The sequence below is a fragment of the Leuciscus leuciscus genome (genome assembly GCF_965113295.1).
Source record: "Leuciscus leuciscus genome assembly, chromosome: 12".
Classification (NCBI taxonomy): Eukaryota; Metazoa; Chordata; class Actinopteri; order Cypriniformes; family Leuciscidae; genus Leuciscus; species Leuciscus leuciscus.
Genome location: NC_138736.1, coordinates 6,032,499 through 6,154,394, shown reverse-complemented (window position 1 = coordinate 6,154,394; position 121,896 = coordinate 6,032,499). Strand labels below are relative to the sequence as shown.

Sequence of the window (121,896 nt, the reverse complement as noted above, 5' to 3'; positions counted from 1 at the left end):
TGTGGGTACACTGGGATTCCCACGGTTGAACGTTCTGTTGCGATGCAGCTGTGTCCGACAAGCGCTTCATCACGTGGTGATCCTAAGCACCCGTCCAAAGCCTGTAGATTCTCGTCTACCATGGTGGCGAAATCTTACAGAGCGGCGGGACAGGCAGCTGCCTCTTTGCATGCCATGGCCATCTTACAGGTCTACCAGGCCAAGATGCTTCGTGACATGCACGAGGGTAGGACAGACCCAGGGCTCTTCGATGAGCTGCGCGCCGCCACCGACCTCGCTCTCCGGGTGACGAAGGTGACCGCGCGCTCCCTGGGTTTGGTGATGTCCACAGCTGTGGTCCAGGAGAGACATCTCTGGCTGAACCTGGCTGATATGCGTGAGCCCGAGCGGACTCGTCTGCTTGACGCTCCCATATCCCAGGCCGGCCTTTTCGGCGGTGCAGTCGAGGACTTTGCCCAACAGTTCTCGACTGCTCAGAAGCAGACTGAGGCGATTAAGCACATTCTGCCCCGACGCTCTGCTGCTCAGCCGTCGGTACAGAATCCTCAGCCTGCTCGCCGCCGAGGGCGCCCTCCCGCGGCTCCCGCCCCTCCCGCACGGCCCCAGCAGCAGCCTTCATCTGGGCCGCGTCGTGGAGGAAGCTGTAGGAAGGCGCCACAGCCCTCTCCAGCCCCGCAGCCCGCTAAACGCCAGGCTAAGCGGCGCTCCTGAGACGGGCAGCTCAGGATTGGCTTTCTTTTCTCTACAGGAGGTGGTAGCAGGGCCACTCCTTCCCCCGGTGGAGGGCCGGGGGAGAATCTTTTGTTCTCCACTCCCCGCTGCTCGTCCCACGACGGGCAGCACCCTAATGTGGTTAAAGAAAGAATCGAAATCCCCAATCCTGAGCCTACAGAGCCAGAGGGCCGCAGTGCGCGCCACCCTCGGGTCCCGCCACTGCCGCCCTCCTCTGTCCCAGAGGTCTGGGATGACAGCACGCGCCGCCCACGGGCCACGCTCCTCTCATCCCCCTCTGTCGCCAGACCCCTGCCAGAGCACGCCCCCGTGGGACGCGCGCCCTCCCCTGGCCTCCTCTGGCAGGACGCGGTTAATGACCGTGCCCCCGCACAGGGCCGCGATGCCACCCTCGCCGGTGCCGGTCATTCCGCCTCGCTGCCCCACCGACGGTACGTCTGTGGTTCGTATGACCCCGCTGGTGCACTTTCTGGAGGCCTGGCTAGAGCTTCCCAGACTGTCCCGCTGGGTCGCGAGAACCATCAGGCTCGGCTACGCGATTCAGTTCGCGCGATCTCCTCCCCGCTTCAGCGGAGTCCGCTTCACTATGGTCGGTGGCAATGCCCCTGTCATGAGAGCGGAGGTCGTCACCCTGCTGGCGAAGGGTGCGATCGAGATTGTCCCTCCAGCCGAAATGAAGTCCGGCTTCTACAGCCCTTACTTCATTGTACCCAAGAAGTCCGGTGGGTTACGGCCAATCCTCGACCTGCGCGTCTTGAACCGCTCCCTTCACAGGCTGCCGTTCAAGATGCTAACGGCCAAACACATCCTCCAGTGTGTGCGGCCGCAGGATTGGTTTGCAGCGATCGACCTGAAGGACGCCTACTTCCATGTCTCCATTTTACCTCGACACAGACCGTTTCTACGGTTTGCTTTCGAGGGGCAGGCATACCAGTACGCGGTTCTCCCTTTCGGGCTAGCCCTGTCTCCTCGCGTCTTTACGAAAGTCGTCGAGGCAGCCCTTGTTCCCCTTCGGGAACACGGGGTTCGCATCCTGAACTTTCTCGACGACTGGCTTATCCTAGCTCACTCTCGAGACCAGGTTTGCGAACACAGGGACCTAGTGCTCCGGCACCTAGTCCGTCTGGGCCTTCGGGTCAACTGGGAGAAGAGCAAACTCTGCCCCGTGCAGAGGATCTCTTTTCTCGGTATGGAGATCGACTCGGTCGCCATGTGCGCGCAGCTTACGAGCGAGCGCGCGCAGTCACTGCTGACTTGTCTTCGTCAGTTCGAGGACAAGAGTGCGGTTCCACTGAAACTTTTTCAGAGGCTCCTGGGGCTTATGGCATCCGCAGCCGCAGTAACGCCGCTGGGATTGCTTCATATGAGACCGCTTCAGCTTTGGCTTCGCGATCGAGTCCCGAGGTGGGCATGGCAACACGGCACGCTCCGAGTCCCAGTGACTCCAGCCTGCCGTCAGACCTTCACCCCGTGGGCGAACCTCAATTTTCTACGGGCCGGAGTGCCCTTAGAACGAGTTTCCCGGCATGTTGTTGTGTCAACAGATGCCTCCAACACGGGCTGGGGCGCCATGTGCAATGGTCATGCTGCCGCAGGTTCCTGGACAGGACCCCAGCGCCTTTGGCATGTCAATTGCCTCGAGTTGCTGGCAGTACGTCTCGCCCTGCACCGCTTCCATGCGCTGCTCAGGGGCCAGCACGTACTAGTCCGATCAGACAATACCGCAACAGTAGCGTACATCAACCACCAGGGTGGTCTACGCTCCCGCCGTATGTCGCAACTCGCTCGCCACCTCCTCATATGGAGTCAGAAGCATCTGAGGTCGCTTCGAGCCATTTATATCCCGGGACACCTGAACCAGGCGGCCGACGAGCTGTCTCGAGTTCGGCCTCTCGCTGGAGAATGGCGACTCCATCCCCAGACGGCCCAGCTGATTTGGGATCAGTTCGGCGACGCACAGGTAGACCTGTTTGCCTCCCACGACTCGTCCCATTGCGACCTGTTTTACTCCCTGACCGAGGGCACGCTCGGCACGGATGCACTGGCGCACAGCTGGCCGCGGGGCCTACGCAAGTATGCGTTTCCCCCAGTGAGCCTTCTTGCGCAGACCTTGCGCAAGATCAGGGAGGACGAGGAGCAGGTCATTTTGGTTGCCCCGTATTGGCCCAACCGGACCTGGTTCTCCGAACTAGTACTCCTCGCGACAGCACCTCCCTGGCCAATTCCTCTGAGGAAGGACCTCCTTTCTCAGGGACGGGGCACCTTATGGCACCCTCGTCCCGATCTTTGGAACCTCCATGTGTGGCTCCTGGACGGGACGAGGCAGGTTTGAGTACCCTACCACCTGCGGTGGTGGCTACCATCACTTCCGCTAGAGCATCGTCCACGAGACATGCCTATGCGTTGAAGTGGAACCTCTTCGTCAACTGGTGTTCTTCTAAACATCAAGAACCCACGAAATGCCCGATCAGTGTCGTGCTTTCCTTCCTGCAAGAAGGGTTGGAGCGAAGGCTGTCTCCCTCCACCCTGAAAGTGTATGTTGCCGCCATTGCCGCACATCACGAAGCAGTTGATGGTAAGTCTCTGGGAAGGCACGACCTGATCGTCAGGTTCCTGAGGGGAGCGAGGAGACTAAATCCTCCTCGTCCTCCCTTCGTACCCTCTTGGGACCTCTCAGTGGTTCTAACTGCCCTGCAGAGTGCTCCATTTGAGCCTTTACAGTCAGTGGAGCTTAAGTTCCTGTCAATGAAGACAGCGCTCCTGGTTGCATTGGCCTCCATCAAGAGGGTAGGGGACCTGCAGGCATTTTCGGTTGACGAAGCGTGCCTGGAATTCGGGCCGGCTAACTCTCACGTGATCCTGAGACCCCGGCTTGGATACGTGCCCAAGGTTCCTACCACACCCTTTCGAGACCAGGTAGTGAACCTGCAAGCGCTGCCCTTGGAGGAGGCAGACCCAGCCTTGGCACTGCTCTGTCCAGTACGCGCCCTCCGTGCTTACGTAGACAGAACGCGGTGTTTCAGGACCTCAGACCAGCTCTTTGTCTGTCATGGTGGGAAGCTGAAGGGAAATGCTCTCTCAAAGCAAAGGTTATCCCACTGGATAGTGGATACCATTGCTTTGGCATACCAGCAGCAAGGTCGTCCGTGCCCCCTTGGTGTGAAAGCCCACTCCACACGTAGTGTGGCTTCCTCTTGGGCTCTAGCGCATGGCGCCTCGCTAACAGACATTTGTAGAGCTGCAGGCTGGGCGACACCCAACACATTCGCGAGATTCTATAATCTCCGAGTAGAGCCAGTTTCTTCTCATGTACTCGCTTCAACCAGCCGGTGCTAGATTCTGCTCAGGTGTCTTCGCTTGCTCGCCATTCCTCTCCACGGACGGGATACGTGCGATATTTCTCTCAGGTGAGTCTGATAAGCTCTGAGTTTCCTCCAGCACTGGTTACGTCAACGCCTGAGTTATGCCAATCTGCCATAACGCAGCTTTTGCGCTTGACTAGGTGCCTCCATGTGCATGGTTCCCCCTCTGGGCGACCCCCACATGTGTATTCCACTGTAAGTCTCCTTGTGAGCGTGTGTCTTTCCCTTGGCAAGCCACCTTGCCACCCCTGGGGTTTAAAATTCCACCTGCGGCTGGACACCCCAGTGATTTTCCATATGCAGCCCTCTGGGTCATATGTGTATTCTAAGTCCCCCCCATCAATGGCTGGGCATAATTGCATATTTCTCTCTGGAGATATGCTTCCCAGTGTACCTTGGTATCCCTGTGTTAAGTAGGACTCCTTCGTTCGTGCTAGTCTCACAACAGGGAGCTCAGACTTACGCAGGGCACTGGAAGACAGCCGAGGTGGCGTGATTAGACTGGAACCCCAATCGTCGTCATCCGACGTAACTCGGAGTGACCACGAAAGGGAACGTCTCGGTTACGGATGTAACCCTCGTTCCCTGAGTGGGAACGGAGACGTTACGTCTTCCTGCCACTTCCGCTGTACCGCTGAAAAACGCCTGGGGCTAGTCTCGGCTCCTCAGCGAAGACATATCTGCATTGTGCCAGCGTACTTCCTTATATACCCCCTGCGGCGGGCGGAGTTACGCTATGCAAATTCCTCAGACCCATGGCATTTCATTGCCATTGGCTCGTTTTATATACTCGAAGGTGATAGGCTTCTAAGCGAAACCCCAATCGTCGTCATCCGACGTAACGTCTCCGTTCCCACTCAGGGAACGAGGGTTACATCCGTAACCGAGACGTTTTGCACTGATGTAACAAGACTGACAGTGACACAATAAGACCTCATGTTAGCATCTTTTTACTCTTAAATTAAAAAACATGTATGTTCTTTAATGTTTGATTATAATTTTACTGTCTTCACATGGGGATGGGATTTGATAAGATTTTATCAATAATAATGCCACTGACGATCCTGATTATCGATCCAATTCTTTAACGATTCTCTTATCGATTCTTGATAGCACTGTGTGGAAAAATGTTTAAAATGCTTTTTTTAAAAAGTGGTTTTATTTATTTTAAAGTTTAAGCTTGAGTTAGCAAACTGTACTTTTTATATAATGTATGTAATAAATAGAACCTTATTGTAAAGTGTTGATTAGTTATACACCGATTCAGACGTCTCCTGAGTTCACTGTTGGAAAGATCAGTTGTTTTAACGATTCATTCAAATGAATCGGTTCAAAGGAGTCATTATTAGTTCGCGCTGTGTGATTATCCCAGCAGTTAGGACATGGACATCCAAGATTTGTGTCAAGTTGTCAACATAGAAAACATTTCATCACTGTATCGTTTTATTTCGTTTAATTAAAGTGTTGTTTTATGTCAGCTGAATGTCCGGAACGCTTTTCAGAGAAGATAAGGAAACTTATTTAGCACAATTCACACCCAGCAGTATAATTCAGGGGGAAAAAAATCTCAGAATGCTCCACACGAAACTTTGGTCTTCCGTCCTTTTACCACCTTGTCGATTTATTTTGATTAATATGTGCGAGGGAGAGAGAGCAACACAGCGCCTAGTTTGGAGACGGTGAGTTTGGAGACAGTGAAGTCGTTTACACAGAGAGTGCGCGCGCGCGAACGGCTCTCTCTCTCTCTGGTCGTTCTTTTAGTTAAAACATGCGCCCTGTCACAAACGCAGCCGTTCATCTACATTACTCACCGATCAAATAAGACTTTGGCGGGACAAAAATTCACTTTGGCGGGCGCTAAAACAAGTTCAATGCAGGAAAATTCATGCGTGAGTTTCCATTAGACTCGCACGGTAGCCACTAGCCAGGCAAATGGCGAGCTCAGCTGTTGTTGACGCTGTGTGTGTCATGGTGTGTGTGCTTCAAGATTATGACGCAAGTGCTAAGATTCCGATTGGCCCAGAGAAATGTAAATTATAAGAATTATCCAATAATGTTTCGCAATTCTAGCCTGCATGGCAGTTTACTGTGAGAAACAATACCCCCCCCCCCAAAAAAAACTCTCCGGTTCTACGCGATTCACGTAAATGACCCAATTGACCAAGAAAACGGCGATTGTCGCCGAAAAGCGACAAGTTTGCAGGTATGATTTATTAAGAAAGTGTTTACTGTAAAACACTTGTATTAATAATCATTGTAACCATATATTGAGAAAATAGTTTATTAAGAAAAACACCTTAACTTGTTTTATAAAGATTTTTATTATGAAAATGGTTTATAAAGAAAAACATACCACACTGAATGTTGTAAGCATTTATTAAGCAGATGATGGTGGCAGAGTAGAGAGAAATTGAAAATGTATTAGAAAGAGATTTGCAAAAGAAAGGAGAAAAATGCCATCATTACCGTCTATGTGTTGCGGACGAGATACAGAAGATACAGCGATGATGGAAAGGTCCAGAAAAAGAGGACAAAGAGACAAAGAGTTTTATATGTGAAAGTCCTAAGGGGTCTTCCAGAAATAATGACAGTTCAAGATTTTGTGTTTGACCAATTGGCTGTAAAAGACAATGTATGCAGAGGGAGTTTCCAGGAGGGGATTTCTGAACATGTCAAAAAGTTGATGGACTTTAAAAAGGACTGTAAAGGAATGTCCAGCCAGACGCAGATTCACCAAGGACGTCTCCAGTGTTAGATACCTTGCCATTGCACCTCATGAAGTTAAAAGCTTGTAAATTATTTGGTTTTGATTTACTTACAATATATATAATATATATGCAATACATGAGTACAGAGTCTCTCTCGCCGCTCTCTGAATCCCAAGACAATTATCATCAAAAGGCCCCTTGCAATGTGAACACAACCCAAGGGCACACACTGGAATGCACCTAAAAGAAAATGAATACAGAAATGATTAGGATACATACTTGATTGTTGAATTTTTAATAAGAATAAAGTAATCATTCAAAAGGATATATATAATTAAATTGAAGAGACAGGGGATTCTGACCCCAACCGTTCAGTACGTACAGTAAGGGAGGTATTGTCAAAATTTCACCTGTAGTAAGTCAGTGTGGGACAGTGTAAGTCAATAGGAAAGCACTACAGCCTTGGGAACAGGAAAAAATACTTAAGGGGAATTACTGTAATTTTTTTTTATTAATATTTGTATACTGAACGTACAGTAAGGGAGGTACTGTCAAAATTCCACCTGTAGTAAGTCAGTCTGGTCAGTAGGAACATACTACAACCTTTGGAACATGAAAAAATCTCTTTGGTGAATTACTGTAATTTTTACATAAAACATTTTTGCGTACTGTATACAATAGCCTACACAAAAGTACACTAAAGCAGCAAATATCAAACCTGAAACTATTTTTCCCCTTAATGTTTTTTTTTTTTTTTACTTGACTATGAAGGTCCTACATGATCAAGTCTGCAACTTGGGTAAAGTTGCTTTTTATATTCGCGTCGCATATATGCGGAGTTCCGCGTTCAATATCTCGTGAGCTGAATATTGTTACTACACAAATAACATTGTTTTAATATTTTAATCTCCTCAAAACGAGCTTTCCTTCGGGTTTGCACTTTGCAGATGGTCCCTTCTTAGCAGCCTGCGCATAGAGATCAATGTATTTTGTCCAGTGCGAAGGAAAGATCGTTTTGAGGAAATTTATGTTGTAGCTTCTGGTGTTTTATCTGTAACGTTAGTTATAGGTGTTGTGTGTAGCAACAACGTTTAGTTCACGAGTTATTGAACGCGGAAGAACTTAGGAAACAACTTTACCTAAGTATATAGCGGAGGATTTTCCCGAATTTTAGAAAAGAACCGCCCTCTCCACTTTTTGAAAAAATGCACATGCGCAACACTCTACCTGCTCCCGAGAGGGAACGCCTATTAAACGCTAGAATCGCTAATCACAGCTTACATTAACTTTAACTAGCAGTGATTTTAAATGGATTTCTCCAAATAGCATGCCAAACTTTACCTGTCGAGTAGAAACTTCGAACGCGACTGAGGCATCAGTGGGAAGCCCAACCTGTGCTTTTAGCGCACGCCAGCGAATATTCTCCCAAAAACACTCTGGTCTTGTTTCTTTCTTCAGAGGCCTTTCTCTTCTTGTCATACAATTCGTAGACACTTTTTCTCTTGCGACCCTCAGACATTTTGAAAAAACCCGGTGAGAACGGCGAGCTTCAATGAATGGCTGAAACCCTAGCTCACACATACACCTGAAAGTGCGCATGCGCAGAAAGGACGAGCACGTACGACGTCCTTACGTAAACATATCACCAGAATGATTGACAATTAGGAGGACCAATAGTCTTGATGATCCACCCGGAAAAAGAAAATCCTCCACTATACCTTTAAATAAATAAAATAATGATTTAAACTATGTTTTACTTCTGATATAAACATTTAGATTAAATATGCTATTCAAATTAATGGAGTTAAACACTTAAACATGAAATCATTACTGAGAAGTTACAACATTTTTTATATTCACTCAATAGAAATATTTGTTGTGGATGCAATGTTTTTTTTAACCCTTTTCCTGTGGCGTGCTGTGTTTTAATGTTTTAACCACAGAGGTAATTGCTTATCATGATCATACCAGATTGTCTGAGAAAATAGTTTCGTGCAAATAATGCCCAAGGCCTATCTGTTTCCATTAAAAATATAAATCAATTAAAAATACAATTCGGCCAATGGAAAATATTAAGAAAAACTTTCTCTGAAATGTATTTTACACTATTTGATTTATGTATTCAAAAACAAGGCAAGGATACGCAACTACATGATTTTTATTAATGTAATGTGTCTTGTACCGTTAAACTTTATCACATGGATGAATAATCATATGCAAATGATATGGAATAATCATATGCAAATGATATGCAGATGAGGATCTGCATAGTAAAACTAGGCGTTGTAAGCTCCATATTTCGGGATGGAGACGCATGTGCGCACATTCTTCCGCTGACTGGGATTTCTATAAAGTGAATTCTGCGCAGGTTCTGGCGTACGACCGGTTTTATAAGTCTGAATATTTGGCGTACGCCATTTTTGGCTTTCGGGCGCACGTACACTTTTAGTAAGGATCTTACGCACAGTTTTATAAATGAGACCCCAGGAATGGATGGAGAAATAAAATAAAATACAATAAACACTTCTTGACAAGAACTTTAACAAAATCTTTTATTAAAAGTGCAATGCAATTTTATTGCAATTCAATACATTTTTATTTGGAATAAAAAAATAAAAAAATTCAGCTTGGATGTAGGATTAATCTATTCCTTCAAGAGTAACAGTGAAGTTTGAAAGCCTCTTGCACTTTGCCATTCTTTGACAAGAGGTTCACGGGGGTTTGTACTTACAACACCATCCCTAAAAAATAGAGAAATACAACTTATAATATGAACAGACACAAAACTATACATTGCATGAGTTTTTATTATATTTATAGGTTATATTAAATCTATAATTCATTCACATTTATTTTGGCTTGATGATTATATTAAGCATGATTAATAATAGAGCAAGATGGAGTTAGTTGTACCGCTGCAGCACCCCCACTGGCCAGATGCTGTCTTGCAGCAGAACTTCTCAGCTGGGCAGTAGATGTTTCCTTCACAGTGAACAGTCTCAGTCTGGGTCTGCCTTTCGAGAGCCTGCTCATTTCCATTCACAGGAATTATGTTAGTAAACACATAACCAGAAAACTCACCTTCTTAGAAAAATCTCTAAAAGAACCATTTCAATTTTTACAGCTCAAATAAATACAATAGAACATAATATAATGAACTACAGCACATTTCTGCTTTTAAACCACAGATAATTCACTGCCCTATTGTTTATTTTAACAGACAGAGAAATTTAAATGACTATTTATCACAATTGAGAACATATAATGTTTTTTGAACCCTAAATATTTCTTTAATTTGTGTCAAAAGTCTTATGCCATTTTATAGATCCCTGTTTATTGTTCGCAGCTTGAAAATGTTCAACCATGTTTTATAACTGCCGGAAATAGTGATTGGAAGTCATATGACATGGTCTGTAAAGATTGTCAAGTATGTAGGTCATTGTAACATGACAGGTTGCTTTACTTGTTGCAGGTTGCTTTACTTTGCAGTCATATATAGGCAGAGTACTGACATACCTGAGTTTTCTGGATCGCTTTGGAGGCCGGCTGAGGAGTAGAAGACAGTCTCAACCACCCCCTCAAACACTGAGTCGATGTGGAATCGCAGCGATAACCGTGACGGCAGCAATGAACTCCATCTCTACAGCACTGACCCTGAAGGAGTGGGCAGAACAAACAAAGGTTAAACCTTCAACTTAATAGACTATAAAAAAGTTACACAGTTTACTGTGGTTTACCATTGAGAACGGACAGCAGAACCATTGTCCATAAGGACTCAGACAACACGTTGTTCCATCAGGACACGCAGTATAAGCATCACAGTGCACCACAGAGACAGACTCACTATCAGACTCTACTGGGTCTGAGAGATCCATCAGCGGCTCTGCAGCTACAAGAGCTGCCATGAGGAACATCAACACTGGAACCATCTGAAAATAGCACATCAAAATAATTATTAATAATATACTGCATTTAAAAAAAAATTTTTTTTTATTACTGACAAAATGTTTTGCATCTGTTCTAACATGTGATATTACTGATAATGTGACAAAGTCTAAAGTCAATAATAGATTGATTGACAGTGAGAATAAGAAGATTTACCTTGCTGGGTCTCTTCTCTGTGGATTGTGCTTTGCTGCTGTCTGTGCTGTCCTGTGATGTTCTGACTGTGTCTCTTATATATATATACACACGGCTCCTCCCATTTACAATTTAAAATGTAACCAGGAAATTTAGATACAAGGCTATACACTGATGCCACTTTTCTTTGTGTTTAGAAAATGTTTTATTTGGTTTTACTAATATCCCCTCAAATAAAATAAAATAATAATATATTATCATTATTATTTGCTAAATTTCATATTATACATGTAAATACAGTTAAACCAAACCTTTGTTTTTGAAAAAGAGATTCAAATATATATCAATACTATTTTCATTCTAATAAGAAGAGAGAAATTAAAACTATTTCTATATGTGAGTCCTTAAACATATTTAAATTAAATTAGGCTAAAAGATTAGCCTACCCCCTTTATGTTTTTATTTATATGTAAAAATTGTAGTTCTGACTGTACTTTGACTGTTTGCTTGTTTTGTTAAAGTTCAATTAAATAAAAAGTATGGTTGAACTAAATGGTTAAACGTTTTTCTGTATGAGCACCTCAGTTGTGGAATACCATATACCAAATGAAATGAGAAACATTAGGCCTACTCAATATCTTTACACGCCATTTAAACCAAGCAATATAGTATTAATGACAAAAAAATTATCTGTGGTGTTTTTCGTGCTTAAAATTGGACATGATAACAATATCAATAAACATTTTCATTAATTTTAAATGTATTTATTTATTCAAAGTGTGTTGCCTCAAGGCATCATTGTACAACAGCGGGCAAATTGAAACAAATTGAAAATGTAAACTGAGATCTGACTGGTTGATCCAGGATCAACAAAGATCTTCATCTAGGAACATGTTGCACTTGGTGAAGTCCAGTTCTGCAACAATACAAGGTGAATGTGATTTCATCAAGTAAAACGAGTTCCTGGATCAACATCCGTGTTCCTGAAACAACCTTCTAATAAATAAATCAGATTTGAGGGATAGGTTTGGGGACAGTTAATGTCAAGTTTAGGCTTAAACAAGGTTGGGTGCTTTCAGTTTTTATGAACCTTAAAACCTATAATTTCCCTATGATTTTAGGGATAAGTTATAGGAAAGGTTAGATTTAGGGGTAGAACTATGTTTTCGGACAGGATTGTTGTTCCAGGATCAACAAAAGATGTTGATCCAGGAACATGTCTTTCTTTGCAAAATCACGTCAACCAACATTACAATCAGTGTTGTTTCAAGGCAAAACATTAAAAATCACCATAACATTACAAGGATGAGGAAATAGTTTTATTTCCACAACTGTCACGCTAAGAGAGCTATTCTTTGCAGTGATTTTTGCATAGTACGCTGAAATACAAGTTTGAACAGGGATGAATACCTGAAAATCAAGTGCCAGGACAAACAATCAGAAAAGAGCATAAAAGAAGCCTGGCAGAAAATGAAGCTGCTGCACGTTTTCACTTTGCTGACTCATTCATTAACTCAAATGTCCCTTTTGAATATTTTTATTTATATTGATTGCATTTTATGATGCAACGGAGTAAAGTTGTGGTTACAGTACATGTGTGAAATTTCAGTGAAAGTTTGTTGGCAAACAGGTCTCTTGTCTAATGTCAACAGTGTAGCGATGTAATGAAGCAAATCACACAGAAATCACTTTTTGTTGGTCAATGCAGCAAATTCGAGTGACCAACTTGGACCCATACTGACATTTTTTTTTTTTACCTCACATGAAATTCCTTATTGTGTGGATTCTTATTGAAATGACTGAAATTCTCTTGTGAAAATTCGCTGTATGTAAATGTGACTGCACCTTAACTCTGTTATGAGATAAAAAAGTTACGTCGTGATGTAAGGAATACTGTTTCCAGGTCCAAGCTTCTTCTCATTTCTAGTGAGAATAACAGCTGTTTATGAGCACTGTTGATTCACTGTTGACAGTCTCCAGGCTCACGGCATCCTGGACTTCAATATTTTAAAAAATTTGAAAAGCTGAATAACTGTCTGACTAAAAATGCAAATACATTAACCCATTCAGACCCTGCGTCCATTACAATGGACATCACATGTCAACCCCCCTTTTTTTTACTTCTGGAGCATTTCACCTAGTTTAAAGCCTGCAGTCCATTAGATTGGACGCTTGTCATCCAATCAAATGGCAGTAAAGCTCTGCATGTAGTAATTATAAAAAAAAAACACTAATTTGAAGAGAAGCATGTCAGCACTTCACTCCAAACACAGAAGCAAGCAACATTTTCTATGGTTTTATTTAAATTTTTTGATATGTTTGTCAGTATTTCATAGTTTGTATGTAAAATAGAAAGATTGAACTTATTAATTAAAGTTAAAAATCGATTGTAGAATTTCAAATTTTAAATCAGGATTTTTTCAAATGTGTCTGTCCATTAGAATGGACAGTGGGTTCAAAAGCCTGTTACTGAAATCACATTCCAGTAATTGAAGTCCAGTAATGCTGATTGAAATTTCTTATATAAAAAATCTATATCACAGTACCGATACATTTTTTAAACTTTTTCATATGCAGAATATATAGTTCTTGAAGTGCTTGAACATATAGCTGATGGAAGTATCTCAGATGTTGACTTTATGTGGAGTGATGATGAGGAAGATGGAGATGTAAGAAAAATATCCGTATAAACTTTATAAAGTATAAAATGACTAGCTTCCGGCCAAACGAAACATACAGATTTGACATAAATCTAAAGCGTAACTTGAAAATGAATTATTTTTCTTACACAAACGCATCGATTCGCTTCAGAAGGCCTTTATTTACCCCCAAGAGCCGCATGGAGCACTTTTATCATGGATGGATGCACTTTTATGGACTTTCAAAACAGAAACAACCATTCACTGCCATTATAAAGCTTGGAAGCCAGGACATTTTTTAATATAACTCCGATTGTATTCGTCTGAAAGAAGAACGATGTCATACACACCTAGGATGGCTTGAGGGTGAGTAAATCATGGGCCAATTAAAATTTTTGGGTGAACTATCCCTTTATAGGTATAGTACACCCCAAAATTATATTTGTCATCACTTACTCATCCTTATGTTGTTCCAAATCTGTATGAGTTTCTTTATTCGGCTGAACACAAAAGAAGATATTTTGAAGAATGTCGGTAACTAGACAGTTGACAGTATAGCCATTGATTTCCATATTTTTTCCTACTATAGCCTATATTTCCTAATAACTACATGTTATATTTATTATGATATAATATTATAATTATTAGTAATTATTTTGAAAATTATAATAATATTTATCAGTAATGTATCAATATAGATATTACAGTACAATACCGTATAATTAATTACAGCAAAAGCAGATCAAATGACGAAATGCAGTACAAATACAGTAAAGTACTATTTGGTAGTTTACAGTACTGATCTTGTGTACTGTAAAGTGAATTACAGTACAGTTACTGGAAATCGAAATACATGCATCATGCATGGCAACCGTGCTGCCAGTAATGTACTGTAGAAATACAAGAAAATCGTTAACAGAGAAATTGTTTCAAAGATGCACACAGTAAATTACTCTAACGTGAATGCGTTGATTGATTCCTAGGTTTATTTTGTTATGAATAAACAAATGTGCGATCTATAAAGCAAAAACCTTACAATTAAAGTTGAAATGTTGTAATGTTCAAGTTTTTGATCTAAAAAAAGAAAGATGCGCAAAGAAAATGACTCTAACATGACCATATTGATTGATTCTAAGATATTTAGTTTGTTACAAACAATGTGCAATCTGTAAAACAAAAGCCTCAAAATTTAAGTTGAAATGATATACTGTTGAAAAGTTTTTGACCTTGAGAAAAAGCTTGAAGTATATACTAACAATTTTTATGTTTATTATTTAATTTTATGTTGGTACATTTTTGTGAAGTACACCTGTTTTGACCTGACGTCCATTGAAATGGACAAAAAAAAAGACAATTAAAGCCAAACATTTTTTTTTTTTTTTTTTTTGGTCTCATTTATAGAAGCCTCATGAGCTGGGAAAATGTACTTTTATATTTTTCAGACACTTAAAACATAATTCAGGTCTGAAGGGGATAAGATATTTCGAACTCTTTTAATACTTGTATTCCAACCTATGCCTGGTATGGCCTTAAGGGATTCCATAATGGTACAATGTTGCCTCGAGGCAATCATGCAGTGTTTTGTAATGTCCTATGATACATTTAATAATATATAATGTAAAGTTTTTGAAAATACCTATTTACTTATCAACAAAGGTGACTTCAATGTAGGTGATTATCTGGATGAAAGTTTGTGAAAAATGCACTTTTTTCACTAGAGAAAATATGGAGCCGTGACGTGCACATGTGCTGAAAGAGGACACAAAATGGACCCCTGTAGGTCATGTGACCACTTTTTTTGCATGTTTATGCTTAGTATTTAAGTTCTCCTCCCCTAAAATAGCATTGACAAGAAATGTGAATAGTTTTTTTAAATTAATTTACTGCATTAATTTAAAAATATTAGTACTATTTTCATGTCTAATGCCTGCTACCAGAAGGTCTTTTTTTTTTGGTCTGTGTTTTGTCTGTATTTATGTTTGCAAATTGTTTTATGGTCCTTTTAACATCTGGACAAAGGACTAGTTGGTAATTAGCCAAATGGCATATCTGGGATATTTATATATGTTAATCAATATAAACTGTATAAATAAAAAATAAATCAAACAAACAAACCCACACATGAAAGATGATTTTCCTGCAATGTTTAAATATATATATATATTTGGAATAATTGTTTATAACATTTACTCCAATAATATTTTGCATAAGCACTGGAGTACTTTTTATGGAATTATTTTTGGTCTGTGATTTGCCAAATTCTCAGGGAAATCTTATGACTTGTAATGATTTCTTTTTTCTTTTCTTTTTTTCTTCCTTTGCTTTAATTTTCAGGTGACCCCTGAAGAATTGTCTCTTGTATTCTGTTACATTCATTCTGGTGTTGTTCCTTTATGTAGAGGTGTAACTAATTTACCTGATTAACCTTTACTTAATCCACTCAATACTGTGTGCAGTAAAAGCTTATTTCACTGTTTCCCGTGTTTTGTATGTTCCATGTTCTAGGTCTTTTATTTTGAAGTGTATTTTTTTTCCACTGAGGCTTTCCCCTGACAGTTCGATTAAAAGCTTCTAGTGACTAAAACAGCACCATCTGGTGGATTTATGCACCCTCAAGTTGTTCCAAACCTTTATGGATTTCTTTCATCTGTTTTCTTAAACCTGGTGAGTAATTTATGTACTTTAACTTTACTCACTTCTCATGAAGAAGAAGAAGCTGCGAGAGTCAAATGCATGGCACTTCATTGCCGAGACCGAGAGCCTCACATTCACAATGACAGTGGAATCTTCGAGTTGTTAAAGCTTCTCTGTGACCTCATTATAGCATGAGCATTATAAACCTGTGGATTCTCCCTCAATTAAGCTCAGTCTCTCTGAACTGGAGGGAATTAATTGTCCCCCTCCCACCTAATGTCCTAATGTATCTGAAGAAACTTCAGTAAACAAAACTGTAAGAAAGTCAGTGCACTGAAGTGGAGCGTACGTTTCCCTTAAAAGATCTATGCATAAACACAGATTAATTCATGAACAAAATACAACGTAGATGGATGATTAAAATGACACTTTCTAAAAAAAAAATCAACAACAAAAAAATCAATTTGACTAATTCTGTACATTTTTATTTCACAAGAATTCAGTTTGGATGTAGAATGAATCTACAGTGAATGAAAGCCTCTTGCACTTTGCCAGTCTTTGATAAGAGGTTCACGGGGGTTTGTACTTACAACACCATCCCTAAAAAATATAGAAATACAACTTATAATATGAGCAAACACAAAATCTTACATTGCATAAATCATATTTTTTTAGTCATCGACATCCACATTTATTTTGGCTTGATGATTAGGCATGATTAATAATAGAGCAAGATGGAGTTAGTTGTACCGCTGCAGCACCCCCACTGGCCAGATGCTGTCTTGCAGCAGAACTTCTCAGCTGGGCAGTAGATGTTTCCTTCACAGTGAACAGTCTCAGTCTGGGTCTGCCTTTCGAGAGCCTGCTCATTTCCATTCACAGGAATTATGTTAGTAAACACATAACCAGAAAACTCACCTTCTTAGAAAAATCTCTAAAAGAACCATTTCAAATTTTACAGCTCAAATAAATACAATAGAACATAATATAATGAACTACAGCACATTTCGGCTTTTAAACCACAGATAATTCACTGCACTAATGTTTATTTTAACAGAGAAATTTAAATGACGATTAATGACAATTGAGAACATATAATGTTTTTTGAATCCTAAATATTTCTTTAATTTGTGTCAAAAGTCTTATGCCATTTTATTGATCACTGTTTATTGTTCGCAGCTTGAAAATGTTCAACCATGTTTTATAACTGCCGGAAATAGTGATTGGAAGTCATATCACATGGTCTGTAAAGATTGTCAAGTATGTAGGTCATTGTAACATGACAGGTTGCTTTACTTGTTGCAGGTTGCTTTACTTTGCAGTCATATATAGGCAGAGTACTGACATACCTGAGTTTTCTGGATCGCTTTGGAGGCCGGCTGAGGAGTAGAAGACAGTCTCAACCACCCCCTCAAACACTGAGTCGATGTGGAATCGCAGCGATAACCGTGACGGCAGCAATGAACTCCATCTCTACAGCACTGACCCTGAAGGAGTGGGCAGAACAAACAAAGGTTAAACCTTAAACTTAATAGACTATAAAAAAGTTACACAGTTTACTGTGGTTTACCATTGAGAACGGACAGCAGAACCATTGTCCATAAGGACTCAGACAACACGTTGTTCCATCAGGACACGCAGTATAAGCATCACAGTGCACCACAGAGACAGACTCACTATCAGACTCTACTGGGTCTGAGAGATCCATCAGCGGCTCTGCAGCTACAAGAGCTGCCATGAGGAACATCAACACTGGAACCATCTGAAAATAGCACATCAAAATAATTAATAATTATTTTCTAGAAATTGTGTAACTGTTTTGGAACTTTATCCATCTGCTCTAACATGTGATATTACTGATAATGTGACATGCTCTAAAGTCAATAATAGATTGATTGATATTGAGAATAAGAACATTTACCTTGCCGGGTCTCTTCTCTTTGGATTGTGCTTTGCTGCTGTCCTGTGATGTTCTGACTGTATCTCTTATTTATATACACACGGCCCCTCCCACTGTAAAAACAGGAAGTTTGTTCAGTAAAAATTTAACCAGAAGTGTAGATAACGCTTTGAGTTTTTAAACAGACAGAAGTCCTTGTATGAACAGGCTTCAGTATAAAAGAATGGGAATGAGAGTAAGACCGAGGTATTGAGAGGATCACTTCCTCTCATCCAAACATATACTTTTTAAAACTAAATTTGTAATTCATTATTTTAATTAATCACATTAAAAAAATGATATTATTAATATTTAATAAATACAAAGTTCTGGCATGAAACTTTAGATGGTGCAGGCTAATAGGTCATTTTACTCGCCTGTTCATAATCACATCATTATATATAGGGCACAGCTGATTGTCCCTGCCGTATCAGTAGCCAATGAGTTGCTCAACCTTCAAATACTCGGGTAGCATTTGCCTTAGCAGGTGCAGCGCTTCAGAAACCCTCCACCTTTCCCAGCTCCACCTGTATAGATCTGCTCCGGGTAATTCATGCATGCTATTGTACAGCAACAGTATGTCTTACTCTCTCACAGCAGCGTGTCGTGTGTATTGGCAGTAGCAAGTCCCATACTTGCTCTGCAGCAACAGCAGCGTAGCAGATCTATTCTGCCAAGACCAAACATACAATATTGTCATATCCATTACCATATCAATCACTCAGAGAGTTGTCGTAACAGAACTGATTGTAATATATTTTAAAATGTAATTTATTCCTGTGATGCAAAGCTGAATTTTACTCTAATCTTCAGTGTCACATGATCCTTAATAAATCATTCTGATCATTCTACTTTCACTTTTGATCAATTTAATGTGTCCTTGTTGAAGAAAAATATGACATTAAATAAAAAAAATCTGTTCAACAATCAGTATTTTGTGGAATAAACCCTGATTTCCCATCATTCTCCCTATCAGTCTTTCACATTGATGTTGGGTGACATTATGCCACTCCTGGTGCAGAATTTAAAGCAGCTTTGCTTTTTTTGTCATAACTCAACTCATAACATATATATTGTAATTGCTAGTAAATTTCACAAACAATTAAAAAAACAGTAACACATGTTGGGAACAAATTTGCAAGTAGAAACACTGAAATAGTATTTACTCGTAAAGCGTATACTCAAATAATCTTTTTTGTATTTACAACATCGAAAAACATTTCTTGCAGTGTAGTTCTGTCACAGGTACCTGAAAATAATCAAAATCTCATGCCTCGAAAACATCTTTTGAGATTCAAATATTAATTGTTATATGAGAATTGTATCACAAGATTCCTGGTCTGATTAAAATGTCCTGGCAATGAAATTTTGAACAAAGCTTCATTTTGTCTTTATGCCAGGGGAGAGGAGGAAATTGCATTACAAAGATTTCTAAATTAAAATCTTCCAGCTTTGATACAACATTTGCAAACCGGATATAATAAGCTGAGGTTCCCGTTTACTGATTATGTAACATTTGGAACATAAATATATTTCAAAACCACACTGCCTACACTTTCACTTCAGTCTTTTAATGCAAATTGTGACTTTTTTTTTAACCTCCATACAAGGAAATGTGATACATTTAACTGTTTGTATCCATGGTTACTGTCTTGAGGTTGTCAGCCTGTCACGTAACCTGATTTACAGTTGAGGATATATAGGACCCAACTGCACAGTACAGATTTTTTTTGCCCTATTTTTAATCTTCATTTATTAATCCAAATAAAGGGAAATTAAAGCTTGAATCGGGTATCAATTATATTGCTTCAATATCGTAGACAGCAAGCAGATCATGGAGGACTCATTGGGGGGACATCTTATTAAAGCCAAAATGTAAAGACCTTTAGCCTAATTTGGAATAAAAAATTTTTGTTGACAAACATCCACTGCGCTATCTAGATTTTAGGAATTTCGTTCAAATACATGCTATTTTTGCGGTGTATAAAACATACAACATGCTTCAAATGATTATTTATTTATTTAAATATGCACTTTAACATTGTCATGATTCCAGCCTGTGTTCCCCTGTGTAACGTATGGTTGCAGCAGGATGTAAAAAATAAAGTGCTGGATTTAAGTGCAGCAGTCCATTATTATATAGACCGAGGACCAAGGTTGAGCTGGAAGGAAGGAAGGAAAAGCCCAATGGAGCCAAAGGGGTGGAGGGACGAGGCACAGGTGAAGGCCCGGAAGTCCAGAGCGCAGGCAGCGCAACGACTGAGCAAGGTGCAGCCAGAGGGACGAGGAAAGCCCGGTGGAGCCGAGAGGATGATGGTCCCAGGTGGAGCCGAGGGACGGAGGAGCCACGGTGGAGCCCGACTGGTTGCCAGAGGAGTGATGGGCACGGAGGTCCAAGGTGGAGCTAATGGGTCGCCACTCCTAGCAGAAGATGAAAGGCTAAGGAGAGGTAGTGCTGGAGATCTCAGCAGTTCAGAAGGGGGTGAACAGACAGGCTTAACAGGAACACACAAGACAGGCATAAAATCCATGAACAGCCCTCTTGGTCGACGAGGAAGAGGCGGGGAACTCTCACTAGGTTCAGACAAAACAGGCAGAGGAGGTGGGAGTGGGAGGCAAGGGAGCACAATGTCAAACAATTTTGTGCTGGAAGACGTGACAGGCAATTTTGAGCCTATCACGTCTTCCACGTGTGGAAACCTAACAGGCCGGATGCACTCGCTCTCTCAGTCCATCAACGCTTTTTCCTCAGCTGGTGTTGAGGGGGTTGAGCTCCATGTCATCCCCTCAAACTCCACCAAATCGCCCACAGGAACTAGTGATGTGGCCGGCTATCACACCTGGTCAGACGTTACGTCGGGCTCGGGCTCTGGGCTCAGTCCTTGTTGCTGATCGTGGCAGGCTCCGGCTCGGCATCTGTGGTGGGCACAGACTTCGCCGTCGCTGGGCTGGTCTCCTCCTTGCTCTCGCAGATCGTAAACGGGGAACCGTTGTGGAGAAGGATACATTCCACGTAACCCATAAAGCTCCCTGGAGGCTCGTCCGCGAGATCAGACAGAGAACTGAACAAAATACAGGGCTTAAATACTGAGACTAACCAATCAAAGAAACGAGACCCAGCTTGACCATAATAATTGTCTCCTGACTAAGGGAAAATATATATTTATGAATAATGATACTGATATTGAATGATTAATAATAAACAATAAACATTTTAAAAGATCTAGCTATTATCTTTCTCCATCCCATTAAAAACATTTTTACATCTACATATTTTTGGAATAGGAACATGCAGAGATTGTGCCATTCTATGGAGAGGTTCCCACCAAACGATTATGCAAAATTTAAAACTTCCTCTCAAAATGTCATCAATCTTTAGTGTTGTAAGATTTCAACACTAGACCAGCTGGCAACTCTTTCACATCACTTTTCATTAAAGAATAGGCTGTTCTGTTATCACTTGTTAGTTCCCAAATTATATAACTGTTTTATTTGCTACGTTTGTTTGCTCTTTTCTGTTCTAGCATAATCATGATATATTTATATTATAGTGATTACACACTACAGATCAAAATGTATTGTTTTTGAAAATAGTCTCTGCTCATGATCCTTCAGAAATCATTCTCATATGCTGATTTTAGCCTCAGATAGAGGTTCTTGGATTTTTATTCATCATGTAGGACAGCTTCTGATCAAAACTCAATATTAGTCTACAGCAGAAGTACAGTGCTCCCAATAGGCAACACAATAAAGGGTCCAAACGGGGGGGTTTCAAAGTGATGCCATGAAGAACCATTTTTGGTTTCCCAAAGACATTTTTGGTTTCTCAGAGTACAGTTAAAGAACCTTTTTCCACTATTAAGAACCATTTGTCCAATGGAAAGTTTCCATGGATGTTAAATGTTCTTCATGGAACCATTGATGCCAATTAAGAATCTTTATTTTTAAGAGTGTAAGGTACAGAATTTAATTAGTGCTGGCGTTTAATAACAGGTCGGGTGTTTATGTCGAAATCACAAGAAAACTAACTTTTTCTGATGTGGAAATCACAAGAAAATGATGTCAAAGTCACTTTGTCGAGGTCAGGAGCAAACAAGAAAGTAAAAACAATGCATTGCCTCATGGCTTATGCAGTTTTCTAATACAAAAGCAGAAGTGTCTTTAATGTACTGTTCTGTGAGTGGGCACAGTCTCATTTCTCTGTATTTTTATAGTTTGCATAGGTTGAAAGTTCCTCAAAATGCTTTTTCACAACCCATTTTGGAACCCATAGAATTCAACTTTCTTTCTGAATTAAATCGTATATCTTACAATGCTAGTTTTGGCACAACACTGAAATAAGTTTATATACATTACAAGCCGATTATATGTATATGGTCATTACAACAGGACGTGCATATTGTTTATTGGTCTTGGATCCAAATGTTTTAGGAATGACATTCATTCCATAAACTCCAGCCTTGTGAAGCCTATTGTTCTGTTTCTGTTGGGTCTGGGTTACAGAGGTGCACATATTTGTAACTTAATATTTTGTCTTAACTTAAAAACATGTTTTTTTGTGTGTAGTTAATAAAGTGTCAGTTTGTACCTGATTACTTTACTTGGATACTTTTTTATTTGGTGTTTCTGTTATTCTTCCATCCTTTCATGCATGCCACTTTCCTCACACTTCAAATCACAAAGCTGGCATTCTTGCAAGAGTGTATAGGCTAACAGAGAGGTTAAAGGTGTAAATGCACCTGCCATCAAACAGTTGTAAACTTAATACAGAAGTAAGAAGTGTAATCTTCCGGAATTTTATTTTAAATAAATAACTACAGAGGAAGACCAGAATGACAATGTTGGATATGTTCATGGATATTATCAGACAAATCGAGAGACTATCAGAATGAGTCTGTGGCTGATCAGATTTGCAAATATTTCTGTTATACTAATAATGTGACAAGGTCTAAAGTCAAGAATAGATTGATTGACAGTGAGAATACGGTAAGAACATTGATCTTGCTCATGCCCATTTATCAGTCTGTGTGTACCACAATCAACCTCAAGATGGCGCCATTGAGTGACTGTGTTTGTCTACTGATCACTTAACTGCAGTGTGTTTCACAGGAAAACAGGACGGACGTATCATGAGAGGAAGATGTTAAGAGATGTGAGTGTTTTTTTATCAAAATGATTATGTGTGCACAAGTGTCTTTTTGCTAATATGGCTTGTACAATTTAACACACACACACACAACTTTGCCTGCATTTACTGTGGATCGCTGTGAATTAAGGATGATTGGGGCAGTTATTGAATTTCCGCCTTATGCAAGGTTACTTGCTATAAATTAAAAACATCAGCCCAACACAGGATACATTTCTGTAATACTGAAGATGTTACCTACACATTTGAACAGGAAAAAAGTTTATATTATAATGAAAGGATGTGTGACATACACTTATGTAAACTGAGCCAACCCCCCCTTTTTTTGTGCTAATATTTGGGACAGCTCATCTTTTCATTCATTTAGGATAGTGTAAGCATTTACTGTATTGCACAAGTAAGTTAATACTTTGATATAATTGTATATGCAATATTAATTTTTCTGTTCATTATTTAGAGTTGTGTTTATTTCTGTTCAACTTTATTTCTCAATGTTTATAAATCCATCCACAATTCATACAGTACAACACATGCAATTGAGGTAAAAGAAGGCCAAAAATCACAGAAAACATTTGTAAAAAAAATGCTTCAGGACCAAAAATTCTTACAAACATTTTTTTTGTATAATCCCAATATATATATATATATATATATATATATATATATATATATATATATATATATATATATATAACTATATTTTAACTATAGTTTTCCTTTCCCTATAGGGAAGTATGCGGTTTTGAATGCAGCCCATGTATGGATTAAATACATAAAGCTTTATTTCCAAGCATGTATACAGTTGCTCTGAGATGATGCATGGTAAACTTGGGTTTTTGCCATTTGACTGACAGCTCTCCTGTCCCAGAGAAATGTGTAGTAGCTAAACTAAATGTACAAAAAAAGAAAAATTCACTATTCCTCAAAATGAATAAAAACAGTGCAAATGCAAACTCAATATTATGCAAACCTGCAAAAAAATTAAATATGTTAAACAATACAAATATAATTTGTGCATTTAATCTCACTTTATTATCGATGATCCAATTTAACCATTCGAATAAGCAAAAATGACTTAAGTTAAACCACATTTGAGTTTCTTCTTTTTTCTGAAGTAAGAGTGTTGAACTTTCTTGACCTGCATTTATTTGAGCGGCGCCCTCTACTCTACAGGTGTGAATTTGCATTTCCTTTTGCTTTTGTACTTTTGGTGTGAAAGGGCCTTTACATTTGCCAAAAATAGAACGTTTGTTTTTTTGTTATCAAAAAACAAACAAGTAAGCCCAGCCCAGGTGAGAAAAAGTAATGCAAAAGTACCATAACACATTACTTTCCATAAATGTAACTAAGTAACACAATTAGTTACTTTTTAGGGAGTAATGCAATATTGTAATGCATTACTTTTAAAAGTAACTTTCCTCAACACTGCATTTCAATAGGCAGAATTGTTGACAACAAATGCAAGAACTGACATAGGAAATAACTTAAGATCATGCAGGATACTTGCACAAGACTGGATTTCTTCTTGTTAAAATGATGCATGTGAGAAGCTTGTGACCCAGAGTAAAAGTTATGTGTATTTGCCGTGCTGTCCGAGGGGAGGAAATTTAGCCCGAATCCAGAGTACTCCCCCATCCCAGGTTAGGACAGGAATAGTAAAGTGAGAAGATGGGGTGGTGGAGGGATGCTGGAAAACTGTCCTAGAACAGTCTGCTGTATATATATATATACACTCACCTAAAGGATTATTAGGAACACCATACTAATACTGTGTTTGACCCCCTTTCGCCTTCAGAACTGCTTTAATTCTACGTGGCATTGATTCAACAAGGTGCTGAAAGCATTCTTTAGAAATGTTGGCCCATATTGATAGGATAGCATCTTGCAGTTGATGGAGATTTGTGGGATGCACATCCAGGGCACGAAGCTCCCGTTCCACCACATCCCAAAGATGCTCTATTGGGTTGAGATCTGGTGACTGTGGGGGCCATTTTAGTACAGTGAACTCATTGTCATGTTCAAGAAACCAATTTGAAATGATTTGAGCTTTGTGACATGGTGCATTATCCTGCTGGAAGTAGCCATCAGAGGATGGGTACATGGTGGTCATAAAGGGATGGACATGGTCAGAAACAATGCTCAGGTAGGCCATGGCATTTAAACGATGCCCAATTGGCACTAAGGGGCCTAAAGTGTGCCAAGAAAACATCCCCCACACCATTACACCACCACCACCAGCCTGCACAGTGGTAACAAGGCATGATGGATCCATGTTCTCATTCTGTTTACGCCAAATTCTGACTCTACCATCTGAATGTCTCAACAGAAATCGAGACTCATCAGACCAGGCAACATTTTTCCAGTCTTCAACTGTCCAATTTTGGTGAGCTCGTGCAAATTGTAGCCTCTTTTTCCTATTTGTAGTGGAGATGAGTGGTACTCGGTGGGGTCTTCTGCTGTTGTAGCCCATCCGCCTCAAGGTTGTGCGTGTTGTGGCTTCACAAATGCTTTGCTGCATACCTCAGTTGTAACGAGTGGTTATTTCAGTCAAAGTTGCTCTTCTATCAGCTTGAATCAGTCGGCCCATTCTCCTCTGACCTCTAGCATCAACAAGGCATTTTCGCCCACAGGACTGCTGCATACTGGATGTTTTTCCCTTTTCACACCATTCTTTGTAAACCCTAGAAATGGTTGTGCGTGAAAATCCCAGTAACTGAGCAGATTGTGAAATACTCAGACTGGCCCGTCTGGCACCAACAACCATGCCACGCTCAAAATTGCTTAAATCACCTTTCTTTCCCATTCTGACATTCAGTTTGGAGTTCAGGAGATTGTCTTGACCAGGACCACACCCCTAAATGCATTGAAGCAACTGCCATGTGATTGGTTGATTAGATAATTGCATTAATGAGAAATTGAATAGGTGTTCCTAATAATCCTTTAGGTGAGTGTATATATAAATACACACATATGCATGTATATATTTAAGATTTTTTTATTTATATATAAATTATTTATATTTATATATAATATAAATTATGTATAAATATATATACAGTATATACATGCAAATATTTCTTAAATAAATACATGCATGTGTGTATTTATATATACAAAATAATTATACACAGTACACACACATATATTATGCAAACACAAACTTTTATTTTGGATGTGATTAATCGCGATTAATCTTTGCCCAGCACTAATATATATATATATATATATATATATAGTTGATTAACTGAATTAGCTCCTCCCACGTTAATTAAGTTAATTATATGAATGTGCTCCTCCTGAACTTTGTTAATAAAACATAATGAAAAAGAGAATGGTTTCGCTTGCTGATCTGTTCTGTTGCACTTCTATGACTCCTCCGCCTAACTTTCCCTTGCCCTGTGTTTTGCGCTGACTGTAGTCAAAAAACACATTTCACACTGCATGACTTTGAGTTGCAGACAGGTCCAAATATTTACCATGCTAAATAAAGATATCAGCGACGCATCGGTATTGCATCGATATAGACACACTATACTAATTATCACTCACGTGAACGAGCATTGATTTGCCTTAGATTTTGGGCATGTTAACGATTTTTACAAATCTGTTGGTAAGTGAAACTCGGGGCTAATATTGTTCAGTGTGTACTGTGAACACGGCATAAAACAGAGCGTTCAGACAGAGGGTGAAAACAGTTTTTTGAACATTAACATATTATAGGCTAGTAGACCACATAACCAATGTAGCATTATTAGCATTTTGTCACATATACTAATTTCGCTCCAATGGCCTAATCATTTTTTTTTATGTTCAATGCATACAGAAACAATACATAGTAAACTGTAAAAAAACCTGTAATTTTATGGAATTTTACCGTTTTATTTTACAGATTTTTCCTGTATAGACTATGCACAGTATAGGCCTACATACTATATGCTACAACAACAGTAAGTCAGTATGGTAGTAGTCTATTATATTCTGAATGTAGCCTAGCTGAGGAGACTTCAGTGAACAAAAATATGAATAATGCAGTGAAGTGAAGTAGACTTTAACTTCCCATAAAAGATTCACTCATAAACCTTTATTCAGTCATGAACAAAATACCATGTATAGATGGATGATTAAAAATACATTTTTATTTCACATGAATTTAGTTTGGATGTTGGGCTAATCTGTTCTCTCAAGTTCTCTCGAGTTTGAAAGAGTCTCGCACTTTGATAGTCTTCGATAAGAAGTCATGAGAGTTGTTTCCTTACAACACCAACCCTATAAAAAATAGAAATACAACTTTTAATATAAGCAAACACAAAACTTGATGCACGAGTTGTTATTATAATTATACAGGTAGGTTATATTAAATCTATAATTCATCCACATTTATTTGGGCTTGATGATTAGGCATGATTAATAATAGAGCAAGATGGAGTTAGTTTTACCGCTGCAGCACCCCCACTGGCCAGATGCTGTCTTGCAGCAGAACTTCTCAGCTGGGCAGTAGATGTTTCCTTCACAGTGAACAGTCTCAGTCTGGGTCAGCCTTTCGAGAGCCTGCTCATTTCCATTCACAGGAATTATGTTAGTAAACGCATAATCAGAAACTCACCTTCGTAGAAAAATCTCTAAAAGAACCATTTCAATTTTTACAGCTCAAATTTAAATAGCCTATATAATGAACTAAAGCACATTTCTGCTTTTAAATCACCCAGAATTCATTGCCCCATTGTTTATTTTAACAAATGGAGGGAGAAACTGAAATTATGATAATCGAGAAAAACATTTTTTTGAACCCTAAACATTTCTTTAATTGTTACAAAAGTCATATCATATTTTTTAATGTTAACTATTTATTGTTTGCAGCAAATGGTGATTAGAAGTCATTTGACATGGTCTGTAAAGATTGTCAAGGTCATTGTCAGATAAGTGTTACATGACAGGTTGCTTTACTTTGCAGTCATATATAGGCAGAGTACTGACATACCTGAGTTTTCTGGATCGCTTTGAAGGCCGGCTGAGGAGAAGAAGACAGTCTCAACCACCCCCTCAAACACTGAGTCGATGTCGAATCGCAGAGATAACCAGGCGGACAGCAATGTTGTCCATCTCTACAGCACTTACCCTGAAGTAATAGGCAGTAAAAATAAAACATTACACCCTATTATGATTGGAGTATAAAACAATTCCGCATTTCCATTCACTTACCATTGAGAACGGACAGCAGGACCAAACTCCATAAGGACTCAGACAACACGTTGTTCCATCAGGACACGCAGTAGAAGCATCACAGTGCACCACAGAGACAGACTCACTATCAGACTCTACTGGGTCTGAGAGATCCATCAGCGGCTCTGCAGCTACAAGAGCTGCCATGAGGAACATCAACACTGGAACCATCTGAAAATAGCACATCAAAATAATATTAATAATATACTGCTTTTTTTTTTTTTACTGAAAAAAAAAAATTGGAACTTGGAATCTGTTCTAACATGTGATATTACTGATAATGTGACAAAGTCTAAAGTCAATAATAGATTGATTGACAGTGAGAATAAGAACGTTTACCTTGCTGAGTCTCTTCTTTGTGGATTGTGTTTTGCTGTCTGTCCTGTGCTGTGATGGTCTGACTGTATCTATTATATATATATATATATTTGTATATACATATACATACATGGCTCCTCCCACTGTAAAAACAGGAAATTTATCATAAATAGTTATTTCAATTCCTCCCTCGATTTGTTAAAATAAAAAATTAGAATGAATTCAAATTTACATACCAATTTCTGAGTTTTTAAACATGCAGAAGTCCTTGTATGAACAAGCTGTAATAGGATATAAAAGAATGGGAATGGGAGAAAGACAGAAACTTACAGTGGTGAGAGGATCACTTCCTCTCATCCAAACACATACTTTTAAAACTAAATTCTCAATTAATAATTCAAACCAGTTAAAAAATATATACTATTACAAATAAATCACTGTGTTCTGTTTTAATATATTTTGGTAACACTTTATTTTACAGTGTCCTTGTTACATATACACTTACCATAGTATAACAGTAAATTATGCATAATTACATGCAACTAACCTTTTAACCAGATCTTGATCCTACCCTAACCCTAAAGTACATGTAGTTGCTTAATATTACTGAGTACTTAAATATATAATTACACTGTAATAATGACACCTTAAAATAAAGGGTTACACTTTATTTTAAGGTGTCAGTATTATAGTGTAATTATATATTTAAGTATATAATGGATGAGAGTTTGGTTTAGGGTTAATTGCATGTAATTATGCATAATTTATAGTGATTACTACAGTATTTACATGTAACATATGTAACAATGACACTGAAAAATAAAGTGTTACCAAATAAAGTGTAACCTAGCCTATATTTTAAATGTAATTTATCCCTGTGATCAAAGCTGAATGTTTGTGAGTTTTATTCATCATGTAGGACAGGTTCTGTCCAAAACATGTTATAAGTTTACAGCAATAGTACGGTGCTCCTACTAGGCAATTTATTTAGTGCTGCTGTTTGATAACAGGTCAGGTGTTTATTTCAAGATCGTGGGAATAAAATTTTCGTTATGTTGAAATCACAAGAAAATTGCATCAAGATCACAAGAAAACTTTTTCTGATGTGGAAATCACAAGAAAATTATGTCCTGATCACTTTGTCGAGGTCAGGACGGAGCAAACAAGAAAGTAAAAACAATGCATTGCCTCATGGCTTATGCAGTTTTCTCATACAATAGCAGAAGTGTCTTTGTTCTGTCAGTGGACACAATCTCATTTCTCTGTATTTTAATCATTTGCATAGGGTTGAAAGTTTATTATAGTATAACAAGCTGTAATAAATGTCCACAGTTGGCAAACTGTAAAGAACCCAAGTGCAGTTTATTTAAAGGGATAGTTCACCCAAAAATGAAAATTATTTTATCAATTACTCACTCTCATGTTGTTCCAAACCCGTAAGATTACGTTCATCTTCGGAACATCTTTTTGATGAAATCTGAGCAATTTTCTGTCCCTCCATAGACAGCTACACAAACACTGTGACGCTTCAAAAAGTTCATAAAGAGACTGTAAAACTAATCCATATGAATTTGTAGTTTTGTCCACATTTTCTAAAGAGACTCATTGCTGAACAGATTGAATATAGGCTTTTATTCACATATAAACATTCATCAACTCACACATCATAGCAAAGCCAGACAGGACAGGACAGGACAGGACACGGCAGGGCAAGACAGGAACACCTAAACATGCAGGGATACATCCGCAACGGGAAACAACCACAACGAACTGGCAGGACATAGAACACAGGGAGATTAAATGGGGAAGGAAACAAGGCATCCACCTTTTTTAAGCCAGGGAGCTACAATAAGGGAGGACAATTTGTCAAATGAACCAAAACTGGGTTAACAATGGGGTGGGATCAAGGCATTAGTCAGGAGAGCACATGCATGGCACATAGAAACCAGCATGACAGAAGCCATGTGCTCATGACTAACATGACTAAACAAAAGCACAAGGCCAGTGAACACAATCACAGTCCATGTGCTCAAACAAAACATAACAGGACAAGAGCAATGGCAAACGAACAGTCATAAGCCATGTGCTCAAAACAGGAACAACACATGACAAGGGAAACAACCCCCGCCATGTGCACAAGAACACAGAACAGACATGGAGAATGAGCATCTGGATCCCAACACAGGAGCGAAACCAAACAAGATAGGAAGTCAGGATCCAGACATGCTCCAAACAGGACAAATGACAAGAAAGCACACAGCCAAGGGGAAAAACCCTGAAGCCGAGTGGATGCCAGCCGAGCACAATACAAGGACAGGAACATAACTTTCAGGATCCTGTCATGAAACCATATACAAAGGGCCAAGTGACAGGACCCTGATCTGAACTTTCTATTCATCAAAGAATCCTGAAGAAAATGTATCATGGTTTACACAAAATATTAAGCAGCATAACTTTTTCCAACATTGATATTAATCAGAAAAATGTTTTGAGCAGCAAATCAGCATATCAGAACGGTTTCTGAAGGATCATGTGACACTGAAGAATGGATTAATGATGGTAAAAAATTCAGGTTTGCATCACAGGAATAAATTACATTTTAAAATATATTAAAATATAAAACAGTTATTTGATATTGAAATACTATTTCACAATTTTACTGTTTTTACTGTATTTTTCATGAAAGAAAATGCATCCTTGTTGAGCATGTAAAAAAATACTCAAAAACTTTTAAAAAATCTTACCGACCCCAAACTTTTGAATGGTAGTGTATCTTAGATTTTATATACCTATTTAGAAATGTACTCCATGGTCCCTTTTTGTATTTTTGACTGTGTGAGAGGTTTAAAGTCCTGTGTAGATCCTCTCCTCTGCTCCGCCATTTATCAGTCTGTGTGTACCACAATCAACCTCAAGATGGCATCATTGAATCACTGTGTATGTCTACTGATCACTGAGCTGCAGTGTGTGTTGAGCTTCACAGGAAAACAGGAGGGTCATCTCCTGTACAGTGACAAAGGCAGACGTTAAGAGATGCGAGTTTATCTAAATGAGTATGTGTGCTTGCATCTACATGAGTATGTATGCTCATTTGTCTTTTTGCAATGGCTTGCACACTTTGACACTTGCTTGGATAGTTGTGTTGAGCATTGGTCCTCTGACCTGACACTGTGCAGGATGGAAAGACACGGCCTGTGCCAAGAGAGACTGGAGGGAGGCCACTGTGACTCTGAAGAGCGAGCGTCCTGCTCTGAGCCACCTCAATGAAGATGAGGTATTGCACCTTAGGGTTACACTTTATTTTGATGGTACACTTTAGACAGTCTACTAACTATAAGTAACTTTGAAACTACATGTCAACTAACTCTCATTAGAGTATTAGTTGACTGTAGACTCTTAGGTTATTAGATGTTAGGGTTAGGGTTCGGGTTGGTAGATGATAATTCGTGAACGAGTTGATTCTTTCCAAAGAACCTGCTGAATTGGTTAACAAATCACATCCGAATGATTCATTCGTGAATCGGACTGATTCCGAGTCAACAACTCACTGATTCAATGATCTGGTTAAAATGAGCCAATAACACGGATATTGTCATAGCTTGAAGGTGCACTTGATTTATAGCGCAAAGAGTAAGTTACTAAAGTTTGATGTTTGCATAGCGTTCCACTCAAAATGTTAATGCAGTTTGCCCTCTGTACATTTGTGTATTGTATTTGTAGACACATATTTATCTACACAAAGTTTCTCAGAATCCTGATTTTTTTAAATAGGCCTATATGGCGTATTATTTCACTTGTTTTTGCACTCAAACTTCCTTAAATCAAAATGTTAGCTTTTTTAGCTTTTAGCACTGATATGTTAACCTTAGGGTTATGAATAAGCTAGTGTGCTCCAAAAACAATGAAACAATTTTGCATTTAGGAGATTTTTTTTCTTTGTCTCTTACTTCCGCTAAAATGGATCACTGATTTTTATGACATCATCACGGACTTCAGCTTCTCATCACATCTTCTGTCCAACTAAATGCTCTCTAGAATCTAAAGCATCCCACTCCCTTTTCTATAAATACCACCTGGCCAAAGCGACCGTTGACACATCACAGAGCATTCAATATGTCCTGCCTTAGCTTCCTGTTTTAGTGGAAATTACGACAGCGCATCATACAAAGCTGCACGTTCCAAGGCACTTCAGTGGGCCTTTAAATGTCTGTTACTTACCACAAAGAACACACATATGGATAATGCAGGTCATGTGTCAGGTCAATTTTACAGGTGAGGTGTTGCTTTTCACTGCCCTACACTAGCAATAAGACCCTGTTCTTCCAACAGAAACACATCGAAGTCCTCCCTGTCAGACGCACTCCGCTCCGAGGCCAAAAGCTCCAGCTGCAGACTCTCAGCACTAACTCACACTAGGAGCCAACATCGAGACTCGAGCCCCTACAGTGCCTCACACTTGCAGCTGGGAAAAGGCTCCGCTTCTCTTGATTATCATTGCAGTCAGGCGATCTGGTTGGCACTTTCACTGGTCAGTTATTTTCCCCACAACGGCAGGATTTTATCCCACAACATGTGAGACCCTGAGATAATCGTCCGGCACGTCCAATCTTAATGACATGACTGTACATGCGGCCCTGTGCCAATGCACTCTGGAGGTTTCAGCCATACAGACGTCATATTCTGCTGTAGTTTTCCTCCCACGTTTCTAAATGCTGTGTTTGACTGATGGTCTTTGGCGTAAGAATGCCTGAATGTACTTAGTCATGGCTGAAGCTGCATGTTTTTACATTGTCATACTATAGGCTAACTCTGTTGCTGAACTCAAGGCATAATCTTGACTGAAATCGAACCTCATAAGTGATATTTTGGAATGCTTTATATACAAATACAGCCACTCCCCATGCAAAGCGCACAGGAGACTCTCCGCTTGTTGCGTGACCTCGTCCAAGCTTCTACTCATTTCACTTGAGGATACTATTTCAACAGCCGATTATGAGCATTATTTATTCATATTACACATTTAGGGTAAACTTTAAAAAAGTTAACACGTACTACAATCTCCGTGGTCTCAGCGTCCAGGACACAAATATTTTAAAGGATTTTTAAAAGATGAATCACTCTTTAGCCATCTGGGATTTCAGTATGGAGATAAAGTTAGGATCTTGATGTTATGGTAGAAATCATAATGAGCACACCATAAGTGTATATTAGCACTGTTTGTTGATTGCTTTTGTTATTTGATAGAGCGTTTGGACCCGGAAGTGGTGACGTGTGATGTCATACTTAACAATTGGATTGATGTTAAAGGGTTAGTTCACCCAAAAATGAAAATTCTGTCAGTAATTACTCATCCTCATGTTGTTCCAACCCCGTAAGACCTTCGTTCATCTTCGGATCACAAATTAAGATATTTTTTATTAAATCTGAGAGCTGTCTCACTCCTCCATAGGCTTCTAAGACACTATAACTTGCTGGCCCAGAAAATGCATTAAAGACATCGTTAATATAGTCCAAGTGACTACAGTGGCTCAATCTTAAGTTTATCAAGCGACGAGAATACTTTTTGTGCGCAAAAAACCCCCAAAATAACGACTTTATTCCACTATTTATTTCCTTCTCTCTGGGCCTCGAGTTTTTTCACGTAGTGTAACTGCGTAGCGCTTCTGTGTTGCACGTCACACACATGACCAGCGTCGGCCAATAGTGAGCCTACGTGTGACGTACAACACAGACGCGCCGCGCTAAAACACTACGTAAACTAACTCGAGGCTCAGAGAGAAGGAAATTAATCATGGAATAAAGTCGTTTTTTTTTTTTTTTTTTTACAAAAAGTATTCTCGTCGCTTTATAAACTTAAGATTGAGCCACTGTAGTCACTTGGACTATATTAACGATGTCTTTAATGCATTTTCTGGGCCAGCAAGTTATAGTGTCTTAGAAGCCTATGGAGGAGTGAGACAGCTCTCAGATTTAATCAAAAATATCTTAATTTGTGTTCCGAAGATGAACTAAGGTCTTACGGGGCTGGAACAACATGAGGGTGAGTAATTACTGACAGAATTTTCATTTTTGGGTGAACTAACCCTTTAATACAGGTGACAGAAGAGAAATGATGTGATACTTTAATAAGCTTAAATATACATTACAAGAACTTACAAATATGGGGTAAATATGAAGTTTTCAATTATTTTATTTTTTATTATAAGTCTTGTTTTGTGCGCCATCTTGGGTTAATTTTTTTTCACTGAGCTTGTTGCAGTGCATTATGGGAACATTCTCTACTAAGTATAAGTCTACACACCTAATGAGGAAAAATACAAGGTTTTGGTACAGTGCTTGTGCCCTATCTCTTTTTTTCTGGTTAAGATGAATACATGTAACCAATCCTTCTCGACCCAGCATGGGAGGTGGGCGCACTAACAAGGACACTAAAGAACAGAATCTCTACCGTGCTTCATGAAGCCAGTGGAGTGAAGTTTACCCTCACAACTCATACTAGCTGGCCTCCGTTACACTCACCCCTCTAAACCTCATTCCTATCCGGGTCACGGCACCAAATGTAACCGGTCCTACTCAACCCGCTCCAAGCGGCCTCTCTGGCATGGATGTAAACAAGGAGGCGGGCGCGCTAGTAAGGACACTACCGTCTCTACTCTACTGCAGTCTCTAGCATCAGCTGCCCCTCTTGAGGCCAGAGGAGTGAGGTTTACCTGCATAGCTCTTACTAGCTTGCTTCCGTTACATACAGAAGAGCTTTCAGAGTAATGAGGAAAAGACATAGCACAATAGGAAAATGAATGGGAGAAGCCATGATGCTTCATATAGCAGCTGTAGAAACAGAAGTCTACAAGAGCCAATAATCTTATTAATACATATTCAAAATAAATGTTCCAATTAAGGGGGTTTCACAGCGATGCCATAGAAAACCATTTCTGAACCACTGAAGAACCTTTCAGTGAACATTTTTTTCTTAGTGTGAAGAACATTTTAATAACCCAAAGAATATTTTTTCCAGGTAAACAGCCTTCTGTGTGTTTGAAAAGTCCCATGGATTTTAAAGGTTCTTCTCCTACTTTTCAAGAGTGTGAAGGCATTGTATGTTTTTTAGTTTTTTATCTACAATGAGCATATATATATATATATATATATATATATATATATATATATATATATATATATATATATATATATATATATTTAGCATGATTAAAGCTGTTAAATGTATGTTCTCATTGTTCTCATGACAAACAGTTTTGGTCTTTCCCCATTCAAGAAGACATTTTCTACACAGAAAATGCGTGGAGACTCCATTCATAAACACAGATAAAAAACTAAATATACAGAAAGGAGGAAGGGATAAGTCTCTAGATAGGATGGCAGGGAGCGGAGCTATCCTAACAAAGCGATTTTGGGCTTTGAACGTCATCTCACTAATAACTTATGTACATGTACACATACACACATACATGTATATAATTTGTGTGCTGTATTTATTAATTCGCATACTTTGGGAACAGTATACACAGTATAGATGAATTATTCAAATCTGTACATGTGTGTACATAAGTGATTTAATTTTTCACATTTCCCTCATTCTCTAAGTACTTTGCCTCATCCTGCCCGCCCTGATGACTTGTTGCACAGCTCTGCCTGAAAACGTCTCCACATTCTTTTCTTCGTAACGGCTCACACAGTAAGAACAGTAGTGTCTATGTGTGTGAGAGTGAGAGAGACTGCGACGTCTGCACTTCTGCCTCGCCTCTTTAACGCATTCCACTTTCACTCAGCTATCTCGCCCACACACTCGGCATGTGACTACCAGTGACAGGAAATCAAGGATGTCAAATCCAGCTCTCAGCTATGCAGCGCACCACTCTCTCCAAGAAGGCCTTCTTCAAAGCTCGCCGAGCCTCACCATGTTGTCCAATTCCAGCAGTTTTGCATTGATAGATCTAGAATTCCAAAATAAAAGTTGGGATAAATGCTGGATTTTTCCATAGCTTTCAGTTTTGCACCGATCCCTCACATGCATGTCTCTGTAACCTTAAAGGGGACATATCATGCTAAATCAATTTTTTTTTTCCTTAAATGCATTTTGTTGTATATTTGGAGTGTTTAGAAGTACAGAAAAGTTGAAATTATTCTCTTCAGGTGCTTCGTTGATATCTTTATATTCTGTTTTGGTCATATTTTTCAACCGGTTCAGATTTTTCTGTCATCTATGACGTTTTTTCAACTATTACGTCACAGTTTTTGCAGCGGAACTGCCAAATAAGGACATTGACTTCCGGCCCACCACTTCCAGCAATCCGCCATTTTTATTTCTCGCTGCAATTTTGTAGTCCAAGCTAAAGGATGCAGAAGTTACGAGAGGGTAAGTTAAAATGTTCGGTTGTTGGATGTAGTAACCCACACGCTTCATTACACCGTCTAATGTAGATGAACTGCCGCGCTTGTGACAGGGCGCATGTTTAACTGAAAGAACAAGCAGAGAGAGAGAGACACGGTCGCGCACGCGCACTCTCTCTCTTCGGAGCCAGGCGAAAGTGTAAACAAGACTTCACCTCTCTCTCCCTCGCACATATTAATCAAAATAAATGGACACGGTGGTAAAAGGTCAGAAGACCAAAGTTTCATGTGTAAATACAGTAACACACCATTGCGATACATCCATATGAAGACGTTGTTCTGCAGGTTCGTCGTCTTCATTTTCATCTCGCTCCGGCTCCGACTCTGGCTCGAACATGTAAGGCTGGATGGACAAGTCTTCCGTTGTTGACATTTTGTTAATAATGTGTGAATAAAAAGTTTCTGTGCCGCTAGATAATCGTATCTCTGCTATCAAACTACAAAAATGGCCGAACGGGGTGGAGTTGAACCGAGTGTCACCGCTACAACCTGGAGAGGGGGCGGGGTATGAAGTGTCTCAATTGCATTTAAAGAGACCGCACCAAAACGAGTTGCTCTCAGACGCACATCAGAAAAGGGGTAGAAAAGGGGCCTGTGGAGCTATAATAATGAGGAATTCAGACCCAAGCATTGCAGTTCCGCTTTATATAGACCACAAATGTATGATTTATATGTAAAAAGGAACGATTTAAAAGCATGCTATGTCTCCTGTAAAGGTGCAGTAAGCGATTTCTGAGAAACGCTGTTGGAAAAGTGGATCAGACCGAGCACCACAACACACTTGTAGCCAATCAGTAGTAGAGGGCGTATACATTCATGATGGGGGAGGAGAGAGAGTGTGCAAGAGGGAGATTTGAAGAAAGACTGTAGAAAGAGAGATGGCTGAGAGACATTACAAAAGAGAAAAGCTCAGAGGAATATCACTGGAAAAAGAAGGGGTATGATGAGGCAAGAGCTTTAGGAGCCATGTCAGTATTAGAAAAGCTTCCCAGCACTGGAGAAAACTAAGCGGAAAGGCCCGAAAAAGGACGCAGAGGTTGCGTTGATTCTGCTTCATTTACATGAGTAACATTGCTTTTGAGTGAGTGCTGCTGGCAACTAACAACCAACTCTTGCTTATATACTCATGTACTGCATGTTCATTTTTTGTTCTTCCTTTTTGTTCTTTTCATGAAGCTATATTTTGCGTGTTCATGCATTTGGGGGTGGGGGAGAGCTGCAGTGTTTATTTGGGTTGATTTTAAATATCAACAGTGTTCAAAAATGATTCTCAGAAATCACTTACTAGACCTTTAAAAAAATGAAATCAAAATTGACCATTATTTTTAATGGAATATTGCACTATTTATTATAAATGATTTATCTGTTCACTTTATGTGTCCTCAAAATCTTTAATCAAAATAACTTCCCCTCCCTCTTGCAGCGACATCTTCTCGTCTCTGATGACGTTTTTACTGAGGGCGGGACAACCTGTCACTCACATGACATCACAGCATTAGCAAACCACAGCCATCCAATCAATTCCCAGTGGAAATCAAGCCCCGCCTTACATTTTTTTCTTGTTTGAAAAGCTGTTTCACTCGGATATACGTCACAATAGGGGAGAAAAATCTATCGCAACATCCATTTTATAAACAATTTCAAGTTGTTGTTTTTTTTCAAAGTGTTTAGTGCTGACATTTCTGGGCTGTAGTTCTGTATAGCTGAGTTTTAAAGTGCCATATTATGATCTCAAATGATGTCTTTGTTGTTTGGTCTGCTCTGCTTTCCCTTCAGAGACAGAGTGTGAACACTGGTGAACACTGGTCAGGTTGACAGCATGAAGACTGGTCAGCTTTCCACGCCACTCATTTCAACCAAACCACTCTTCCACAGCTAGATCACAGAGACCATAGATTTGAACATTTATAAAATAGAGTGACCCGACTTTGATCTGATCGAATAAGCTGCATTCAAAGCTTTGTAGAAAATTACCGTAAAAGCTGCTATGTTGCTGTTATTTTATCAGAGGTACAAGACAGGGTAGTTGTTCATTTGAAAGAGTGGGACATGTGTCCAAAGTCCCTCCAAACACCCACAATATGATGTCATATTTAAGAGATTGGAGGTAAAACATGTCTTTATGAGGTAGCTGAGATTTGAGAACTGTAGCTGTTATTAATCATTCTGTCAGGACAAGTCATTTTGCTCAGCAGTGGTAAAGGCAACGCAACTACCCACCTGACCTCCCACATGCACTCACACAACTCACGTGTTGTTCTCCTCCCTCACAGACTGAGTGGATCAAGAGATGATGAAAATACTCAGAGGGAAGCCAGGGCAAGTTTGCACACATGTGATGTAATCAAAAGACATGGTTTTCCAAATATGCAGCATGCATGCGTTAGCTGCCAGACAGAAAAAGCCAGAGGTATTTTGGCTCATGTGTTTACTCTGTCACCAAATTATTTAAAAAGACAAGCCAGATGGAAATCATTCAACGGCACACACACAAATTGCTTCACCAAAAGGTTCAATGTTACATTCTGTGGTTAACACAACCGTGATTCGTAAATGTGATAGATCTCTAAACATGTGGTTTTATTATTTTGAAGAAAAAAAAAAGAGCTCTTAAATCTTATTCAGGTAAATCATTCAAGTCTCATAGGAAGCATGATGATTGGAGAAAAACTGTCAGTGCATTGTATAATGATAATGCAACGTACGTGTAGCGGCACATTCAAAGGCCCAATGAAAGTCTTTAAGATAAAACGATCCTTTATTTCCTTTTATGGCATATATAAAGGACGGAACTATAAAGGACTATATGAATTTATGACTACAATATTTATACAGTGTGGTTACTTGGCATGTTGCACAATAGGGGTAGTGACAAAGCAATAACGCAAAGTAAGTGAGAATATGATGTGAACCACAGTTTCTACTGGAATGTCTTTGTTGACAAAACAAGCAAAAGCAAAAGCTGTTGCTACGCGACAATATCGGATATCTTGCACTCATCTTACACAAAGAAAATGACACCAACACACTTCCTTCACTGTGTTGGTTTCTTCAAAGTAAATATTAGCTGTAGCACTCTGCAAAACTGATGAAACAAGTGGCATACAAATGGCGACAGTAAAACGCATTAGATAAAAATATTCAACGTAAAATAAACTAAATGCTGAACTGAATGGAAATATGAAAGCAAATACAATCAAATTGACAAATGGCTGCAAATCCATTCACGCTGATTGCTTTGATTGCTATGCTTTTGATTCGCTAAAAAGTACTGGTTCGCCAGAGTCACTTAATCGGATCAAACTATTCACTATTCACTCTGTGTTATCGTGCGCAGCCTGCGATGTAAACTCAACAGAAGGACATGTTTTCCTGCCATTATTTTGCGACATGCGCCTATATGCGGCTGCTTGTCGTGGAGCTGTAGATTCGCACCTCAATGTAAAGTGACGACGCCTGGAGTAAAAAGGTCCCCAAACAACAATTTTTTGGTTCCCAGAACATTAATTTTTGGTTCCTAGAACGTTCTTTTTAAAGATTTGTTTGAAAGTTTTCTTAACGGAAATGGAACGTTAGCTTTTGATTTGTATAACGTTATTCTAACGTTACTTTAACGCTCCCCTAACGTTAATTTAATGTTGCGCTAACATTATTCTAACGCTCCCAGAATTTTCCCCTTACCTCTTTACTCCGATATCATTACCCCGCTGTATGTCAGCAATCATCCAGCAGTATTGTTACATTTTTAGTTAATACAAATAAAATTTTAGTTTAAAATATCCACCCTGTTCTGGGAACTTTATTTTATGGTTGCAAAATAATAACCTAAACCAACCATTAGAGAACGTTCTGAATAAGTTATTTTTATTCTCAAAAACAAAAAAAAACAAACGGGAACCAAATACTAACGTTAGGGAAACGTTCCGTGTTTGCTGGGTCAGTCTTAAGATTTTAACAATTACTATCAAGATCATTCATTACACAATATAGTAACGACAAAGCCTATATATTACCCAACCCTACTTATTATTCAGTTCTCTCAACTGAAGAGTTTGAGAGTCACCCTAACTGACCCCAAACGAACTCTCACAGTAATTCACAGACTATGAAATGATGTACAGTATGCGTCTGAATTCTCCAAACGTACCCTGGTTTTGGAACAGTGCTTCATTTTCACATGAATGTGAGGAGCAGCTGTCAGTTTAGAAAGTTAAAGGGGCAGCTCTGTGTGAGCTCGAATAAACAGTGGACAGCTGGCCTGGGACAATGGCACCTCAGTTAATGATTAATGCTGTTAATGAACAAATCAAGAAAGCTCTTGATACTTTCCAGAACTCTTCACTCACAGCCAGCGATGTGTTGACCCATAAAGGCCCCTCGTCACGGGTCTGTGGTAGAAGTGCTTTGGGAAGGAGAGGCAGAAAATATCAGTGACTATTTGTATCATTACAGTCCCCCCTGAAAAACACCAGATATGCATGAGTCAGCACAGTATGGACTTACTGTCTTTTTCATGTTTACACAGTACTAATGCAACATTGTTACTGTGTTTGGCCCCAAATGCTGATGTAATCATCACAATATACGCAATTTCCTGAGCTGAGAAAGCTTCTGCTAAGAACATAAATTCAGATCTGCTACAAAACACAGCGTTAGCATTGATTCTCGCTAGCTGCAACAGTGAAAGCTTTGAGATCTATGGGGTATCCTTACGATGTTTATTCCGCTAGTGCACAGTCCCCTCACAAATCACTGATAAATGGCTATTCATGTAAGTGATAACAGATGTGAGGGTCTCATTTAGAGCCAGTGAAAGTGTGTTCTGTATGATGTGTAAAAGCGCTGTGTGTTCGTTCGGCCCTCCATTTGCAGAGGTGGCAGGTGTTCCTCCGTTCTCCAAAAAAGCAAGTTTTTATGTTCCTCCTCAAGTTAGTTACTTGGTTTCCATGGAAATGCTCAACAGAAAGAGTCTTGTCTTAAGGGGCCTGTGCCGGGGAAGGCTTTACTAGCTGCCTGGACCGGACTTTAGTGAAGAAGGGGAGAAAAAAAGGGGGAAAAAAGATGAAAAATCAATCCAACATGGAAAAACAACTGAGCATTGTCTCTGTGCCTGATGCTGTGATTGAATGGAGATGTTCAGAGCAGATGTTTCATATGGAAGAGTACTGGGCTTTCACATCATTAAATCGCCTTAAAATGTCCTATATTTAAAGGGGTCCTATATGCTTTTTTACATTTCCAACTTTCTTCAGTGTGTGATGTTGCTGTTTGAGCATGAAAAATGTCACTCCAAAGAGAGTTATTCTCTATATCAATGTAACTGTTTCTGAACTCCCTGAAACACCTCCAATGTAGTCTTTAGTTTTCATCCGGGAAGGAACACGTCACAATATTCCTCATTTAAATAATTCCCGCCAAAGGCATACGCAAAAACAGTGGCAGGGCTGGCTGACTTAGTTAGATAGTGTTTTGAAAATCATGGTTATGGTAAGGGGAGTGACATTTCCGAAACATGCTCGAAGCAGTTGACCAATCACAACACACTGGTCCAGCTGACCAATCAGAGCACATTAAGCTTTTCAGAAGGAGGAGCTTCATAAGGACAGGAACTAAACAGAGCGTTACTGACAGACTGGGAAGAGAGAAGCTGCAACAATGTCAAATATGTGAAAAATAATGTTTTTTGAACATTGAAACCCCCAAAACAAAGTCAAAACTATCAAAAAGGACATAACAGGTCCCCTTTAATAATAATAGAACAGCCTTACAGTTGTGTAAGATCTATACTGACAAAGATAAGACTTCCGGAAACTGAGGAGGACACATCACAAAGCTATCTAGTTCTCATATCTTTTACATTAGTGTGGGTGGAACTATTTAAATTAATCTATAACTAAGGAATGAGGTGACATGCAACTCACTCTCAGTTTTTGAAATATAGTAATACTGTTATTGAGCAACATTAAATTGTTCAAAAGTGACAGTAACGACATTTAAAATGTTACAAAAGTTTTCTATTTTAGATCAGCTTTCTATTCATCAAAGAATCCTGAAGAAAATGCTTCAGTTTCCCCACAAATATGAAGCAGCATAACTGTTTCCACCTTTGATAATAAGATGAAAGGTTTTTTGAGCATCAAATCAGCATATTGGAATGATTTCTGAAGGATCATGTGACCCTGAAGACTGGAGTAATGATGCTATAAATTCAGCTTTGATCACAGGAATAAATTACTATGAAATTTATTAAAATAGAAAACAGTTATTTTGAATGATAATATTTCACAATATTACTGCTTTACTGTATTTTTGACCAAACAAACATAGCCTGAGCATAAGTTGTTCCAAATCTGTATGAGTTCCGTTGTTCTGACACAAAATATATTTTGAAGAATTTTGTTTTGCTGGTTTTGTCCAAACAATGAATGTCAATGGGGTCCAAAACAACAAAAGGACCATTTGACTTTAATTGTATGGACAAAAACAAACAAAAACAAAACACTGAGACATTTTCGAAATACCTTTCTAACAGCATATACTGTCATTTGTCAGAGACTAATGCTTTTCGATATGTAATCTCCTTCATCCATAGATGTAAACCAAACATAAGGTTGTTTTATCATTAACAAACCGCACAGACGCTGCGTTTCGGGTGTGGTGACGAGCAGTTATTCTGTACACTGAGGGGACAGTGAATCGACTAAGAGTAACATGAGGACTATCGGGATCACTTTCACAAATGCTGCCTCCATGTGTGGCTGAATCTGATTTGAGAAAGCCGATCTGCAAGGCTGCTGTCGGGCCGACTGGTGTCTGGTCAGAAGTGTATGGGGTGGAAAGGTAATCTGGTAGAATGTCACCTGTTCTCCATTGGAGAGAGTCTCTCTTACATAGACAGACTGATCCCCATCTGCCACTCAAGCTTCTCAAATAACCGCAGAGATTGTCATTTAAAAAGCACTGATAGTGTATGATTGGACCCTTTCATTCCAGTCATTGTAATGATAAGCAAAGCATATGCAAAAAGACACATAAAACGATTTAACTTGTGCAACAAATGGCTAATCCAACAGTTTTATATATACTTTCTCTTTTTAAAACCTCACATTTCAAAAGCCTGAAAGCTTTAACATTAGTGTGGCAACAGAATTTGCATCTCCTGATGCTTTATGCAATACTGTGCAGCCTTTACCTCGTTAAAATAAGTTATGACAACATAAGGTTAACAACAAAAAAGTTAAGCGATTTTCACTTTTTAAGTAAGGAATAATTGACCACGAGCCATTGAATTATTAGAAAAATAATGCACACGTTACACCTCGTATTCCGCTTATACTATAGTTACCACACCCCAAAACATTGTTCAGATGATTTATTTCAAGATGTTTGTCAGTTTTTTGTCCTTGAAACACTCTTGTGTGTGGGACTATTTTCTTACGCGTCTAATAATCCCAATCCTTCGTTGCTAATTCCAAAACGTCATTTTTGAGCTAGTAATGGAGACTTGAGCCACTGATAGCAGACTAATGCAGTTATTAGTGATAAGTGATGTGGAACTGTAATGCGGTCAAGACCTGCCTGGAACTACTTTAGCCGTGCATTTCTCTGAAAATAATTGCACGCCTTAGAATGTTCGTCAACCAATCAGATTCAAGCATTCAACTGCCCCGTAGTATAAAGTCAGTTTAATGTAATTAAACAGACTTCAGACAATTTTTTTTTTACAGAGCATAAATATTGTGAAGGGTGTCAAAAAAGTTTTAGGAGTAAAAATAGTGTTTAGTAAAAAACTCTAAACAGGAAATTCTCACCGCATTTACATATTCTGACTAAATTATTCACTTTTGATTTGAAGCATGTGTTTGTTTTCATAAACCATTAAAGCTTTTACTGGGAGACAATTAAAATGCCTTGGTACGAGATAATTATCTCAACCACAAAATTCCTCTTCATCCACAAAAAAACAAACGTTAAAACAACACACTCACCACCATGCTGTATAAATCTCCCGTTTCATCGCACAGACATTCTTGTCCCCAAGAATAATTTAATGTTACATATTTTGCTGTATTCTTTTTTTTAACGTATCCATTCAGTGACTCATTTGAGCCTTGTTTTATGACATCTGTCTCGCACAGAATGTTTGACTGTTTCTCCTTTTTCAAAATGACTACTTTGGCATGGCTCAAAGGACAGTGAGCATACCACACACAAACCAATTTAATTGTTTTGTTTTTCACTGCCTAATAAGCATGTGTATGCATGGTAATGTATTCAATCTGGGAAATGGCTCTCAGAGCTCATTTAAAATGAACAATCATGATGCATAAATGTACAGGGAAGCCTTTGCAGTTATTGGTTTAGAGGCCATTGTGTGTAAAGTGTGCTTTGTGATGCAAAAAAGTTGAATTTTAAGTTGACAAGAGGGGGCACACATGGGGAAACTGTACTGGCAGACAAACCTTCTTCAAACTCATCATCTGCCCCCATGCCGAACTGCTCTCACTCAAATCAACGAGCGTTCAGTTTGTCTGAACGCTGAAGACGACCCCCCCCAATCTTTTATTGTTCAATTTTGAATTCCAATTCCAATCTTTTATTCCAATTTTGGTGAACCTGTTCGAATTGTAGCACATGGTGTAGAATTGTAGACAGGAGATCGACTACTTTTGACTGACAAAATTCCAGCCACCGGAAACACTAACTGATAAAGTGAGTCGTACAAAACCTTTCTTTTTAGTAAACTCTGTGTACACAAACAATGTTCTCAATGCTCGAGTTCATGTGTAGAGCCCCTGGTGATACTTCGAGCACAGTTTTATGTTGTGTCGAACCTTCTTAGTGTTTTAAAAATAGTGATTTTGATGCTATCATAGAAGTGCCCCATGCACTCCCATTCAAAAGGCATTTTAACCTAAAACGAAAATATGGTCAATCTTAAAAGTGGCGTTTCCATTCTAATTATGCTTTTACACGAAGGTTTGACTCGGATAGATTAACAAAAAGAGCCTAGGTTCGATTTTGGCGAGAGTTACCCTTTAAAGGTTGGACTTGTACGTCCAAAGAAGCTCTTCTGCAGACCTCGGTTGTAACAACTGGTAATTTGAGTTACTGTTGCCTTTCTATCAGCTCGAACCAGTCTGGCCATTCTCATCTGACCTCTGGCATCAACAAGGCATTTTCGTCCACAGAACTGAGGCTCACTGGATATTTTCCCTTTTTTGGACCATTCTCAGTAAACCCTAGAGATGGTTTTGCATGAAAGCACCAGTACATCTGCAGTATCTGAAATATCAACAACCATGCCACATTCAAAGTCATTTAAATCACCTTTCTTCCCCATTCTGGAGCTCAGTTTGAACTTCAGCAGATCATCTTGACCACATCTACAAGTCTAAATGCATTGAATTGCTGCCATGTGATTGTCTGATTAGATATTTGCATTAACAAGCAGTTGAGGTGTACCTAATAAAGCGGACTTTTGGCTATACATACAGTAGTGGACATAAATGTTGACATCTTCACCCAAATTTGTTAAAGCATATTGCGTAGTTGTGCTTGGAGTCATTAGTTTTATTTGTGATAACGCAATGAAACATGGCAAATTGTGTGGACATCATTTTTGGCCAGGCTGTCATAAGGATTATGAAAAATCAATAACTTGATTATGTTAGTCAATGCTATTTCATTGTGATCTTTTTGTTTCTCTATGTATTTTGCATTCTAAAATAAAATCTGTAGCTGTAGTTTTCCTTCATTTTGTCAGATAAACACCTCAACCGAGTTTAGTGTTTTGTTCTTCCCTCATATTTCAAATACTTACAAATATTTTCCAATAAATATTTTCTCGAAACTTGTAGGGTCCTTAAATACAGGTGACAAAATAGGTCATGATGAATCATAAGTGGCTTATCCATAAACAGTGGCCAATACTTGTGTATAGATTTTGCAGTGTTACTAAAATACAACATCAGGGTAAGACATGTGACACTAAAATAATGCACTAAATGCAACATAAAACACAATAAATGTACATTAATATTATTTACAAATTATTTACCATCAATTTTCATTCACACAACAATTCTATTTATAACCCTTATAGTACATTTTAACTGTATACATAGTGAAATATTAACTAATAAACAATTTTACTGTAGCATTTTTGCACTGCAATAGATCTCAGCTTATCAATCCGCAGTGCAATAACTTTATTTTTAACAACCGTAATTTAACACGTTAAAGAAAACCAATGCTACACGATACGACTTAAGTAATGCAGTTATTGATAAGGAAAATTTACTGTATGCATAATTAAGAAGAGATATTATGATGCCTCACTAAGTTTCTAAGATGCATCCAATAACCTTTCCGCGTCCCAGCTCTTTCCCCCGCGGTGATCCCGTTTTGACACCGAGACAAAAACAAAAAAGCAGTATGAATGGTGAAGGAGCGAGCAGGCAGGGAGAAAGCAAGAGGAGGCGGTTAGTCTTTGTAGTCGGAGAGGAATGCGGAAACGCTCCTGCTCTGTGTCAAACTGCTCTGAAGGGGGTCAAGGCACATTCAGCCAGCGTGGGAAAGCGAGGAGGAGACCGAGCACACACACGCACGCACACACGCTGCATATTCCTGCATAGATGGGAAAAACATAAAGGGGGAAGGAGGACGGTCGCAGCAGATCGATGAAAATCAGTAACTTTTTGATCCACTCTGCTTTCTTGAGGGACTGATAGGACGATCTTTCACTTGATCTGCAGTTGCAGTGGTGTGTGTGGTACTGCTGGGAGATGGGGCTTAGCGCGTGCACCATCCGTCTACCTGTGTGGCCCGTTGCGAGGACACTGCACGAGCTGTGATGCGTGTGGAGGAGACGCTGGGAAAGTTACTGAAGTTTATGAATGACGCGACTCTCCGGGCGGAATATAGGCTAACAAACGGGGTAACTATGCTGGACAAACTCCCATTCACTTGTGTTGCTTCTATTATTTGTACGTTCATTGCGCGTTTGTACATCTGGGGATTTTGCATGCAATATGGTTTATTAGAGTGTGGAAGTAAAAGTAGACGCTTTATTTCTAGCGTTTATTGATATGCCGAGCTAAACAATGCAATCAGTAGACAACCACGTGCTCAAGGCTGTGCGGCACAAAGAAGAGCAATACTTGTCATTAGAAAACTCAAATCGTTTATATTTTATTGGCAATGTGCGCACGTGCTAGAGTCAATCGCGTACTGTACGGAAACGAGTTATATTAAGCATATGTGTTGACGCGAAGGTTAACGAGTAATTATGTGTTAGTGACGATTTTAAATGCAAATCATGAATTGAATAGATTTTTTTTTTCTTTAAACGTTTTCAACTTCTGAATTGAACGCTGTGGTGATATTATTTTGATTTAATTAAGTTATTTATATACACGTGATTTTTTTATTTATTTTTTTAAATAATTTTTACATAGCCTATTTCTGTGGGGCTTTAACGTCAGGGTGGTGTAACTTCTGGGGAAAAGTCCTATGAAAAGACAACAATTTTACTTTTCTTAAGTATTTTTAATTATTTATTTAACATTGTTTTTAAAGTAGGCTATAGGTTTATTATTATTTTATAATTAGATATAATGATTATAATATGTATTTAAACTGTCTGTCAATGTGGTCTAACCAGCATGCAGGGAGCCATTTTGTTGTCATGTGACATGAAAAACTATAAAACAGGAAACTGTTACTGTGAAGTCTTCTGTAGACCCGCATAACTGTGACAAGGTCATTCATTTTTAATAAAAATATAATATTGACCTTAATGAAAAATCATGTTTTGTTCAAGTCAAATTGAGTAACATAAATACATTTTCCATATTCTTGACAAAAAAAATATTGGTGAAAAAAGAACACTTGAAAAATAGAACTCTTTGAAAACAATTATTAAGTTGTATACAATCACAAAACATATAGGCTATTCAAGCTGCAAAGTATAAGTTTTTGCTTGATGGTTACACCACTTGACATGTCATTAGCTTATGATGCTTTGTAGCATGGTATAAAATGTATGAAATAGTCTACAAAGGTTGAAATTCTAAGAATTTTACACATGTGCTTTAACTAGACCTTTTCTCCAAGAAACTAGACATTTTCTCCTTTATATCATCCGGGACATCATCATTTACCCACATTCTTTATTGCTGTGGACTCCAGATGTTGATAACTGAACTTTCCTTGATGTTATAGGCCATAAAAGCGGCTAAGCTAGCTTTGTGTATGTTGTATTTATGGTTTAAGATCCATATATCTGTTATCTTAAGTGCAGAGATAAGATTTGATTTAACTCTGATCACATTGGTGTTTACCTCTGCCTCCTTTTGTGCTCGCGCTCTACAGGCAGTGCACGTGCCAGCGCCGCTCTCCCAATAATGCCTTTGTGAAATATCCGCGCGCTCGTCACATTTCGGGATTCCCCGCAGTACCTCGCCGTGTGAGAAAAAAAATGGACAAAGAGAGCATAACCCAACAATATGAGCCGGTGGCTGAGATCGGCGAAGGTGCATACGGAAAGGTGTACAAAGCACGGGATTTGAAGAACGGAGGCCGCTTTGTAGCCCTGAAAAGAGTTCGGGTGCAGACCGAGGAAGAGGGAATGCCGCTGTCAACTATCCGCGAGGTGGCGGTGCTGAGGCAACTGGAGTCCTTTGAGCATCCCAATGTGGTCAGGTAAGAACGTGGGGGCGGGGGGGTCCTGGTTTGTTTTGTTTATAGATGATAACTTCACATACTCCCTCTTGTTATACGCATTTCCTGCTAGGGTGTAGGTTTGTTTGAAGTTGGACATATTGCAAGGAGACAATCCTGATATATATGGGTCAATGACAAATAAAGCTTCAAAAAAGAGTTTTTTAAAACAGATGTAATGCATATTTTTTTTAATAACATTTCGAAATGTTTAAATCAATTTTTTTGACTGTTTATGTCAGGCGGTGCAACTGAATAGTTGTATGTATATATAGAATACTGTAGTTGTACCACCTGACATGGAAAGTGTACCAACCTACCCATAGTTGAAAAACTGAAAGCAGTTTTTACCAGTGTTTGAAAGAGATCTATAAACCTTTTCATTCTGCAAGGATAGTTTTTTTAAAACACCTGCAATGACTTCTCTTCTCTTCTATTCTCTAATGACGTGTTCATTGGCTCAAGGGCGGGACAACCTGTCACTCGCATGACATCACAGCAATAGAACGTAATCATGGTAGCGCCAGATTGAAGTTCAGTTCAGTTGATTGTACTGTTGTTTAACAGCATACATTTCGAAACGTCTTTTCGAAAAAGAAAAAAAACTTTGAGACAACAAAACCTCCATAAAACAGTTTTGTGAGTTGTGAAAATTACGTGATCAAGTTTATCCCCCACAGCCTTGTTTTCATCCGAGTTAAATTCAATATGGTGTCTAACCAAACCACAATGATCCAATCAATCCCCAATGGACAAAATCAAGTCCTGTCCAACATTTTTTCTTGTTCAAGAAGTCGTTTCCCTCAGATATTCATCACAGTATAGGGAAGAAAGACTATCGCAACTTCCGTTTCATGCCGACTTTAAGTACTGTTGGTCATGTCAGCAGGAGATCCGGTAATAGGCAAGATAGGGTGGCAGCTGTCACACGTTACTATCCATAAAACGCTTTGCTGTAACGATCTCTGGTGTGTAGGCCTTTCACACCCATTATTTCCTGTCACATCATTTTGCCCTCATCGACCCTTGTTCAAGGGAGATCCCCTATGAACTTCAAGAAAATGAAGACACTTTTTTTTCAATTGAGCTGCATACATTTGCTGTATTCAACTCCATCAGCTTACTTTGCTGTGGAGCAATATGCCCACTGGGTTTTCTCAGGTACTGAAATAGCTCAAGTGTGGGGAACTTGTAATTCAATTCGAAATCGTAATGAATTGATATATTGGCCAATTTGAGATTGCTGGCATTGGATGATAGTCATGCTAACTCAAGCCAATCAAGAGCACTGAGTAGTTTTCAGATTTTATAAATTGAAAAAATATGATAATGTTACTTTAATTAAGCATTTCTCCAAATCTTTGTAAATATTATCAACATTGGCCCCTGATGTAACCAAATGTCAATCACTAGCCATGATGATAATGAAATGAGTGATCTTTCCAAAGTATAAACATATTCAAAGAGCTAAGCATCTCTGCAAAAGATCATCTAGTCAACCAAAACATTTAGGATGAGGATGTCGTCAAGGAACAGCTATGCGGGTCTCATTGTTTTGATAATTAGATTGTCAAATGCAAATGGTACCATTGACGCATGCACCTCTCTGACAATTCACCTTTCCTGGTCAACTGAAACGATACCCATTGTTGACCTTTATGTGCAGATGTGAAACCATTGATGCGCAAATATCTGTGAGCAGTCGGCCGTCTTTCTCGACAGCGAATAGATGCATTTTAATTCCTCATTGTCTGCGTCTGGCATCAAGGTCGTCTTCCATTGTTTTGGTAATGTGTGTTGATTTTATAGCTCGGTAGCTAAAAAAAAACACCGGAGTTCTTGCAGCTAATGGATTGATGGCTCGGTTTGAAGGGCTTATCTACTTCATTCAATTGATGACAAAACTCACGTCATTGGCTGGCCTAACTCAAGGCCTTAACCTTGCCATGGAGCACTGTGCACTAAAAGCTGCTGAACATGTGCACTTCGTTCTTTTGACTAGACCAGACAAGGTCTGGATTGCAAATGCACATTTTGGTGGTTTGTAATTTGTCCATGGATGCAGATGGATCTTTTTCATATTGCTTTGTCAGTTTGTTTTCCCCCTTTGCATTACTTACAGCAGCGTTTGAGCTGCATGAACTTGTCAAAAACCTGATGATCATGTTCTCCAGCATGATTTGAAATGATCCAATAAGTATCTTGAGGTTCAATGGAAGAACATGATTAGTGTCATACATTTTCTTATTTGATTAGTGACCTAGATAAAGTACAGAATCTGAAGCATTTTTCATCCACTTACAACTGTTCTTTCATTGGGGTTCCAGACTTTTGGACCCTAATGTATTTTTGAGTACATAAAGTAAATGCAGGATCTATAGAACAGGTATTTTTGTTGAGTGCAAAGTGGGGAAGAGAATGCTAGAAACTTACTTTAAATGAAACGCTAAACAGTATTAAAGGATGTAGGGACTCCTATAGGGCTGTGTGTTTGGAACGCTGTGAAAGTGCAGGCAACTTCTCGATGCTTATAATGAGAATATTATTCATGCCATATGTTTTGTTGGTTAAGAGGCTTCATTGTGGAGGCACAATCTGGATTCCAGCAGAAGTGTTTCCTGGAGAAGTTGAGTTTATGATGTCATGGGATCGGGTAACTTACCATGAAAGAATCTTTTCGCAGATTAAGGATATTTGACTTTGTCTTTCACTAAAAGTCAGGGGTAATTCATTATCTTTGCAAGTGATGTCAGGCAATTAGAGAACGTCTCCCCTTCTGTCAAATATATTATCTTGTGACAAAGCATGCATCCTTGTCGTCATTTTTGTGTTTTGGCCCTCTTGCATTGTCTTGCCAATGTCAGCTTGAGGACTGTGTCAGGTTGTCTTTTAAAAATTTTTTTAGAAGGTTTCAGATCTGTTAAACTCTTCATTAAAGTTCATATTGTAAAATTTGCATACTTCCTTATATGTATTGTATGAAAATTGATACTTGAAATACTTGTCACTCAAACAGCTTTTAATGAAAATATTCTTGATTATGCCCTTCCCTCATCTAGGTTGTTTGACGTATGCACAGTTTCCAGGACTGACCGGGAAACCAAACTAACTTTGGTCTTTGAACACGTGGACCAAGATTTAACCACATATTTGGAGAAAGCACCTGATCCAGGGGTGCCACCTGAAACCATAAAGGTACATTCACACCAGCAGATTCATCGCAACTCTTACGATCAGGCAAAGAAACTGTAACCTGATGCTTTTAGCCTAGCACTGTAATGGTTAAGTTCAACAGGAAATCCAAATTAACCCTGTTTGAACCCAAATTAACCCTTTTTGTCTTATTGTGCATTATTAATATTGTTTTATATTATTTGAATGAAAATGTAATAATTTGCTCTGTGTCTAAAGTGACTTTCCTTTTCTGCTTATGCCATGTTTTGTACATTTTATTATACAGTTTTACTCTTAAATAAGTGATTGTGGAAGTACAACGGGTTGCAAATAATATTTCACATGAGCTGTTTCTCCATCCAGCTAAATTGTTGTGCATTGTGGTATATCACATAAAAAAACGCTGGATGGAAACGCCAACATGCACATGAATTCTAAAAATGTGCATAAAAAAAACGTGCTTTTTTTTTATTCGATAAGACACGGGCATAAACTAGGATTTAACAAATAAATCCCTCGATGTGACAGAAAAAAACTGTTCCGATTGTTAAATCAATCACTGGGTGTGATTGTTGAGATCACTGGATGTTTCGCATGGTTGCATTCCCAAACACCAGGCATCCGCAAGAAAACACAACTTTGTTTATTGCGTTTTGTCTGCACGCTCTGAGACGCGAGTCATTTATGATGAAAAAAGAGCCATAGTGGCTTTCCCGCTTGCAGAAACTTCCATTTTTATTACATATATTTTGCGTCAACTTCTTAGGAAGTGACGGTTTTGTTCTCTTAAACACATGGGATGAAAATGCTTCTTTATTCGCAAATGTTAAATGCAATATTCACAATTTGCGCAGAAGTAAATTCACAACTCTGGAGGGAAACGTATAGCTATTGACATTGAAGGGATAGTTCACCCAAAAATGAAAATTCTGTCATTAATCACCCACCCTCACGTCGTTCCAAACCCGTAAGAGTTTGGTTCATCTTCAGAACACAAATGAAGATATTTTTGATGAAATCTGAGAGCTTTCTGTACCTGCATTGACAGCTTTGCAGCTACCAAGCGAGCTACATCAAACGAACATGTTTGAGCTTCTGTTTATCAGATCTGATGTGTGAAGTGATAAATGTTTATTTGTGAATAAAAGCCGAAATTAGATCGGTTCATCATATAAAGCGATCGTGCCTCTTCAGAAAATTTTGGACTAAACCGCTCAATTCATATGGATTAGTTTTACAATCTCTTTATGAACTTTTTAAGGCGTCACAGTGGTAGTTGCGTAGCTGTCAATGGAGGGACAGAAAGCTCTCAGATTTCATCCAAAAGATCTTCATTTGTGTTCCGAAGATGAACGAAAGTCTTATGGGTTTGGAACGACATGATGAAAGAAATTATGAAAGAATTAAAAATTTGGGGTGAATTTACTCTTTAAGCTGTAAAAAATAAAAAGAATGAGCTGCAAAGTGCGGGCAACTTGAATTTAAAAGCTGCATCAATTAACTTGTGTTACATGTAGCAGATTTTATTTCTAATCTTTGCATCTTTTTCAAACAGCTGTTTTATAAAAGAAATGTTTTTTCTTTGAGGCCTGTGAGCAAAAATGAGCGTTTTGGCCTTTTAAGTCAGCAGATGAAGGATGGAGCTCCCTCAGATCACAGAGTCTTGTCCTTTTGATGGGCAGTGCATGTGGTGGATGGGCTTCTAATTAAAGGGCTGGGTGCCTGTGTGCCTCTATTTTCATTCAGCTCTGGCTTTCACCAAAGATTGGCCAGAGGAATGTTGCTTCAGTGAATGTGTGCATGCAAAGGGTTTGTGTTCGTGTGTAGCGGCCTCCCTCTCAGCCTTTCACTTGTATAAACCTGTGCACTTAAGTCATTCAGGCCAGATATCATTTTCCTTAGTCAAGAAATAATCCTGCTGCGTGTCAGTGTCCTCTTACGTTCATCCGGAAAGGTTTGAGCGGAAACGTTGGATTTTATTGTCCTGATCATCTACTCTCCTGTAATCTATTTAGACTTTTTCCCACATGCTAGTCTTACAAATCCATTCATCATATTTCGCTACCTCTCCCTCTAGGACATCTTACATTGAGTGCTGGAACGAACCGTATCTCTCTCTTTGTCATTCGTGCCAAATGGAAATAGAAACAGAAGCTATGAAACATTTCATAAGTTAAAAAGTGACACCTAAGGGGTTTCCTTTGCAAGTTTTGTGTATCGGTAAGGAAGGATCATGTATCGAGAGGGACTTTTGAACATAACGCAGACTTGGTTTGAGTCTCTGGTTTGCATGTTAGAGGTAAATGTGCGGTTTATTTGCATCTTCCCCATTGGCAATCTGTTATATATAAATTATTTATAGGTTTTTTTTTAATTAAGTTTTGGTCGAAAAACGGTTATGATTTAAAAAACAATATTTATTTACATTATATATATAGTACCATTCAAAAGTTTGGGGTGAGTCAGATTTCTTTAAATTAATACTCTTATTCAGCAAGGATGCTTTAAATTGATCAAAAGAGACAGTAATGATTTTTACATTGTTTCAAATAATTTCCATTTCTAATAAATTCTGTTCTTTTGAATCTTCTATTTCTATAGGCTGCACAACGGTTCACAACATTCATAATAATAAGAAATGTTTCTTGAGCAGCAAATCAGCATATTAGAATGATTTCTGAAGATCATGTGACTGAGTAATGATGCAGAAATTTCAGCTTTGACATCACTGGAAGAAATTCCATTATAAAATGTATTAAAATAGAAAAGGTAATTATTTAGCAATTCTACAGTTAAAAAAAAAAAAAAAAAAAAAATTTATCAAAAAAATGCAGCCTCTGTTAACATAAGTCTTCTATCAATTATATAAATTATATAAAACATTTATATAAAAACTGAAAAATGTCTTCTCTCATTACATTAAAATTTAAAGGACTTTAACAGATGATGATTTTTTTTTTTAATTATTTTTTTTTTTATAAATGACCATTTATTGTTAATTTATGCAATACACCTTCCAGAGTCAGAATATTTTAACCTAAAAGCTCGGGAATATGCATTAGTGAGATTTCATTTTGTCAGGCCACACAGACATCAGATAACCGACATCAGTTGCAGACTGTGCGGCCCTCCCAAAGATGCCCGGCAACCTTATTCACCACCCTCCTCGGGACACCAGATTGCAGAGGTCCCAGCCTCCACCCCATTCCAGCCCCCAAACTGCCCACTCCTGCCCCATTTCAGACCCACCGCATGCTAATTGATGAGAGAGGCCCCGGGAATCAAATGAGCTGGAAGGAGATCAAGCGGCTGGCCCTGCGTTGGGGAGTGCGGCTAGGCTCTCCGGCCCCGCGCCTTCCCGAAGCCTGTCTCTGGCCCATAAAGGAGAGCCTAATGAAGCATGGGGAAGGAATTACACTAACGCTAACTGGCAGATGTCCTGCATTGTGCCGGGGTACAATAAACAATATGGCTGCCTCTCATGAATTAGCATGAGAAAGGGGGGTGCCTTCTGGAAGCTCTGTTTTGACTGCTGGTTTCGGGGAGGTTTTTTTTCCCAATCTTTCCTCCTCTCCTTTATTTTCCTCCCTTTTTCCGAGAAGAGGTACTTTAGGACAGGTGCTATCAAATCTTTCTTTTGTTTCGATTCTGAATGCCTCTCAAGAAAGCCTGGTTATTTCAAGGTTGGCAGTGTTGGTTTTTAATTTATGGCAGTAATTTTTTGATTGTAAATTACAGTGCCTCTGTTGTGTGAATAGCATGTTACAACAAAGAACCGTCTCCAAAGAGGCATTCAGATTCCACCTGTCAGGTTACTCCTTTTGAGATCATATTGACATTGTGTGACAGGTAAATCAAGCTTGAGTTTTCCACTTAACTAAAGTGCTTTCCAGAGTATCTCTAAAGCAGATCACTTAAAATAACAATAATACAATTAGAATTAAAATAATAACCCTTACTGTTAAAAATTGAGGAATCTTCACCCGCAGAATTCTCCAGAATTCAAACGGCTTTCATTTGCATGTTCATACATTATGGCTAAATATACATATGAATTATTTCTAACGTTCAAAAGCTTTGAGTCAAAAAATGTGTCTTTTGCTCACCAAGACTGCATTTATTTGATAAAAAATACAGTAATATTATGAAAATACTACAATACTACAATACTAGATACAATTTTAAATAACTGCTGTCTATTTTAAAATATAAATTTTTTTATTTATTCCAGTTATGGCATTACTTCAGTCTTCAGTGTCACATGATTCTTCAGAAATAATTCTAATATGCTGATTTGCTGCTCAAGTAACATTTATTATTATTATCATTGTTAAAAAACAGTTGTGCTGCTTAACATTTTTGTGGAAAACGTGATTGTATAGAACTTTGTTGTATAGAAAGTTCAAAAGAACAGCGTTTATTTGAGAGAGAAATCTTTTGTCATTTTATCAGTGAATTCACTGTCACTTTGCATCCTTGCTGAATAAAAGCATTCATTTATTTGACCCCAAACATTTGAAAAGCAATGCAAATTTATTATATAATATTAAAATCAGCCACTACTTTATCCATTTAAATGACATAATCTGCAGATTTCCCCCCCCAAATAACAGTGCTGAAAATGCACACAGACTGCGTTTGTCATGATAATTAGATAACATGTCCATTTAAGGTACTTAAGAATTTGGAGGAGGCGATATGAGTGTTTATCCTCGGGTCACACTTCTGAGGTGGTTGTGTACCTTTCCTTTTTTCTTTTCACTTTTGTCTCGAGCAAAAGTGGGCCAACCGTGGGCCATTTTAGGCCAAGACAGAGGAGCTGGTAGGGGGCGATGCCGTTTAAGGAGCTCCCGGAATAACTGCCTGTGCCTGAAGGTCTAAGAGGTCATGGCTGGATGGGTATTCAGAAAGGCTCCTTGTTTATGATGGCTGCCTGACTCTAACACACGCGCGTTCCCTTGTGCAGGCCTCCGGCGCACACATTGTGAGGACCTCCGTCCCCTTCCCCTCGCCCGGTCTGACTCGCGCCGTTTGCAGTTTTTCGCTTGAGTGTGCACCCCATTGTTTCAGTGGTTTTAATCACTCACCAGCTGGTTGGGGAATGAACAGTGCTGTGGGCTCAGATCCATGTCACTTGTGAGGTCTTGGCAGCGGGTTTCTCAGGGGTAGGCTGCCACCGCTTGATACCTTTGCTTTGGAACAAGTCAAGCAGCAACTGTGAGCAAATGCTCCGCGCTCGGCACTCCAACCCTACTTCTTTTTCTCTTCCCTTCTTATACACAGCTTTTTTTTTCTTATCTATTTGTCAGTTTGACCTTCCACGGCCAATATTGACAATTTCTCCCAAAGGAAATGGCAGTTAGGTTGCTGTCTTTTCCCCACCACCTCTTCAGTTTCAGAATCATGGTCTGATTTTATATTGGCAGAACAAGGCTATTCACAATTAGCTGTGATCCCGGGACAGCTGCAGGGAAGCAGAGGCCTACAGGGATGGAGCCTTACGGCAGCGTGTCTTTCCTGCTCTGCCGTCATGTTGGTTATCAACATCTGCCAAATTTGAACTTTAAAGGGACATGCTCTCTTTTTTTCGCCTCCACATGCATATATTAGACATTCTCTTGAGCCTGTCTTCTTGATATTAATACTGTTTCATCTGTTTTTTTATTTTTTTATTATCCACTTCAGGTTATTAAAATATTTTTTGGGAATAATATATTTGGAATTGCTCAGGTCTTCTGTTCGTGTTTTGACAGGATATGATGTACCAGCTGCTGCAGGGTCTGGATTTCCTTCACTCTCACCGTGTGGTTCATCGAGATCTTAAGCCTCAAAACATTCTAGTCACCAGTGGAGGACAGATCAAGCTGGCTGATTTTGGTCTGGCGCGGATCTACAGCTTTCAGATGGCTCTTACTTCTGTGGTGAGTAACTGGGATGCACAAGTGTCTGCCATAGAGAATGAAGCAGTGCTATTTGTTAAATTTTATTGGATGTCATAAAAATGCTACACACACATGTTTCACTATAGTTGTGAGGACATAGCACAAACTTCCATTGATTTTATATCAGGTTAATGATATTTTCTATCGCCCAACCCTATACCCCTAAACCTATCTATCACAGAAATATGTGCATTTTAACATTGTAACTAGTGGGGACCAATATATATATATATAAACACAGTATGTAGATATATTTGTATGCTTTTTGTATGTGACATTTTCTACTTATTATTAATGGATGAGACCCAATGTTGTAAGTGTCATCTTTTTCCACCGTTTCATCCCTCGGTTCTTTAATTCCCCTTTCAAGTATGCGGATGTCACACTGCAAACATTTCTCATTGTCTACTGTATTACATTATTGACATCTTCGATATATCTGATGTCCTCTTGTTAGCTTTAGGAGTGTAACATGCCATCATACAGACAAATAGATCCCTTGAGACAAATATGGATGATGTCCAATCAGATGTGGTAGCACTGAAAGGCCACCCATCAGACATGTGCCTGAAAGCGAGTGTATAATGTGTAAGGTGATCCCTGCAGATGCTGTCCCATGTCTTTGGCCTCACAAAGTGGCTTAAGCTGAGATGAAATGGACTGCGATTGAGTCCCATCAATTCCCTTTTGCCACTCTTTGAAGTCACAATCTCTTGAGGACGGCTCTGATGTCAAAAGATTGCACATAGGCTTTGAACAGACATTGTGTCTTTGTTTTTGATTAGAGATCTTGTGCAAGTTAAATCAGTGTTTTAAAAAAAAAATATATATATATTGCATATTTACATGGCTGATTAATCACATTCTTTACATTTAGTCAAGATGCTTGCAGTGAATATTGAATTTCTCCCATCTAATTATAGTCGTTGCCATGGCCATATCGCATGCAAAAGGGAATGCAAGTTTGCGACATTAACCCACTTTTTTTTCACATCTCATTCAGTTTGCAGATTCTGAATGACTGCCAGCACTTCTGTTAGCTGCGGTTTCGGTGGTTTTAGTTGCTGAGCAAAAAAATGTTGTTTCAGTTCTTTAATAAATGGCTTCTGGCTGTTAAATCGTTGGGCGGGTGATTCTCTGTGAGTTCACCTGGGAATCTACCACTAGAAAATATCCCCTCCGTTTCACCCCACCCCACACATACTGAGAAACAAAAAACAAAACGGCCGATAGATAAGGCAGGGGGGTGCTTACAGTGATCATGGACTCTCTGGCTCTCCGGATTAATGTTCCTGTGCCTGGAATCCCCCTATCACCCGCCCTTCAAGCAGCTAAAAAAAATCCATTTCCTCTCTCTTGGCAGTTACAGGAATGTCGTTATTGTGTATGCAAAAGCAGACGTGCTGTTATGGCTTTTGGCTACTCATTCTATGACAACACTCAATGTTAGCTTCTAGTTTGCCATGCTGACATAAACTGTACATTAGAAGACTTGAGAAGTGCTGAATGGACCAAACATGGTTGGCTGAGTCATAACTGCCCACCAGAACTCATGCGGAATTACGATGATTCAGAACAGACTACCGTTCTCAATGCAGAGAGGTCGAACCAGGCAGTTTGTCTGAAGTAAATGATATCTGTTTTGCATAAAAACTTAAAGGAATATCCCCTCAGAGTTTTTTTGTAGAGTGCGGTGTTTGTCACCTCTTACCTAATGTTATATGTATGTATTTCACAGCGGTTTACAGAATATGCTAATATACTTTTTATCATTGTTGTTAAGAAGTTAATGGGGATTGTGAAACTCTGCTTTAGTGGCTTCCCCCTCTGCTCTCGCCATGTAGATGAGAAACATAGAGCAGTGGTAAAAGTATTTCAGTAATGTAATTAGTTACTGTGCTTAAGTATTTTTTTGGCAACTTTGTAGTTTTTCAAATATATTAGCAACTTTTACTCTCTACTTGACTACAAGTTTTGCCCTGTTTACACCTGGTATTAATATGTGTTTTGGTCGATCGGATCACAAGTGGACGAGGGTCTCTTTTGTCCAAAGGGAGGGTCTATGGGCAGGTAAATGTATGGGCTTTTTTAGATTTTTCGTTCTAATGGACAAAATAAGATTGCGCAATTTACATATGAACGCGCCCGGAGAGCATCAGCTTTCATTTCAGCCCTGACAGTCGCAAGACCGCTGATTGTGTGTTAGAAATCAGGACTGGTGAGAGAACATTGTGCTTGGTATGTTTTTGTCTTCAAACCAAACTTGGGTCTTTAGCCGACAAAGTTTAAATCCCGTCTAGCTAGCGCACTTCCCAAAATATTTACGCATTAGGTCAGTAGGCGGTCTTTTGTGGCTGTTCAAACACATTCGACCACATGAGCGTTAACACTACGAAAGCAATTCAGTCGAATGCGTTTTCGACTACCTCTGGAAGAGGTCGAAAGTGGACAATCTCAAAACGTTTTAGACCCCATTTACACCTGTATTTATCGTCCACTTGTGATCCGATAGACCAAAACACCTATTAATACCAGGTGTAAACAGGGCCTATATGTACTGTTTACTCCTATACATTTGTGATGAATTATGCAATTACTCTTTACATTTAGTGCGTGGCACCTAACTTTTTCTGCAGCAGTTTATTTCTGCTACAAAAGAAGTGATACCACCATCTACAGGGCATTGAAGGTTCTGTATCTTGTGCTTTTTGCCCTTGTTTTCCCAAACTTGTCAACAAGGTGACTTTAGATGAATATTGAGTGCATTAGCAGGTAGTTGTGAATCGCAGGTGTAGCACGTCCCGTGAAAAACTATTTAATTTTACTTAGCATTATTTTATTTATCTGTTATATTGTAGAAACATTTTTGAAGGGTATTGGTTTACTTGTGCTCATTTTGAGCACTTGAGTTGAACTGAGACTTGAGTGTTTGTAGACGTTTAAGAGGCTGTTATGTCGAACTTGACTGATTGCGATTTTTCAGTTTTATTGTGATTTTAGAAAATAAATGTGATTGCTCTCCTCACATATCAGCTGTTTCTTGTTTTTCACTGGCATGTCTCTTTGGTGTTGAATATGAGTAAAATGCTTAAGTACTTTTAAATTAGATACTCTAAAACTTTTACTCAAGTGGAGTCATTTTTGCTGTAAGGTATCTACTTTTATTCAAGTATGTTTTTCAGGTGGTCACACACAGCGACCGAGCGCTGAATGGACCACCCATCGGGTGCCCCGAGAGGTGGAGATTAGCCTGACCCTACAAATCTCATGGGTCCGCAGCATTGTTGTTTGTTAGAATGACTCTGGTTCTCTCTGCTGCTTTTGTCCATCTCTGATTGACAGCCTAAAGCACAAACACAATACACAGTAGCGTTTAATTCTCCCCGTTTGGCTTTTTAAGGGTGCATTAGATGCCTTTTTCCCCAACCCAGGCTCATTGAAAAATATGCCTGTTACGTTGCTTTTGGCATGTTTTTGCCACACTTTCGAAGCGAAAGTGGTAACTGGTAACGTTTTATTATGTTGGTGGTTGTATGAAATGTCTAGTGAGTGACTTTTAAAGGTTAATTCTAATAATAATAAAGGTTAGTTTGAAAATAATGTAGCACCTACACTAAATCTGACCCTGAACCTAACCGAAAGTGTCAAATAAAGCAAGGTAAGTGTAAAAAAAGAGAGAGCATTTGCTCCTAGAAGTCTTTGAGCTCTTCTATCATGACACGCATTTCAGAGAACTTGTACCTGAGCGCTCCACATTGCAAGTGCAAAACCAGGTGAGCTTCCGGGCAAGTTTTCTACATCAGAAAAGCCATTCATACGGAGGTGGTTGTGATGCACATGTCAATATGGTAATAATATAATCGGTAATCTGCCTCCGAAATCATAATTTACATATTGATTTATGATTATAATCATAATTTAACAAATTTGTGTGAAAAGAAATAAAAGTTGCTGTTTTACTTCCAGTAATGTTCATTTCAGCTGGAAACTGCAGTGAATTATAGGTATGTTTTTGGAGTTATTTCCAAAATATAGGTACAGGCTTGCTTTTCTAATGAGCCTAGATTGCTTTTATTTCAGCTCATGTACAATCAGAAGCTGTGCTTGACACTACGATGCATGCAAACTGTAATCTAGCGATACTGGGTGGGATGAAATCGATTGCGGCCTCTTCCTTTATATCAAATGGAGTTATTGTAAAAATGGAGGCAGCTGGGATTGTCCCATGAAAGCGATTAGGATCCTGTTCAAGCAAACATCATGTGCACCGCATTGCTCATGAAATTGGATTTACAGAACTGCAGGCAAATGTCTCAGATCATTCATCCGACTGATTGTTGTACAATTTTTACATCTTTTAAGTGTTAAGTAAGCATACTTTAATCTATTGCTATGCTTCTTCTGCAAGACCTCCAACCATTTTTGCATTAAACAAAGTGAATGGGCTTTCCTTGGCCTTTTATCATCTAATAAAACATATTTTATAGGCCTTTCTGAAATATATGCCATCTGCAGAAGTGATCCAAAAGTGCATGAGAATCCAGGCTGCTTTTGGTGGGTTGTGTAGATTTGCTGTACAAGTGGCTGTCATGGCTCAAATTATGCTGAGATAAAAAAGAATCCCTCTTTTCCTGCAACCGTTTTTCTGCATACCACAAACTTCATAACAGTCTGTGCTGTGGGAGTCCTGTGGGCCCTGTCACTTCCTTCCCCTCTGATGGTCGAATGAATCCCTTATGTTTGTATCACCTAGCGCCCATAGCTTGCTAGACTCGCATCCTCTAACCCAAACCATCCCACAATTCAATGCTGATTGAGTTTCAGTGAACAAATGTGGATGGCAGATACATTCAACTATGATGCCGATTGTGTCATTCGACATTGAATGAGGTTGGGGCTTCAATCTACAAATACTTGTATGAGCCATTTTATGAAAATCACCTCTTATGATGTGATTTTTAAGGAATCGTTCAAGACTATCAAACTTGAGAGCAACCATTTGAATCAGGCTAAGTTAGTTCTTAATTGTTAAAAAATACTAATAACTTAAAGGGATATTTCACCGCTGGAAAGATGAATGTGTATTTAAATTGGGTCATTTATGTAGTAGAAATGTGAAACTATTTTAGAAGTTGGTGCCTTCTAAACTGAGAAAAGCCAGAAAATGTATTTTTGCCTCATGTGGATGAAAGACAACCACTTCCAGAATGCACTTGCTTCGCTGCTCTACGAGGACACTCCCAAGCCACACCTACCGGTTACAGAGGGCAGTATCGGAAGAAATGATACAACTAGGCTACTAGTCGACTCGAAACTGAAAAGACGCCGTTTTATCGTGAGATCCCCCTATGGGCGGGTTGAAGACATGCGGAACGAGCTCCTCCTACTGGCTGGAGTCTCTCGCCTCTGGACAAAAAAGCCTCCGATGACGCAAAATTAAGATTTTTGCGTCATCAGAGGTTTTTTTCCAGACACATAATACAGAAATCTCTCGTCTCAGGGGGACATGAGGGAAGGAAGCACGGTCATTCGAAAATACTACCGGGCTTCTACTGATACAAAGCTTAATGCTAATCGGTGAAGTATCCCTTTAACGATTCTGACTGAATCACACTAACTGATTGCTTTGGTTCAGGAACAAATGACTCTTATGAGCCAGTTCTTTTAAAGAATCTTTCTCATAGACTTGCAAATTTAATACTCACAGCTTTCTTCTGACTGCTATATTATCATGTATGTATACACAAACAAAATTTGTGTAATGATTATTTTAATGAATCGTTTAAAAAAGACTCTTAATTTACTGGTTTGAAACAGTCTGACTATTTAAATAGATTAGTTGATTCCATAACAAATATGAATGAGCCAGTTCTTTTAAAGAATCGTTCTCAAAGAATCACAAACTCATGACTTGCAAGTTTGAATCATTTTGCCTGATTAAATCTGGCAAATAATGTGATTCAATTCACAAACAAATGACATTATGAACCAATTCCTTTAGTGAATCGAAAAGATGTTTGAAAACAAGTTAGAAAGAACTCACAAATTACAATCTGAACTAGTCTGACTAATTTTCGGGCGCAGCTAGTAATGTCTGTCTCAAAATTAAGTAGGTTTTGTGTACTTAAGTTCATGAATATCATTTCTGACTGGTTGTTCATATGACAATGTGTAAAGATATACATTTGCAACTTTGTTTATTTTAGAATTTATATCAACTTACACAAAAACTGACTGGCACTTAATCCTTTCATGACAACTGTAACAATCGTGTATAGTAGCTACTTTTTCTGGCAGATGAATGAGACGAGCAAGGCTTTTCTGGCTATCCAAACAGCTTGACAGAGAATGGCCACAGTCCAACTAACTGATAATGCAATTAACGGTCCACTCCATCTGTCCTCTCATTAAGCACGTCTGGTCAGATTTGCAGTCGGAGACTCGCGCCTCTTCTAATCTGTCCTGTGTGCAGGCTGTTGCAGATGATAGTCATTGTGATGTGAGCATGAATAGGAAAAGGCACACAGACAATCTGTTGTGTTTAAAAGTCCCTGCTCTGACTGAAAATGAAGCTAGGCATCTTCAAATGAGTCTGTAGTTGTTTCAATAAATGTGTGGGCAGGGGAAATGACTCATTGTTCGACAGAAGATATTATTCAACCCCTTTTACGAAATGAATCTGCTTGATGGGATTTCCATTTTGAGCTCCGCTTCACTGTCCAGTGCAAACCAACTGTATCCAATCAGATCTTCCCCTTTAAACTAATATGTATCAGGGAGGGATGAGTATGATGATGCCCAGATGAAGCTTGTTAACGGAAGTCCGAAAGAAACTTTAATAGTTTAAACATGTTTAAACAGTGTACGTCCTATATTAGCTTTTGTGTTTGGAACGTTTGTTGTGTGTCATGACAACGTAAATCTAGTGATAATCTATTAAATATTTCTTAAAGGGATAGTTCACCTAAAAATATTTTTTTTTGTCATTTACTCACCCTAATGCCGTTCCAAACCTGTATACCATTCTTCTACAGAACACACAAGATGATTTTTTTTTAAGAAGATTTGAATTGTTGTTGTCCACACAATGAAAGTCAATGGGGGCCAAAATAACATTAGACTTCATTGACTTTAATTGTAGGGACAACAAATAAATAAACAGACACATCATCTTTTGTGTTCAACAGAAGAAAGTATGTTTGGAACGAGATCACATTCTCATCATTGCTTGGCAGGACCCCCTGTCCCACTCCTACACTTCAAAAGAGGTCACACTTTTGCAGGAGATACACGGACACATGCGCTTTAGTGTTTCTACTTGCCCGAAAGAGTTTTGTTCGTATTAAACCTTTCATGTGACCATGACACTTAGATTTAGCAAATAGATGCAGCCAGGCTGAAACAAGCTACGGGTGTTTGCCATTGAAACAAGTTTTGAAAAGCATGGGGGTTGGTGCGATGAGTTTTCCAAATAGTTGTTTCTTAGCAGGACATTCTGTCCAAATCATAAATCTTAATTATGAAAAATTGTTTAGGTTTTTAGACCAGTCTTGGTTTGAGCTGAGCGCAGCAGCTTGTTCGTTGCCAGACAATGTGCTTTTGCTTTGGACAGACTCAGAGGCAGCGGCATGTCTGGAAAAAGGAAAACATGGCACGCAGGAGAGCACGTGCGGCACACTTTGGGAATGTTTAGATATCTCCCCCGGTATTCCAAAAAGGAGAAAGGAAGAAAAGGAAAAAAAAATCCACCGGAAAAACAGGGGGCACCAACAGACACACAAAGAGTGCAGCAGCACAATGCATGGGGAGCGTCTTATTTGGTATTTCCTGTGTGACCTCGTTTGCTAGTGGTCCATAGAGAGCGCTGAACCCTTGCTCCCGGACCTTGTCAGGATTATTTGTTGACGGGCCGATGGCCAACCGGGAAAAGAGAACTGATTTGGGGGTACGTTGCAGGATCCAATGGAATCTAGATATTAAAGCTTTGCCTGTACCAGAGTGCAAAAAAAAAAAAAAAAAAAAAAATTACAGCATATATCAGGAATTTTCCAACTAATGATGTGCGGATGTGGTAGCGCTGGGGAAAAGGAGTCTGACTGTGCTTTCTTTGTTCGCTCAGAGAGGGCCCCATACAGCATTCCTGTAAGCTCTGCATACTTTGGCAACAGTTGTGGAGTTTTTTTTTTTCTTTTTCTTTACTGTATACAGTTTATGAATGCTGCTTATTTGAGCCTTCATATATCTTTCTCCAATCTCTAAACCTGGTAGTATTGTTGCCATTTTAAATGGATTTTTAGGGGAAAACCCTCTGGCTTCACAATAACAGTGTTTACAGCCCGTTTGACTGGGAGGGAAAGAATGGCTTCGTCCTAAGACAAAACATGGCTGGAGGTGAGGTGGGAGGCTTGTTCAGTACGACTGCAATGTGCAAGCACAGCAAACTCTAAAATAGCCTGTTTTCAGTCCGTCCGTGAGGGTATAATTAAAATATTTTATTCCTGAAAGCTTTCTGCACCTAAATACAGCTCATCTTAGCTATTTTGCCATCATAAGTACTAAATTATGATAAAAAGCATGCAAAAATGCACCTGTTCATGGGCATGGCCAATACATGATATTTAAAGAACACCATATACAGTAGTGCGCGGGAATGGGTCACCGATTAGTGAGGTCAGCTAATGGCTTTTTATTATAATATCATTTTATTTATTTATTTATTTATTTATTTATTTATTTATTTTTTATTTATTATTTATTATGATGAATAAATATAATAATTTATTATATAATAATTTTTGAATATATTATATTTACATTTTAATATATATTATATTTATTTAATTTATAATTTGAGCACCGTCACTACATCGACAGTCAGTCAAGCATCTCGCCACGATCTGCAGGTGCTCTTTTGAGAACCAGAGCAAAAAAGTTATGAGCGAGCACCCCTGTGTGTGTGTGTGTGTGTGTGTGTGTGTGTGTGTATATGTGTATATATGTGTGTGTATATATGTATGTGGGCGTATATATGTATGTATAAAATCCTGTATTCAGCGCCTATCTGTTTTAGAATGTAAGAACGTCTTATGTTCATTTCTGCATAAGGAATGCATAAATATGCATGTATTTCTTAAGTCCTAGTCATTCATGCAAACAACCAGCTAGTTGGTTTTGAATATGTTGCTTTGCACATGGCTAATGTTCAGAGGACTTTCAGAAGCTAGCTAATGATATCACTCACTGATCTATTACCAACTGAATAATGGGCCATCATGGAGGCTCATTTTTAGCAAACGGCATTGTGCTCTGCCAAGTTAGCGGACTTGCCCCTTTAAAAGTGTCCGGGGGCGGCCTGAAAGAATGCGGATGAACGTCTTGTGTTGAAGGGGCCTTTCATCCTTCGCTTCCTTTGAGAGAGACAATGTAAACAGAGGCTCCTTGCCAACTCCATCAGCCAGGCTTATTCTGAATCACATTGTGTCTCTATTGTTTTAAATCTATTGGGGTGAATCAAAAGGAGGGGTTTGGGTAATGGGGGCTAGAGTGCATTAGCTGGAGTGGGGTATATATGGAGAAGTGCAGGGTGGCCCAGTGCAAGAGTTGAGCCGCTGGGCCGTTGTGGATATGCTTGGTCAGTGGCGGTGAGAAGAGTTTCTTGGTTTCCCTCGTGTTGAGAGGGCCCGCACTGTCTCACCAGATAGGAATGCACAGAATGCTCTCTTTTAATCTGGAGTCAGCCAGAGCCGTTTTATCTGACCCTTTTATTAGCGGCCAGTTTCAGAAAAACCTCTGTAGGCTACCCTGTCACACAACCACTAGCTTGGTTCGAAACTTAGAGAGGAGGAGGAGAGAAAGAGAGAGAGACTTTAAATGCTAGCATGTATTCATTCTCAATCCAAAGGGTACGGACTGGAATTTTTCACTGAAAGGACATTCTTTCAAAAGCAACTGCTTAATGCAATCAAATACAAAGCAAACCATATACAAAGATGAAATATTTTCAAAATGTTAATCCATTAATGCTCACACTCATGATGTCGACTATTCAACTAATTATTTGCACAATCTTTCATATTAACACACTGTACAGTTCTCATGCCATTTTAAAGATGATTTAAATTTGACAACTTTAGTGACCAGTGGGCACATTTCTGTGTAGAAACTCCCATTGGAAACTATGCCGACATTAAGATAATTTGGCATTTTTCTCACTGGTAACTAAATATGCTAGTATTGACAGCAGAAAATTTCAGCATGAATTAAACAACACCACATTTTCCAGCAACTTGTAAAAGCTTGCAAAGGTAGTTTACTTGTATTTAAGTTGACTTTAAAACATCTATAGTCACCAAGTCTTGTGTAGCCAGACCTTCAGACTGATGGTAGAAGATCTGGCCTCCATAGCAGCTTTTCATTGGCAGTCTGACTGACAAGTCACTGTTCCTACTATAACAGACCGGCATGTAAAACTCTTGGACATCTTTTAAACCGACTATGCCGTGAACTTCACATACTTTTGAAAACCCAGTGTTCAGTTGAACCTGATAACCGCTCATTGTCATAATTGTGAACACAAGGGGCCCTATCAGACACCCAGTGCAATGCAGTGCCGAGCGCGATGCAAATGTTTTTTGCTAGTTTCAGCCTGACGCAGTTATCATTTTCACGTCCTGCGCCACGTTGTTTAAATGGCAAATGCATTTGTGCCTATTTATGCGCCCATGGGCGTGCTGGTCTGAAAACGAGGTGTGTTCAGGCGCATTGTTAGCGCGTTGCTATTTTTAAGGCACCTGAAATAGACTGCGGCATTGACCAGCTGAAACCTGGTCTAAAGTCAATGGAGCAAAAAAAAATGTTGGGGTATTTAAAGAGCGCCTAGAGAGTAATGTGCGCCTATAGGCGGGTCCACAACGTGCGTACACTCTGCTTATTACACACACAGGGCAGCAACACACAAACTAGCCAAATATGACAAATAAAAGGATTACAATGTACAAGAGTAATATTGTGTACATAAAGACATGGTGGAATCCGGCTTGTCCCGTAGATGGTCTGTTCGCGTGCTTTGCACCTCGCGCACGAGCAGATCCATTTGCGCTCTGGAGAAGCGTTCAATCTTTCCGTTTGCAAATTCCGTCATGTAAATAGCGAATCTGCCATGGCGTGAGCGCAACTGGCTTTTAAAGGTAATGGGAGATGAGACTCTGGTTGGTTTATTTCACGTTATGCCTAAAACACACCCATTACTCATTAAGAGAATAGGGACAACCCTTTTAGACCATGCGGCACGCACGCCGACCATTTTTCCCGTCGTTAAACTAGCAAAAGTGGATTTGGACACGCCCTAAGTGCAATTGCACCCTGCACTTTAGACCATGCGCTTAGATCGTTAAAATAGGGCCCCCTAGGGTTTTTTCGCATCATGACGGTTTTGTTTCCATGTGGACCGTTACAGAAAGCAACATGCACATCTCCTGAAAATACTTTAGAATTCAACCAGTCAGATGATGGCTTCGAAACTCCATAAGTGTTACCCATTTTCTATGCCTTATGCATTAGACATCTGAGGCTGAGACTAATAGTCACCCAGGGGTGGACTGGCCATCGGGCATACCGGGCACTTTCCCAGTGGGCCGACGTGGTTTTTGGGCCGATACATCTCATACTCATGCATGCATGCATACATGCATACATACATGCATACATACATGCATGCATACATTTTTTTATTTTTTTATTTTTTTTAACGGCCCATAAAATGTGTACATCGGCGGCCCATTCGTTTTGTTTTGCTTAATTGGCGGCGCTGGGTTTGTGCCGGTGTAATGCATTGGTCAAAAAAAGTCAGCCAGCCCATGAAATCAATATTATCTGTCTGCAGATCAGCGGCCCATTGGTACTTTTCTTGATTGACACTGGGCTGGCCCAATCACAACTTTAAACGAGTGAGCGAGCGTGCAGCAGTGTCAGTGTGTATCTGCCAAAATAGTCAGCGAGATGGAGAAGAAACGCAAGGATTGTGCAGAGAAATAGCGTGAAAAAAATAGAAACAGGCCCTTAAAGCAGACACTGTAAAATGTGTCAAATTGTGTTTTCTGACCTTCATCAGCTCCTGTGGCAGATGATGATAGTGAGGAGAATCAGGAGAGCGATGAGAAAGTGTAGAGCCTGCGGTAAGCAGAACTACTTTCATAACACTTAGTCTATGTCATGACTGAGTGTAGGAACCCATAACCCAGTTACAGATTATTTCCACATCTGCATAGTTGACGATTACCGCAATTCACTAGAAATTTTATGAGAGGCGTTTGTAAACCATGTTTTCCGCCAAAATAAAAGATTGATGCAGTTTCCGTCAAAATAAAAGATCATATTACGTGCTTATCTCTTTCAAGAATAGAAATTGGTACAAAACTAATTATGAAAGTTTCCTTTATTTTTTTAGTGCATTTGTTTTACAAAATATGGCTATTACTGTCATTGGATTAATATTAAAACTATTATTAATGTAGTGTAATGTAAATAGACACCAACTAAAAGAGGTTTGAATTTTTCTTTTGTTTAATTTGGACACTGAATATGGGTTGGAGCTTTTAATTTTGAACTCTCAAAGTGCACCAGATTGATGAATTTAACATTAAAATGCACAACATTTTCTTAAGGGGGGGGGGGGGGCATCCCCCCATCCCCCCATCCCCCCAACCCCCCAACCCCCCAACCCCCAAACCCCGAGGTCCACCCACCACAGTTTAACCAAAAATCCTGTGAGAAACACTGGTATTGCTATGCCAATGCAGCTTATAGCTTGTTCATGGATTCATCGCTGTATAGTTCAACTGTATTAATACGTGTCAAATTTTTACTTATTTCATCTGTTAACTCTCACTTGTTACTCACTCATTATATGGCATTAGTGGTTTTAAGGAATATGAGTTGATATGCATATATTTAAGGGCGTGCAAAGATATATTTAAGGGCGTGCAAAGATGAGTGGTGTTTATGATCATATAGTGGGCCAGTCTGGGCCAAAATGCCAGGGCTGATTTTTTTTGTCCCAGTCAAGCCCTGTAGTCACCTAAAAAAATACTTACAGATGTTAAAAGAGTGGTATAACTTTTCTAAGGTGCCACTATTATGCTTTTTTCGAATATTTCCTTTCATATAGTGTGTAATATAGCTGTTTATGAATGTAAAAGGTCTGCAAAGTTTTGAAGCTCAAAGTGCACAATTAATAAAGTTTTTGTCTCCTAAAAGAAAGAATCAATTCTGAACCGGTGAAACGAGTCATCAGCAATTCCAGTCTCACTTCCTGATACATACTTGTGAAACAATGTAACAAATGTCCTTAATGCCAGCCTTTGGTCTTCATTGGCTGCCTGCGAAAGATGTCTACTTTGACCCTCAAACACTGTAGCTGTAGCTGAGGCATGTAAGAGTTTGGTTCGTGTTTTTAGACATGGCAAGAAGACAATGTTTTCAACGCTGTGAATCCACTTGGCATGCTATTCAAAAGGATGAGGGCTCGAATTGATTCAGTAAAACCGAGAATTTCGTTACTTTTCGTATCACTGTGTATCAAGTGCTGAGGAAGCCTTCAGAACTGAAATTCAGATATGGTAATGACCGCTGTAAGCTGTTGACCAATCACAACAGACTGGGCCATTTGACCAATCAGAGCAGAGTAGTCTCTCAGAAAAGAGGTGTTTAGAGAGACTGAATCTTCGAAAGAATCATTTTCAGACTCATTGACAAAAAAGGTCATGTGTAATATATATTATGAGAAAATTAAAGTGTTTTTTGATCTTGGGTGCATGTTAACCTATAGGAAACCTCTAAAACAACATTAGGATCCTTTAAAATAGCATAATGGGGCACTTTAAATTTAGTTGCCAGCTGGATTAAATGGGTTAATCTTGATTTTAAACTTCCCAAAGACTTTTATTAACTTGCCTGATTTGCTTTGCGTTCAGCTTGCTACATCTTACTTATACAGTATGATGATCATGATAAAACTGTTCCTTGTTGCTTGTCTCTTTTAATTTACGTCAGAAGCTACATGGGGTTCATTGAGTGCATAGGATGCAACCACTGTGATCTATACAGTGGTTGACTTGAGCTCCAATGACGTGAGGACTCTGCAGTGTGCACTTCCATTGGTGTCGTGATGCAAACTGTGGCATGTGCCGTTTGACAGAGGAACTCTGTGGGTAAATGTCGAGTGTCACCAATGAGAGAAACATCGAAGAAAGCCGCAGCTCTTGCATGCATTCTGACATTTTCAGAGTGCATTGAGTTTATTATGCCTCTTGCTACGATAATTCATCTGTAGTGCTGTCAGTTAGTTCATCTTGTACTTCTGAGGGTTTACAGTGTTTAATCACTGCAGTGTATCTTAACCTTTGCTAAGCAAGCTGCAGTATGCTAGCGAGATGCTGTGTGAGTCAACGAGTGCGTGTGAATGTTTTGTGGTCTGGCCTTTTATTAACACTCATACAAACGGATATACTTCAGCTCGAACATCAGTTAGAAGCGGTATGTGGTTCTTCCTAGAAGTCGAGCTGCGCACTCTCTTTTTTTTTTCTACTTTTGTAGTGTACATTTAGATAAGACAACAGTTTAGGGTTTGTTTCATTGCAGTTAACAAACTCAAAATGTTTGGATTGAAGATGATAGTCAGGTTGGGCCTGCAGACTTGTTTTCTGAAATGGTTGTTCACGTTTGACTCAATCAAAACTGGCTTTTAAGAATTCTTTTGAGTTTAATATTGAAGGGAGGCGTTTATATGAGCCAACATAAACTTTATACTGTCCTTATCATAGTATTTTTTTTTTTTTACATCAATAAACAAATTTGAGTCCAAGTCTTCTAGCGAGGTGCTGTGGTTAGAGTTCCAAAGGAATCTAATTTAGAATGTTATGTGCATGTGGTCACATGGCAACAAAGAGGCCAAAGTGTTTCATCCTTTTTATTTCATCTTCAACTTCCTCCCCATTTCCACTAAACCAGGAAGACCCGAATGAGAAAGCGTCAACACAGCACATGCGGTCTTCTCACTAAATATAGACTGTTATACATATGAAAAACGTGAATGTATTTCGCACCGCGAACATTGTAACATGAATGAGTCATTTGCTGTTATAATAAGAATGATTTTCAGACTGAATCAGAATGATTTGCATTGTGCGAATGAATTGGAGTTGACGATGTAGTCACCATCTAGAATGGATTCACTGTCGTTTCAGTTGTTGGGCATTTTTCTCGTTGCCTAGACCCTAAGATATTATACTGAAATTGCATTTTAATTTAGGATTAGGCTTAATATTTAACTATACACCGCAAATTTATGGTAAAAAAACAACAACAGCTGTGTTTGCTAGAAACTCACTGTAAAAAATATGGTGACAATGTTTGATATTACGAGATGGCATATTGATGCCTGTATATTTTACAATTTATATGCCATATGTTTTATTAATTGACAATGTTCATATACCAATGAAGCACTAAAACCTTCTTTTCACTTTAAAATGTACTGATAATAATCACCAGAGGCGGCCTTTGCTATTCAGAGGCCTATTTCAAAGAAACAGTTTGAGGCTCCCATACACGGAGAAAAATAGACAAAAACATAGTATGCAATGCGACTCAGTTTAATTTATCTCTGTTAGGTCTATATTTAACAACGTTATCTCATATTTTACTCTTACCATCATAACACAGACAGTAAAATCCACCTTATTTTTAACATAAGACTGGGAGCTGTCATTTGTAACTTGAATGTGTGTTATGCTGCTTGACATTGCCAACTAGTATTTGTTATGATATTCAACTTATCGCAATCATGAACAAACTGGATTGGAGCGCAAATAGTTTACCATTTACTTATCTTTATTCATATTGTTATTTAGCTATAGTGGCTAATGCATCGGAAGTCTTGCAAATTCACAGAAAATAGCTTACTTCTGCATTGGCCAAAAAACACATGATGAACCAGAGTTTATTTTAAGTAGCCGGTCAATAAAACATGGCCAATTACTCATATAGGGACAATGCACAAGGTCACACTCACAGAGACAAAACATCATCATGGGAACACGCATGAATAAAGGATCACAAAAATTTGTTTTAATATAAAATATAATCAAATGTAATCTGTCAGGCAGGGACTTCTGGGAATTTCCTTTTACTGTTTTTCTTTTTGCCGTAAATTATTTAGGAATTCATAGTTTTCTTTCAAAAACAATAAATCTGACAGTGTTTTACAGTAAAATAACATTCACTGCCCAGCCAAAAAAATTTCGCTGTTTGGATTTAAATAGACAAATTGAAAGTCTTTGGGATGTGCTGGAGGAGACTTTACAGAGTGCTGGACTCTTGTATCGTCAATACAAGATCTTGACCAAAAATGTATGCACATGGAAATAACATCACAACATTTATTTCCATCAAGAGGTGCATCAATTTTTGGTCACGATCTTGTATTGACGATACAAGAGTCCAGCACTCTGTAAAGTCTCCTCCAGCAGATCCCAAAGACTTTCAATGAATTTAAAGTCTGAACTCAGAGGTGCCACTTCATATGTAAAAATTATTCTTCTTTACAGTTTTTCCACTGTATATTGAAAGGTAACTTAGTTGAACAGCTTTTTTTTTCTGTAAAAGTTTCAAACATTTTTCCAGTGTAGATGCGTCTGATTAATTAAATCAAACCGGTCCTTGATGCATCATGTATTTATAACCCAAGTGCATGTCAGTTTCAGTACGTTGAAAGCCCTCTGCTTCTTTTTCCTTCGATTTCCTCTGGCGTACCCTCGAGTGCTACGCGTTTAAGGATACGAGTCACTGATATACGCTCCAGGCTTTGCTTACAAACACAGGCCTGACTGATTTGGCTTATAAGCCTGGGGGTTTCTGGGCCCAGAGCCTACTGGGAGGAGAGCGAGAGAGCGCTGTGAGGAGGGAAAGCACCTGGAACCCGTCCACCCTGTGCAGGGTCACTGAGTTTTGTCTGGAGGCTCTCCCTACTGTAGCTGTTAACAGCAGAATCCTGCATACTGAGTATTCCTGGGCTCCTGCAGCCTGTATAAGGCGTTCGATAGACCCTTTTCACATTTCCGGGTTTCTCAGAAGCGGAAGTCGTCATAGTTGGGTAAAATTCTATAGCGGTAAATGAGAGAGACTACATTAAATATATGTTTTTGTGTCCCCATTTGCTCAAATAGCAAAAGAAAAACTCCACAATAGTGTTTTCACTACTTTCAAAAATAGGGAAAAAATTGAGAGGGATTGATAACGGCAGTCAGAAGAGAGAAAGATGTCCATTTACCATCACTCCCACAGTCGCTGTATTAGAAACACCCTCAAAGTAGCGTAATTTGATGTAAAGATAATATAATACAAAGTATAGTGTTATAAATGTACATAATTTTTTTTTAAATTGCAGTATTTACAATGCTGATGACTGTTAAAACACATGATCACAGTCTGTGAAAAGGGTCCATTGGTCAGTGGGGCCTGTTCGGAGGTAGAGATAAAATATAGATTGGACAAATGAGTGTGTGGACATTGCCAGCTGTTATTTCAGTTCACACTACAAGCGACTTTGTCGCTGCATGTCGCCAGTGGCTGGCGGTGAGGTCGCTAGTGGGCGTTCCCACTACTGGTTGCCTAGTAATGTTTGTGAGTGACATTCACGGATGTTACTCCAGGTTGTAGACAACAAATCTATTTTCTTGCCGCTACAAGCTAACATTTTGGAAGGAAAAGTCTAAATATAAATGGAATCAGTACATAAAATGCATAATATTAAAGATGAATGAGAAACAGCGAGTGCTCTTTGCTATCGTGGCTATTTAACTGCAGCAAATGGGCAAATACTGGTCTTTCTGAGTTCACGAAATCATTCAGGCTCAGAGTCAGCACGGCGAGTACCACTGTATGTACACGAAAACATATAATAAATTATTGGATAGTTTCTGACTGCTAAAATAAACTTCTCATTCATCTTGCCTCGGTCGGACTCGGCACTGAAGAGTGACGGATCACGTGTGCTCCACTGACTTCACTCCTATTGGTTGTCGCTCCCGAAAGTCGCTCTTCATTTGCATAAAGTTGAACAGATCTCAACTTTGTCGCGTCGCCGGACACGCCCCATCCAGTCACCAACGGTCACTGTGTCGCCGGAAGTCGCCTGCTCCCCATTGAAATGAATGGTATCGTGTCGCTTTGTCGCTTGTAGTGTGAACGGGGATTTATGCCATTCCAGTCGATTATACAGTACAATTAAGAAATAGAAAAATAAACGCATTGAATAATAAAAAAAAAAGGTATCACTATTTCGATGGTCCACTGTAGACATTCTTCTGACTAGAAGTAACTTTGCAACTACATGTCAATTAGTAACTTTGCAACTACAGGTCAACTAGCAGTTATTAGAGTATTGGTAGACTGTCTGCTTAATGTCTGTTAACACTTTACAACAGACATTCTACTGACTATATAAGTAACTTTGCAACTACATGTCAACTTACTTACCCGAACCCTAACCTAACAGTCTACTAATACTACGTCAACTTAATCTACTAGTATTATGTGAGTTAGCTGACATGTAGTTGCAAAGTTACTTATAGTTAGTAGAATGTATAAAATGGACTATCTAAATATAATATATTGTATAATTTTAAAATCTGATTTTATGTTTATGGTATTATATTGTTTTTGGACTATTTTATCTAAAATAATTTTCACTGATTATATAGACAAGAGCGTCTACTACCATTTAAGACTTTAGTGAGGTCATGTAAATAAGAAGATCTAATTTGTATCATTATTTTTGTGTGTGTGCAGGTTGTGACGTTATGGTATCGAGCTCCAGAGGTGCTGCTTCAGTCCAGCTATGCTACTCCTGTGGATCTGTGGAGTGTCGGCTGCATCTTTGCTGAGATGTTCAGACGCCGGTAAGTTTGCACAGCGTCATTTATCTATCTCGCTCACTAATAATCCTGACTAGTTGACTGTAAAATGAAGAAAGATGTAGGATTCAGGCGGGTGATGCTCAGTTAAACGTGTCAAGCATGGATGACCTGATTGCTTGCATGTGTCTGGCACACAGGGAGTACCAAGAGTTATGATTTCCCTCGAGTCTATAAATATTGCACTGGGTGTGTCTTGAATAATAATATGCTTAACATTCAAATATTTGAAATGCATATTTTAAAGTGCAAAATAGTCCTTTAATTTCTTTTTGGTCCACTTTATTAGTGATAGGGCCCATTTTCCGTTCACACTGAAGAATATTAGGGCCATAATGCAGATTTTAAAATGGAAATCTGACATAAAATAATAAAATTGAAAACCACTGAGCATAGACATTATATTAAAATAATGTATCACATTTTTGCTACATGTCACATGTGATTTGGAGACTCTGAAAATTTTTTTAATTATATTTATATATACTATTTTAATTGTATAATTAAAAATGTGTCAAATTAATTTGAGAATTTTACCCCCTTTATAGAAGATAGAAATGAGATATTTCCATCTTAATAGTTTTATGAAACTGTTTTAATATTGTATTTTATGGTTTAAATGTTTTATGGTATTATATTGTGTTTGATCAAAATCTGAAAAAGAAAAGAAAAATCAGAAATTATAAAAAAAGAAAATGAAATTTTGAAAATAAAAAAAAGGATTGTGTTGGGCCACACTGCTTCTGACCACATTTTTGCAGGAGGCTGAGGTTATTAAGACAGACATAAAAAAAAAAGTCACTGTGGTTGTAACAGGCACTGTAGACTTGGAGAGATCCGTTCATCTGTGTGCGGTTTAACGAATCTTTCCAACTGCTCAACTCAACACTGGCACATTTATTAAAGCTGCTCAATCCAGTGACAGCAGAATTTAACGGTTCAACGGTTCTTTCTTTGTGGCTTCTAATGTACTACATCAGCTTGTAGCGCATTATCATTATTTATGGTTCTATTTTCTCAAGGCTCTAAAAAGAGAGAAATATTAAGATTTAGTTTTGCAAATGATTTGTCACTTCTTATTTCAATGAGTTTACTGTAGATGAGATACGAATATCTAGATGAGGTTCGTGAAGCAAATTCTCTCATTAAATTGGTCACCAATTCAAACGTGAGAAATCCCATTTTAAGCACCAGAAAGGTACGGATTTCAAAAACGGATAATGAAACAAGTGTATACACATTGCATGTTATTTTAGTTTTATTATGGTTTTATTATTATTTTGATTTAGCTTAGTTCATATTTTAGTAAAATTTTGGGTAATTTCGTTATGTACTTTTGCTATTTTATTAGTTTTTTATATTTTTTTTATATTGATATTTAGGATTAATTTCTTTTGTTTTCAGCTTGCAATCACATCATTCTCTATAGGGCACAGCTGATTGGTTCCTGCTGCATCAGCAGGCTAATGAGCTCGCTCAACCTTCAAATACTTGGTCAGCATTTGCTGTAGCAGTTGCAACACACTTTCAGAAACCCTCCACCTTCCCCAGCTCCACCTGTATAGATCTGCTACGGGTAATTCATGTACACGATATTGTACAGCAGCAGCATGTCTTACATGCTCACAGCAGAGTGTTGTGTATGTATTGGCAGTAGCAAGTCCCATACTTAGATTTATTCTGCCAAGATCAAACATATCAACATTGTCATATCCATTACCATACCAAACACTCCGCGAGTTGTCATGACAGAAATAATTTTAGAGCTTTAACTTAAATATTTCAGTTTATTTCCAAGGCAAAATTTTTATTTTTCGTTTAGTTAGAGTTTTTGCAATTAAAGGGGTCATGAACTGGATTATTTTATTATGTTTCCTGGGGTGCCCATATAATGTTAGCATGATTTTTACATTAAAAAATGGTCATAATTTAGAAATAAAAGGCATTTTTCCTAGCCTGATTTTAGCCTCTGATTTGAACGCTCTGTTTGAAGGGGCGTGTCTGTGTGAGACTTCAGTGTAAACACCCACTGCTGTGATTGGCTGACATGTTTGCATATAAAATAGCTAGCATTACATGTGGAAGTCTCTCTCTCTCTCTAAATCTTTTACTACGTTTTTACTATTACAGCTATCGAGATTAACAAATCGTGAAAAGTAGTGATTGTAGCATTATATTTAGATCTATTCCCAACACATGAAAGGTTGCAGTGATGAGCATTGAGCAGATGACAGACAGTCTGTTGATCGCGTGAATAAAGATCTCATCATTTCAACGCAATTTCTGCACTCTCACGAAAGCTTTCATCAAATAACAATGCTAACACGATGTAAAAACAGTAAGAGCTTCGTTGTGCAGTGTAACAGCGTCATTGATTTCATAACGAGTTTTGGCAAGTGTCCAGATAAACTCGCGCTGTGTGATTGACAGCTTGGGCGATTGGAAGGGAGCGTTCTTTTATCGCTTTCTGTATATAATTTAATCAGTTTAAATAAGATTATTTTCATCCTACTAAGAGAAACGATGTGAAGTTGATTGTTTAGTCACTGGCTTGCTTTGCTGATGCATAAACAGTATTGAACGATTTTGAGAGAAAGAAAATCTATCTGAACTTGATCACAGATCAGGCATTAGAATAAACATGGTTACTTGCATGTTTGTGGCGTAGATCCATATCGTAAAGGTCTGTTTGCAAAGTCTGCGTCGAAATTGCGACTACCAAATAATCCGCAGTAAAATGCACCAAATACAAATAATGCACTGCTGATACATTCACGTTGTTGAAAGAAAAAAAAAGAAAAGAAAAAAACCCACTTTCCTAGAATTAGGATCATTTGGAGGGTGATGGTATTGATCCTGTGTCGATCTAGCCTGGCAAGCCAGACCTACATCATCAAGATGTTAGGTCTGGCAACTCTCCATAGACACGGCTCAGTCCGAGGGGCGGGATAAATGGCTGTCTTTCAAATTCCCTCTGCACGCAATAGGACAGTGCTTCAACCAACCAGAGCGTTTTGCCAACACCGGAGCCAACGTTAGTTGAAAGATTCAACTACAAAACTACCGACAAAACTACGAACACATCTTCCTTTTTTAAGAATGACTTAAGTGAAGTTCTTTGCTCTTTTCTCAAAGAAAAACTTAACTCCAAGTCCTCCAGAGTCGAGGCCAAAGCCGATTCGAAAGACTGTTCGCCAGCAGCAGCCATTCTTTGTTTTCAAGTAGCAGGGAACCGTCGCAACTCCGTCGTCATTATGTTAAGCCCGCCCCGCCTACTCTAAACACAATGTGATTGGCCTGACCCAATTTAGGTTTTTACAGCTCCGAAAGTCAACGGAGAGTTGCTAGACTACCCTGGCTGCAAAATACATTTTGCTGCCGCTAGGGTGCGTCTAGATTTCTAGGCTAGTGTCGATCTTGACTTTTTCTCATGTCACTATTCACTGACGCGCCAGTGGGCGGAGCCAAAGACGTGGTGAGGTAGACGTAGATGTTCTCTTGCAAAGGCGGTCTTTCGCTTCCCTGTGACGTCATAAGTCACAACTTTTAAGATGCTGTCGTTTTCTGGCCTTGGTTTCAATAAAAGCTGTTTTTGGAATAACAAGGAAGTTTTTAGTTTTGAAACTTACTGGATATTTCTATAGTATAACGATCTCTTAAAGGGTTAGTTCACCCAAAAATTTAAATTCTGTCAGTAATTACTCACCCTCATGTTGTTCCAACCCCGTAAGACCTTCGTTCATCTTCGGAACATAAATTAAGATATTTTTTATTAAATCTGAGAGCTGTCTCACTCCTCCATAGGCTTCTAAGACACTATAACTTGATGGCCCAGAAAATGCATTAAAGACATCGTTAATATAGTCCAAGTGACTACAGTGGCTCAATCTTAAGTTTATAAAGCGACGAGAATTATTTTTTTTGTGCACAAAAAGTAAATAACGACTTTATTCCATGATTAATTTCCTTCTCTCTGAGCCTCGAGTTAGTTCACATAGTGTTTTAGCGCAGCGCGTCTGTGTTGTACGTCACACGTAGGCTCACTATTGGCCGACGCTGGTCATGTGTGTGACGTGCAACACAGAAGCGCTACGCAGTTACACTACGTGAAAAAACTCGAGGCCCAGAGAGAAGGAAATGAATAGTGGAATAAAGTCGTTATTTTTGTTGTGTTTTTGCGCACAAAAAGTATTCTCGTCGCTTTATAAATTTAAGATTGAGCCACTGTAGTCACTTGGACTATATTAACGATCTCTTTAATGCATTTTCTGGGCCGGCAAGTTATAGTGTCTTAGAAGTCTATGGAGGAGTGAGACCGCTCTCAGATTTAATCAAAAATATCTTAATTTGTGTTCCGAAGATGAACGAAGGTCTTAAGGGGTTGGAACAACATGAGGATGAGTAATTACTGACAGAATTTTCATTTTTGGGTGAACTAACCCTTTAACTGTCAAAAGATCAAGCAGGAAATCTTTAATTCTCAGTTTCATGACCCCTTTGACATTTAAGTTTTATTTTATTGCAGCTTTTTTTCAATGAGCATAAAAGTTTTTATTAGTTTTAATCTTGGTTAACAATAATAATGCATTGTTGACCCATTTCATTCCAGCTTGTCGATGATGTTGAATTACCCGCCCCTCCTCGTGCCGCTGGGGGCAATTGCGTGGGCTGATGTTTTCCTCTCCCGACGCGCCATAACAAGTGCATAATCGGATGAACAGGGAGATTTGTGATGGAAAGCGCAGACACACAAGCAGGGACACACTTTCACACACATCCTGTGTTTCACATTCTAACAGGCCCACCTGTCCGTCCCTTCCGGTATCCATTGATGGTGTTTGCTTTGCAGGAACGGTAGATAAACATTAGCTGACTCAGTGCTTAATACAATAATCCCATAGTTCAGATAGGAAAGTTATGTTTAGTTTCAGGCACATAACTATCTGTTTAAATAGCGCCGTTGCATTTGTTAATTACTAAAGAAACCTTAAAACATCAGTTATATCCATTCACGTGTTTGGTTTCCACTCTCTAAAGCCATGTTCCATAAAAAGGCCACTGTGCTGGGCTCCTGGCATGCCTCCATTAGTGCCTGGGGGTGGGGGGGTAAGGGGGGCTTTCATTGCTGCTACCAGCACACCTTTTCTCCTCCTGCAGGTGATTAAGAATGCTTTTTAAAAGGCCACCTGTTGCAGATTAAAGGGCACCTGGGACCAGGTTTCTCCTCTGATGTCTGAGAAGTGCACCGCGCTGTACACGCCAACCCCAGTAATGGATGTTTTCAATTCACCTGAGAGTTATAAAGATGTGGTGCGCCTCGGCCAGCAACATATTGTATGGCTTTGTTTAAGATGGAACTTTAACTGTTGAGGGGACAACGTTTTCCTGGAGAGGATCGTGTAACGTTGGGCCTTGGAGTTGTTGTTTTGTTGAGGGTTTTATAAAAGATCTTTACTTGTCTGACGCTCACAATGTGTAAAGTTTAGTGTCATACTTCACGCAAGTCTGTATCTCTTGGATGATGTAGTGATCAGTCAGGGTGTTTCTGAATGACAGAAAATGCTTTTGACGTTCTGCTTTTCCAAGGGTTGACCATTGCGTGAAGAGTCAACGTGCGACGGCTTTCAGATCCTTGTTTACGCTCTCACAACCTAAAGCTGCTTTCACAAAAAGTAGAGATACCAACTATGTCATTTATTGTTATTTATAAATTAATTCACAAATTAATGAAATGTATTAATTTATTCTAGCACACGGCTCCCTAAATGTTTAGTAGTTTTAAGAAGGAATTTCACCAGAAATTAAGTTTACATAACTCAATATGCTTCCGCAGTTTGGACGACGAGTTTTTGAAGGCTGTGAAATGGTTCGTTTTAGGCAAACAAAGCAAACATTTAAAACTAAACAAATCTTTAATCTTTTCAGAAAACTGAAACATACTTTCTAAGTATGGCCATTGGTGCGTGCACTGCGCCGAGGAACCATCTTCCATTTTGCTGATCAGTGTTCAAAAAAGGCTGGGAAGTCTGTGAACTTCTTATGACCTTACAAGAGTGATTACTGATATGCTGTCTGTAAAAACCCCAATCACATTTTTAAAAAGAAAAATATCATCCACTGACTTTCAAAGCTGCTACATACGAACAACTTTCGACTTCGAGGACCTTGATCGAAATGTAGTGGAGTGAAAAGTACCATGCGGTCTTTCAAATGTAGTGAAGTTAAAGTCACAAGTTTCCAAAAAAAAAAAAAATACTCAAGTACAGATACTCAAAAAAGTAAGTTTACTTAAAGGTGCTCTAAGTGATGTTGGGTGACGTCACTTCTTGTTGACGTTAAAAGTATTGTCAAAGAAAACGGAGGCTAGCTAGACCCTCCCTCCTCCTCATCCGCGCACTAACCCCCCAAACCCCACCCCCAAATCCTTCTTGTCGATGATTGGCTGGAACAGTTTATGTTTCGTGGTGCGGGTTAGCCCAGTTTGTTTTTCTTGCTGTTTGTGAAGCCTGGGGTGTCTACAGAGACCTCGTTTTTTTACAGTGTGTTCAGGGGACAGGCAGCTAGCGGATGGTGAGGAGATGTTTGCTGTATGTGACAACAAATGTTTTGGCCTAAAAAACGCGCGACATCGCTTAGAGCACCTTTAAGTACAGGCCTGTAAGTGTACTTCGTTACTGTCCACCTCTGACCATATGAAACCAACATGAACACAATGAGAACTTTTCTAAGAACTAGGCACGTGTGTTTTAAATGGAACTGATAAATATTCTGATCCCATCTGACTTGTAATGCTGCCTGAATCATAATCATACACTGTTCGTTTCGTGTATATAAATAAAGGTGACTTAAACAAATTTTGCCTTTCCTGCGTCGTGGGCGCTCTTATTCGTAATTGACTCGCACGCACCTTTTCTGGCAGACCAGTTTTCACAGATTCAGATACACTGATGCATTCCAGAGGTGGCGCGGGTGGAATGTGGATCGAGACACTGGCACTTGGAGCGTGACTCAACTGCGTGTACTGGCCTGGTGCGAGTGCCCTGTGCTGTGCCCACTCACTCAGGAAGCCTCTGCCCTGGCATAATGTCTGCCTTGTGCAAAAAGCCACTAATTCATTCAAACTACCAAGTAGCCCAAGGGAAGGCAGAATGTGCTCTAGACTAGAGAAATTCAGCCATACTTACTTGTTTTGGCATGACACTGCTTTAGGTGAGATCTGCCCCCCTTAACTGTTAGAAGATAGAACAGCTTTTGTCTGATTTAACTGCTCGGGACTGACTTTGCCTTTAAGGGTTTCAGCAGTTGATGTGGAATGTGAACGACACAATAAAGGCAATTTTCTTCAACAAGCGTGTTCAAAGTGAAAAGTTACACGAGCATCTGACACGTCCGCCTCACCTGCAAAGAATGTTCATCATCTTTACCGTATAGTAGCTAGCTAACGACATATATTTAAAGCTATAGCGGAGTTCACACCACGACTATAACAATAACGGCACAGAGGAACAATATCGTTGGGATCACTTTCAGAATTTTTAAAGGGATTAACGAATCCATCCTACCTTAAAGTCCCCATGAAGTTGAAGTTTTTTGGCTTTTAGTTTGAATATGTTAGCCTTACTGTTGTCTATAAGCTAATGTGCTCCAAAACAATGACAAAATTCACGTTTAGAAGTTCAAAATGTACAGTCTCTCACTTCCACCAATATGGATCAATGATTTTGATGACATCTTAATGCGATATGAAGGAGATTAGGAGGAGAAACGGTTAGAGATAAGGAGAAAACTGCGGCTTTACCGAGCACAACGGCTCTGGCCGAGCTGTGATGTAAACAAAATGCTATTGGCTAATTTAAAAAGGGGAGGAGCTGTTTGATATGTCCCGCCCTGTCTTCCTGTTTCAGTGGAAATGACATCAACACATTGAATAATGCTGCATGTTTTAAGGCACTTCAGTGGGCCTTTAAAGAGCTCGAGCATTTAAAACGGCGGACGACATACTGCTGCGCTCACTTATAATAAACAGGACGTTATTGTCTGCTAATGTGGAGGCTAATTTAGTTATAGTTATCGTTTTTGTTGTGAACTGGCCTGTCGTCACATTATTTCTGAAAAATATGCAGACTTTTGTCTGCCTGTTTCTCACCAGTCTTTAAAGGAAGTCTTGAAAGCTTCTGAACCTCATTCAAAAATGGAGGCGTAAGGAAACGTGCTCAGTTCTGGCCCTTTGTCTGATTACAGTTGCGATCAAGTTGACGCTTTGAGTGGCTGTGAAGGAAGAGACTTTGAGAGTTTGGTGCTTGTCTTGCTGTAGGGCGACATCTGGTGGTGGCAGGGGAAATTGCAAGTGCAGTTTTTGCAGCTTTTTTCAAAGACTTGACTGTGAAAATGATTTATTAGTGAGCTAAATTTAGTTAATAACTCACATATGTCTCTGTTTCTGTACTTCGGTTTTGTTCTTTCACACGGTTCATCTTTGCTCTCTCACATCGAGGTTTGTGGAGAGCGAAAGCAGACGGCAGGGATAAATAGCTTTTTTCTCTCTCTTTTACTCTGTGTGGTGTGTTTTGGAGACTGAGCCCTGTGCTTGTGGCTCCTGGAATTTGTGTGCATGCCAAGGGAAGCATGCCCGCCCACGGGTGTCCTAACTGGCCTGAAGCCACAGGCACCAGTAGCAGTCCGGGCGGGTGGACTTCAGCATGTGCTAAAAAAGTCCTCAGATCTTCTCGGCCTCGGGCTGGCCAGGAAACAACGCATGTACAGTAGACCAATGTCTGTTATGTTGCTTTAGGACCTTATTTATAAAGTGCAGCTTATGAGGATTTTCTTTCTCTTTGCCGTCTTTGCCTCTGGCAGACAGGCAGGAGACATTCATGATGATTGCAGAATTAGGAGCGAACATCTAAAGACTGTCACTGGCCTGCAGCCTTGCATTTGGTGTTTTAATCAGTGTATTTATTTATTTTTATTTTATTTATTCTTTTTGGTTTTATATATTTAAGATAATTTATTTTTATTTATTTATTTTAGTTTATTCATTTTGAATTTATTTTGATTTTGATTTATTTATTTTAGTTTATTCATTTTGATTTTATATATTCAAGATTATTTATTTTAGATATATTCTTTTAATTCATTTCTTTGAGTTGATTTTAGTCAGTGTTATTTTAGTACCATCAAGATACTGTTATAATTTTTATATATATATATTTTGATTTATTTTTTCTATTTCGATTGCATATTAGTTCTAATTGTTGTGTGTTTTGGTCATTTTTTTACATTTTATTTTTATATATATTTCTATATAGTTTTTTTTTTTCAGTTTTAGTTATTTTAGTACATCAAGTTAAATAAAAATGAGAAATGTTTTCTTGGCAACTATAGCTGAAATATTTTATTTGAGTTGGTATTTTATTTCATTTAACAACTTTTATTTTATGGCTTTACTTTCAGTTAACTAAAACAACCCTGTTTTTTGCATATTTATTTAGTTTTATTTGCTCAATTATTTATTTTAATGTATCGATTTTAGTCCATTTATTTTAGTGTATTCATTCTGAGTAAAAACTAAAGTGTCATTGAGGTGTAGTTATTGCTACAAAATCAATCATGCAATTAATTGCAGTTTTTTTCTCTTTCTCCAGCCCTCTTTTCCGTGGAAACTCTGATGTTGACCAGTTAGGCAAGATTTTTGAGTAAGTGCCATTTAATGAATCCAATATAATGCTGGAATAACTTGTTGGTCTTGTGTTCACGAGATTGAGATTGTTTTGATGGTGATATTTCAGTGTGGTGGGGGTCCCTTCTCCAGAGGACTGGCCACAGGAGGTGGGCTTACCCCAGAGTGCCTTTTCCCCTCGCCCCCCCCAGCCCATAGAGAACCTGGTGCCTGACATGGATGAGCTGGGCAAATCACTTTTACTTGTAAGTAGAAGATACTATCAGTGCTGAGGATATCTTAAATGTCTTGATAATGTTGAATGTCATTCTATGGACACATACCTTTTCCAGTTTGATACATTTTTATCACATGATGTTTTATTGTTAATACATCTTATTGTGCTATCTTAAGCTAAATAAATACATTTGAATAATTTCAGTACATTTTATATTTTTGGGAATGCTATTATGCCTTCAAGAAAATATTTACTCTTAGTATAATTATATATTATATTATATTATATTATATTATATTATATTATATTATATTATATTATGAAACTACAGGGTAGTTTCTTATTACATCTTTTTAATAATCTTCAGTCACTTGCTATAGGGTATATAATCATAACAAAGAAAGATAAAAGAAGACTTTGAAGTGCCCCTATTATGTGTTTTCGGTTGTTGCCTTTTATGTTGTGTGTAATATAAGCTGTATGTGAATTCAAAAGGTCTGCAGAGTTTCTGCAAAAGGTCTGCAAAAGAAATTTTTGAATTCAGAAAGAATTACTTTCTGCACAAATTTGCATAACGCCAGCCTATAGTCTTCATTGGCTACTCATGAACGAAGTCTACTTTGACCCTCAAACACCGTAGTTGTAGACCTGGAAGACCTGGAAGTGTTTGGTTCGTGCTGTCGCATGTTGAGAAGACGCTGTTTCTGCGAAAGCAAAACCACTTTGATGCACTTCCAAAAGATGAGGATTGTTAATATCTCGTCTACAATGAACAACAAACTAAAGAAAAACGTACCTTTTAGAAACATCCTGCTTAAGTTCGGATTGTTTTGTTTTATTATTATTGTATTATTATTTATTATTGGACCTGGCTCAAATTGATACGGTAAAACCGACGCCATCGTTACTGTTCACATCACTGTGTACCAAGTGCTGAGGAAGCTTCAGGATATGAAATTCAGATATAGAAATTAAATTTAAATTTCTGATACACACACTGTAAGCGGTCGACCAATCACAACAGACTGGGCCATCTGACCAATCAGAGCAGAGTAGTCTCTCGGAAAGGAGGGGTTTAGAGAGACTGAATCTTCGAACGAACCGTTTCAGAAACTGTGAGAAAAGAGCTGATGCTGCAATGTGTTTTATAAGAAAATTAAAGTGTTTTTTTTTACCTTGGATGCATGTAAACTTATTGTAAGAGACCTCTGAAACAAAATTAGGAACCTTTAAAAATTGCATAAAAGGGGCGCTTTAACTTGTCATTGAAGAATTAATTTCATGAAAGTATGATGTCATTGACAACTTTTTCTAATTTTAGTGCGTGACTGTGTTTACTAATTGTTTTCTCTACTCATTTCCCCCCTGCACAGCGTTTCCTGTCGTTTAACCCCTCCAGAAGGATATCAGCTTATGATGCACTGTCTCACCCATACTTCCAGAGTCTCGACAGCACCAGCAAGAGTCTGTACGCCCAACCCTTCCCCAGCAAAAAGCCCTCCCTGGAGGAGAGAGCTGCTTGAAAGACCTGGTTTCCCATCCAGTCCCCCTCCCGCCCTCATCCCATGAACTAGTCTTCCATAGCATAATGTCAAATGCTGCTTTTAGAAATATCACCGCAATTATTGTTCGATCATATTTGTCTTTGCCCTCACTACTGCCAGCTAATACAGACCAACAACATGCTGCCTGGATTTAGGTCTTTTACAATATTGGAAGCTGCTCTCATCTCCCACCCGCCTTCCTCAAGGGAAGTTCGTCTGCTCAGAGGAAAATGTGCTTCTCGATCCTGAAGCAGCATCACGACACTGCCAGGAATCGTCCGTCTGTTTGCATGAACGCAATGCACAGTACATGTACAGGTCTAAACTGCCTTAACTGCATATCACTGCCGTGAACCAGCAAAGGTCTCCCACGGGACCGTGACGGTCTCACTCGGATTGAGCAAACGTAGACCGCAACTACTGCAAATTCGGGCCCGTTGAACGGAACCTCCTATCTTACACAATCGCTAATTCACAATTGTTTTGAGCTCACTTGTATTGAAGTCCTCTCGGTCACAGGCCAGGAGGATTTTTTTGTATTGTTTTCTCCAATGTTGTTCCTCTGCAGTCCAAGCAGGAGAGTGTGGACACGTCTCCTCGTGTGATTTTTTTTTTTTTTTCGATAACTTCCAGAACCACGGACACAGAGAGTCATGTAGTGCTCTGTTTAATACGGCGTTTTGTCGCACGCATCCTGGTGTTCTCGTCATTCTCGAGTCGTCCAGAACAGAGCACTATTCGACACCACATCTCTTTGGCACGATAATGTAATTCTACTTGTATTTTTTCAATATAAATTCCACATCCTGTTCACTTATTTTATTATGTCAGTGTTGATTGTTGACTTTTTTTTTTTTTTTTGGCATGTTATGTCTTAATTTTAGTGAACTTGAAGGTGTAGGTTGTTGTAGAAGACTCGTTGATGTATACCAAACAGTCTGCACCCTGTCGTCAGGGATTTAGCGCCGAGACTTAGTCGAAGGATGACCCGCGCCGGGTTGCATGTTGACTTTAGAGTTGGTTTAGAGCAGAAATAAGCCGAGATGGGTAACAGAAATACATGTTAGCGTGTAGTTATGAAAGTCTAGTTAAAGTAGCTATAGAGTTGGTGAGTGTTATGTTCGAGGTCAGGTTGCGAGATTCGTTCGAGGCTTGGAGAGTAATGTATTATCCCGTAATTGGTCGATTAAGTCCAGGTCCTTTTTTTTTTTTTATACACGCTATGCTACATCCTTCCATTTCCCATTTCACTTAATCGTCTGGATAGATCATCACAAAACTGTACCAAGCCGCAATATCCGCTAGATGGGTTGCTGTAGCCCGTTCAGTGCCTTTGTGTTTAGCACGTGATGAAAAAGTGGAGGGACGGAAGAAAGGAAGGACGCTGCTTCAGATTTGAGCATTTTAGCCTGGTGAATCCAGGTGAAGCTGTTTGAGGAGGGATGAGGAGCTATAGGCAGGCACTGTAGTACTACAAAACATTCACACAGTTAAAGGGATAGTTCACCCCTCAAATCATTTACTCATCCTCATGTTGTTCCAAACATGCATGACTTTCTTGTGGAAGATATTCTGAAGAATGTTGGCAACCAAACAGGTTACCTTTGACTTCCATTGAATGGACAAAAACAAACACTTGAGACATTTCTCCAAATATGTTTTTGTGTTCAAGAAAGAAAGCAAGTCATGCGGGTTTTGGAACGACATGAGGGCGAGTGAACAATGCCAGACTGCTCATTTTTGGGTGAAGTATCCCTTTAAGCACTGATGCTTGATTCATTCTCTCAGGATCGGTATACTCATTCTGTCACATTCCATGCTCAGGTCTATTTATGACTAGTTTTAGATTCAACTAGGGTTCAGGTTTTAGCTTAACCAATAATCTCACAGTAACATGTATCGATTATGGTCTCAAAGCTATCTGGATACAATAGTGTTGGGTTATTTATGTCATTGACTTACATTAATTTTTGGAACGGATAATAAAACCTAAAGGTGGTCATTTCAGCATTTATTTTTTATTTATATAATATTATTATTAATATTATATTTTATGTATTAGATCACTGTTGTGTGGCAACTTATGTACTGTTAATATTTTCAAATATTCTGTGATCAGTTGTCTCGTTGACAAACAATTTCAATTGATCATTGGTGTAAAACACCAGCATTTTGAACATCTCCACTTGAACTGATGTTTGGCCGGCACAGCTTTACCCTCCTCTCCTCCAGAGAAGTCTGTGGTTGGATTTGGGGTTTTCAGAGGGCATTGGATATCAAACAATGTAACTGTATGCCTTAATGTTTGTGGGTCTTGAATAGAACTAATGTGCTTTTAGCTTGGTTGGTCTGGTGAATAATTCATAGTGTTTTAACATTATAAATGTATTAAACGTTAGGCTTTCGAATGTACGACCCGTTCTTGTTAGTGATGGAATTTGAATTTTGGCGTGATGTCAAAAAAACAGCACCTTTGAAATTTACCCATCTCAGTGCTTTTCCCCTTGAAATATTTTTTTTTTTTTTTTTTTGTGAATCTGTTTAACTTTGTTTTAAAGAAAATGTCGTCTTGTTTGAAATGATTTTCTTCAGTTAGTCATTTGGATTATGTAATCGGATATCGTTTTAAGCAAATTCCTTTTAAAATTGCTGGACATTGGTACATAATGTTTTGCTCCCTATACATTTTGTTCTTATTTATTGACATTTCGTCTTTTTTTAGTTGACCAAGATGGCATTCTGTCAATATTAATACTCAAATTTGTATCTGATTGGACAGTGATGAACTATTGGTGCTACACCTCGTGTCACTGCAGACTTGAACAACTGTAATAAATTAGGCAAACTCGTTCTGAAGAGAACAGCAACAACAAAAAGTGTCTTTTTAAATATTCTATTCTTTTAATTTGGTTTTTCTTTTTATTGTATTGTATTTTATTTGTATTATATTTCACCATTTTTACGTGATTTAGTTTTATGTTATTATGTTCTCCAATTCTGACTTAAGTAATTTATAATGTACCCAATACTTTGAATTTTAAAATCATTAAGCTGGAAAATTCTATCATTAAATCACAATAATATAATATGCTAAATCATCAACAATGAATACATATTCTAATCAATGTGCACAATGTTTTCATTCAGTTTAGCTGCTGCACAGACACTGTGCATATGAAAATCATTACCATTATAATATGACTCTTATCAGCAGCTTCATTATTATATTTTATTAATGGATAATCAAGTGTTATATCACTTTAGCCTGCATCACATATATATATAGGTTCATTCTACTTATTTTTTTTGAAAAATTAGTTAAACTGCGTGAAATGATTCCTGATGTATCCATTTTATAATCATAATATGTATATCTTATAATTTTTTATAATATGTTGCTCTTTGTTTTATGGATTTATGTAATCATTTTAAAAAGTAATTATTTTAGCCATCTTTTAACTGTGCACATTGATTAGAAGTGGGAAGTTTTGGTCAGGGTTTTCTCTTTTTTTTTCTCCTTTTTTTTGTCATTGGTTGGAGAGTGATGTTCTTTTCTTTCTTTGTAAGCACCCAATCTGGGGTAAATTAGTAATTTTAGCAGTTGTCAGCTTTGACATTTAGAGTGGAAAAATGTGTACATGGAAATATTTGTAACTTTTTTTTTCTTTGTCAACGCTTTGATTTGTTCAACTGTATGTAATTACTGCTAAATCATTCTGCATTCTTCTGCTTTAGCATCTTTTTGTTTTTTTGAGTGATGAAACCGCATGTGGACGTACTGTAGATCACGTGCACGTGACATATCTTTAATTTTGTTTTGTTTTAAAAGTCTCGTCTGGTTATCTAGTCATGATTAGTCCAGTAATGATGGTTAATCACACAATAAGTAGAATGTATCTCCTTATATTATGAAATACTGAAATTCAGTTTCAAATGAATCTCTTAAGCTATGGTCCTCTGTTAAAACGGCACGTTCTTAAATGTTTTGTTGCGAAATTAATTCGTTGAGCTACTCTTGTCTGTAAAGAGCAAAGAATTGTACGATTTTGCAAGAACCAAATTGAAATGAGTGTTGGTCATTCTGCCCTTGTAGAACCATACACGTTTCTTTTTTTTAAAGGGGTGAATGAGATATGGTAGTATTTTTGTATCTTTGTTTTTTTCTGGACTGGTTTTGCTGCTAATGTTTGTCTTAGGCTCTGGCTCCTTTACGAGTTTTATTAAACTGGCCCACCTAAAGATTCCAATTTGCTGCCATTGAGAAAAAAGCTGCTTTTGCATTTGTTTTATATCTGTATCTGCCTGACGTTTTCATATTTTTGTAAAATAAATATTCCAGTGTGTAAAACTGGGTTGTAAAATGGACTTCTGTGATGAGAGGGAACAAAACGCTTCACTAAATCTCCCACAATTCCTTGTTTTATTATTTTACTTCAGCTCTGTGAGAGGTCATTTGATAAATCGCCACCTGGACAAGTCTATTACTAATCTTAAAGGGATAGTTCACCCAAAAATGAACCTTTTGTCATGTTTTACACGCCCTCAAGTTGTTCCAAACCTGTATGAGTTTCTTTCTTCTGCTGAACACAGAATATATTTTGAAGACTATGGGTAGCCAAAAAGTTGATGAACCCCATTGACTTCCATAGTATTTTTTTTTTTTCCTATGGAAGTCAATTCGGTCCATCAACTGTCTGGTTACCAACATCCTTCAAAATATCTTTTTTTTTTGTGTTCAACAGAAGAAAGAAACTCATACAGGTTTGGAACAACTTGAGGGCGAGTAAATGATGACAAAATGTTCATTTTTGGGCGAACTATCCTGATAAACTCCAACAATCAGTATCAATTACAAAGTGAATATCTAGTTTACCCAATGGGAAGAATATACAGCAGGGGACTTTCCGTGCGGTCAGGCGTTCTCTGTTTAGGGACAGCATGCACCCTTTTGTGTTGTAATTTCTGTCTTCAGTAGCTTTCCTTTTTGTGGTTTCATACTTTGATATTTTTGTAAACTTAGGGTCTCTCTAAGGGCTTTTATGAAAGCAGGACTAAGATCAACTGTCTGAGAAGTCTTTGTTTAGCTTATGAAACTGAATCAGTTCTTCTGCATTTTTATCATTAGCACTCTTAGCAGAATACAGCGCAATAGTGAAATTGCTTTTATACAATAGTTCTATGAAAAAGTAGCCTAATTTACTTATTTTCAGACAAAAATTTACCATTTTACGACATACACTACTGTTCAAAAGTTTGGGGTCATTTGATAAATACAGCAATATTGTGAAATATTGCAATTTAAAACAACTGTTTGCTGTTTGAATGTGTTTTAAAATGTAATTTATTCCTGTGATGCAAAGCTGAATTTTCAGCATCATTACTCCAGTCTTCAGTGTCACATGATCCTTCAGAAATCATTCTAATATGCTGATTTGATGATCAAGAAACATTCCTTTTATGTTGTAAGAGTTATGATACATTTTTTCAGGATTTTCGGATTAATAGAAAGTTCAAAAGAACCTGATTTAGGCTATTTTAAATAAAGTCTTTATTGTCACCATATGATCAGTTATTCATCCTTGCTGAATAAAAGTATTCATTTCTTTTTTTCTTAAAAAAAAAAACCCAGATCATATTTTAACAACATGGATTAACTAGAATATTTTTCATTTTATGACAGGATATTTTATTATAATTATAGACGAAAATGTATTTTTATGACATTTCTCTAATAAATCCTAGAAAATATATCATAGATCAGATGTTGTTTCAAAAATATCTCATTCCAATTAGAAAATATCTCATAAACCACCATAAACCGTTTTTTACCAGATCACGTCGTTTTTGCTAGAAAACATGCAGTTTTACAATACATAGACCTACAATGTCTAGTAGTGATGAATCTGATGATGACACATAATTGAGTGAAAAAATACATTGCATTTGAATTCGAGATGAAATGGAAGTTTCTGGAATGAGAAAAATGTAGTCCCGCCCTCGCGCCAGTGAACACGTCAGAGAGAGGGGAAGTTATTTTAAAGAAAGATTACGATCATGAATAATAAAAAAAAACAATGATGTGCACAGATAAATAATTTATAATAAATACTGCAATATTCCATATTGAAAACTTTAATTACCAAATAAGAGGAGAAGGCGCCCTCTAGTGAACATGTTGCTGAACAACCGCTACTTGGCAATTATTCAGAAATTCTCTCTGCACACTGAGAGCCACCGACAGCACCACAGACATGTAAACAAAAGGCGAATTTCATAGATTTTGGCCTTTAGACTTAAGGTAAAATCTGCAGAAATGGGCAAGCGAGATAACAGAGTGGTAAGTAAATGTAGTTTACGGACTTGTATTCCAAGTAAAATAATCAAGAGGCCTTTTAAGCCGCAATGCTAACGCGTCAAAACACTTTAACATATTAGCCACGTCCACTCTCAGAATGAATGAGTAAGCTCTTTAGACAGCTGATATAGATTGTTTTATGTTTGCAGTCTGACACGCTTGCAAAATGTGGCTATTGCTTTAATAGCAGGCTAGTCAGTTAAGGTATGTGGCTCAGACATGCTAACTAGGCTAGCATATAAAACAGTTATTCCACTTAAATGTCCCTTTATACAGACAAGTTTGCTGCTGTCTTTCTGTTGAGCATGTGACAAGTATTGCATTCGTAGTTTAAACTGATAAAAAGTAGTATGCAGTTATTTTAGCAGGCTGTAAGTGTAACGTGGATGCTGAAGGGTGTTTATCAAGTCTCTGTTTTGTACTTTTTCAAAGGGTGTGCTCGCTGGATTATGAATGTTTAAATATGATTGTGTTTCAGGCGTACTTGAATCCAATAGCTGCTGCCAGAGCCAGAGGACCTGCACCCAACACCGGAACCACCATTCAGGATTATCTCAGCAGACCACGGCCATCATGGTACTGGTCAAAACTGATGATGAATCGGTTGTGGATATGATTTTGATATCATATTTCTTTATGCGCATGTCTTTTTGTCTTGTATATCAGGGAGGAGGTAAAAGAACAGCTGGAAAAGAAGAAGAAAGGCTCCAGAGCCCTGGCTGATTTTGAGGACCGAATGAATGAGGTAGCCTAGATGTTTTGTTTCTGCATTTTATAAAAGTCAGTGGATTTCCAATAGACCTAGATCTAATGTTTGGATCATATGCGCTCTCTCTCATTTTTCTCAGCGATGGAAGAAGGAACTGGAGAAAAACAGGGAGAAGGTACTTGGTGGAGGCGAAAAGAAAGAAAAAGAAAAGGAAAAGAAGGAGGTAAGAGTTGGTGCAGTAATCTGGGACCTCCTTTATAAAACGCAAGTACAGTCAGATTTGATCCCACATCATTTCATCCTACATCAAAAGTGAGAAGCAAAACAGGATTTATGATGGCAGAAACTGACATGAAAATGTTCGTACAACTGAAGAGCGTCACATTTTTAAACATTAAATAATACAACATCAGATATTGAAGATAATTAATTAATTATATTAATATTTGAGTTGTTCACATTGTGCTTGAAATCAAGAGGAAGTGTGATTTTTAAAAAGAGGGATGCGTTAGGCATACAGACATTTTATAAATCGTTCAGAGGAACGTTTCGGAAAGTGTTGCATGTTCACTTTTAGGATCTTTCTTTGCATGTCTTTATAAATGAGGCCCCTGGTTTGTTGTTGGTTGTCTGGTGGTATCAGATGTTTATCTGATATTTATCTTTGTGATTTCCAGAAAAAGAAGAAGGAGAAAGAGAAGAAAAAGTCCAGTAGGGTGAGGAGAGCTCTCCATTTTCATATCTTGAGCAACTGTAAACCAGTAATTGATTGATAATGGAAAAGTGGAATATTAGTTTTAAATAATGTTCCAAACTGGAAGAGGCGTGTGCTTTTGTAGAGTATTCAGGATCAATCTGGTCTGTTATCCACAGGGTCAGATTTAAATTACTTAAAATCTAACAAATTCTGCTTTTGTTGTATTTGGTCAAGCATTCCTCATCTTCCTCCTCATCGAGTTCTGATTCCTCCTCCAGTTCCCCCTCAGACTCTGAAGATGATGTAAGATTATGTCTAATATGCTTGTTTATTTTCTTGCATTTTTAAAATGACCATGAATTATGCCTTAATATTCTCCTGTTTACTGCCTTTTTCAGGATGATAAGAAAAATATGAAAAAGAAGAAAAAGAGAAAAAGATCCTGTGCCCGGAGAGCGTCTGATGACTCTGACACGGAGTCCGAGACTGATAGCAGGGTATTGTTGGTTTATATCTTCAAGGAAAAACATAGTTTAAAAAGATTGTTCTTGTCAGTTATGGAAGTGTCTGGCTTAACCGTAAAGGCCCCGATATACTTCATGCAAAATTGAAGAAATAAGTGGTGTGACGTCATTTTGAACAAATTCAGGCCCAAAAAAAGTTTGTTTTGGGGGTTTGAAACAGCTTGTTAGAGCAAACATTCCAGAAAGGTTCGCTCTAGATGGTAAATGCCTTCGAACTACCATTGGTCTGTGGCTCTGGGGCTCCGCCCTATTTGACGTGGAAATCTTCTTCGGTTCATCATTACTTCTGTTCAGTCTGTTGAGGTCAGACATCCACGAGCAAAAACATGAACACAGTAGAAAATAAAAGTGTAAATCTAATAATAAGCGACACTGACTGTTTTTTCATGTTTAATACTGTAAAGTTGCTTAATTTAAAGCAATCTTTTAAATAAAGGGCTATAAATAAACATGATGTGATTTGATGTGAGTGCTGAATGGAGAGCTTGTGCAAACATCCACATCACTAAGATCGGATGCTTTCTTAAAGGTATAGCGGAGGATCTTTCCAAATTTTAGATAAGACCCGCCCTCTCCACTTTTTGAAAAGTTTGATTGATTCACCAGAATGATTGACAATTAGGAGGACCAATAGTATAGGTTACCCACCAGGAAGTAAAACATCCTCCACTATACCTTTAACTTGTTTTCTCACCGCTGTCATTTTTATTGTGTGTGTATTTTGTTATTGAGAGGAAAGCGCACAGCCATTATTTCCACATTCATCTTAACGTCGCTCTCAGCAGCGTGGGCGGCATCATGCTTGCTAACAGTATACCGCTGCAAAGTGTATTTCAAACTTCTTTTTACCTCTAAGTGAAGAATGAAAAAGAGCTTTGGCGTGAGTATATCGGGGCCTTAACTATCCACAATGTATTACACATTATTCTAGATTGGCAGCTCTTGTAGAAATTGCTGTTGATTTGTCTTCATGAATATTCAATTCCACTGCTGAATTAACATAAAAGCTAAATTACTGGTGATAATGAAGATATTTGTCAAGACTTGATTCCTGATGTCTTTTATCTCTAGGAGTCATCCAAGAAAAAAAGGAAGAAAATGGATGGAGAGAAAGTCAAGGTACTGAAAACTCATTTTGTAAAGTGATAGTTCACCCAAAAATGAAAATGATGTCATTAATGACTCACCCTCATGTCGTTCCAACCCCGTAAGACTTTCGTTCATCTCCGGAACACAAATGAAGATCTTCTTGATGAAATCGGAGAGATTTCTGTCCCTCCATTGACAGCTACGCAACTATTACTTTGACACTTCAAAAAGTTCATGAAGAGATCGTGAAACTAATCCATATGAATTGAGCGGTTTAGGCTTTTATTCACATATAATCATTCATCATCGCACACATCAGTTGTGGTAAACGAAAGCTCAAGCATGTTCGCTTGACGTGCGAGAACCAATGAGGTTCATTCTCGTGTTACGCAGCACGTTTGAGCTTCCGTATGAGGTTTGTTCTCTCGTGTCAAGCAGGTTCGGTTGAGCTTCTGTTTATGTTCACTGATTCAAGTCAAGTCTAGTCACATTTATTTATATAGCACTTTTTACAATGCAGACAGATCAGTATTATTGTTGAATATCAAATTAACCCTTTAGAACCTGAATCTAAAATAGGTGTTTTTCACATAATTAGATTTTTTTACTGTAAAATTCTAAAACAATGTGCTATCTTCATGTGCAAGGTGTCATCTTTTTCAGAAAAAGATAAGCTTTCAACAAATTACAGTTATTGACCATTATTGTGTGGTGAGTTTGTAAATAGAATTTAAATAGACAAAAAAAAGAAAAAAAAGAGAATACATTTACTGATTTTTATTTAGAAAAAAAAAAACTGAAAAAAATCATGAACGAAAGAAACTAACACTTTAAAGTTGAAAAATGAACTATTATACATATATACAAGTCTTTTTTGTGACATTGGGTTGCACAGTTTTCATTTAGGGCACTTTTTTTCATACACGCACACACACAAATGCACACATTCACAGGCACGCACACACACATGCACGCACTACGATACGTGAAAGAGTACCGGCCGTCCGCCTCCCAAATTTCATTAAAAATCATCCCAAACCCCTCTTCTGCTGTCTAACACTTCTTTCGCCATGTATTTGTTCGTTTCTTTTATTATTTTATGCAATCCAAAACATAGTGTTTTGCACCTGCCGCACGTCGTATATCTCTGTTCAAATCCTTCCATCCAGCGCTGCTGTCATTTGCAGATGGAAAGCATGACATTACCGTAATAAGCCGTATATTGGCGAAAAGCACATGATGTCTACTTTCAGGAACTATTTGAATTATTTTGATAGTGCAAATGGTTGAAGAGTTACAGAGACATGAATACAGCTTGGTTGGCTGTGTCGTCGACGACACATCCGGTTTTAAAGGGTTAAATGTTAAATTTAATGTCCCCAACTAAGCAAGCCAAAAGCCAATGGCAACAAAGGTGAAAAAAGGTGACAGTGGCAAGGAACCAAAACTCCATCAGGGGACAGGATGGAGAAAAAAAACCTTGGGATAAAACAAGCTCAGTCGGGGGGGTCAGTTCTCCTCTGGCCAACGAACGAACAGTGTATGATTATGATTCAGGCTGCATTACAGGTCAGAAGTCAGATATCTGGTCCGATCAAAGTTTATATGTGAATAAAATCCTAAATTCAATCTGTTCATCATATAAAGCGATCGAGTCTCTTCAAAAATGTTTGGAGTAAACCGCTCAATTCATATGGATTAGTTTTACAATCTCTTTATGCACTTCTTGAAGTGTCAAAGTGGTAGTTGTTGTCAATAGAGGGACAGAAATCTCTTCAATTTCATCAAAAAGAGCTTTATTTGTGTTCCGAAGATGAATGAAAGTCTTACGGGTTTGGAACGACATGAGGGTGAGTAATTAATGACAGAATTGTCATTTTTGGGTGAACTATCACTTTAAAGACATTAAATAAATAGATTATAAATTTGTTTTAAATAGCCCTCATTTAATTTCAAACACAAAAATAGAGTTTTTGAAGTTTTTTTTCTAGTATAACAACAGTTCATAGTACCTTATCCAGTATATAAGATTAGAATGATTTCTGAAGGATCATGTGACACTGAAGACTGGAGTAATAATGCAAAAAAATTCAGCTTTATCACAGGAATAAATGACATTTTGAAATGTATTCAAATAGGAAACAGTTATTTTAAATTGTAATAATATTTCAGTTTTTTTTAACTGTATTTATAATCAAATAAAACTTAAAAATAAAAAACGTATAGACCAAAAACATTTGTGTTGTTTTGTATCAGTATCATGAACAAAATGTTTTTGTTTGAAAGGATGAAAAGGATGGTCGAAGGAAGAGGAAAGCTGAAAGGAGTCACTCTGAGTCTTCAGACGAGTCTGATGTAGACAGAGACGTAAGAGTGTCTAAACCCTCTGTGACCTTAATATGTGTCATTAAACTGTTTTAGCGCAGCAAATACCATGTGACATGCAAAACTCATCTGTAAATGTTTTTGTTTTTTTAGGCTGAGCCCAAAAAAAAGAAACACAGTAGTGAAGAGAAGGATAAAATTACAGTAAGTCTTCAGTGTACAGCGGGTTATCCATGACTTGGGCTTGTTTTTGCCCTTATGAGGGCAGAAACGACTGAACATGCTACCCGCATCACTCACAGAAATGTTATAAAGAGTGGATTCGCAAAACAGAACTTACATTTAGCCCCTATTATGCTTTTTTAAAGGTCTTTTAAGATTTGGTCTTTTTGTTTTAGAGGTCTCCTACAATAGGTTTAAATGCATCCAAGGTCAAAAAAACACATTTTCTCATAATATACATTGCACATCACCTCATTTCTCTGAAGATTCTGAAGACAGTTTGTCAGAAGATTCAGTCTCTCTAAACCCGTCCTTTCCGAGAGCCTACTCTGCTCTGATTGGTCAGATGGCCCAGTCTGTTGTGATTGGTCGAGCGCAGCGCATCTCGGAAACGAACCGCCTATCACCATATCTGATTTTCAGCTCCGGAAGGTTCCTCAGCACTTTATACTCAGAGATACGAACAGTAACGATAGTGTCGGTTTTTCCATATCATTTCGAGCCCGAGTCCTCATCCTTTTGAAGAGCAGCAAAGTGGATTCCCAGCACTGAAAACAGCATCTTCTCGACATGAACAACACAATCCAAACTCTTCCAGTCTCAGCTACAGCTGCAGTGTTTGAGGGTCAAAATAGATGTTGTTCGCAGGCAGACGATGAAGACTATAGGCTGGCATTATGCAAATTTGTTACTTTATTAATCAGGTATGTATCAGGAAGTGAGACTGGAATTGCTGACGACTTACTTCACCAGTTCAGAATCGATTCTTTCTTTTTCTTTTCATTTTTCTTGCACTTTGATCTTTACAACTTTGCAGACCTTTTACATTCATAAACGGCTATATTACACACTGCATGAAAGGTAATGTTCGAGAAAGGGGCATTTTAATAATGAATGACTGCTTTTTAAAAAAAATATCTTTATATTTATAGGATAAGTCTAAGAAGAAAAAGAAAAAGAAGAAGCATAAGAAACACAGCAGGAAGAAAAAGAGGAAGACTTCTGGCTCTGAGTTGGACTGAAGGGCTAGTGTGACGTCCTGCGTGACGGACGGCTGGAATTGAGCGTGAAAGGAGACGGAGCTCTTGCCAGACTGTGGGAGAATAATCCCCATTAGATATCTGTTCAAGTGACTCTTACACGCGGGTGCTTCTTGGCACCGGCCGGCACTGTGGCCGACTTGGATGAGAGGATCAAGTGGTTGGGGGACTTGAAAGGGGTTTGGGGTTCATTATGCTCGCTTTGTTCGTTTTTTAAAGCAGATGATTCTCAGTCCAAATAAAAGTCATTTACACCAATGCTGGCCCTGTGTACCGTATGTTTGTGCTGATGTGGATTAGAAATGCTGGTTTATGGGTTGTAAAGGCAGTTGAATTTGCATTAAATATTTTTTAGAAAATTCTTGCTTCTGTTTTTCCCTGTGAACCGACAATTGATTTCATTCTGTGATGTTAGAATGAACCAGTGTTTCCTGCTTCAGCGGCACGAGAAAAACAAATCATTTTACCCAGGTTGTGAATGTGAGTTTGCAGTCTGTGTTAAATGTGATGCAATAAAGAGTGTGTATACTGTGGTAAATGGCACAAATTACTCTTATGAGCCAGTGCTTTTAATAAATAGCTTGAAAAGGCTAACAAACTTACCAGTTTGAATTATAACACTAATGTGTTATAATAAGTGTATATTATTATACACTTTAATAATACATAATTATCAGCCGTAATAATACATAATAAGGCTGCATTTATTTGATACAGTGAAATATTTTGATCATTAAAAATAACCGTTTTCTATTTGAATATACATTGCCCACCCAAAGTTGCTGTTTGGATTTAAATAGGCAAATGCTTCAGAGTCTATGACTCAAGGTTATTATAGTTTTGCATTTTTTTATTAGTTTTTTATATTAATATCATTTTAAAATTTCCTATACATTTCAGTTTAGTTTTAGTTAGTTTCATTAATGGTTTTGTTAGTTTTAGTTTAGTTTTTATTTTGTGAACACATTTCTATTTATTATTTATATATTTAGTGTCAGTTTTAGTAATTATAGTTTAGCAGAGTTAATAGAACACTTTCCATTTCATTTTAGCAAAGTTTAATGTTTACAGTTAACTCTTAGGAAAACCTCTTAATAATAAAAATAAAATAATTGTTTGAGGATGAACAAAGAACCAAACAAATGCAACTAAAAAGTACAAATTATACATTCATACTCATATTAAAAATGAAATCTTGTTAAATGTGGTGTATAAGAAAAAGATATGCGTATGATTATTCTTTAAGGTGATTTCTGTGATTTCTGTGATTAATTAACATTATTCTTGCATTGATCCATTTATGCTTTTTGTCTATTGCATCGTTTAAAATCATATACTCATATTCAAATGTTCTATTCAGACCAGACATTAGTATAGCCTACTTCTACTCTGACAAATGTACGTCTATTTCTGGGCTATAGACATGCTATTTGTTTTTCCTGTTTTCTGCTCAGTGTGTCTAATTATATGTGTGGTAGGCCTATCTTGTTTAGGCTAGTTTCACATGAGATGGTTATCTTACATGGAATTAAGGTACAGCTCTATTTGCATAAGGTCTAGGCATGATGGAAATACTTATTTGGCCATTTCTGCTTCTGAACGGAGAAAAGACGCAGGCAGTGGAATGGGGAAAAAGCTCAAGGTCTCGATACGCGTCTTTTAAAAGTTGAACTTATTTTAACTTGGGTGTCGCGTCGTGTCATGCGCGAGACGCTGCAAAAGACGCGAGACTCGAGCGCAACGGTCATACATTGAAAAATAAAGTAGCGCCGTGGAATGGAAAAAAGTGATTTTCCGGTATAGGATGAGAGAGCTTATTAATTACGAAAACGATTATTTATTTTTGCTAATTATTATTTTGTTTCAGTTAGTATTTCAGTAACTGTTGTTAGCTTCGTTTCGTTTTAGTTTTTCATTTACGTTGAAATTTCTATTTTATTTCTGTTTACAAAAATGTTTTTTGACCAATAGTTTTAGTCTTAGTTTCAGTTTTCGTTTATGAAAATAACCTTGCTATGACTGGATCATTATTGCAGCAATTATGTTTCTAACATGTTCTGTCTTTAGGAACAGTTCTTTTAACCATAATTACTGAAGTGTGTAGCTTTTCATTTCTTAAACAACCATGTAGGAAGACACATCATGGCCATAATCCAGGCTCAAATTGTGAATGAATGGCTGGGAGAAAGCATGAAGAATCATTTGCACACATGAAGTGGCTCCTCTGAGTCCAGACCTTAAATTCATTGAAAGTCTTTGGGATGTGCTGGAGGAGACTTTACAGAGTGCTGGACTCTTGCATCGTTAATCAAGATCTTGACCAAAAATGTATGCACCTCTTGATGGAAATAAATGTTGTGATGTTATTTCCATCAAGAGGGGCATCAAATTTTGGTCAAGATCTTGTATTGACGATGCAAGAGTCCAGCACTCTGTAAAGTCTCCTCCAGCACATCCCAAAGCCTTTCAATGACAGTTTCGAACAAAATCAGGCCAAAAGAAGTTTGTTTGGCTGGTAAATGCCTTCGAACTACCATTGGTCCGTAGCAATTACGTAATATGTAGGTGTGGCTGTGGGGACAGTCGTAGACTCTTAAGTATTTGCCTATTTAAATCCAAACAGTGAATATTTTTTTGGCCGGCGAGTGTATTTTAGAAAATGTAATTTATTCCTGTGATGCAAAGCTGAATTTTCAGCATCATTTCTCCAGCCTTCAGTGTCACATGATCCTTAAGAAATTATTTCTCATTATTATCAATGTGGAACAATTATGAAACCGTGACTCAGGATTCTCTAAGGAGAATTAATCTAAATTAGTTTAATGAAAGGAGAGACTGTGGAGTAACACTTTCCCTGAAATTCATTTGTCCTTAACTGCGCAAAAGTATTCAATGATATACATTAGTCTTAATCTGAGGTTTGTGAGCATGATTTATTAACCTTTTTCTTCGATAGCTCTTCCACACTCGGATTAAATGACAATTTTAGGTCACTTCTGGCTATTTATGTGTGTGATAGTTCTTGAAAACATTGTGTCTTCCTGGTTTCAGATGAAACTTTGCATGTCTCTGCACTGAATGTCCCCGTGTCTGTCTCGTACTTGAACGTCAGTCTGCGCTGGTTTCACACCTGTAGCAGTATGTGTGTGTGTGTGTGTGTGTGTGTGTACCAGAACTTCCCTTCTCTGTGATCATCTGACACTGTGTGTTTAAGCTGTGTACATCTGCAGTGAGTGTGTATCGGTGAGACTGTCTCTGGCCCTCAGGGTGACAGCAGTGTTTTGGAAGCTCGTCCAGGTGTATGTGTCTAAATGGCATGTGGGCGGGGCTTAGACTAGGTTCTCTCATTTCCCTGGCAAATACTGTCACCAGTTCCCTTTTCTTGTCACACAGCTTCTGGAGATTATACAGCAGAGATGGAATGTGCTGGAGTCACCATGTTTCTTCTGATGTGCATCTTATTTCTCTTCGTTCCTGGTAAGTTGACCATGGCAGCAGTGATGTCACACACCAAAACTTTCAGTAAAACATTTTTTACTGTAATTTTTGGCCAAAAAATCGAGGTTGAGCCATTAAGAGAAAGCCAATACTTTGGGACATCGTCTAATTAAATACATTTACATTTTTTGAAATTCGCAAAAGAATAAATTAAAATGTCATTCAAAGTTATATGCAGATACTTTAATATTTATACTTCAGGAAGATGGTGGATGGATACCTTTAATTATTATTTATTATGATGATGACTGTTGACTTTCAGCAAAAACATGCTTCTCTGCACATTAAGATTATGTCAGGCACAGAACCTGAAAGACTGAAACTGTGATTTGATTTTAATTCTGTAATTCTGAGAAAGTGTTGCGATTACTTCCTACAAATTTTCACTTCCATTTTGAAAATTTCGATGGAATAGATTTTTACTGTGACATTACGTTGTTTTAAATTGAATTTTTCACAATTCCATTTCATTTTATAGGCCAAAAGTAAATAAATAGATATTTAAAAACGTTAATTATTTTATTTTATAATATTGCATTTAATTTAGATTTTTTTATTTAAACAAATCTGTTTGATTTCATGTTCAATGTTTTTACATTGAGTGTTGTGGTGGGGTTATAGTTTTATTATTGTGTGCTAAATTAATTTTGAACATTTGAACATAACATTAACATAAGCACAAATTGTCATAATCTTAATATTTGTGCTATGTATTACTGTTGTCAAAAATCACTGTTTTCAGAAATCCTTTTCAATTAATACACAAAATAATAATAAAAAAAAATATATGTATGTATATATATATATATATATATATATATATATATATATATATATATATATATATATATATATATATATATATGTATATGTATATATATGTATATATATATGTATATATATGACATTTTTATTTATTTAGTTTTATATAAATTAAATTAAAAATTTCAATAAATTCCCAATATTTTTTTACAGATTGTAATTACAAATATGTAATATTATATTTCAAGATAAAAATAAGAAAGTATATATATATATATATATATATATATATATATATATATATATTTATATATATATATGTATGTATATATATACATATATACAAATATATATCATCTAATTAAATACATTTTAGAGTGAAATTCACTATAAATATATATATACTGTATAATATATCTTTTTTTTTACCTGACATAATCTTATGAAGGATGTTGCTGAAGTCAACAGTCATCATCATAATAATCATAAAATGTATCCATCCCCCTTCTTCCTTAAGTATAAATATATATGAAAATACAGTGTGTGTGTCTATATAGGCTATATATATATATATCATACTCATACTCTTGTGACAGATGCTTCCTACATTTAAATTTTTGTCTCACATGATGCTTTAAAAATACACATGCACAAACATTCAAGGCTTAGTGGATTATTCACAGTCAGGCTTTTGTTCATTTTCCAGTCCACACATTTGTATGTGCATTTTGGTTACAGAGCAAATGTCTGTACAGGACCGTCATGGGATGTGAATAGCAAATAGCAGTGTTTGTTTGTGTTTTGGGAGTTGATGGCTTGCTTGTTGGTGTGAACAGCTCAACACCTCATGCCTTTTGTTGTGGTGGTCTAAGTGCCCTGTTGCTATCCCAGAAATAATCCTTGTTTGGAGACAATAAGACCAGAAACAGGCCAAGCACACTTTGAGAGATAAGTGTGGCGTAAGCTCATGCACACTTTCACTGAACCTGCCCTCTGGTTCTCTGATGTGCGTGCAATAGGGGTGTCTTTATTTATTATTTAGCGCACAACACGAGCCACACAGTTGTCTATTGTGATGCACAACATTGTCTGTCAGCTGGCCGATAAAGCGAGTAAGGGGTGGAGATGGCCATGTTCGTGTAGTGAAGCGGTCTGAGAGCGATAGAGCGAGGGAGGAGTGAAACTGTCTATGCCTGCCTGCTGCCACACGGCCTTGCCTAGCAACCCAATGCAGATTAACAGCTGTCAGTTAAAGCAGCCTACCATCACTGTGTCCATGCTAAAGAAATCTTATCCTTAAGTAAATGAGATAGTTCAATAGAGTGCAGTGCACTCTCCTTACAGCATTATCGGAGCATTACTTTTGCGATCACTGATACGGAGGTCTCTATGACTTCATGTAACGTGGGATAGCTGTTCCTCACTGAGTGTTTGCTCACCGACCAGTTCAGACAAATTAGAGAGGACTTGATGTTTGATCGCTATCGTTCTGAGAAGCTGGTCAATATTTGCTCATGCAGGCTTGATCAAGCGGAGAGGGCAAAGGCAGATCTGTGTGTATGAACTAATTAATGATGGATAAATCCAGCGTCATGCTGGAAATGCAGATTATGTGAGGGTATAGGGTATGTCTTATTCTGCAAACTTCTTATTGTGCAGTTAATTGAAGTGCCCAAGTGAACCAAAGAGAAGGAAAACTGCTCGGATTAGCAACGGATTTCGATTAATGTTTTAATCAGCGATGTCACTGTTAATGAGAAACATTGCAGGGTTTTATACCGTTCCGCCCAAATGACCAAAAAGTTGAATATTGAGCATTTGAAGCCTAGGATGGTGTTATGTTGTACATATAGATGGTATATTGCTTTGTGGAAAGTTCAGTGTTTGTAATCCCTTGTGAAAAAGTAGTGTCCTTAATTATATTGAATGTGCATTTGTAGTGTACTTCAAATAATAAAAGTAGGCTATATTTTTAATAAAAACCTGTGCAGATAATATAATATTAATGAAATGAAATGCCACTGTTCACTTTCATGACTGGTACTTAACTTTAAAGTACATTTGAAATCATTATGTTTTAATAATCTTTTGCTATGCTTATATTTCAAAGACAATTGAAGAACCTTTGAAATTACATATAAAGATGTACTTAAGTGGGTCAAAAACTCTCTTAAGTTCAACTAATTGCATTTAATTTAAATGTAAATTTAATGCATGCAGTTAAGTGTTAAAAAAGCATAACATTGAGTTTGCACTTTTATTCTTTTGAATATTCTTTTGTTTCCGTAATAAGTAATTTTTTTACGCTAAAGTGTATTTTTTCCCCACAAGGGGTGTGATTTACTTTTGTTAAAATGTCCTTTTTTACTCACAAAAACGGCACCACTAAAAAAAATCAGATTTTTTTTTCACGTTCATCACAAGAGACAATAGAGCTGTTTAGCTTTTTAGTCTTAAAATCTGAGAAATGCAAGATGTTAATTTGCTACATAAAGGCATTTGAACATACAGTACTTTCAAACTTCACATTTTAGCTATGACTGTTTCATTTATGCTGTAGAACAAAATATGAAATTCTCTTTAAGTTTCATAGACCTTCAAAGGTGGACAAACACAACTTTCTTACTCGAGTGAAAGTACAGATACTACTGGTCAAATATTACTCCGTTACAAGTAAAAGTTGTAAAGATCGATTTTTACTGAAGTAAAAGTACTTAAGTATCAAAAGTAAAAAGTAAAAGTCAATGCATTGTTTAATTATTGTTGCATTGTTGTATGTAATACTTACAGTACCTTATGCCTCTGAATCTATGCCTGCCTACCCTCATATCAATATCACATTTATTTCTAGAACACAGTTCCAGTAGTGGGATTGAATGTGAGATTGAATAAGTGCACTCAATAACTTCCAGAGAGTTTCGGACACCCAAATGGCTGTTCCCTCAAATAGTGCCCTATTTAAAGTTTTTTGGCTTTAGTATGAATATGTTAGCCTTACTGTATAGTGTGCTCCAAAACAATGACAAAAGTCGCATTTTAAAAGACCAAACCCAACGTTGACAACATCAACATCAACAAAACCAACATCAGTCGGGTTCTAGACGTCAACCCGACTTTCATTTCCAACCAAAATCCAACGTCTATCCGACATCGGGTTCTGAAGTCAATCTGTGCACTTAAAGTATAAAGTGTACTTAAGTACAGTACTCAAGTAAATGTACTTTGTTACTGTCCACCTCTGTAGACCTTATTTTAATCATAAATCTAAAACTGCTTTTCTGAAAAAAATATTTAAAGGGAATCCATGTTGACTTCGCCTCCAAATTGAACTCTGATGACATTACATAAAACTAATTATTTGTGTATATCTTAAATCTTTTTTTGACAGTAGGCCTACAAGTCATTAAACACCATTTTACACTCTCTTTTGAACAGGTACAGACTCTGAATACATTTCACTGGAGCCCACGCAGCATGGGAAAATGGGCGACTCTATGGTCCTCAGAGTTGAGACTCATTTTGATGTTCAGAATGTAGAGTTCCAGGGGACCTGGTATAAAACTAAGCCCAATTCCACTCATTTGGTCACTTTCCGCGAGAACAATGTCATCCCAAATATGCTCCTAAAAAACAATATTGTGCTCAATTTGCCTGATTTCTCACTATATTTTGAGCATTTGGATGAGGACACACAGGGGGAATACGAGCTGCAGATCAACATCGTCTTCCCGAAAAGCTCGAGTCCAGTGGCTGTCACTAAAAGAGTAACGGTCACAGTCAACGGTAAGTGCCGAGTTTTAGTGTTTTTTGGGTTCTCATACAAATGCAAGTCTGTTTCATATGGAAGCCCATTTCTGCCAGATTATAAACAAATTATGCTCTGGTAAGTCATAATTATGGCATAAAATGTTGAAATTATGACAGTCAATTTAAATTGTTGAAATTATGACTTAAAAGTATAAATTATTGCATACTAAATTGAAATTGACTTAAAAGTAGGAATTATTTGAATAAAAAAAAAAAAAAAACGTAATTATGAGCTACTGTATTAAAATCACGACTTAAAAAGTTGTAATTATAACTTAAAAAAGTACAAATTTACAAACTAAATCTAAATCATGTCTTCAAATGTCAGAATTATGAATTAAAAAGTCATGTTTATGAGATAAAAAGTCCAAATTAAAACGTACAATTACTGTTTTTTTCTCTGAGATGGAAACAGGCTGCCATATAAATACATATTTCAGAGAATCTCTTTTCTTGTAAGCACTCAGTTTTATGTCTTGTCTGCTTCCAGTGCCTGTGTCCGTCCCCGTAATTAGTAAGACCCCAGAATCAGAAATCGTGGAAGACAGGGACAATGTGACGCTGACTTGCTCAGTTGCACACGGGACAAATGTTCAGTTCGAATGGCTAAAGAACAACTTTTTTGTTGGTCCAAGTGACCGGCATTCATTCTCACAAGATCATCGGACGCTTGTGATAAACCCTGTCAAGAAAGAAGACATCGGTCAATACGTTTGTGTGGCGAAAAACCACATTAGCAGTCAGGCAAGCGAACAGGCTGACCTCAGTGTGTTCTGTGAGTATCTGTCATTCTGTTCTGGCTCATTTATTATCTGTTATCATCCCATGTGTAAATCATTGCATCATTATTGCACACTGTCCAGCAGGTTCCTCCTGCAGCCTGAGAATTAACTGCTGTTTGCATTGTAACGCAAACGTTAGACATGATCTGTCCTGACACGCCTTTTATATTAAAGCAAAGGTAGATGAAAGTGGGTCAAGCTATTAAAGGTGCAAAGCCAAATTTTTTCCTCATTAAAAAGTTTTTCCACTAAAGAAATCATTAGTATTTTTTTGAAAAATATTTTTAAAATCACGTACACTCACATGAGATGAAGACTAATTTCAGAAGCCTAATAAAAGCTGATTTATTTTACATGAAGAGGGTCCCCTCATGGGGGCCGCCATTTTGAAATCACATGAACAGTTGAAAAATCACTCAGTTTTCATTGTTGTACAATATAACTCACAGAATAAAGAAATACTATGAACTATTTATAGTAATTAACTCTTTTCCCGGCATTGACAGAAGTTTCCGTTATTTATGAGACAACGCTTCCCTGCCATTGACGGAATTTAGCGTCTTTTTCGTGTTTTCACTTTTATACAGTAGGGGGCGCTGTTATGCATTTTATGAAAGAGCACTGAATCTCTGGAGCACAACAAGGAGCACAACAAGTGATAAAATAATTGCTTTTGCACTTTGTAGTCTTTGAGAAAAAAAAAAAATGCAACTTACGCACATTCAAGTGTTGATTACAAAAAAGAATACATTGAGCTAGAACTAGAAATTTAGTCTGGTAGAACTAAAACAAAGTAATAGAAAATTGCAATGAAATTGAAAAAAATGAATGTTGAAAAACAAACCACTAATAATGGTTTTTTTTGCTACTTTACCAAATTTTTCAGATGGGCCTTATAACCTGGCAGTAAATTCTGACCAATGTCTGAAAACTGAAAGCGTGTTCACAGTGAACCCAGGGGAAATGGTCTTTTTTGAGTGTTATGCGGACTCGAACCCTCCCAACACCTGCGCCTGGATCTCTAAAACAAAGAACGGCACAGAGGTTCTCATGATCGGACCGCGGTTTGAAGTGAAGCCGTATGAGTTACCTCAGGGTAAAGAGTTCTTGTGTAGAGCATTCAACAATGTGACGAAGAAGCAGGATGAGACCAAGTTCACACTGGTGGTGGCCAGATTTACAGGTATGTTTGCTGCCACCTACTGTTTTGGATCTGTACATTAGTTCATGTTCTGTTGATCTGTCTTTACTGGGTTTGTGTTGGAGTCCCAAAAACTCCTATTGATGCACATCTAAAAATAATGACGGTAATTTAAAAATTAAAGGTAGGGTATGCAATTATTATAAAAAGAAAATTTTCATTCTGGTTGAAACTCTCTTCACATCCTGATAGCAATCAATAATAGAAGTGCTCTAAATATTTGTAAAAAAATAACATATATCTTCTGTGTAAGTCTCAGAACCAAAAAATGTCCGTCCAATCACTGCATTCGGTCCGACAACAACTAATGCAAACCCCTAAACCTACCCTACACCCTAACCTTAACCAATGAAATCGACTGCAGGGCAGGATTTATGCTGAATAGAGTGTTAAAGCAAATGACAGTTCAGGAGATAAGCAGTTAATGAGATCATACGGAATGAGATTGCCGAGCCGGACCGTTTGGCATATCCCCAACCGGACCTCACCAGACAGTTGGACCTTTTTAGTTGCACCGAGCATCACTGCCCCCTTATACCCTGTGCATCTCGAGCTCCGGGACGCCCTCGTCGCTTAGAACAAAGCAATAGAGTACAACTTTCCCACGTGTAAAAATAACATTTTATTTTAAATTATTATATTACTATATTATTTTATTTTATTTTGAAATGTAAGTCAATGACAATTGGTTTAAGCCATAACCAATGGTGCAAGTCTTTGCTAGTGGAGACCCTGCCCCCTTGTGGAGGTTCTGCCCACTTTTGGAGTTCACGCCCCATTTTGGAGATCTCTGGTCTGCAGCTATACCTACTTTCAAAGCTAGCTTGCTATTGCTAGCCGTTCCGAAATTGCCTACCCTACCTTTAATTAACCTTTTAAATTCTTCTGACCTGATCAAACTGAAGTAGACCGACATTATTGAAGCTTTAAATAATTGAATAATAGTAATAATACATAATGTATTTTGCACACATTACAAAAATTGTCATTGGCTTTGGTGTTATCAGTTAATCTGTCCTGTTTGTTATTCCTTTGTTCCATCCATTGTCACACTGCATGGTCGTGGCAAGCTGTTTTTTTTTTTTTTTGTTCTCCAGTTGCTAAGTAAATCTGTCCCACCTGTGATTAAGTCTTGCTGTTCCACTGGAAAGTAAATAGGGGCCAGCACCTGGTCTTATTGTTTACATCGTTACAGGCCGTGAATTTTGTTTCAGTGTATATACTGTGAATGCAAACATGCAATGCAAGTTCTTGGTTGTTGAAAGATGAAGATCACACACCAGATATGATTTATTACAAAATATAAAATGCAATGCTGATATATCGATCTGTTTCCAGGAAAAGCGAAATATATCCAGGAAGGGAGTGCGCTGTCTTCATTGACTTTTATCACAGTCTTCTCAGTCGTCATCATTGTGTGTATGATGTTTGTGCTCCTAAGGAAGAGCTGCCATCCAAAAAGAAGTATGATATCATTCTGCTTTTTAACAATATTGAGGCATCACATTAATAATGTGTCATTTGAACAAAGTCAGTTATTCAAAAAACATATTTTTCACTTTAAAATAATAGTCCAGAGTGACTAGGTAACTCTTAAGAAATTAGTGATGCTGCATTTTATGACTATATTCAGAGTTTAAAAGATGACTGATTACATCTCAGACTCATGATAATGTTCTCTATAATTTGTCAGTTAGTTAATAGTTATAATGAGGCTAATCTCATTAAGAAATGATTGATTACCTAATAAGGAACTATCTCCTAAATGTGACATTACTTACTGATTAGTTATGCTTGTTTCTGTACTGGTTAATAGTAGTAGCTGAAATGTAAATCTAGTGCTAGATTAGTCCTGTATTACTTCCTGCATAGTTACTTATTAATAATGGTCCATTATTCTAATGTTACCGAAATTTGTCAACACAGGACAGAAAACGAATATCTGATTTCAAGGGTTCTTTAATTATTCATTTAGTGTTTGTCAGGCTGTATTTAAATTAGCCACAGTTACTGAGACAGAAATCATTTTTAACTGATTTTTATTTTTCTACAGTGATAAAGACTATCTACAAGCGGTAAGAAAATAATTCTAATTTATTCAAGCATGTGATAAATATGACACATTTATTGATTTCTGTGATGTCATTGATGGATTGATCCTGTCCTCCAGGCCTATGACAGAGCAGAGAGGACTGCACCGCTCCGGTACGTTTACTGCACGCCTCGGACTATAATATACCTGTGTTGTTAAGCACTGATGTGTACACTGCCTCTCTGAACAAACAAACTCCCCAATCCCATTAACATTACAACCATAATCATATCTGCTTGGTTTCTGTCAGCACACGCTGTAAAAAAGAATTCCACCTTGCTGGTTTGGCTTTACTTGGCCACGTACACTGTCACTCCCTAAATAGGATATTATTAACTACTTACTGTCTAAAGTAAACTAGTGTGCTAGTGAACTGAAAAGGTGGATAAAATGATTCATACGCTGTCTAATGGAAACAAATAGCTTTTAAAACATCGCATAATGTAGATCTCAATAGAAGTTAATGGCAAATAAAGTAAACATATTTATATTACTTGCCTAAATTGAGCTTTCTATTAATCTGAATAATATTTGCAGGTCATGAAGATGCAACTGAAGACTTTGGCATTTACGAATTTGTCTCTGTCCCTGAGAAAATGGATTCAACACAGGTAGAAATACTCACTTTGCTGTTTTGCATGGGGAGTTTTGCCCCAGATCAGTTTATTATTTCTTCCCTCTGTTTTCCAGGCATCCTGCAGGTCTTTGGCACGGCTCGATTCAGTCAGAGATTTGCATACCACCATCTATGATGTCATCAGACATGTGCCTGAAACTCCTACACTGAGTCTTTTGAAATGAGAGAGGTGGATGGTCATGTGAGCTCAGATGTAAAGATGAAATGCATTTTACTCTTTTTTTTTTTTGTGCCATTTTTTCTCAGTCACACATTTAAGCACTTCTTTTGCTTTACAGTTATTCATTTTTATACTTCCTTTTTATACTTCCTAAAATCTGAAAAACATAAACTTGTGCTGGGCACTTTTTTGTTTTTATTGTCTTAAAAAAAATATATAAGAAAGAGAACTATGAGATTTTATTCTGTAGCAACATGCTTAATGAAAAGCTAAGAGTATTTATATATAAATACAGTTGTCGTCTTACAATCGTTTTTCTTGCATAATGTAAATATGAATGCATTTTGTACTTTGAAACTGTATTTTTTGCACACTGCAGTGTATTCTGTGATATTGCTCATTACATTTTAGAGACGCCACATTTCATGTTTTCGAATGTAAAACAGACATCATCTGTCCGTTTTGTTTTCTGTGTTGCACCTGTTCACATTTTAAACACAGATGCATCCATTCGTAATTTCAAAATAAAGGTTTTTCAAATATATATTTGCATTCTTTTCTTTTTTATTAAATATAAGATATAATAAAATATAGGAGGTAACTCATTAAATAACACGAGCAACGTAATCAGAATTCCTTTTTTTCAAGTATTTAGTAAATTAACACATTACATTTAAATGTCCAAGAAATATCACATTACTTTCTTCTTGCAAGTTTACTTTGTTCTCCCATTTATTGACTGACACCTCTCATGTTTCCATGTTGAGAGAAATCAGGAGTAAGTGCAGAGGTGTTGTGTGCGCTGTGTAAACATAATGGTTATTGCCCAAATGAGAGAAAAGAAACGCAAAAGTGATGTAATGCATTACTTACCATAAAGTAACTGAGTAATGCGATAAGTTACTTTTTAGGGAGTAAAACAATATTGTAATGCATTACTTTTAAGTAACTCTCCGCAACACTTTAGAGATTATGTCTTTAAAAATGTAAATTTTAGCTCAAGTCTCTTTTTGCTTATTTGTGTATCAATAAATGTGTAAATGTTAAAAATGTAATAAAGATCATTGGAATTTTTGTAAGTATGGCAGTGAGTCTTCCTGTGCACATATTTTGCTGATACAATACATTAAAGGGTTAGTTCACCCAAAAATACAATTTATCCCATAATTTACTCTCCCTCAAGCCATCCTAGGTGTATATGAGCTTCTTCTTTCAGCCAAACACAAGCAGAGTTATATTAAAAAATATCCTGGCTTCCATGCTTTACAATGGGAGTGAATGGTACCTTAGATTTTGAAGCCCCAAAAAGCGCATCCATCCATCATAATAATAAAGGCCTTCTGAAGCAAAGCAATGCGTTTTTGTAAGAAAATATTCATATTTATAACTTTATCAAATATAATCACTGGCTTCCGGTAACAGCCGTATGCGAGTCTAGTTCCGGCGGAAGAGCGACCTCTGACCTGACGCATGACGTAAGATGTAGGAGTTAGAGTAAGCTTTGGTGAGAGGAGACGCCTCTCGCGGTTCAAACAACTAGGGCAACAAACTCAAGCTCCTCCGACATTTCTCTTTGAAAATTCTTGTTGTAGACTTCTAATTTGTGTGCTTCTGATTCGCGACTCTATCCTCTGTGCTTCCGCGTTCATCTATACGTCATGCGTCGGGTCAGAGGTCACTCTTCTGCCGGAACTAGACTCACTTACGGCCGTTACTGGAAGCCAGTGATTATAGTTTATAAAGTTCACTCCCATTAGCTTGGAAGAGCCAGGATAGTTTTTAATATATCTCAGATTGTGTTTGGCTGAAAGCAGTGAGTCATGTACACCTAGGATGGCTTGAAGGAATATGGGATAATTTTCATTTTTGTGTGAACTAACCCTTTAAGCACTGATGGGTATTCTTCTACCCCCAGAGAGATTGTCTGATAAGCGTCGGCTATTTCCTGAACAAACAGGCTGTGTTTCATAAAAGGAGGATTTATAATATGACTGTGTTTCTCTCCTCTGTTTCTCGGGAAGAGCAGCAGTATTATATCAACAGCTCTCAGCCTGGGGGAGGAGGAGGTGCCACTCCCTCATTTGACTGGGAAATCATCAGCACTTTTATTGACGGAAAACACTGCTCTCTTATGTGTGCTCATATCAGCATAAACAGCCAGTTAGAGAGACTCGTCTCAAACACCCACGCTATAGAATATTTATGGCAGGTAGCTCATATATTTGCTGTAAACTAATCTCTGAGCCGTGAGAGGTAAACAAATTTGGTATTGTCGCTTTTTCCAATAATCCGTTTTTTTTCCAAGAATTCATTTTATGTGTCTGTTTGGCACTGAAGTGCAACACAATGCAGCCAGTCTTCTATGCTAAAAGACAAAAATAAGCATTTTAGTGTAGCCGGCGGTCTAGAAATGGCTGGAAAAGTCAGGAGATAGGCTAGCCTACTGACTTCGTCTTTCCTACGTATGTCTCAAAAAATGGTGATGCAAAATATGGAAATTTCTAATGATGGCGTCTATAAAGCTGTATACAAATACAGGCCTATAATTGCTTTCTCAGAGGCATGCCAGCTGTTTTTAATTTGCTTTAAATGTAAAATTGATTAAACAAATAAGCATGAGAAGAACCGTTTTGTCTGCAGAAAGTGCTGACAATATATAACATCACAACAATAGGCGAGTATTACTAACATGTGAAAGCCCATTTCCAATACGGAATAAAAAACATAATCATGACATAAAAAGTCACAATTGTGACATAAGTTGGAAGTCAGAAGTCTACATTATGACCAAAAAAATGATAATTATGCCATACAAGTTGAAACATTGACATTTTGCTAAAAACATTTAGCACGCTAGTCTAAATTATGTCATAATTATTACTTTTTATGTCATGATGTTGACTCTTTGTCGTAATTATAGCTTTTTATGCAAATAAATAAATAAATTCGCAAATGGGCTTCTATACTCGCAGCTATTTCTACCTTATTTTAAATTATTCTATTCTATTCCGCGGAACTACATATCCCATGCTGCACTGGCCACCTGTCACGTGATCCCAACAGTGAAACATGGCACCTGTGTAGCACTGTAGGAACTGAATCGCCGTTTGACAGAAAAACACCTAAGGATACATTGGGTTTTACTGCTGTTCAACTATAAGATGCAGAAAATCAAGTCTCTGATGTCCCGTCAGGTGTGTTATTTCTTCTCTTTCATCAGTCTGCTTCTTCATTTCATTGACGAATCCGGAAGCATTTTAGTAAGCTAGCCTGCTAGCTAAATATAAATAAACAGTAAAACAGCTTATGTATAGTTTATAAACTTGCACATTTCCTCATAGTATCATAACGCATTCAATCACCAACGAAAATAATTTAAAGATTTCTATAAAAAGGTAATGTGAGCTCTTGGCCAGTAGCTTAAGATGCTGCTGATATGTAACTGTTACTTTATTGAGTTTAAAATGATCAAATCAATAAAGAATCTTCCTTTTTTTGATCTGTCATATATAGACGTTTAGACTACAAACGTACGGTACAAAGGGGTTAAAGACACACCCTAAGAAAAATGTCTCCCATAGTGTATGTTTGCAGGAAAAATATATGTTTTTATTGAAAATTGATGGAGCAACAGATTTTGTGTGAAAATAAATCATTGTTTTGTTTAAATCTTATAAATGTATGAGGTGGCATGGTGAGCCTTTTATTCCACATGTCGGGTTAAAGACACTAAGTATTGATACAAATACTTTAGCTAAAATTTTTACAAGTTAATACTTGTTCAAAACAATCACTTTAGTAAAATGTGCACTTTAGTACAATTTTTGGTTTATTTTGAGAAATAAAAGAATAATTTTTTGTTCAACAAATATACTGTCATTAAAGTGTTAATTAAAAAAAAATACAGGAGAAGGAGCATTGGGAATACAGCATTGAAGGGGATCCCATATTAATTTAATAAAGCTTTACAGTCGTAACAAATAAATCTGACATTTTATTATATGATATGATTAATATCATATATATATATTTAAATATGATGGTTTCATTATAAATATGGTGACTATCTCTAAGGTAGACACCCAATCTGATGTATGATATTTACCATCTGAATCTAACCATGTCATTTCAACAAATGGAAAAGTCAACCAGCTGTTTCTCATCATGTTAATTATTGTGTCTTTTACCCCCAAATACATATTCTTCCGTAATTGAAAAACTGTTGCTTTATTTACCTTCAACAAAACTGAAAATCATTAACAAGAACTTTGTATCAAAACATAGTCAGTAATTTTATCGATTTTCATTTGCAACATAAATCTACAACATTTTAAAAAATATTATATATTAGATCAAATTAGTGGTTTAAAAGAGAATAAAGTCAAATGCGCCTTTTACCCTTTAGCCCCGTTGTACCCTATGTGTCGTTAAACATTTATTTGTCTTTGTGCAGTTTGGTCCCATTGGTGGATTATTGCTCTTTTTTTTTTTTTTTTTTTTTATTGCTAAAGAGGATTATTATATTAGGGGTCGGCAGCATCTAAACCTCCCCATAAGTCGATTCCTAATATTTATGGTGTATTGTTGATTTTCTTTGCCAGGGTCTGAAAAGTCCCCAGGAGAGTGTGGTTGACATGAGCCCTGTGGAGACCTTCAGGAGCCCCAGCAAGGTCAGTTCATGTTCTCAAACCAAACCTGCACTGTTTCTCCATTAAGCCTCACATTTGTGAACAGATTTTGTTGTAAAAACAACAACAACAAAAAAACACAGCAGCCCATCTCAGCATTCACTGAAGAAACTTGTCAAATGAGTGCTGAAAAATGTCTTTGCCGACTAGATGACCCAGTCCTCTTTGTATATTATAGTCTATACGGATTAAAATGCTCTTCTCAAGACCATATCTGATAACTTCAGTGAATTCTGCCGCGTCACAGTCTAGTGTTTTTCTTTACTCAGACGGCTGTGAGTGGAAAATATGCACAGCATAACCTGAGTTTTACCCTCCGGGGTATTATTAATCATAGTGTGATAAATAAACGTACCTTTGTAAAATGACATTTCATCTAAAACCGACAACTAGACATGCCTTTTTTATTTACTTCTTTCATGTTTCTGAAGTATTTACTAATAAAGTAGAGAGTAAAGCTGCACAATTCTGGATAAATTGAGAATCACGATTTATTTATTTAAAATGGAAATCACAATTCTATGAATAGACAAATAAGCACAATAACGTAATTTGCTTGAGGCTCTGACTTTGTTCATTTCTGCAGTCTATAAATTTTTTTAAATTAATTTAAATAAAAATTATTATTATTATTTTTTTAAATAAGTGATCACTCATAAAGACTTGTTTCATGACTGGATGAATCAGCATTTTTGAATGAAACTCTTAAGTCTTGAATGATTCAATGACAAAAACTTATATTTAGCCGTCACTTGTTGCCACCTACTGGTGTAACGTTGTAATTGATACAATCTTTTTTTGAAGCATCAAGTTACTTTCAAAATGTGATTTGCTCTATTTTGATCGCTACTATAGAAATCAGTGTTTATATCTGAACAATAATCTTTCTTCCGTGATAATTTGAATTATTGTAAGACAGAAATAATGATACTGTGTAGTTTAAAGACGGTCTGTTTGTAAAGCTGTTTCATACCTATATATGACAACTGCTCTCTCCGGGGCAGTGCCAACACAGATTTGAATGTTCGCTGTGATCGCAGACTTATCAAAGGCTTAATAGACAGGCGAATCGTTGTCATTTAGGTATAAGATGGGTGTTTGAATCGAGATTGGGATCTTTTCACATGCAGCCAGAGAGTATGAAAAGGTTAATCAGACTGAGCTTTAGTGTAGCAGTGACACTGATTTGTATTTTGACCTTCATTCAGTGAGATGAATGTGAGTTGGTCGTGGTCCAGTGCACTAGTTCTAGCACTACCTCACAGGTCCATTAAATCAGTTGGACCGCTCTGTGATCTGTTTCTAAGTTGATTTTTTAGCACTCTTCACCACAGCTGTGATATCTTTTGCTGACACTTTTTACTTTTATTATAATCCCTAGTTATTGGCTACATAAATTTCCAAAATCAAACAGACTCACCATCTCTCTTTTACCATCAGAGAATTTTTGTTGTTATTCTGTATCAGTTGTTTTATATTACACAAACTTTGCAGAACCATCTGGCCTGGATCCCTGGTGGGCTTTGTTTCAACATTTTTTTTCTGAAACAACTGAGGCAGTGAGAAAGTGTTTGATCGTTGAATCAAACGGTCTATCCATAGCATGTTGAGGAAAATGATGGATTAGGCCTCACAAATAGCCACTGAGCACTTCTGAGCCAGTAATGAGCACTGTGTGTAGGAAAAACTTTGCAAGTTGGTCTTTATTATCCCAAGATTATCAGTTTCATGATCACTTTGCTTTTTAACAGTTTGTTTTAGTAAGGAAACAAGATATTTCCATCTTATTATTTTTTTATAGAGTTCAGGACACAACAAGAGACATTTTCTTCTTCTTAAAGTCCCCATGTAGTCAATAATTGAATCCCTTA

General features: G+C 38.1%; 6 protein-coding genes across 8 annotated transcripts in view; 4 read left to right on the top strand and 2 right to left on the bottom strand.

Annotated features, from left to right (window-relative positions):
* Positions 1 to 9,340: 9,340 nt before the first annotated feature.
* Positions 9,341 to 30,294, bottom strand: LOC309511784 (uncharacterized protein). 2 transcript variants are annotated; one of them, XM_082187124.1, is made up of 8 exons: positions 30,195 to 30,294; positions 29,015 to 29,059; positions 28,866 to 28,921; positions 10,904 to 10,972; positions 10,540 to 10,731; positions 10,319 to 10,456; positions 9,716 to 9,827; positions 9,341 to 9,543 (listed from the first exon to the last, which is right to left on the bottom strand). In XM_082187124.1, exons 1-8 carry the CDS (start codon positions 30,277 to 30,279, stop codon positions 9,530 to 9,532), a joined length of 711 nt encoding a protein of 236 aa, XP_082043250.1. In that variant the 5' UTR covers positions 30,280 to 30,294; the 3' UTR covers positions 9,341 to 9,529. The 2 variants fall into 2 exon arrangements, with proteins under 2 accessions (XP_082043250.1, XP_082043251.1); XM_082187125.1 differs by lacking the exons at positions 9,341 to 9,543; positions 9,716 to 9,827; positions 10,319 to 10,456; positions 10,540 to 10,731; positions 10,904 to 10,972 and adding exons at positions 27,300 to 27,506; positions 27,677 to 27,788; positions 28,219 to 28,356; positions 28,440 to 28,631 and having other exon boundaries at positions 28,800 to 28,921.
* On the bottom strand, positions 16,615 to 18,184 carry LOC309511790 (progranulin-like). The gene is made up of 5 exons (XM_082187133.1): positions 18,077 to 18,184; positions 17,726 to 17,917; positions 17,505 to 17,642; positions 16,906 to 17,017; positions 16,615 to 16,755 (listed from the first exon to the last, which is right to left on the bottom strand). The coding sequence occupies exons 2-5, from the start codon at positions 17,915 to 17,917 to the stop codon at positions 16,742 to 16,744; spliced, it is 456 nt and encodes a 151-aa protein (XP_082043259.1). The 5' UTR covers positions 18,077 to 18,184; the 3' UTR covers positions 16,615 to 16,741.
* Positions 30,295 to 47,750: 17,456 nt separating the features above from the next.
* On the top strand, positions 47,751 to 93,798 carry cdk6 (cyclin dependent kinase 6). Its single transcript, XM_082187113.1, has 8 exons — positions 47,751 to 48,126; positions 49,563 to 49,892; positions 52,970 to 53,105; positions 58,838 to 59,005; positions 77,873 to 77,982; positions 87,642 to 87,692; positions 87,786 to 87,921; positions 89,267 to 93,798. The coding sequence occupies exons 2-8, from the start codon at positions 49,669 to 49,671 to the stop codon at positions 89,414 to 89,416; spliced, it is 975 nt and encodes a 324-aa protein (XP_082043239.1). The 5' UTR covers positions 47,751 to 48,126; positions 49,563 to 49,668; the 3' UTR covers positions 89,417 to 93,798.
* Positions 93,799 to 95,614: 1,816 nt separating this feature from the next.
* fam133b (family with sequence similarity 133 member B) lies at positions 95,615 to 102,936 on the top strand. The gene is made up of 11 exons (XM_082187119.1): positions 95,615 to 95,774; positions 96,271 to 96,368; positions 96,459 to 96,537; positions 96,641 to 96,724; positions 97,179 to 97,217; positions 97,433 to 97,501; positions 97,597 to 97,695; positions 98,794 to 98,841; positions 101,098 to 101,178; positions 101,290 to 101,340; positions 102,291 to 102,936. The coding sequence occupies exons 1-11, from the start codon at positions 95,751 to 95,753 to the stop codon at positions 102,378 to 102,380; spliced, it is 762 nt and encodes a 253-aa protein (XP_082043245.1). The 5' UTR covers positions 95,615 to 95,750; the 3' UTR covers positions 102,381 to 102,936.
* A 2,713-nt stretch (positions 102,937 to 105,649) lies between these two features.
* hepacam2 (HEPACAM family member 2) lies at positions 105,650 to 115,877 on the top strand. The gene is made up of 9 exons (XM_082187099.1): positions 105,650 to 105,875; positions 110,094 to 110,441; positions 110,956 to 111,240; positions 112,134 to 112,430; positions 113,787 to 113,912; positions 114,502 to 114,523; positions 114,619 to 114,653; positions 115,078 to 115,151; positions 115,231 to 115,877. The coding sequence occupies exons 1-9, from the start codon at positions 105,815 to 105,817 to the stop codon at positions 115,339 to 115,341; spliced, it is 1,359 nt and encodes a 452-aa protein (XP_082043225.1). The 5' UTR covers positions 105,650 to 105,814; the 3' UTR covers positions 115,342 to 115,877.
* A 2,496-nt stretch (positions 115,878 to 118,373) lies between these two features.
* Positions 118,374 to 121,896, top strand: part of vps50 (VPS50 subunit of EARP/GARPII complex) — a 144,016-nt gene continuing 140,493 nt past the window's right edge. For both annotated transcript variants that reach the window (XM_082187047.1, XM_082187046.1), the window contains exons 1-2: positions 118,374 to 118,531; positions 119,939 to 120,007. In XM_082187047.1, the coding sequence (XP_082043173.1) occupies positions 118,499 to 118,531; positions 119,939 to 120,007 (102 nt within the window). In that variant the 5' untranslated portion in view covers positions 118,374 to 118,498. The remainder of the gene's footprint in view (positions 118,532 to 119,938; positions 120,008 to 121,896) is intronic.

Bases quoted from the DNA above. Each gene is read 5' to 3' on its own strand.
- cdk6 (XM_082187113.1), top strand. From the start codon at position 49,669: ATGGACAAAGAGAGCATAACCCAACAATATGAGCCGGTGGCTGAGATC. The intron at 77,983-87,641 runs GTAAGTTTGCAC...CTCTTTCTCCAG, and splicing joins GCTGAGATGTTCAGACGCCG to CCCTCTTTTCCGTGGAAACT. The intron at 87,922-89,266 runs GTAAGTAGAAGA...CCCCCTGCACAG, and splicing joins TGGGCAAATCACTTTTACTT to CGTTTCCTGTCGTTTAACCC.
- LOC309511790 (XM_082187133.1), bottom strand. From the start codon at position 17,917: ATGGTTCCAGTGTTGATGTTCCTCATGGCAGCTCTTGTAGCTGCAGAG. The intron at 17,643-17,725 runs GTAAACCACAGT...CCACTCCTTCAG, and splicing joins TCTGCTGTCCGTTCTCAATG to GGTCAGTGCTGTAGAGATGG. The intron at 17,018-17,504 runs GTATGTCAGTAC...GGAAATGAGCAG, and splicing joins AAGCGATCCAGAAAACTCAG to GCTCTCGAAAGGCAGACCCA.
- fam133b (XM_082187119.1), top strand. From the start codon at position 95,751: ATGGGCAAGCGAGATAACAGAGTG. The intron at 95,775-96,270 runs GTAAGTAAATGT...ATTGTGTTTCAG, and splicing joins GCAAGCGAGATAACAGAGTG to GCGTACTTGAATCCAATAGC. The intron at 101,179-101,289 runs GTAAGAGTGTCT...TTGTTTTTTTAG, and splicing joins AGTCTGATGTAGACAGAGAC to GCTGAGCCCAAAAAAAAGAA.
- LOC309511784 (XM_082187124.1), bottom strand. From the start codon at position 30,279: ATGGAGGGACAGAAAATTGCTCAGATTTCATCAAAAAGATGTTCCGAA. The intron at 29,060-30,194 runs GTGAGTAATTGA...ATCCTATTACAG, and splicing joins GGGTTTGGAACAACATGAGA to CTTGTTCATACAAGGACTTC. The intron at 9,828-10,318 runs GTATGTCAGTAC...GGAAATGAGCAG, and splicing joins AAGCGATCCAGAAAACTCAG to GCTCTCGAAAGGCAGACCCA.
- hepacam2 (XM_082187099.1), top strand. From the start codon at position 105,815: ATGGAATGTGCTGGAGTCACCATGTTTCTTCTGATGTGCATCTTATTT. The intron at 110,442-110,955 runs GTAAGTGCCGAG...GTCTGCTTCCAG, and splicing joins AGTAACGGTCACAGTCAACG to TGCCTGTGTCCGTCCCCGTA. The intron at 115,152-115,230 runs GTAGAAATACTC...TCTGTTTTCCAG, and splicing joins AGAAAATGGATTCAACACAG to GCATCCTGCAGGTCTTTGGC.